Consider the following 144,179-nt stretch of genomic DNA (forward strand, 5'->3'; position numbering starts at 1 on the left):
TAACTGTGAAAGTTCTAGATGCAGCATTGCCACAAGCCTTTGATTTGTCAAAAATGTAATATCCGCAAAGAACAAACAGGGCACAACAAAACGAGGTATGGCTCTATGTAAAATACCCAGGAAGCATCTGGTGTACAGTGCTCAGTGTGGTTGCTGTTATTAGCCAGCCCCTAATTAGCTAGTACCTCCTACCTGTTTCCACTCTAACCCATCACTTAGTCACTCAACAAACACTATTTTCAGTGCTGCCATGCTCCATTCGCCCTACGTCAGGCTTCTCCTCCTTTCCTACCGCCTGTGATAATTTTTCCCAAACCCAACTAGACCGCAGACGTATTCTGAATCACAGTTTCTGCGAATGAGGGCTGAGGGGGACAGAAGATGTGAGGGAGAGGAAGGGAAATAGAGAGAAAATGTAGCTGGAAACAACCGCTTCACCGCTTCAGGGACTACGTGGCGAAGCGCTTCCACGAATTAGTTGCTGTCCTGGAACTGACATTCCCACATCCTTCTGGTTATGCCTCAATAACACATGAGCAGCTGCACCTGTCCATGGGCATGAACACAGGTGTGCGTACGACCGCTAGTTTGCACGTGGATGCACATGCGTGTGTGTGAGTGTGCGAGCATGTGCGTGGACGTGCACACACACCAGCGTGGGGAGGATTCTTAACTGGATGATGGTGGAAACTTCTCCAGTGGAGGGTGCTGCCTTCCATTCGGTTCTTCTGGAATGTTCTCCAGGCTCTTTGCTGTCTATTTCATTTCCTGTTTGTCTTCCAGCTTTCTTGTCTGTCAAAATCATCACCTCTTGATGGAAGAAGGGAAAGGAGGCTACACGGAGACTGTGCCCACCAGATGCCAAAAAGCCACCGCGCCTGCCTGGGTACGTACAAAAGCTACCTTTTCCCTGGACTGACCAGTTATAGATTTGGTTTGCTGCCTTCAGCAAATCTGTGTTGTGATTTGATCTGAGCCCCAGTGGAGTGGTGGGGGGAAACTGAAACTATCAAGTGTCTTTACTTTTAAGGTTTATGAGGTAAATTATTGAGGCCAGGGCTCTACCCACACCCTGGAAAAGAGGGCAGGGAGAGGTGTTTTTCCACTCACTCTCTCCAGCTTCTTTTTGCCCACATCCTTACCATAGCCTACCTGGCTCTTCCCCGGTTTTCCAGCTGGCTAGCTGCTGACATCCCTCTCCTACTCCCCCTGAAGCCCGTAAACCCGATCTAGATCCCTTGGTTGTTTTCCTAGCTAACGGTCTCCAGATATAGACAAATCTCCTCTCTCCCAAGTTGAGTGCTGCAGGATTTGAAAGGTTTTAGAAAGAGCTTCATTAAGAAGCGAAAGGGCAGGCTAGTCCTGGGCTGGTGTTCACTAGTGTGATTCTACTTATTATAAAGATATTGAAATATTGTGTATGAGACCATCTTCTGTAGAGAAAACCATAAATACTCCCCAAAGCTGTTAGTGGTGATAAAATATAGCGAAGTTGCAGGATATGAAAGCAACATACAAACATCAGTGACATTTCTGTACAGTAATAGCAAACCATCCAAAAATTAAATAAGGGAAACAGTCCCATTTACAATACTATCAAAAATAATAAAAGACCCAGGAATAAATTTCACCAAGGAGATTAAGTAGTTGTACACTGAAAACTATAAAACATGATGAAAGAAATTAAAGAAGACAGAAAATAATGGAAGATAGGTTGTGTTCATGGACTGGAAGAATTAATATTGTTAAAAATGTCCATCCTACCCAAAGTGATCTACAGATTCAATGCAATCCCTTCCAAAATTCCAGGGGCATTTTTCACAGAAATGGAAATAAACAATTCTAAAATTCAGTACAACTTCGAAAGACTCCAAGTAGCCAAATCAGTCTTGTACAGAAAGAACAAAGCTGGGGGTATCACACTTCCTGATTTTAAAATGGGCTACAAGCCGTAATAATCAAAACAGTATGGTGCCAGCCTGAAAACAGACCCATGGAACAGAAAAGAGAATCTAGAAATAAATGTTTACATTTATTTACAGTCAGTTGGCGTTTTGACAAGGGTGCCAAGAACACACAAGGGGGAAAGGAGAGTCTCCCCAGTAAATGGTGTTGGAAAACCTGGATATCTGTGTACATAAGCCTGAAATTAGACCCTTCTGTCACACCATATGTATTAAACCAACTCAAAATATATTAAAGACTTAAACATAAGACCTGAAACTGTGAAACCACTAGAAGAAAACAGGAGAAAAATTTCTTGACATTGGTCTGGCCAGCGATTTTTTGGATATGACCCAACAGCATAAGCAACAAAAGCAGAAAGGGACAAATGGGGACCGCATCACACCAAAAAGCTTCTGTACAACAAAGGAAACAGTCAACAGAGTAACACAACAATCTGTAGAACAGCAGAAAATAGTTGCAAACTATCCATCTGAGAGTTAATATCCAAGATACACGAGGAACTCAACTACAGGAAGAAAATAGGTAACGTTATTAGAAAATAGGAAAAGTACCTAAATAGACATTTCTCAAAAGAAGACAAAGCAAAAAATAAATAAATAAATAAATAAATAAATAAATAAAAACACATAATAAAACTTTCTATCTTCTTTGGCAGAGAAATTTTAAAATGTTCTACATCACTATTCATGGGGGAAATACAAAACAAAACTGCAATGAGATACCAGCTCACACCTGTTAGAATGGCAAATACCAAAAAGATGAGAGATGAGTGCTGAGATGTGGACAGAGGGGAATCCTGGTGTGCTGTGGGTGGGAATGTGAATGGGAACCACCATTATGGACAACTGTATTAAAAATAGAGGGGCACCTGCGTGGCTCAGTGGGTTAAGCCTCTGCCTTCAGCTCAGGTCATGATCTCAGGGTCCTGGGATCGAGCCCCGCATCGGGCTCTCTGCTCGGCGGGGAGCCTGCTTCCCCCCAACCCTGCCTGCCTCTCTGCCTACTTGTAATCTCTCTCTCTGTCAAATAAATAAATAAAATCTTTTAAAAAATTAAAAATAGAACTATGTATTATGATCAAGCCATCTTCCTTCTGGGTATATACCCGAAGGAAGGGAAATCAGGATCTCGGAGAGCTATCTGCCCTCCCGTGTTCACTGCAGCATTATTCACGTTAGCTAAGATGTGGCATCACCTTACTTGTCTACCAACAGAAGAATGAAGATACACACACACACACGAATATTATTCAGCCTTGAAAAAGAAGAAAATCCTGTCATTTGGGACAACATGGATAAGCCTGAAGGACTTATTATGCTCAGTGAAACAAGGAAGGCACAGAAAAAACAGACACTGATCTCACTTATATGTGGGATCCAAGAAAGTCAAAGAGAGGCGAAGAGCAGAATGGCAGCTGCTGGGGGTGGGGCGGGGATATGTGTGTGGGGGGGAGGAGGCGATGTTGGTCAAACCCCACGCAGCTGCCGTTTAGTAGAATGAAGAGACTCTGGAGGTCGAACGCGCCGCATGGTGACTATGGGTAATACTCTGTATTGTATACTTCACATTTGCTAAGAGAGTAAGTCTTTGGTGCTCTCTCTCTCTCTCTACACACACACACACCCCTATACAAACGTTAATTCCGTGAGGTGACGGGTGGCTACGTCAACTGCGTTGATCGTGCCTCATTGTGCCCGCACGCACACACCAGAACATCACACTGCACACCCTAGATATACTTTCTATTTGTCAGTTACGCCTCAGTAAAGCTGGGGAGCGGGGAGGGAGGGGAGTGAAACACTCGTGTACCCACTGGTGTTCAGCTGCTCCCCCAAGTGCCCTGAGAGCCCCCAACCAAAGGCAGAGCAACGAAGCAGCCAGGAGAGCTCTAGATCCTTGTTCAGTTCTTATGTTTAAAATAACCGATGGGGCACCTGCGTGGGCCAGTCTGATGAGCATCTGCCTGTGGCTTTGGTCATGATCCCAGGGTCCTGGGATGGAGCCCGCATGGGGCTCCTTGCTCAGCAGGGAGCCTGCTTCTCCCTCTGCCCCTCCCCCTGCTTGTGCTCCCTCTCTCCCTCTCTGACAAAAGAAAAGTAAATAAAATCTTAAAAAAATAATAAAATAAATTTTAAAAACAATTGATTATTACCCCCTGCTAAGGAAACTAAAGAAGATCGCACGTTCCCAAGCTCCGATTCCTCCTCTGAAGGTAAGAGTGGACAGAGACTGGCAGGCTTCCACGGGCTGGGGGACACATCCGGGCTCCTCCCGGAGCCGCCCTGTCCTTGGTAAACTCCCTTGCAGGCTGAGGTCTAGGACGCTTCACTTCTCCTTTTCTGTTTCTAGCCTAGAACCTGCCTCCGCCCCAACTCCTAGAAGCTGGAGATTGCTGGCCCAGTGGTTCGCAAAGAGCCCTGAGGATCAGGGCCCATCGATGATGAAGGTCTTACCTGCCTGCTGGGACGTGATTCGTGCAAGAGATCGGCTCGTGTCGGGTGGGTTTCATGGCGTTTTATTTTGTTTTAAAGAGGAGAATAATGGCTTCATTTTATTTTTTTAATTTTTTATCGTGGTGATATACATATAACACCATTTTCCATCGTAACCATTTTTAGATGTACAGCTCATTAGTGTTACATACATTCACAGTTGCTTCGTAACCCATCTCCAGAACTATTGTATCATGGAAAACTGAAACTCTCTACCCATTAAACAACAACTCCCCAATTTTCCCCTTCCCCAGCCTCTGGCAACCACTATCCCACGTTCTGTGTCTATGAGCCTGACTACTTTAGGTACCATTTATCTGGCAGTGGACACTGGGATTGCTTCCACGTTTTAACTACCGTGAATCGTGCTGTTACGAACACGAGTGTACAAATATCTCCTCGAGACCTGGCTTTCAGTTCTTTGGGGTATAAGCCCAGAAGTGGAAAATCTGGGTCAGATGGTAGTCTTGATTTTAATTGTTTAATTAAAATTTAATGGTCACGTTTAATTAAACGTGACCATTCACGTTTCTGTACCTTGTTCATAATTCTTAGCACTGGGGGCAGAGGGACTGATTGATTTCAGATGGCGGAATTTACAAGAGATAATGTCACAGCATCACTCAGAATATCCAACCCAGGTCCCATAAATGAGAGGAAGCTGTACATTTGTGGCTGGTTTTTTAACCCAGAAGAATGTGAGGGGATGGATTGGTGTGTCCTTCTAAATGTCATTATCCTGAAGGCTGCACGCATATTGTAATGGTGCTCAGAACACATTCTTGTGGACGATTCCCTGGGCAGTCAGTCGCCCTGCATTCAGAATGGATGTGATTTCTGGAAATAACTGAATGTGATTCACAGCCACATCTGGTGAACATGACTGGAACCACACTGGGAAATGCCAGTTTCATCCCAAGAGAAGATATGGCAACAAAATAACAGAGCTGACTTGTAAACCTTTCTGAAGGCAATTCCCAGACAGAGGAATTCAGAAATATTCTGTGTCGTGGAAGCATTAGGGGTAGAAGGGGATAGGGGCACAACTTGACTACTCTGAAGGTAAACGGACAAGATTAAACTCTGCTGTGAATATTGGGGGCGGGAGGGGGATAAACAAAAACAAAAATACGGCTTTCCAAGGATACCTCGTAACTTACCCTCTTGGAACGCCACACACGAACGCAGCTCATAAGCTGTAGCTTGGCCCACACTTTGGTTTTCTTTGGCTTTCAGAGTATTTTTTTTTTTAAAATACTCTGAGTATTTAAATTGGGAGATTGATTTTTTTTTTTTTTTTTTTTTTTTGGTCTCAGTTTCTGACTACAGAAGAATCAGCAGAATTGGGCCGTATGGGCAGGCACGTTCTGGAGCCAGACTGCCCGAGTCTGGAGCTCAGCTCTGCCCCTTTCTCCTCGGTTGACCTTGGACTCACTTAACCTCTCTGTGCCTCAGGACTCAAAGTAACTCAGTGAGGAGTTATTTTTCTCATCTGAAAAAGAGGGGTAAGAATAGTATGTCCTCCTGGGGTTATTGCGGGTTTCAGATGAGGTTAGCTATCTGCCTTAATAACGCGAGCTACACTCTGGGGGCACTGAAACCCAGCGGGCTGTGGCTGGCCCTGATACACCGGGCAAGCAGACTCCTGTTGGACACAGTTCCCAGGGAGTCCCCTTCCCCCATCGATGTCACCTGCCTGGCCCCTGTAGGCATGTGCCCTTGGCAAACCTAGTTTAGAGTCATGGATGGAGCCAGACAGCCACATTTCCCTAAACAAAGAATGATCTCCCCTTCACCAAGATCCGCTAGGGTCATTTCCAGTGCTCCTGTACCTATAATCCTGAACCCCCCCCCAAAGGCTCTCACCCAGGGCTCCAGTGAATTCCAGCAGCGTCGCACAAGTTCTCACAAGCACAAGCTCGCAAAGCCAGTGGCATCTCTTCCTTTCGACTTGGACGGATATTCTTGTGAAAACCACTGCTATTTCTTCCAGTCTTAATGGTCTTCTCTCTGTTTAAAATTTTAATCTGTTGAAAAAGAAATAAAATTTCAATCTGTTGAAAAGTAATTGAACTCTCTATCGGGACTGGTCGAAGCAGTCTCATTGGAGTGACCTCTCTGGTTTTTGTCTTTGCTCCGTTCCTATCTGCCAGTTGCGATCTGGGTACTCTTGTCTCTGAGGTTTTGGGGGGAAAGGATTCTCAAGCGAGGCTTTGCAGGAGGCGACCCTGGACTGCACAGGGGCTGCTCCTCTTGTTGTCATTCTCTGGCTGTCCCTTGTCCCGTCTTTGGTCTGTGTCTCACTGGCCTGCTCCCATGCAGGCTCTCACAGACCCCCGCGTGCCTGCACTCCTGCACCGCCGTCTCTAAAGCCCCACACGGAGAGCCACCAGGCCCCATCGCTATGATCTTGGCAAGGTCCCCAGGCAAACCCTCAACTCCCCTCCATAGATGTTGCCTGAGCCGGGGGTCCCCAGAAAAACAGTCTACCAAAACCCAGAAACGTCAATGCATTATCTGCAGGGAGTTATGAGGATGGAGAGCGGTCCCAGGGGAGCCGAAGTGAGAGGAAAGGCTAACTCGGGCAGGGGACAGGAGAGGGCAGGTGCGAGGAAGTGCAGGTGCTGGACGCCTCTGCGGAGGCTTGGTGGGGAGGGCGGGGGGGGGGCGCCTCGTCAGACAGCTCGGGAGTAGGGTCAAGAGCACAGCCCGGCTCAGGCCGTGTGGCTGCAGGCTGCACTGACAAAGTGGCCTGCTGGTTGGTTCAAGCTGCCCCCAAGGAGGAAAGAGGGGAGAGGTTGGGGAGGGTCCAGGTGCCTGGCAGCAGCCGTGACTGGGCGCAGGAGCACATGGCCCAAGGAGGCTGGGGAGGCACCTGCATCAGGTCCAGTACAGGCCTCTGGGGCATGGCGGGACTGGCTGGGTCTGAGCCACACCGCAGGGCTACGAGGAGCAGCTCTGGGAAGCTCACTTTCAGCCCCTCATCTCCTAACCATGCTGCATGGCTGAGTCTGCCTCCTGGCTGTGGTGGCCCCAGGTCTGTGGGGAGAAGTGGGGGCGGGGGTCTGAGGTGATCCCCTCCCAGAGCCCTGACTGATGCCCTCAGCATTTCCCCGGGCTCATGTCACCCATCTTGAGGGACCCTGGTCTCATCCTCCTCCATATCGAGGAAGCGCATCTCCTTCCTGCCCTCCTACTTCCTCTCTCCTTACCTCCTCCAGTCCCTCAGACCAGCAGGGGCAGCTTCCAACTTTCCACTTCCGCTATTTCCGATCTTCTCATCCTCAACAGCAAGCCTGTGGCCTTAGGCATGGTGAGCACAGCAGGATCTACTCCATTCGGTGAAGGAACTTCCTGGGCCGGGTCCTCTGAGACTGGTTCTTGACCTCATTGGGGGAGGCGACCCGCCATGTTCTTCCTGGGTGTGCCAAGAAGGCAAGCAAGGCTCTCCCCCCTTTTCTGGCTACTTCTCAGGGCTGTGTTTGTAGGGAGCAGCCTGAGGGCTGAGGTGACCTCTTGCCCCAGACGAAGAGCAGGCCTGCTCTAAGAGAGTTGCCTCCCTAAACTCCGTGTTCCCTGGCCATGACACACACTGTTCTCACCACCTGTCCCCGGCCTTTCTTGTGGGCACCAAGGAAGGCCCAGTGAAGGATTTGGAGGTGGGGAGGGTTGGTTATTTGTAGCAGTTACCTCTTTTCCTGTTGTAGGCAACTCGACCTCATAGCTGTTCTGGAGCCTAAACACGTGCAAAACCAGGCAGCTAACAGTGTCCAGAAACACCCAACTCCTTACTGGCTTCCTGGCTCCAGATAATCTGATTTGTGATTTGATAGGAGCTCTGACAGAATAGTGGGAGGAAGGCAAAACCGTTAGCAGTCCCTACTTTTACAGTTCTCAAGATTATTCATCTCTGCCAGGTTTGGGGGCACACCCGAGAAAAGATTTTTTAAGATAACAAGAGAGACTTAAAAAGTCACATAATTACTGTACTCACCCTCCCTGTCCCGCCGACAGAGGCGTTGTACTAATCTTAGTTCTATAAACCCACTCCTTGCCCTCGAAGAGTGCTAAAACTCAGGATCTGCTCTTTGGTAAGAACACAGAGGATTAGGATAAAAGGCTTCCATTGATGAGCGTCACTTGGGCACGTGGGCCATATGGAAACTGTGGTGGTGTCCTAGCATGGGTGAGAAGCCAGGCCGGGTGCCGGACTTTGGCTAAAGCACTGATGGAGGCCGAGGAAGATACGTCAAGCTGAAGAGGTGGGAGGCAAGTGTGGATACCACAGGGACCTAGAAACCCTAGGAATCCTTACCTAACCCCTTTTAAAATACACTTGGAGGTGGGGTTCCTTTCTCTAAAGCATATAAAAGTTGGGTAGGAGTGCCTGGGTGGCTCAGTCGGTTAAGCGTCTGACGCTTGGTTTCAGCTCAGGTCATGATCTCAGGGTCAGGAGATCGAGCCCCCTGTTGGGCTCTGCAGCGGGCACAGAGTCTGCTTGTTAAGATTCTCTCTGCCCTTCCTCTGCCCCACCTCCTCATGCACACGCATGTGTGTGCTCTCTCACTCTTAAAAAAAAATAATAATAATAAAGTTGGATAAATGTAACCATCTTTCAATGGTGAAAATTGTCAGAGAGGCAGTGGTTGGTAGCCCATCTATTGGAATTTTATGAAAATGTTTTAAGTGAAGAAGACTGGAAGTCAGCAATAGTAAACATTCTTCTCCTAATCTTATTTTATTTTATTTTATTATTTTTTATTATTTTTATTAATTTGTTTTTTACATGGAGCTTGAACTCACGACCCTAAGATGAAGACCTGAGCTGAGATCAAGAGTTGGATGCTTAACTGACTGAGCCACCCTTCTAATTTTAAAATCTTCTCAAACAAATTGGGAATTCTCAAAAATTGGGAATTCTTCTCAATTATTCTTCCCAATAAATCACATATAGTTGTTATTAGGGAAGATTGAATGCATTTTTCTTTAGTCGTTTCTGAAAGTGCACAGTCTGGGACCTAGTTCTCATCATTAATGTGTATGTCTTTTCTAATGTAAGTACGTTGAAAAGCACTATTTCTGGTTTATCTGGATTTGTTATTTGTTATCTGGTTTATGTATTTGTTCCACCAACGAATGTTTACTGAGCACCTACTCTGAGCCAAATACAGTCCCTGGCCCAGGGGTTGCTATAGTGACCAAGACAGATAAAATCTTTGCCCTTAGAAATACAAATCAAAACCATGATGAGATACTCCCTCATATAGGTCGGAAAAGCCAAAATTAACAACCCAGGAGAGAACAGGTGTTGGTGAGGATGCAGAGAAAGGGGAGAAAGGGGAACCCTCTTGCACTGTTGTGGGAATGCAAACTGGTGCAGCCACTCTGGAGAATGGTATAGTGGTTTAGAGCAAAAAGCTAAAAATAGAACTACCCTATGATCCACAATTGTACTACTAGGTATTTACCCAAAGGATACAAAAATGCAGATTCGAAGGGGCACCTGCACCCCAATGTTTAGAGCAGCATTATCAACAATAGACAAACTCTGAAAAGAACCCAGATGCCCACTGACTGATGAATGGATAAAGAAGAGGAGGCACACACACACACACACACACACGAATACTACTCAGTCATCAAAAAGAATGAAATTCGGGGTACCTGAGTGGCTCAGTGGGTTGAAGCCTCTGCCTTCGGCTTGGGTCGTGATCCTGGGGTCTGGGGATCGAGCCCCGAGTCGGGCTCCCTGCTCAGCGGGGAGCCTGCTTCCTCCTCTCTCTCTCTGCTTGCCTCTCTGCCTACTTGTGATCTCCGTCTGTCAAATAAATAAAATCTTTGGAAAAAAAAAAAAGAATGAAATCCTGCCATTTACAATGACGTGAGTGGAGCTAGAGTATTGTGCTAAGCAAAATAACTCAATCAGAGAAAGAAATACCGTATGATTTCATATGGAGAATTTAAGAAACAAAATGATGAACACTCAGGAGGGGGAAATGAGAGAGGGAAACAAATCATGAGACTCTATTCTATAGAGAACAAACTGAGTGTTGCTGGAGGGAGGAGGGAGGGGGATGGGATGGATGGGAGATGGGTGTTAAGGAAGACACTTGTTAGGATGAGCACTGGGTGTTATATGCAAATGATGAACCACTGAACTCTACTCCTGAAACCAATATTGAACTCTCTGTCAACTAACTAGAATTTAAATTAAAAAATAAAATAAAGGGGCACCTGGGTGGCTCAGTGGGTTAAACTTCTGCCTTTGGCTCAGGTCATGATCTCAGGGTCCTGGGAGTGAGCCCCGAATCTGGCTCTCTGCTCACCCCGGAGACTGCTTCCCCTTCTCTCTGCCTGCCTCTCTGCCTACTTGTGATCTCTGTCTGTCAAATAAAAAAAAATCTTTATAAAAAACAAACAAAACAAAACAAATAAAATAAAATACAAAATAAAGAACAAAACAAATTAGCAAAGAGGGAGAAGAGAGAGAGAGAGAGGCAAACCAAGACACAGACTCTTAATTGTAGAGAACACGCTTATGGTTACCAGAGGGGAGGTGGATGGGGGGGATGGGCTAGACAGGTGATGGGGATTAAGGAGGGCACTTGTGATGAGCAGTGTGTGTTGAATGAAGCACTGAATCACTAAATTCTACACCTGAGACTAATATTATAGGATGCATTAACTAACAGGAATTTGCACAAAAAACTTTTTAAAAAGATAGAAAAAGATGTTTGCCTTTAATGGGAAACCAGACACCGAAATGACAATTTCGTAGATAATTCTAGGAGGTATGAAGACACCAAAATGCGCTTAACGAATGCCTCGCGAGGGGTATGCTACTTTAGACAGGCTGAGATGGGCAGGCCCGGCGGTGATGGGGAGATGCGAGCTGAGGCCCTGACAGCAAGGAGCACCCACGGTGGGGAGCCCCGTGGTCCCCGCCAGAACGACGCATAGCACAGGCCACGCAGAGGAAGCGACACATGGGAGGTCCCCTCGTGGTGGGGACGGGGTTGGCGACTTCTGACTTCCGGAAGCAGAGGCTGCGAGGCCGGCCGACCAGGTGACATGCGCATGCGCGGGTTTAGGGAGGGTGTGGTGCGGCAGAGGCCCCACGAGAGGTGTGGGGGTTGGGGGGTTTTAGGGGATAGTGACGGGACCTGGCAGCTACATGGGAACGGAGCTGTCCCAGTCATGGAAAATCACAAAAGGGCAATGTGCACATTCACTTCTGGGTCAGGATTCACTTTTTTTTAAAAAAAGAAAGCTTCCATGTTCTTGTTGAGTGGCAATCTTATTCACGAAGAAATGACATTAGCATTTCCTCCCGTGTGTGGTATTGGCTCACGCATGGCCGTTTGTAACATGATGTCCTCAGGGACAAGATTTCCGCGCGTCCATCTCGAGATTGGGACCGTCGGAACGGTCGGCTTCGAAACTAAACCTAAATCGAATATTGCTCATGAATCGGAAAATCGATTTTTCTTCTCCCGACCCGAGTCAGGCAGTGGCCCATTTCATCTTAGCACTTTTGAATCCGATTTAACATTATTTATTTAGATGTGTGCTTTAAAGGATACAGTGGGATTCTTTCTCGTGCCGCCCGACCCGAGGTCCTCCCTCCCCAGCTTCTCACTCCCGCGCGCTGGCCGCCTCCCCGTCCTCCCCGACCACGAGCCCCTTCCTCTGGACAACGCAGGTTTGTACTTCGGGTGGAGGAAGCTCGTCCTTCTGATCCTTTGCCCTGGATTCTAAGCCCTCTGAGGGCAGGACTGGGCAGGTCGGGTCCCAACCGCACCCTCCCTCACCCCGCACACCCTGCACCCCCTCCTCATGCGGGACCGCGTTCCGCGCGTCCGAGGAGTCATGGGAATTGAGCGGTAAACGACACGACGGTTCTGCGCATGTGCGTGTCCCGTTCACCGGGTCAACGTGGCGCTCACGGTATTTGCTGTAAGTGTGCCGCGGGCGCCGCTCAAAGTCACCCATCCGGACGGCCGCGTCCCCCGGAGTAAAAGCTGATGCATGTGAAGCCATGAGGCTGGGAGAAGGTGGCGAGAGAGAGTGTGTGTGTGTGTGTGTGTGTGTGTGTGTGGTTTGACCACGAGTGGCTGAGCCTCCAAGTGGAAAGCTCCCAGGAAGGCTCTCCTTTCTGAAATGGCCAGCTTTTACAGAATCCACTCTTTCGGGTACAGGTAACTCTTTGCTTCTGTGCAAGGAAACACTTGCAATTATTTGGTTTTGTCACCGTTTATTGTGTGTATGTGTGTGTGTGTGTGTGTGTGTGTGTGTTGTTGCTTGTTTCTTTTTCCCCCTTGGTAACTAACTGCTGGCAGGACTTGATGTTCTGTTTTCTCCCCCCTGGATTTGGGTGTGAGTGAATTTCCATTTTTACTGCTTTGTAAATCATTGCCGAGGCTTTGAAGGAGGCACTTCCGTAGGCCTGGGTGGCATGGGCTGAATGCCTGAGCTGCTCACTGCTCTGCCGGATCCGGACGGATCTCAGCAGTATTTGCTCTCCGTTGCCCTTGCTGCAACCGCAGACCCCATCTGGCCTGGGAACGTTTTTGGATCATTTTCTTTGAATATTAAAATAGGTAAACTCCAGGTCCCCCAGCTGAATTGGAATTTCAGGAAAATAATAATATCTTAGTAGACATAGGTCCCCAGATGGCATGGGGCATACTGAACTATTAAAGAAGTATTTGTTGTTTACCCAAAAGGCAAACTTAACTGGGCATTCTGTATTCGTATTTCCTAAATCTGGCAACCCCGATTACAATCACGGTGGCAGCCAGCCGGGCGGGCCCACAGTCCCCTTCCGTAACTAGGGAGATGGTGAATGGAGCATTTCTCTTATTCGAGGTCTTCTTCTGCTTGTGCTTGGTCTTTCTGTGGGAGGGGAGTGGGGCCCTCCGGTGTGTAGCCGTGATGTGGGGCTGGAAGGAGGCAGGGAGGTGGGTCTCGGAGCAGAGGGGCCTCTGCCGGCTGGGTCACCACCAATGCAGCAGGAACAAGTCCAGAACAGCTTCCAGTTGCTTAAATTAAAAGGAAAAAAAAAAAACAAACCCTAATTGCAGGCAGTTTAGCAGTTTTAGCAGGGACCTAGAGGTCCCTGCTGCCTGGCCACCCGAGGGAAAGGCATTGTGCGGATGGAGGACAGGGAGAGGCACAGGGGGAGTGATGGAGAGCGAGAAGGAACGTGGGAACGTGGAAATGGAAGATGGTTGTGTGGACCCCTGAGGGCAGGCAGGGGAAGGTTAGGCTGGAAGGATGGAAAGCACAAGGCTACCCCAACTGCTAGGGTCGACCCGGTTCCAGAGAGTGGGAGGCGAGGACACGGGCATGCAGGTGGTCTTCTTGGTTGGGAAGGAGTGTCTGGAAGATGCTGGGACATCCTGAAGAATGTTTTCTAAATATCCTGGGTGGCAGGGCCTCCCTATGGGGCAGGACTGGTAGACCAAAGGTAGGGACTGTCTTCAGGGACGGGGGATGTCCAAAGTGAATCGTTGCAAACAAGAACTAGCTAAGTGACCTTGGGCACATACATTGAATACTGTGTGCGTCGGTTTCCTTGTCTGTGGAGTAAGGTTGGAGTACATGGTAAGCCCGTCCAGCTCCAACCTCATTGTTCACCTGCTTCAAATTGGAACGATGCTCCCCCCAGAGCCAGGCCAGTTACTTATGCCATCTGTAAGAAAGAACAGAATGACAAAAAGAGAAAAAAATGAATTTGTTATTTTCTGCATAATTATCAATATCGTTTCTCGTCTTCCATTAGAATCCGTGGCTCAGCTGAAGGGGGTGGGGAGATCATTTAGAGAAGGTGACCAGGATTAGTAAAGTGTTGTAAGGCAAAATGAAAATGTATCTATAGTGATTGATGTAGAGAGTGATGGAGTCTGGAAACATAGATAATGCCATTTTACTGTTTCTCACATTGAAGAAGTTTGTGACAACAGAGCCCTTCTGGGTAGAGCATAAGTACATTTGCTCATGTTTCTGGGTTATATATATAAATATAAATGTAAATGCCTATCTATATATGAAAACAGAGTGCATATGCATTCAAGACAGCACGAAAGCAAATATGGCTAAATTGTCAATAATTAGTGAATCTAAAAATAGCGAAAGTGTATGTAACTCTCAGTTTTTCCCAGCTGTATCCAGGGTAGCCACTATTCAAACCAAGCATTGCGTTTGAATGGAAAATGAGCTTTTAAATCAGTAAGATATAAGAAATGACTGTAATATTGACACTAGATATTAAGGACATTAAGTCTAGAGAAAGACTTGACTTCATATGAGTACAAAGAATTGATAGGAAATCTCTAGTATTAGTAAAACATTCTCTTTTCCAAAAATAGACACTGAGGGGCTATTTTTCATTTTTGTTCCTTTTGGTATTTTACATTTGGATTGAAACCATGTCTACTTTCTGCCCCAGATCCTAGGTAAAAGTTACAGGAGCCCCTGGCTTCAGTCCTACCAGCAGAACTGGTTAAAGCCGTGCTAATCCTCCTTGTTTATAAGCTACACTTAACTACTTTTCATTAAAACTGAAGATTCAACGCTGCATTTACTTCACTTTCATGAACTAATTCACCAAATAGGAATTATTTGAAATGGGATTTTTCCTTAAGTTCTGTTCACTATTTGATACTGGAATGTAGGGGGGAGGGTGGGACTTATGAATAAAACAGGGTCCCTGCTCAATGAGCCTATGACACAGATGGCTTTAGGATGGACCTTCTGGTTCCAGGGTGGAACTTGAAGCAGATTCTTTTTTTCTCTAAAGGGGTGGAATTTTTTTTTGGGGGGGGGGTTAAGATTTTATTTATTTATTTATTTGAGAGAGAAGAGAGAGTGAGTCATAAGCAGGGGTAGGGGCAGAGGGAGAAGCAGACTTCCCCACTCAGCTGGGAGCCTAGGGGGGACCCCAGGATCATGACCTGAGCCGAGGGCAGATGATTAACTGACCGAGTCACCCAAGCAGTTCTAGGAGTAGATCTTACACAGCTCCAGCGAGGTCTGAGTAAAGCCCCAGGAGGCTCCAGTGCCGTCTCCAGCCCTTCCGGGTAGAGCATAGAGTGTGGTCAGCGAAAGGAAGGGAGAAGTGGTTGTTCTGACAGCCCTGAGTCTCCACGCTGCACCCAGCGCGTCTCCCAGTGCACACCCCGTTGTCTTGGGCTACCCCGCAGCAAAAGTCAGAGGCCTTCCTTGTTGATAGGGCCAGTGGTGTGGTCCTGGTCCATATCAAGGGAGGCCAGCTTGGAAGGCCTGGGCTGTGCTGGTACAACAGCCCGCCAGTCCTATAAAAATAAATGGCAGAAAGTGAGACCCAGGCTTACATTTCGAAAGCACGATATTGGGGTCCAAATTTAAACTGCTGTTTGGCAATCAAGTTTCATCAGCCAGCTTTTTTGCCTACTACTTTGGGAAGACAGTCGGATGACTCAAGGAAGCATGGTGTTTCAGGGAAGGAGTAAAGCTCCCGAAGGAGATGATCCCGGGACCTCTTCCAAGATGCAGCTACGTCCGAAATATAAGGTAGTTCAAAGCAGAATGAAATAAAGTTTCAAGAAAATTACAAGGTGTGCATTTAGGGAAAAGAGAGAGAGCAATGAGGAGGTTTGATGCTAGAACAATCAGGAGAGGCTTCATGGAAAGGGGAGCGGGATTTGGAGCTGGGTCCTCGAGCGCCGAGCTCCAGGGGGATCTAGCACAGCAAAAGCAAAATTAGAACCTTGTGTAGGAAAGAAAAAAAAAAATCCCATAACTAATCTGCTGTAGTGGCTGCAGGATTCCTTTAGTTATGTGTTAGGAAAACGAAAACCACCTGCACCAGGCTCGGCAGGTGAGTCTGGGAACGCTCTTGGCTGCTGTGCCCTGGAGGCCACTGTCCCAGCACCCCCAGCACTCTCCAGTTCAACCAGCCAGCATTTCTACTCAAGGGGCTACGTGAATTTTTCATGTACCTTTGTCCGCCTCTGCCTATGCCTGCCTGCCTGCCTATGACACCCAAGGGGACTGTCAAGGTACCAGTGACTGTTTTCCTTCGTGCTCTGGTTCCAAGGTTGCGTAAGGTTTGAGTGGTCTCCTGAGCTTCATTTGCCCCCAAGTCCCGCAGCTTTTTTTGTTTTTTATTTTTTTAAAATTTTTATTGTGTTGTTAGTCACCATAAAATACATTATTAGTTCTTGATGCAGTGTTCCAAGATTCACTGTTTACATATAATACCCAGTGCTCCATGCAATACGTGTCCTCCTTAATACCCGTCACCGGGGCCCACCCATCCCCCCACCCCCTCCTCTCTAAATCCCTTAGTTTATGGAAGGAGTCCACAGTCTGTCATGATGGGTCTCCCCCTCCGATTCCCCACCGCCCTTCACTTTGCCTTTCCTTCTCCTAATGTCCTCCATGTTATTCCTTATGCTCCGCAAGTGAATGAAACCATATGATAATTGACTCGCTCTGCTTGGCTTATGTCACTCAGCATAATCTCCTCCAGTCCCATCCCTGTTGATGCAAAAGTTTGGTATTCATCCTTTCTTATGGCTGCGTAATATTCCATTGTAGATATGGACCACATCTTCTTCTTTTTCTTTTTTAAGATTTTTTTAAAAAAATTTATGTATTTGGCACATAGAGATCACAAGTAGGCAGAGAGGCAGGCAAAGAGAGAGGAGGAAGCAGGCTCTGCTGAGCAGAGAGCCCAATGTGGGGCTTGATCCCAGGACCCTGAGATCATGACCTGAGCCGAAGGCAGAGGCTTAACTCACTGAGCCACCCAGGCGCCCCTGGACCACATCTTCTTAACCATTCGTCTGTTGAAGGACATCTTGACTCCTTCCACGGTTTGGATATTGTGGCCATTGCTGCTAGGAACATTGGGGTACTTATGGACCTTCCTTTCACTACATCTGTATCTTTGGGGTAAATACCTTAGTCCTGTGGCTTTTAATGGTGACTTTATAGAATGGGAGATTTTTCAGAAATGCACATTTCGTGTCATAGCAGAAAAACCTGAATTCTTTATTCTCTGCTAAGAGAAAGCAGGAATCTTTGGAGAGAAGCTGATTCCATTCTTGGGGTAATGGTCTAGCCTGATGTGGAACTTTTATTGCCAGAAAGTCATGATGCTTTAGAAATTCTGGAGAAAGACACAGAAACCAGGTTAAAGGTGGATCTATTGGCTGCGTTACAACAAATTAAATATCAAAACAAGAACAAAAAAATAATGGTTAATTCAATATGTTGAGTCATGAAAAGCAAGAGTCAAAAAAGAATTAAAAATTAAAAAAGAAAAAGAATTTTCTTTTTAAATAACAAATATTATATTTGCATTGTATTTGTTCAGATGAACAAAGATGCCACTCATGTTTAATCATACAAATTCCCTCAGGACTGTAGGTACATAGACACCCAAAGGGAGATGAAATATATGTCAGGAAAAGACTAGAAAAAAATGTAGCCCCAGGTCTGGGATGTCTTGTCTATTATGGTGACTGAGGGGCATTCATTATATGCTAAATTATAAAGACTCTGTAAAACTTAAAAACTCAGTAACACTTTTCATGGCTCACATTACCCAGAATCTTCAGATAGTTGTAGAACATTATAGTGGGATGCTGAAAAATAGAAATTGGCAGAAGTTTGTTCAGAAGGTAGACTCAGATAGCCAGAGGTCTTGTCCTCAAACTCTCATCCATGTGTGATTTTTCAGGCAACAGAAAGAAGGTGAGTCAGGGACCAGTGGGCCTAGGTGGAGCTCGAGATAGGAGGCTCTGTGATCCCGCTCACAGCAATCCCCCAAATGTAGAGGTGTGCGGATGCCAGAGATAAGGGAACCAAGCAGCCCCCCCTTGCCCTAGGCATGTGAGGTGGGTCTCTTTTTGATGATAATCACCTGTGACCAAGAAAGAAAAACCAGACTCGAAAAAGGAAATAAGTCACTGAAGGTGTTGTTAGTAGAGATGTTAAAAAGATTTAAGGTCCCTGGTTAGCTTTCTATGAAAGACCAACCCTAAAGGCCGTCGTTGGCAAGCTGGGCACTCTTTTTTTTTTTTTTTAAATTTAATTAATTTTTTTTTAAAGATTTTATTTATTTATTTGACAGACAGAGATCACAAGTAGGCAGAGGAGGGGTGGGGAAGCAGGCTCCCCACTAAGCAGAATGCCCGATGCAGGGCTTGATCCCAGGACCCTGGGATCATGAACCGAGCTGAAGGCAGAGGCTTTAACCCACTGAGCCACCCGGGCATCCCCAACCCACACACTCTTGACAGCTTTTTCTGTATCTTCAGTTAATAAACTTCTACCACTTTACTCACTGTTGTCTGTGAGATTCATTCTTCAGCTCCGTGAGACAAGAAGCTCACTCTCCCACTTCAGAGGTGCCCTCTTCCCTTGCTTGTTGGTGGGCAGGCTCGTGAGACCTCCTCTCGTAAGGCCGTGGCCTGCCACTCATGTTTGTTTAATGACCTATCAATCTAGTGTAAAGCACTAATGAAATGCATCAAAGCCTTTCATTCATAGGCTATAAGAACCCCTTCTCCTCTTCCCACCTCCATTTCCCTTGGGTCTGAAGGCACTTCAGAGAAGTTGTAGCCTTGAGTGGATTGGATTTTTGTCTTTTAAATGGACCGGAAATGAGACATCTGCTTGCTTGCATATATTTTCTGTTGAATGGTTCAAGCAGTTACCTGTCCTGACTCCCTTGATTTCCCTCTGCCCTGCATGACCGCTGCAAAGAACCAGACAAAGGGCTTCTGGAGAGAAAAAGGCCCAACCCCTCTCGTCTTGAGCCATTCTAGAGGGTTAAGAAAAAAATTTTACCAACTTGATTGAAAATGAGTTTACTGACATCCAGAAATTCATGTAACATCGTGTGTCAACTATTTCAATTAAAAAAAAAAAAGGATATATTAAACCAGAGGGTTTTATAGGAGGGAACGTTAAAAAGACAATTCATTTATGGCATTGGTTGCTCTTCAAGAAGAATAAGATATTTCCCCCCAGTTTTATTGAGATTTAATTGACGTATAACACCGTGTAATTTAAGGTCTATAGCATAATGACTTGACTTAAGAACACTAAGATCTTAATGTTTCCTATTTTGGGTTTATAGTCCTTGGTCCAAGACTTATTTAATAGCTTTAGAAACATGTAAAGGTAGATTATACAAGGGACTCTTCAAATGTTTCTTGGCTGAAAATACACTATCACAGAATGGTTAGGCCGATAAAAATTTGAGCTACTTTGCTAGAAAAAATGCAAAAAGATTTATCTTAATGAAAAGTAAGATAAGTTTTAAAGGTCATGTATGTAATCATAGAATGAGAGACCTAATCAAAATAAGTGAAACTAAAATAGAAGGGAAAATTGAGGTAAGGATGATCTATGGAACTTTCGGTAGCTTCAAGTTGGAGGCAGTTTGCAGGCAGAGCCCAGAGGTGAGCAGTTTTGGAAATCTGGAAGTCACAGGCCTCAAAGGAAGTCACAGGGCAGTATCAGCCATGCTTACAGCAGGCACGTTGAGAGGGGCTGTAAAAACTTACCTTATGGGATGCCCGGGTGGCTCAGTCAGTTAAGCTGCTGCCTTCGGCTCAGGTCATGATCCCAGGGTCCTGGGATCGAGTCCCACATTGGGCTCCTTGCTCGGCAGGGAATCTGCTACCGCCCCCCCACCCCCGCCTGCCTCTCTGCCTACTTGTGCTCTCTCTCTCTCCCTGACAAATAAATAAATAAAATCTTGAAAAAAATATTTAATTAAAAAAAAACTTATTTTACAAGGGCTTGCTGAGAAATAGAGCTACTTACCCACCATGCCTGTGGTGTTTATGCCACATTTCCAGAAGCCTTTTTTTTTTTTTTGGAAGCGTGAAGAAAAACAAACAAAAATAGTCGAAACTGTGTATCCCTTTGCTCTGTGATGCCAGAATAGAAAGTAATTTTTCACTTCATAAAATAACTGCCCGCCCTGAGATGATTTTCTGCTTCATAGACTCCAGGTCAGAACTGAATTTCACCCAACCGTTGCAAGCTGGCCGACAGAAGGTCTTCTAGAACTCTCGTCATGCAAAGCCTGGTTTTTCTTTCACAATACACAGGGGTGCAGTGGGGGGTGGGGGAGAAGGAAGTGGTCCACTCTGCTCGGGTGGAATGAGCTGAGAGAGACTCCCAGAGGAGGTGATCCTTACTCTGTATCTTTTTTATTATTATTATTAAAGATTAAAGATACTCTGTATCTTTTTTATTATTATTATTTTATTTTTTTCTTAACTCTGTATCTTGAAAGCAGAGAAGGTATTTGCCAGGTAGGCGAGGCCGGGCTTAGTGGAAAGGTCGGAGGTGCAGTCCAGAAAGTGGAAGCAAGGTGGGGTAAGGGGTGGGGCGGTGACATTGTCCAGCGTGCTTGTGACTTTGGGGGGTGGGGTGGGAAAGAGGTAGGGCACAATGAAATAAATTCTGGGTGGGGAGCTGCCCGGAAAGCCGGACCAGATTCATGGACATCCTCGTACCTTGTGCTGAAGAGTTTGTTTTCATTCCTTTATTTAATAAGTTGGTATATTGAAACGTACTAAACAACAGGCCTTGGGGAGATAAGACACATTTTGTTGTTGTCCTCATGGAAGTTATAGTATAAAAAGGGCAGACAGACATTAAATCAACAATCACACAAATAACTAGGGAATTTTACTTGTGATAAGCTCTGGTCCGTGAAGGACGACGCTTGTGTCATGAGAGTTTGTAATGGAGACATCTAACTTAATCTGAGGATCCTAGAAGGCTTCTCGGAGGAAGTGACCATGAACCCGAGAAAGGAGTAGGAGCTACTGAGTCAGAGGAGGGCTTGCCTGGGTGGAGTTGTTGGGTGGGGTTGGAAAGAACGAGGGCAGATGTGACAGGGGCAAAGGCCTGGGGACAGGGAGTCCTGTAGGGCGCCTAGAGGAACAGAAAAGCGAGTAGCCTCTGGATGGATGCTAATCAGTGGAGCCTCGTGATCATATTAGCATTTTATAAACCGCCCCCTGGTGGAAACATGGGGGATAGCAACAGCATGCTGGACTGGAGGTAGAGACCACACTGCCCTGCGCTGTTCTTCTAGACCCTGTGAGCAGGTCAGGGTGAGAGCAAAAGCTGTAACAGTACGGACCGAGAGGAGGGACTAGATTTGATAGTTAAAGGGCTAGAAATGGCTGTTCTTTTTTAATTTTTAAAAAAATTTTTAAACTTTTTTATTTATTTGAGACGGAGAGTGAGTGAGAAAGCACAAGCAGGGGGAGCAGCAGAGGGAGAAGGAGAAGCGGGCTCCCCACCAAGCAGAGAGCCTGATGCAGGACTTGCTCCCAGGACCCTGGGATCATGACCTGAGCTGAAGGCAGACGCTGAACTAACTGAGCCACCCAGGCACCCAGAAATGGCTGCTCTTAATGACCAACGGATTAGATTGGGAGGAAGGGAGGAGGAGGAAGTCAAAAGAATGACTCCAGGGTTTCTGGATGGAGCAACCGGGTGGACAGTGAAATGGGGCACAGAGATCAGACGTGCTGGAGGGTTAGGAGGAGCTAAGGAGTTCCATTCCGGATGCACTTGGTTGGAAGCGCCTACAGAAACGTCCCATGGGCAACGGGATGTGCGTGTAAAGTTCCAGGAGGATTTCAAAGCTGAAGTCCCAGAAACGAAACATTTCAGCAATTCGGTGGTGGTGCAATTGATGGCTCACCCAGGGACTGAGAACTGAGTGGGAAGACAAGAGTTTCTAAGACCACACCCTGGGAAACGCAGGTATTTCATAGGTGAGCATAGAAAGAAGAGGTAGAAAGGAGCCTAAGAATGACCAGAGAGGTAGAAGAATCAGAAGAAAGCGCAGCTGGATGTTCTTTATCTGCTGCTCCGGCTCTGCGTTCTTCCCTCCTCAGTCCTGCTTTGTGACCCCTGGGGATGACATCTGTGAGCTCTCTCGCTCTCTGGCTTCTAGAGGCCCGAGGCTGGGACGCACTGACAGACTGACAGACAAGGGCTAGAAGAGAGCGAAGCTGGGTGATTCCTCCTGCTGGATTCTGGACTGTTGGTGGCTCTGTGCCTCTGCCCAGGTCCGCACTCCCATTGTGTGTGCGTAGTGGAGGTTCTTTGTCTCTGCAGACCTAAGGGTGGGAAAGGTGGTCCCCTGTCGCTGGCCCTTCACCTTTGTTTGCGGAGCCTAGCTATTTAAAGAGAAGGCAGTATTGTGAGGGAGCTGTAGGGTGGTTTTTTTCTTCCTTTGATTTTTAAAAAATATTTTAAAAAATATTTTATTTATTTGTTTTAGAGACAGAAAGCTTGAATGGGGGGAGGGGGAGGGGGTTAGGGAGGGAGAGAAGCAGACTCCCTGCTGAGTGTGAAGCCTGACTCGGGGCTCAACCCCAGGACCCTGAGATCATGACCCTAGTTGAAATCAAGAGTCAGATGCTTGGGGCGCCTGGGGTGGCTCAGTAGGTTAAGTATCTGCCTTCGGCTCAGGTCATGATCCTGGAGTTCTAGGATCAAGCCCCGCATCCGCTCCCTGCTCAGCAGGGAGTCTGCTTCTCCCACTGCCCCTCACCCCGCTTGTGCGCTCTCTCTCTCAAATAAATAAATAGATAAAATCATTTAAAAAAAAAAAAGAGGGGTGCCTGGGTGGCTCAGTGGGTTAAAGCCTCTGCCTTTGGCTCAGGTCATGATGCCAGGGTTCTGGGATCGAGCCCCACATCGGGCTCTCTGCTCAGCGGAGAGCCTTCTTCCTCCTCTCTCTGCCTGCCTCACTACCTACTTGTGATCTCTGTCTGTCAAATAAATAAATAAAATCTTAAAAAAAAAAAAGTTGGATGCTTAAGCAACGGAGCCACCCAGGCACCCCTCTTCCTTTTATTTTAATGTTGAAGGGACTTGGCTATGCTTTTAGCCAGTGGGAAGGAGCCACTAGACAGGGAAAGCTTGGAAGTGAAGGAATGGGAAACACGAATGGATCCGTGCCCAGGACTGCAGCACGAGCTGACCGGAGGGATTAACCTTGACCACAGAATGCTGACTTAGCTCAGAGCTGAGGAGTGTAGACGTGGATAGTCACAACATGTACTGCTGTGGGGTGGGGAATGAGGGGGCTTCCTTCCTGACAGCCTAAATATTCACAGTGAAAGTTCAAGGACAAGGAGATTTCAAAATAGCAATGGCAAACAATGGGGGAGAAACTGATCAGGGATGAGTGAAGGTCTCAAAGGTTGATAAAATAAATGAATAAATGATTGGTCTACATGATATAAACCAGAATGCAGAATGTGTGGAGAAGTGACAATGTCATGAGATGAAGTCTAGGTTATGGAATTCGGTCTTTATATAGGCAATGGGGCGCATCAAAGGGTCTTGGGTTTTTGTTTGTTTCTTTGTTTGTCTTTTTACACCTAACATGGTGCTTGAACTGACAGCCCAGAGATCGGGAGTTGCGTGCTCTCCCCACTGAACTAGCCAGGTGCCTGCATCGAAGGTTTTTGATTAGTGGGGAGATGAAGAGAATGTAAGACTTTTGGGGTGGGGAGTACGGGCGAGGAGAAGTACTAAAGGTCACAAAAAAGCCTTCAAATGATGTAGGAGCTCGATAAGGGTGAGCCTTATTTGGGGGTTGAGAGTGGAGATGACAAAGTTAAGAGTCACTGAGAAGCCAGGTCCTAGGAGGCTAGTGGTGATGCCACCACGTGGATTGGGGGATGGTTAGTTCCTTTTCCTAAACTCAGTCCGCTCCCATCGTAATCCACCCTAAATATACACTCTGAGAAGAAACAGGGTGCTTTCTGGGCAAACCCTGGTTTGACAACAACTGCCTGGCTCTCTCCAGACTGCCGCACTGAAATGTCTCCTTGTATAGACATACACGAACTTCCCCGGCACAGAGCTCAGAGGTCACTCAGATACAGGAAATGCACGAGAGAGAGTCAGAGATAAGACAGCAAATTTAGTCTCTTTCCTGGGGGGATGTCATGATATTTTTGGTCAAGAAAGAGACTGTGGGAGATCATATTTGTAAAGGAAAATGATGAATTTTAGGTCCCGGGATGATCTGTGTGGATTTGGGTTACTGGGGTTGAGAATGTGAGTCTGGAACTTGGGAGGGAGGCGGGGCCTCGTGGGGCACGTGCGGGCGCGGTCTGTGTGGGGCTGGTTGTGATGCAGCGGGGCCCAGGGAGAGCGGAACATCAAGAAGACTGGGATTAGCTCTTTGAGGAATGCTCTTTGAGAGGGCATGCCGAGGTGGACAAGGGGTATCGGGAAGGAAGTGGAGAAAATCCCAGAGGAGCAGGTGGATACACAGAGGAGAACACAGCTCCTGACAGCCCAGGCTGGAGAGTCCCGCCAAGGAAGGGCTAATTAAGGATAATGGCAGGATAGCTTCTCCTTTTTACAAAAAATACCGCTTCTCTTCTTGAAGACTGATTTTTAATTTACATTTCCGTCTACAAAATGGTCTCTCTTTTGACATCACTTATGAAAAAATATTGAGTTGCTCTGAACCCTCCCCCCCCCGCCACTTTATAGTTTCATGATCACCCTCCAGAAAGCTGTACGGTTCTCTGTGCAGAATGTGTTGAAGATCTGTTCAGCAGACCCAGATGGAAAATCTGGGTCCATGAAGGGCTTCAACCTGAACGCAAAATGTTACTTGAATTCCCTTTGATTTTCAAGTTCCGCATCGTAGTAGAGCAGGTCCTCTTGCAACCAGCCAGCTCCCAGCAGGTGGCCCCGGGTCTGCCTTTGAACGTGGACATGAACGTGGTCTGTTTCATACTGCAACAGGTTCACTTCTGAGTATTTACTCCCCTGTCTATCAGCGACGGGCTCCTGTGCTCCTGGTGAGCTGGGTTCATCTGGGAGCTCTTGAAATAACGGTGTCTGGCTCCTGGAACCGTTTTCAGCACAACCTCCCTCTCCTCTTTCACACTGGAGAGTCGGCTTATCGCTATTGGATTGTAACACCTGTGTTGGGCTTCTAACCCTTCTGGAATCCGAGTCCTCCAGAGGGCATACGAACCCCTGGCTCGCATCAGTGTCCATCGGGTGGGAGTTCCTGTGGCCCCCTTCCGAATTTTGTTGTGTGGGTTGCGAGTTTTCAGCTGCAGTGATCTTGAGAGGAATATCATGTTGAACTGTGTTTATTTCCTGAAGGCAGGGTTCGTGTTTATAAATGTCTGAGTCTCTTTCTCCACCGTCGCTCTCGTCAGGGTCCGAGGGACCTTCAGCCGACCGTGGCGGTGTTTGTGGTACAACATCTGCGTTGAAAAACTCTAAGTCTCTCAGTGAGTGACGCCACGTTACGGTCTCCGATAGGAGAGCTGCGGCGTAATCACCGAGCCCCGTGCCTGGGAGCTCATCACCGGAGGGGCTGTTACCGCCCAGCGATCCAGGCAAGGTCCGTGGACCCTCACATGTATCCGTGTCAGAGGCACCTTCCAGACGATTCTCACACAAACCAGAGTCTGGACCAGAAATGAGAGGTTTTTCAAAACAATCCTCCTGATTCTCAGTCTCCTCCAGAATCTTCTGGCAGGGGAGATGGTCGTCAGGATCCTCCAGTGATGTAGCATGGTCCCTCCTCACCCCCGGTTCCCCATCCTCTGGGGGCTCGCTGGCTCCGTGGCTGTCCCTGCCATGTGTCTCTTCTTCGGTCTCATTTCTTGCATCCTCCGAACTTGTCGAACTTAGAGTAAATAAAGACCCTTCATCGGAATCAGATTCGTAGTTGCCGTCCACTGTATACTGAGGGCTCGAACGAGCCTGTTTCTGCGCGGGTTCCACGTTAGCGGGAGTGACCTGTGGGTCATGGCCCCAGCCTGGAGGTAAGACGGGTGGCACTGGGCTCTGCTCTCCCAGGTCCCTGAGTGGGACTGCACTGTGGGAGGCAGGAGGCCCTTCCTCAGCCTTGGTCTCCTGGAGCCTTTGCTGCTGTGTGTCCAGTAAATTCAGGTAAGTGCCCCCTTGCATTTCCTTGGAAAACTCCGAAGGGAACTGCTCATTCTCTCCAGCCCTCTGTGCCTTCACACGCATTTGCATTTTGGAGAGAGAAGCTGCCATTTCTCCAGGAGGCGCGCGGGGAGAACCTTCCTGGGCCCCAGTTGCATAATTTACTTCCCTGAGAACATCTTTCTTGCAGATGTGATCCTGTCCTGCTGGAATTCGTTGGTTGTGATCAGCATTTGGGCGTCCCGGGGGAGCGGAACGGGCTGCGCAGTCACTCAGAAGTATGTCATCCTTCCCCCCTCCTGGCCCTCTGCTGTTCCTGTCCAGCCCCCCGCTCCGCTGGTGGCCCCGCTCCCATCTGCCCTCTCCTGCGGCTCCGTCGGGGATGACAGCAGCGCGGGGGCTGGCGGGCTCTTGGAGGGGCCAGTCTGTCCTCCGGGGCTGCGCCTCCCCTGAAGCTTCTGTGTCGCCGCAGAAGCCCTCATTCCAGTATGCGTTATCCGCATTATCCGCGTTATCCGCGCGGTCGGAGCTGGGCCCCTTGCGTCTGCATCTCTGGTGCCACAGTCTGTCAACGAAAGGCCTGGCTAAAGCCCCCAGGCAGAAGGCCACGAAGAACGTGATAAACACAGCCAGGCAGACGGCCAGGGCGAGGTCCTGGGAAGGGTCTCCCTTTCTGCCAGCCGCAGGCGCATCCCTGGGGCTCCTAGCCCACCTGGGCCGCCGGTGGGGCCTCCCGCTGGCCGGGGTGCCCTCCGTTCCCGGGGTGTCGGGGCGCTCAAACCCGCCTGCCTGGGGCCTCTCTGCTCTGCCGGGCAGGAGGCTTTTCACAGGCTTCGTAGGATGGTGAGGAAGGTGGGTCTCCCTGGAACTTCTGCTTTGGGGGGTCCACCGGTATGCCTCCTCGTCCCCTGCAAGTGGGGTGGGGGGAAACACAGTGAGTGGACATGGAAGAAACGCTCTATGGGTCCCCCTCAGTCCTCACCTGGCTATGTCTCAAGGGTACACTGCGTGACAGCAAGCAGCTTTACTGACTGATGATGGGCTCAGGTCATGATCTCGTGGGTGGGGAAATCCAGCCCTGAGTGGGGCTCTGTGGTCAGAGTGGTCAGAGACTTGAAGAGTCTCCCCCCTGCCCCTCTGCCCCTCTGCCCACTCATGCTCTCTCTCTCAAATACATAAATAAATCTTGAAAAAAAAAAAAAGACTTCTCTGTGATCTTGATTTCTTCGGAACCTGGTAAGCATGGCCATTTTTCTACCTAAGTGGGAGTCATGAGTCATGAACGCAACAGTCTAGGGCTCATTACAAAAAACCTTACCCTACCCCCCAACCCCCATACCCAGTTAGGAGTTGGGAAATTTAGCCCAGTTAGTTAATGGCAAACAAAAGTTTTCCAGAATGTTCAACTCTAGTAACCTAGTCTAGCATTTTGGGAGAATGTCAGGGAATAAATCAAAGAAAAGTATAGTTTTGAAATATGTGTGTTTTGTGTGTATACACACACACACATATAAAATAGGATTATACTTTCATAGGGTTAGCATGCATTTTATTTTATTTTAATTCCAGTATAGTTAACATATAGTGTTTTCAGAGGCAAACCCTTTAAATAATCATGTCTCACATTTTAAAAGTTCCTTTTTTGATCAATTATTTGTTAAGGATTGGGATTGGGGCGCTTGGCTTCAGCTCAGGTCGTGATCTCGGGGTCCTGGGAACAGCTCAGGTTGTGATTTTGGGGTCCAGCAGCCTCAGGCTCCCTGCTCAGCAGGGAGTCTGCTTCTCCCCCACCCTCTGCCCCTCCCCCTGCTCCTGTGTGTGTTCTTGCTTACACTCTCTCTCAAATAAATAAATGAAATCTTAAAAAAAAAAAAAAAAGAATTGGGATAAAAATGTGACATTTGGGGGCTTTGTCTCCCTGTGAAATTACAGTTTTTGACCAAATCCAATGATTTCTGAGCCCCTGGAACTACGTTTCTTTGACTACACAAGGACAATCATTCATGACCCGAAGGAGACAGGTAACCAGTGACTCTTCTGTGACACAGCCCGTGGCTGACTAAATGCCCGAATCAACACTCTGGCTTTCAAGGGGACTGTCGTGGTTTCCAAGGAGACTAACTATTTCACGTGCTTTTCTCAGTGCAGCTGACACCATCTCCGGGAGAAGAGGCGCCACCGACTTACCCACAGACTCGCTGCAGATGCCAGTCCACACTTTCCTCCAGGAGTCAGAAATGACATTTTGGAAGGCTGCCACGCTGTAGTCACAGTGCCACTGGTTATCGGCCAAGTCCACCTCCAGATGGGGAAGCTCCAGAGCAATGACCATCATGGGCAGGATGGCGGTCAGGACATTGTTGCTGAGGTCTACAACCTGTTTGCGAAGAAGCAAATTTAGGGCAGTCTGTGAATGAAGACATGTAGAGACAAAGTCAACAATAGTTACAGATATTGCTTACATTGCTATGGAGGCAATACGAATTTAGGCCTGATTTGACAGTTAGGGAATACTGAGTTTAAATTTCTGCTCTGCCCCTAACAACTCTGTGAGCCTCAGAAAACTATTCACTTTTTAGGAGCCTCCCTTCTAGGGTGGTTGTAGGGATTATATGCATGTGAAAGCTTTCAGTATGGTGCCTATATCAGATGCCCAGTCATTTCCTCTTCCTTCTCTCCTATGAGTGGTAATTTGTACTTTTAGATAAAATTGAGTCTCCCTGTGATTATCAATGTCTAGAATTAGATACCAGGTCTAGAATTTCTGGAAGCACTGTGATCTCGAAAGTGACAAAGATACTGCGCCATGAGAACATAGAACGCAAAAGAACCATGGTTGAGAAGTAGCAAAGAGAGATCTTTTGGATCAACAATTATCTCAAGGGTAGTAGTACATTTCCCTCCATCTATGGCCACCTGGCGTATCCCAGATGACTAATTTTTCTAGTCTAATCAGAAATGAGGGGGAACCTGGGGAACAAAAAGTCTTCAGTGGCTCTGGAAACATAGAGCAGGGACCTGCAGAAGTTGGCAATGGCCATGACATGATACGGCAGGGAAGGCAGCTGGTGTAGCTCTTGCTACGGTTTGCAGAGTGCTGCTGTGTAACAGGCATTCGACTGGGTGCTTTGACCTTCCCCTCCCCTTTTCACAGAGGAGGAAACTGGGCTAGGTCACACAGTATACACCACTAAGCCCCTAGTACTGGGGCCTAGTGCACAGTGGGTGCTCAGTAAATAAAGGAGAAAGGAATGAATGAATGGAGTGTCGGAGCTGAGATCTAATCCAGCACCAGGGCTGCATGCCTTTCCCTCTGGAACATGCTCTCTTGGAGAGCCTGGGCTCCCACTGCCTGGGACGGAAGGGCTGGGGGGAGGAGGCCGGGAGCAGCAGGCAGCAAGAGGTGGGGGGCAAGGGGCTTAGGGAGGGCCAGGTGGTAGGTAGAAGAACAGAAAATCATAAAAGAGAAAATGGAAATCCTACTGGAAGGGGGAAAAAAAAAAAGTAGGCCATGAATGAAAGCCAGAGAAGCTGAATGTCACCCAGGTCAATTGTTTTATAAACATCAGGGAAAAACAGCATTGGCATCTTGGGTTCTATAAATTCCTAAGAAGAGCTGATTCAAACAAACAGCACCATGACCAAGACCACCACGTGTAGAATCAGAATTCTCCCTGAACTGAGGTAGCGAGGGTAACCTTTCTAGCCCTGAGTAACCAAGCAGTCTTGACTCTCAAAGGAAGGTTGCTGAAAAAAGGAAGGAGGAGACTTGGGGTTTGGGGAGAAAAAACTACTTCAGTTCGCCAGGCCTTGCCTGCGATCAAGAGCTTTCTTGCGAACCGCCCCCCGCCCCAACAACAAAAGGAAATTCTCCGGCGTGTTTCCGGCCGTGATTTTCCTTTTAGTGCATCTGCATTTTCTTCATCCCGACGTCTTATATTACAAACCATGGAACTGAAATCAAAACTGAAGCAAGGACAGAAAACCCATAAAATGATTCAGGAGGAATAAAGGTGAAAGCAGAACAGTCTCATTTGCCTAAAGAAAAAGTCATCCACCATCATTGGAAAGGGGTGCACATTATAGGAAGATTTGGAGGCAACTAATGTTGCTACACAAATCACAGTATCCAAGAAGAATGGGAAAGATTAAGAAAAGGAATGCTAATTTGAAATGCCAGTGAAACTTATTTCATTCCAGCGAAACACGATGATGACTTTATGCTTTGAAAAATCGATCTGGCTTCTGAAAAGATTCCCATGTAGGAAGACACAGAACATAGTGTAAGTACTAAATACATTCTCCTGAAAAAGAAAAAAAAAATCAACATCTCTTTTGATATTCTAGTTTTCTGGTACCAGGTTCCAAAACCAGTTTGTAGAGTCATTGGCAAACATGTAGATAGGATAATGGAGAAGGAGACATTGTATGATCCTGGGTGAGAATTGCAAATGATTTAAAACATTCTTGGGGCTAAATGTTTCATGCTAAAAACATTTTTAGTTTGCCTGTAGCATCTCTTCCCTGTGAGCTGCCAAACACTTACAAAGCATGGTAAAAATGCGTAGGAAATAACAACAGACATAGGGCAACTGCACACACAAATACACTTACGGTCAGTATACAGTATGTGAAATGCGGTTCCCAGGCAATCTGACAACTCATTTGTGGGGCGTTGGGGAGCACTGCCAAGTGCTCTTTTCTCATCTGCTCTGATAATTACTGTGGCAGAGATGGTCCCCAATGGTCCTATCTCCTTCCCTGGAGAGGAGGCAGAGCCTACGACTTGGTTCTAAGCCAGCAAATATGGCAGAACAATGTGACGTCACTCCCATGATGACACTGTATTAGCTTGTCGTGTTTTTCTTGCTAGCAGGCTCTCCTTGAGGCTCTAAAGTGAGCCGCCAGGCTATGAACTGCCCGATGGAGAGGCCCACGTGGCCCAGGACTGAGGGCAGGCTGAGGCTGACAGCCAGGAAGGAACTGAGCCCTCACCTTACCGCTGCCTCACTCTCCTCCCTTCGGTAGAGGAGGGACCTGGAGGGGCCCTGGCTGACAGGTGGCAGTTAGGATTTTGTCTCCCATCTGTCCTTGAATAACACTTTTCACAAAACGGAAAAATCAGCTATGCCGATGCTGTCTAGTATGATGGCCCTTTAGCCACACATGGCTTCCGAGCACTGAAATGTGACTCATCCCATTGGGCTGTGGGTACGGATAATATACGCCAGGCTCTTAAGTCTTAGCATGAACAACAATGTAAAATATCTCGTTAGTGATCTGTATATTGGTTACATGGGTTAAAGATAATATTTGGGGATACTGGGTTAAAAAATATATTACTAAACGAAATTCACCTGCTTATTTTTACTTCCTGAATCTAGTTACTAGAGTGTCTAAGATTGGCTACGGGGCTCGCAATTTGTTTCTACCGAATGATGTGGGGCTGTGTAAAAAGTGAGGGTCTGTGATGGAGGGTATGGGGGACTGAATCTTTCCCTAAGACCTCGCTAGATGTCCCACTGGAAGCCCCTTGGCCTTTATAAGGAGCATTGCAGGGAGACTGTAATCCGCCCCCCACCCACCACCAAGAGTGGGGAGGGTGGAGCAAAGTGCTTGGGGCAGGGGCTGCAGAGGCCAAGCCCCATCAGGGCTTTGGTTGGGGGCTTGGGGTGCGCTTCCATTCACAGCTGTCAGCACGTTAGTGAGATTAACTGCAAGGTGCCTGAAAGACAGGCACGTGGGAAGTACTCTACAAGTATGGGCTGTTATTATGATTATTTTTATTATTTACGCCCCGTGTGGGTTTGGAAGCAATGGAGTCACTAGCCTTCAGGGCCCTGCAACATCCTGTCCAAGGCTGCTCAGCATCACCCAGAGGTGGCTCGGAGGAGCGGCCTCAAGTGCTCCAGACTGTGCAAGCCTTGAGGACCTGTGACCCACCCTGCAGCTCAGGGCGGGAGCCTCAGGGATCACCGGGATTGAATTTCCTGCCAATGGTTAAGTGGAAACTGAGAGTTGGGTTTAATTTGATTTAGAAAAATAATGTGCCAATTCTTGCGGCTGAGTATTATGTTTGAGTGAAATTCATGTCTATGACTGAGGTATTTGATTTTGAGGCAAGAGAAAGACTTCAGCAATTTCGGCCGAGCCTTAAAATAGGCTTCTAGTTTTTGACTAATAGCCAGCACTCCTGGGTGCGGAGAAACTCTCTGGCAGAAATATTCTAATGTAATCGTCCAGCTGCCTGCGTATTGGAAATCCTCTAAAAGTCACTTTATAACCTGTAACTTCTTGAGGTCCTTGAAGGCTTCTGGATGAATGCTGAATATCTTGTTGCTTTTTAAGTAGAGGTTCTCTAGCAGCGGGCAGTTCCGGAGGTCCGAGAGACTGATCTGTGTTATCCCATTGAACGACAGGTCCAGACTCTGTAATGATTTCAGATTCTGCAGTCCTGTTAAGAGGAAAAGGCACAGTAAAATATCCAGGGGTGATGTTCACTGCAGCATTGTTGATCGCGGTGAAACCGTGGGGACACCCTGGCGGGGCTGCCCGTGGAGGGCCGGCTCAGCAGCACAGAGGACTGGGATTCTGTGTACGGTCACCGCGGGTTGCAGGACAGCCCAGAGTAGGATTCCAGCGTTCCTGGGGGAAAAAGCCGTATGTAGACAGATACACATGTTCTGAGCAAGCGGAGGAAAAAGGCCAGGAAGGAGGTGAACTCATCAGTCAGTAGTAGTAACACTCCACAGTTCTTGTTGGTCCTGTAACATTTCTAGGCATTCGCTTATTTTTCACAGGTAATAAGCTGTAGCGAGGTTTTGTTTTCTGGCAAAATTATTTACTTGGGTTTTAGTCTCTGTCTTTGTATCCAGAGAGTAACCAGGAGGCCCATTTGGCACAGAATGCAAAGACTGGGAAGGAGATGCCAGTCATAGCCAACTTCCAAATCTGATTTTCCACCTGAGTCTCATAAGGATGCCCTGCATTTCCCCAATTCCCTTCTGCTCTGTTCTCACAGTTTGTGTCTTTTTTATTTTTTTTAAGACTTTATTTATTTATTTGAGAGCAAGCAAGAGAGAAAGAGCATGAGCAGGAGAGGGTCAGAGGGTCAGAGGGAAAGGGAGAAGCAGAATCCCCGCTGAGCAGGGAGCCCGATGTGGGGCTCCATCTCAGGATCCTGGAAATCATGATCAGAGCCGCAGGCAGACGCTTAGCCGACTGCGCCACCCTGTTGCCTCCCACACGTCGTCCGTTTCTTCAACCAACAGCTACTTAGCAGAACAGGTTTGTTCAATTCCAGAAGGGAGTATTGCTTGTCTACGGTCTGCAAGGTACTCATTACCAAATTGATTATGCAGAGATGATGACTTAACGTAAATAGTCGGACATCGATACTATCATATGTTCACAACAGCTGAACAGATTAAGAGATCATTAGGACAACTCAATCAAAACATTAGGAGCCAGGCCCTTAGTGCTGAGGACAAACAGAGCACAGCATCCTCATGTTGGAGTGAGTGATAAGACATACACATGAGAAAAAGTTCCTGGTTATCCGAGCCCTTACACCCCAGCGTCCTGCTATACAGGGAACTGGTGTTTGCCTGTCAGCCTCTTAGTCGGATGACTAGTCCCTTCGGGGAGGAATTCACATCTTTGTTAACTCTTGCAATGTCTGGAATATATAATAAGCTAGAGGTCACAGTCTTTGACCCGCACAGAGATTTAAAAATTATGGAGATAACAATAAAGATTCAGTACAAAAATCTGCATTTCTAGCTTCTCTTTAAAATTCAGAGGTTCCAACTGGCACGAGATAATGCTCGGTTGGAGCTGAAGGAGGGCTGCCTGCTTATCCTGGGGCGGGCGCTTACAGAAGAAGATGGTTTCTTTGTACTCAGGCCTCCATCAAAAACAGGAAAACAAAGGACAGGCCAAGAAGCTGCATGTTTAAAAAAAATAGGGGGATGCCTGGGTGGCTCAGTTGGTTAAGTGGTTGCCTTTGGCTCAGTTCATGATCCCAGGGTCCTGGGATTGACTCCCACATTGGGCTCCCGGCTCAACGGAGAGCCTGCTTCTCCCTCTCGCTCTGCCTACTTGTGTTCTCTCTCTCTCCCTCTTTGTCAAATAAATAAATACAATCTTAAAAAAAATTGGAGAGAACCAAGGCTGATATTGAGGTGGCACAGGCTAGTAAGAAATACTTCTGTATTGGTTTGTAAATAACCACTGCCAAGTTCCCGTGTGCTGCCCCATGGCCCTAGGTGCCCAGCTGGAAAGCCCAGGCTACGGGCCAGTTGTTAAATATTTTGAATACAACCCTTAGAGAAAACATATTTCTTCATGGAGTGAAGAGTATTCCTACATATTTTAATATGCAAACATATGGGTCTGTTAAAAAAATGCAGCATAAGACCCCAATATACAAGAAGTCGTAGTTTCCTCAACACTGGCAGGGCACTTGCCTGGCCCCGCGTGGCTGTGAGCTCATAATTCCTGTAATGTCTCGCTGCTTAATTTGAATGGAACACGGACCCTAGGAGTTCAGTGGAGGGAAGAAATCATTTTATTTTATTTTATTTTTTTAAGATTTTATTTATTTATTTGACAGACAGAGATCACAAGCAGGCAGAGAGGCAGGCAGAGAGAGGAGGAAGCAGGCTCCCCGCTGAGCAGGGAGCCCGATATGGGGCTTGATCCCAGGACCCTGAGATCATGACCTGAGCCGAAGGCAGAGGCTTTAACCCACTGAGCCACCCAGGCGCCCTGGAAGAAATCATTTTAAAACTCCTGTTTAATTGTATACTCTCTTTATGCTCTAAGCACTTCACAGACATCTCTTTTAAATCATCACAAAGCCCTGGACATTGTTAGCATCTCCTCAATGACAAAATCTAGGTGCAGTGAAGTTAAGAACTTGCTCCGTGTCTTAGTAGGTGGAGCTGTGGAGCTGGGATTGAAACTCAGAGCTTTTAGCTGTTACCATTTAACTATGAACATTTCTCTCTCTCTCTCTCTCTCTCTCTCTCTCACACACACACACACACAAGCAAAAATAGTAAACATGTGCTGTAGGACTTATAATATATATGTAGGAGTCAAGTGTATGACAATGCTAGCACAAACACCAGGAGAAAAGAGGTGGAAGAATATAGCTGTAAGTTCCTTGTGTTACAGGCCAACAGTATAACACGACATAAAACAGGCTGCGATGTCAGGGTGTGTATCGGGAATCCCAAAGCAACCACAAAACAACACAACAACAGCAAAGAAGTATGGCTAGTCAGCCTGCAAAGGAGATAGAGAGGATTAATTTTAAGATTAATTAAAGATGATTAATTAATTAAAGAGGATTAATTTTAAAGATACACAATTAATGCAAAAAAATCAGAAAAAGATAAAAGGGGGAACAAAGAACAGAAGGAACAAATAGAAAAAATACCAAGATGATAGAAATAACAGTCTAAAAATACCAAATAAAAGGCAAAGATTCCCAGTTTGGATAAAAATTCAAGAGTCAACTATACAATTCCTACAAGAAACCTACTTTAAATATAGGAACATGAGCAGGATACATGTAAAAGGATAGAAAAAATAGTCTTTTCTATAAATGGTGTTGGAATAATAGCCTGTCTTTAAAAACTTCTATATGTATTCACACCACGTACAAAAAATTAACTCAAAACTATTTTAAAACGATCATAAATCTAATGTAAAAACCTAGATTTTAGGGCACCTGGGTGGCTCAGTCATTAAGCGTCTGCCTTCGGCTCAGGTCATGGTCCCAAGGTCCTGGGATTGATCCCTGCATCGGGCTCCCTGCTTTGGCGGGGAGCCTGCTTTGCCCTCTCCTACTCCCACTGCTTGTGTTCCCATTCTCGCAGTCTCTCTCTGTGTCAAATAAATAAATAAAATCTTTTTAAAAAATCCTAATTTTTAACCTAAATATACATAGATCATAAACCTAAAATATAAAATGTAAAGAAGTAAAGTTACAAAACTTCTAGTAGAAAACATAGAAAAATCTTTGTGACTTTTGATTCGGCAAAGATTTCTTAGATATGACACCAAAACACAATTAATAAACTAACAAAGTGATGAAATGTATTTCACAAAAATTTAAAATTCTGTTCTTTGAAAGACATTATTAAAATAAAAAAATACTCAAGCCTCAGACTGGGAGAGAAAATATTTACAAATCACTTATCTGTGAAAAGTCTTGTATCCAGAAGAGATAAAGAACACTCAAAACTCAGTAATTAAAAAAAAAAATTAGAAGCTGGCCAAAGATTTATATACATCATTAGAGACATACAGATGGCAAATAAGTGCACAGAAAGATATTCAATATCAATAGTCACTAGGGAAATCCAAATTAAAACCACAATGATATATGGCTAAAATTAAAAAGATGGCCCATACCTGGTATGGGTAAGGATGTAGGACAGGGGCGCCTGGGTGGCTCAGTGGGTTTAGCTGCTGCCTTCAATTCAGGTCATGATCTCAGGGTCCTGGGATCGAGTCCCGCATTGGGCTCTCTGCTCGGCGGGGAGTCTGCTTCCCTCTCTCTCTCTGCCTCTCTGCCTACTTGTGATCTCTGTCTGTCAAATAAATAAATAAAATCTTTAAAAAAAAAAAAGGATGTAGGACAACTGAAATTCTTACATCATGCTGGTGGGGATTTAAAATGATACAACCACTGCATACAACACTGGCAATTTCTTCAAAAGTTAAATATCTACTTGACATACAACTCAGTCCTTGTCTGCCTAGGTTATTTACCCAAGAGAAATGAAAGCATGTATCACCACAAAGACTTCGTTTCATTATTCTTTTGACGTTGATAGGAACAGTAGCAATAATCCCTCTCTCATCTCTGATACTGGCAGTTTGTGTCTTCTTATGTTTTTTTTCTTGGTTAGTTTGACTTGGTTAGTTTAGAGAATTACCAATTTTATTTTATTTTTTCAAGGAAACACATTTTGGCTTTGTTGATTTTATCCATTGTTTCTTGTGTTTTAAATTTCATTGATTACTTCTGCAATTTCTATTCTTTCTTTTCTTCTGCTTGCTTTAGGCACACATAGCTCTTATTTCTTTAATTTCTCAAGGTGGAAAGTTATGTTTTTGATTTTAGACTTCTCTTCCAGTAGATGCTTTTAATACTATACATTTCCCTCGAATTGCTGCTTTTGCCATATCCCACAAATTTTGATATACTGAATTTTCATTTTCACTTAGCTTAAAATATTTTCAAATCTTGAGACTTCTTCTGTGACACATGTGTTATCTAGAAATGTGTTAATTTTCAGAGATTTGAGGAGTTTTTAGCTTTTTGCTGCTGATTTCCAGTTTAATTCCATTGTAATCTGTGAACATACTTTGCATAGTTTCTGTTTTTTATTCAAGTTTGTTAAGTTGTGCTTTGTGGCCCAGAATGTGGTCTGTCTTGGTAAATGTTCCATGTACAGTGGAAAAAAATGTGTATTCTACTATTGTTGGAGGGAGTATCCCATACATGCCAATTAGATCAAGTTGACTGATTGTGATATTCAAGTCAACTACATCCTTATTGATTACCTGCCTGCTTAATCTATCAACTGACAGGGGAGAGCTGGGAGTTGCCAACTATAGTGGATTTTTTAAATTCTCTTTTCAGTTGTCAGTTTTTCCTCACATATTTTGACACTCTGTTGTTAGGCACATTCGCATTTAAGATTATTCCATCTTCTTCAAGAATTGGCCCCTTTATCCCCTTTATATAATGCTTTATTTGTCCCTGATAGTTTCCTTGTTCTAAAGTCTCCTTTGTCTGAAATTAATATAGTCACTCCACTTCTCTTTTTACTAGTGTTTATCTAATGGTTTATCATTTTTTTTATGATTTTATTTGACAGAGAGGGAGAGAGAGAGAGAGCGAGAGCAAGAGAGCACAAGCAGGGGGAGCAGCAGAGGCAGAGGGAGAAGCAGGCTCCTTGCTGAGCAGGGAGCCTGATGAAGAGCTTGATTCCAGGACCCTGGGATTATGACCCGAGCCAGAGGCAGACCCTTAACCGATTGAGCCACCCAGGAGCTCTTAATGGTTTATCTTTCTCCAACCCTTTAGCCATCAGTTTTATTTATTTATTTATTTATTTATTTATTTTAAAGATTTTATTTATTTATTTGAGAGAGAGGATGAGAAAGAGAGAGAGCACAAGAGGAGAGAGGTCAGAGGGAGAAGCAGACTTCTTGCCGAGCAGGAAGCCCGATGTGGGACTTGATCCTGGGACTCCAGGATCATGACCTGAGTCAAAGGCAGTTGCTTAACCAACTGAGCCACCCAGGTGCCCCAAGGTTTATTTATAATAACCAAAAATACAGTCAAAGTGCCCACAAACAGGTAAATGTATATCCATGCAATGAATTCTGGCAATGAAAAGGAATGAACTTTTAATACATAGAACGCCATGATGAATCTCAAAGTAATTATGCTGAATGCAAGTAGCTATACCAAAAATGAAGGTACATATCATATAATTTATGAATATAAAATTATGGAAAATACAACCAAATCTATAATGTTGGGAAGGAGATCATTGGTTACTGAAGGGAGAGGATGGGTGGGCATGAGGAACTTTGGGGGTACAGCTAGTTCATTATCCAACAGTGGTGATGGTCTCATGGGTCAGTGTGGTTCAGTGAGCCAAAGGACAGATCAAAGAGCGCTTAGCAGACAGACGAGCAGGGGCCTCTGATAACGTACAGACTTACAGAAGTCTGACCAAGAAGATAGTTGATGGGTATTCTGAACTTCACATGAACTCTGAACTTTTGCAGAAAGAGAATGGAAATCACCTACAGTTACCCATTGTACCTCAGATCACAGAAGTGACCATCACAGCAAAGACTGGGATGGGGAACAGAGAATTAGAGACTCAGGATGATCAAAACGCACTAGAGGGGAACTGGCATTGTTCGAGCACCTGTTACATACCAGATGCTGTGAGAAATGTTTCACATGTATCATCATTCTATGTGTTAAAGTTTTTATAAGCGCTATCGCTAACCCTCATATCCTCCCCGTATACGCCATCATCCTCAGTTAAAAATAAGAACCAGGCAGCTTTTATAGGGTACTTACTTTTTAAACTTTTTATAGGGTAAGTGTCTTGTTTAAGGTCAATTAACAGGTAAATAGAGTAATATAAGAGGTATAAGGGTAAATAAGAAGAATGGGACCAGAACATCCTAAGCATGGGTTGGGGGGGGGGGCAGATAGGGACTTTGAAGGCAGAGAGTTACAAGGATACCTCCTTATTTGACTCCCTTCATAATATCAAGCTAAGATCCCCAAGAGGAAGGTAAACTCTGCAGGTAAGAATTAAGACTGTTAAGTTCAGTTACACCTTCTACCTGAAAAATTTCCATCTACTTCCAACTTTAGAGACTTAAGGTTTACTCCTATTAAGAGAACTGGTGGGGTCCTATAAATGACTTTGTTTGCTTAGGGTCTCCCAGAGTAGAGTTGGGAAATTTGAGTAAATCTTCCACAGTACTTGGGTGCGTTTCTCAATGGGGAAATGTGTTCTTCTAAAAATTTTGCATGGTGAATCAATGTTGAGGCATACTCAGGTGAACAAAAGAAGTTGGGAGGGGCAGTGACAGCTGGGGCGTGGACATCGGAAGGTAGATTCCATGTTTCAAGAGAGGGGAGTTGAACATTGGAGGAAAATATGGAAGCACTTTTGTGGAGAAGGAATTATCTATTGAACTGTTTTCTGATGATCACATAAGCCATAGGAGGCAGGAATCTGATTAGTTTTTGCATTTAAGCAGCCAGAGGCATTTTTATTATTTCTAAGAAATTGTCTCAGTGTCTCTTAGAAGAAAGGCCATAGAGGGTACACCCAGACACTAAATTGCCTTAGGAATGTTCCTTTGGACTATGAACTTCTTAAATGCTCTCCTAAGAGTGATAATCTGATAACATAGAACAATGATATTTAGGGGGTTATGGCTTCAAGTTCAAAGAGTGTTAAGAATTGGAAGAGTCTGAAATGGTCTTAGACAAGATATTTTATTCATTAGGTCAGCCCTCAATGTGGTTTTATATAGGTGAGCCAAACACCAGGCCCTCTTAGCTTACTGACATACATTCATGCAGCTATTTTAGAACCTGACCCGGTTTTGAGAATACAGCTTATTGGTATTTCCATAATTCAACAGCAATCAGGAAGAAATATGAAATAGATTATAACATACTTTTGTTTTTACCGTACACTGGTTGTTTTTTTTTTTTTGTTTTTTGTTTTTTGTTTTTTTTTTTTCCCTCCACCAGTTTCAGAAGTCAGGTATTATTTTGTCTCATTTTAACACATTTATCTCTTGGGTTCCAGAACTTAATGTGTTAAAGGTCAGGCTGTCAAATCTGGTCTGTCAACCTACTTGGAATCCCAGGAAGATGTTGGTCCTTCTGCATTTCCAGGTACTCTATGGGCACTCCAAAAATACTGCTTGTGGGATAGTTTAACTGGAGATTGATCCCATTGTTTGAAAACTGATTTTTCTGCTATTAACACTGTACTCCAAAGATCTGGGAGCAAGGTGGAATCAAATCAGAAAGCTTAAATTCAGAGCCAGCTAACTGTTTTGTAAATTGCATTGGCTGGCACTTGCCTTGGGTGTTTTCCCAATGTGAAGCTTGTTGGTGACATCACAGCTGACTCTGACGACACAGGATCAGTTGAGTCTGGGTGAGTCAGTGTGAGCTTTCGCTCCTACAAAGGTGGGCCTTCCTGAGTGAAAGTGACTTTTCATGGTTTCTGTAAGCTGTCACTATTTGATGACATGGGACAGGATTTATAAAAGCACACATGTGTTACAAGGCCGGTTGTTTGATTGCTACTTTGTGAGAATCTCTGATTTATTATTATTTTCGATTAATGCAAGCACTTCTATAAACAGGCAGACACAAATGAGTCTCAGCTCATGAATTATGTGGGCCAGGCCTTCCACACTGCAATAGCTATTGAACATTTTAGAAGATAACTTGAGATTTAGACAAAACCGAATTGATAATTTCTTTCTAAAGAGACTGCTATTCTCAGTTTGTGCCAAGACAGAAAAAATAACTAATATTTGCGAAGTACTTTACACGTATACAAAGTACTTTTCCCACATTTTAATAGCTACCATTTACAGTGCCAAATGCCATGTTATAGTAGGTTCTTGAAATACATTTTTCCTTGAATCCTCACTACAATTCTATGAGTAAATATTATATTATCAATATGTTACCTTTGTAATAAAAAATTTTTTTAAGTAAACTGTACCCCCAATGTGGGGCTCAAACTCACAGCCCCAAGATCATGAGCAGCATGCTCACCGACTGAGCCAGCCAGGGGCCCCCAGATGCTGCCTTTAAACAGGCTTAGAACAAAGGAATCAAAGAACAAAGGGAGGGTCAGAAATAGAATGGTACTCCGGGCAGCACCTCCCTTTCTTTTACCAGCATTCCCCCTCCAAAATGGGATTTCAAAGTCAGGGTGACTGAGCCACGGTCACAGAATCGTAGAATGGCAAAGGGATGTTACAGGGGGCTCAATTGAAGGATGTGGCGATTAGAGGAAAATAATTCAAATCACAAAATGCTATGGATAAAAGAACTCTGAATTATATCCAGTTAGATTCAGAGCTTACATTGGCCTCCCACCATCAGCTGGTTTCATTCATCTCTCTACGGTTTCATCTGCTGGAGTTCTAATAGAGTTTCAGGTACATGACTGGCTCATTTCACCTTTTTTTCTCCTTTGTTAAGTGTAACATTTTCCCCAATCTTTTGGGGAGGCAGAAGTTCAACTTGGAAAAGAAAGATGGGATTGTATATGCATTTTATAGGATAGGGGTGTTTGGTCCTTAAATGGTATTGTATTCCCTCTGATCTCCAATTAGCTCTGGGGAATACATCTGCCTCAAGGAGATAAGTTAAGTGGTGGGATAATATTTTGACATATTACTCTTTTATCTCTATGTCTCTTTTTCCATTTCTCCCCATTCAACCAGAAAGTAGGCTCTGTGTTAACTACCCCAGGGGAGGCACAGGGCAAGGCAGAAAACAGAGGAGTCTACAAGTCTTTCTGGCTTTTGTTTCCAAAGGCCTAAACCTTTAGACAAAAGGAATTTCTAGATCTAGACAGAGGGTTTTGAAGAAACAAAAAAATGTGAAGAATTTTCTTCAAACTGAAAAAACTGAAAAGAAATGTTCTCCGGCGGGCAGGGTTGGTAAGGGACACACATAGACGGAGAGAGACATACCCACAGACATGCATGCATGCACGTGCCCACACACACACAGACACATGCACATGCACACTTTCACGTGCACATGCGCACTTTGATGCCTTGTCAGGGTATAAGATTCTAGAGCTGTGGTACAAATTTGGGGAAAAGCAGAGGAAAGCTCATGGAAGACTGATATTACATACAAGTATCTCGCACCCCGTTCCCAACTGAGTCTACTAGAATGCGAGCTCAGAATCAGAAATTATGTTGGGTTATAGACAACAGAAGATTGTATCTCTAGTACACTTGAACTTATGGGTTGAAATTCACATCTACCATACTAGTTAAAATTATGTTATATCATATGCATATGTGTAGCTACCATGATGATCGTCATAGTTATAGCGAAAAAATGGCAGTAGTCTAAATGTTGTTTGATTAACCCAGTTATAATGTATGTATATATCAAAGCTATTCAATAATATAAAATACTATTTATGAGATTGCTTAATTATAGAAAGATGTTCAAAATAGACTGTGACATGAAAATATAAATTATGAAATATTATGGAAAGTATGATCCAATTTTGAAAGAAAAATATGTACATGGGCATGAGGAATGACTTAAAGAATATATACAGTTGATCCTTGAACAACACAGGGTTGAGGGGTGCTGATCCCCCGCACAGTAAAAAATTTACATATAAATTTAGCTCCCCCTAACTACTAAAAGCCTACTTTTGACTGGAAGCCTTGCCCATAACAAAGTCAATTAACAAATATGTTGTATGTTGTATGTATTATATACTGTAGATGTTATTAAGAAAATTGTAAGGAAGAGAAAATATATTTACAGTGTTCTGTGGTACTTATAAAAAGAAATCCATATATAAGTAGATCTGTACCAAGGTCAACTGTATTACATGAAGGACTTAAAAGTTTTCTCCTTTAAAATTTTTTTAAATTACTGACGTTCTACAAATAGCAGGGTTTTTAAAATAAGAATACAATAAAAATTATAAAATAAGGTGCAATTAGTTTATACTTCACACTGAGAATCCTGCACATTGCTTTTATGAAAAAGCTTAGGGAGGGAAGACTCTTCCCTTTCCCACATAATTCTGTTGATCTGATGACTGGGATAGTCATTCCTTCACCTGGCAGGCTTTTGCCAAAATGATACTTCAAACAAGACCAAAAGCTGGGGAAAAAGCAAAACAATAAAATATGAAAGGGAAGAATGGAAAATAAGAAAAAAACTAAGTATGCATAACTTGGGATGGAGAAAAAAAAGACAATATCCTTACATTTTCTTTTTTTAGCAGAATGTCTTATATAAGGTAAGTACTTAGTAAATAGTGACCAAGACTAAAAACAAACAAGGAAAGGAAATTGTCTAGCACTTCTGGATATTAAAAAAGGCAAAGGAAGTTACAGATTATGAATCTGATACCTTTTCTTAATAAAATATTGGTGATTAGTTAAGGAGGTCCAACATGTGGATTACTGAATGCCAGAAGACGTGAGAATTTATTAAACAACAGGATATGTGGAGTATCCTGTTAGAAACCAGGATAAAGAATTCTGATTTTGATTTGGTAATAAGAAAGTTTACATAGTGATCATACAATGCTAGCATATTTCTCACCTACACTTGGAGGACAATTGGACAAGCAGATGCAAAACATATTCTAAGAAAACAAAAATTATAAATATGGCAACATACTTAATTTGAATTGTGCTATACACTGAAAACATATAAACTAGTTATTTCTTAGTACTTTCTATATTTAGTAACAAATATATGATAATCAATGTAGATGATCTGAAGTCTGTAGATTATTTAGCACTTAAATACTTCCTAGTCTCTCTCAACAAAGCTCTATTACATTAATGTAAGTTATAATGATGAGAGATTCGATTGCATAGGCTATGAATTCCACAAATTTTAACTTGAAATTCCGCTAAGAAACTCATTTATCTGTCCTGATGAAACTGCTTTGCTTTTAGCAGTTTCCTCAAAACTGAAAACAAACATGGAATTCTTATGGGCATAAAACATCTCCTTGTTTCCTGGGCTAGCCCAGCTTTTAAAATTGTACTTACCCTTGGGAATGTCGGTGAGTTTGTTTCTTTGAAGAATTAACAACTTTAGAAACGGAAGCCCATGCCTGCCGCTGCTTCTGTGGCGTTTCCCCCACGAGGACTTGGCACTGGGTAGATCCAGAGAGAGCGAGCGGATGGAACTGTTGCTGAGGTTTAGTATTTCCAAAGTGTGGAAGTGTGCAAGAGGGCTTAAGCTGATGTTCGAAATGTGATTGTTACTGAGGTCCAGATGTTTTATATTCCAGTCTTTTCTCACGCGGGATTGTACAAGATCTCTAAGGAAACTGGCACTTGCATCCAGTGTGGCCGCTGGCTGGGGCATGTCCACACGGGTATCATGCTTTCCAGTAAAAGAACAATTTGTCAGAAGATGTCCATTCCATTGGCACTCCGAACTGAATAAAATACTGCCTTTTCTGGATGGGTTTGTCATTGTTCCGGTAAAATAAAGACCTGTTAGCATTGTTAGGACTCGGAGATGTAGGTTTTTCATAATGCCTAGAGAACGGAAAATGAGTGGACTTATTCAAAATAACGTATGTGACGATTTACATCGAAGAAGCAGAAAATTCAATTTTCAGTTTAAGGTTTAGGAAAATTATTTCGCCTTGATTGCCAATTTAAGTGCATTTGATTTCTTAGAACTTGGGGCGTTAAAATGTAGCTTAAAAAATGGTAAAGCTGGGACGCCTGGGTGGCTCAGTTGGTTAAGCGGCTGCTTTCGGCTCAGGTCATGATCCCGGCGTCCTCGGATCGAGTCCCGCATCGGGCTTCTTGCTCAGCAGGGAGCCCGCTTCTCCCTCTGCCTCTGCCTGTGCTCACTCTCTCTGACAAATAAATAAATAAAATCTTAAAAAAAAAAAAAAAGGTAAAGCTATGGGGCGCCTGGGTAGCTCAACCGGTTAAGTGTCTGCCTTAGGCTCAGGTCTGGAGTCTGCTTCTTCCCCACCCTCCTCCCCACCCCCAACCACACACGTGCTCGATTTCAATCTCTCTCTCTCAAAAGGCTTTAACAAATGGTAAAGCTATAGTATGCAATTACATTTATGTCACAACTTAAATAACTCCCCTGATTTTCTAGAAAATATTCACTTGGGCCTCACCTCTGTCTCTTTTATTCCAAGAACACTCATCGTGCAGTCCGCTTTGGAGGAAAACCTACCAAGATTAAAGACTTCTGTTTTCTTGCTGGTCATTAGTACTGAGCAAAGTCTATTATGCTTATCTACAACCTGTAATCAGCTATGTGGCTTATTATGTGAGTGACAAGCCATCTGGTTACACTAAACTATGAACTATACGAAGGGCAAGTTCAACTCACAAAGGAGGCTCTTGATTTTTTAAAAAATTAAATTAAATTTACATTTTTTGTGACTTTAAATTTTGAAATTATTTAGACACAGCATAAGCAAAATGGGTTATAAAAATCATGTTCTGCCTCAGCACCATCAGGATGTAATGAGATACATAAATATCAAATATCATTTTTATCCAAGTTTGAGAAGCAATTGAAAATTTTAAAGTAAGTATCTACAATGGCTAAATGTGTATACACAAAAATTTTCAAAGAAAATGGATAGCAAACTCCCTAAAAGACTGTGTAAGTTCCCAGAAAGGCTGTGTTTTCCAAATATATATATTTCACATATTTCCAAATATATATGTGTGTGTATATATATGTATATATATAGAGAGAGAGAATGAGTTCCATTCACAAGAGACTCTTAATTTTTTTTTTATGACTACAAGAACTACATATATATATAATTCCTCCCCCGTCTCCCCATGTTTTATATTTTCAATAGTCTATAGTCTGTCCCAAGGCTATGCTGTTTGGATAAATAAGTGCACGGAGTGAATGAAATGAAACATGTAACTTTTAAACTTTGGTTTTATACAAGGTCAACTCTCCTACATTTTAAAGGGCACCTAAATCGAGGTACACGTGTCCACGAACCGTAACGGTGCCCTACAGCATAGAGCAGTGATTTATTTTGATAGCGTACCTCTTACACAATACCAGACGTTGAATTAACTTGTCCAGCCAGAAAGATATTTGTCTCTATATTCAAAGCCGCAATCATTGTAAATATAATTGTAGACCATGTTAATGTAACAATATAAACAATCCCAAAACACGGTCATTCACAGGCACCTTATTCTGCAGTACTGAAGAGAAACATATGATTGACAAATACTTATGGGGGCATGTTAAAAATTTTCACTGACCTGGTTCTTTTTAAGTTGAGGTTTATATATTAACTAATAAATCTGAGTTCAAAAAGCTAGATAACTTTATGTCTTAAAATGAAAGACACTGATTTGTAAAGAAAAATTATGTGTACTATATACAGACTTTCATGTACTAGGTAAAGAACTCTTGAGAACTCCAGAAAAACTTTCTAAGGAAACTGGAAAACAATTAGGTAAAATGTCAGTCTTTAAATGGACACATTCAAGCCTAAGTATGAGGAAGCTGAGATATTGGAGGTGTGTGTGTCAGAGAGTGAGATAGGAAGGCTCTAGAAAAAACAGAAAGTACAACAGAAACCAACAGAAACCAAGAGGCCATTCTTCTATAAAAGGGAAGTTAAAACAATTAGAAGAAAGCAGAAGGTATGTTTGATAAGGTATAGGAAGAACACAACAACAGTAACAGTTTCTAAGGCATACCTTCTGGCCTTGGGTAGTTTTCAAATGGGTCTCTGTCTGGATACAGCCAGGTGGGTGGGGATTTAGACCTGAGCCTTTAAAGCTCCACCCATCTGCCCTTGGAGCCTCCCTGCCCCTGGAAACCTTCGCCCTTTCGTCTTCCAGGTTCTGGCCTCTTGCCACAGTGACAGTGTGCACATTCCCCTGGGACACGGAGGGAAGAGCCACTAGAGAGAGACAGTCTGCAATGCACAGAGGGTAGGACTATCCAAACAGCAACCATACAGCTTCGAATGATGAGCTCTAGGATTCCAGACGGATTACGTAAACACCAATGTATTTAAGTATACTCAAGGTATAGTTAAATCTATCATGTTTGTATGATTAAGTAGAAACCTGCCAGAGTTTTAATCATTAAAAAATCAACAGCAAACAATTTACAGAATCTTTATTGCAAAGAAAGATCATTAATAGTTATTACAAACTGAATTAACTGAAACTCAGGTTAGCAATCCAAAACAGTTAGAGGTTTATTTTTATATGGCATAATTTGGAGTCTTTGCCCCTTCAACACTTTTTAAAAGACTACTAAAAATATCAGCATTTCAATGGTCTCTTTTTCGTCAAGTTAAGCACCATAACGTTCTTATCCTCTTTAAAAAAAATTCATTCAAAGCTGGGTAGAACTTCCACCTTTCATCGTTAGAACTATCACATAAAATTTATTTCATTTTTGTCATAACGCAAAAAGAATACAAATAAGGATATATTTAAATCTTGCAGACCCTATATAGTCAGTCCCCCTTTGTGTTGTTTTGCACTTTCCCAGCTGCCTGTTGGATGGTTTCTGAAATACTTTGCTTTTATTTCATTTGTCTCCCTTGTCATCGCCACCTCTCTCTGAAGTAGTGCAGTTATTTAAACAAGCACGAATCTACCCCCTTCTCCTGGGAGCCTGTCTTTGTCTATCTACTTTCCCGGAGTCCTCTTCTTGTCCTATCAGTGCTCAAGGCAGGGGATGGACAACCAGGAGAAAGAGGCAAAGTTAACATTTCGGTTTTTGAAAAATACCATCTGGTGGTGAGAATGAGGAGCTGAAGTTTTACCATTATGCAAAATAGATCTCAAGTGAAATGGACGGTTTGTTCCTGATCTCGTTTCCTGTGAGTTTTCCAGGTCTACATCTCAGTGAAAAGGCAAAGGCTACCTGAAAAGTGTCCTAAAATACTGTACCTGTTACCTTTACAGTCCTATAAAAACATCAAAATATCCTCTCATGTTAAAAGCACTTAATGGAGATGTATCAAAAACACAAGTATTTCTCAAAGAGGAGTAAAAATAGATTGCATCGTGAATTATACTCAATAAATAATACTTTGCAACGTAGTGTTTTGTGGTTTTTGCAAAAATATTTAGAGACTTTCAAAGCAAATCTAAATAGAACAGACAAGAATGTGAAATTAAAAATAGACTATGCGTCTGAATGAAAATTCCAAAGGATTTTTCTGAACATCATTCAAATATGAAATGACACTCTATATATTCAAATAAGATCTGACTATCACAACAATTAATAACACTCAGAGGTCAGAAAGTTCACTTCTTGGGTGACAGGCATTAAGGAGGGCATGTGAGGTGATGAGCACTGGGTGTTGTACGTAACTGATAACTTACTGAACACTGCATCTAAAACTAATGTACTATAAATTGGCTAACTGGATTTAAATAAAAAAAATAAAATTCACTTTCCCCCTTCATTTAAAAACTGCACTTAGTATTATATAGTAAGCTCATCTCTTTCAGTACACTTTAATGACTGCTCGTAATCTCTAAGGCATCTGGTTGCTCTATCAGAGAGAACTGTGCGTAGGCTGAATGCAGATCGGTTTTTGTATTGATTTTCTTACCTACACAGTTCAAAATGACCACGGCAGAATACTGTTAAACTTGAACGCAGAGTGGGGCTTATGATTTATCTCTACTGCTTATTTTACAGCAAACTATTTTGAAAACTTGGCCCCTGATGCTCTGTGTGTGATTAATAATACCAGAGAGTTCCTTTTAAGTCAACTATAAAATACATTAAAAATCAACCGGCTTGAAGGTTGTAAATTATGACAATGGGATTGGGATATAAGGAGCAGAGATCAGTTATCATACTTACTCCAAAGCTACTTAAAGACGAATTTTCTCGATCAGCACCCTTCACACCATGCTACCCAACTTTGTTCAGGCCCAGCGCACACTGCAATGGGTGCTCCTTGAATGGCACAGTGGGGTGAACTTACTGGCCATCCCCTAGGCCCTCGGACTTGCCTGGGGCCACGGACTCCCGCTTTGCACTGCGTTGCCCTGAGGCCTGAGGGTCTAAATATCTTAGTGACCCTTTTACCCAATTCAGGTGCCTTGGCCCAGGGGCCAAGGCCCATCAGTTAGGAAACAGCAGTAGCCTACAGCTAGGCTAACTGGACTTCTCTATCGCATAATATTTTGGAATTGGCACAAGCTAGTTTAAAATCTGATAGCAGTTGGCCAATTTTTTTGATATGAGATTGATTTTTAATTTTTTAAACTAGAGTAAGCATGGCTTTTTTATTTGATCCTTACCTGCTTAGGTGAGTCTGAATTTGTCTCTGTCCATTTTCAAATATAAGACTTCAGTGCAGATAGTGAAAAGGACACAGTATTTGGAAGCAGGTACATTTTAGGTTTGAATCACATGTGAGCTCCAATCCCAACCCGGGCAGCTATTATCCTGTGTGACATAAGGCAAGTCTCTTAACTCCTCTGATCCTCAGTTTCCTAAGGGGAAAACCTGGGATGATAACCCCTACATCCAGAGCTGTGGTGAGAATCAGTGATGTTACAGATGCAGTGCCTGGGACAGTGGCTAGGATGAGTCATGTAAACGACAGCTGTCATCAGGATCTAACAATTAAAGCTGGTGTTTCAATTTCTACCACATTGTGAACATTACATACTCATCAATATTTAGCAAGTAAATATTCTTTTACAGAGTATTTTCATCCTAGTGCAAAACTAAGAAACCATAGTTTCTTACTAATCACATACGTGATGTTCTTTAATGACTTCACTTGCATTGAGAACACAGCTGAAAATTAATGCACTAAAAATCTGAGACAATTCTCTTAGAAGCCAAAAGACAGAGCATGTAGATGTACTAATGGTGCACCTTTCAACCCCCTTAAATGGGTGTATCCCCGTTAGTTACCAAATGTACTTACAGTGAGTCTAAACGGTTGCTTCAGCCTTTTATCCTTTAGACAAGGAACAGCGGGATTTTAAAAACACTTCTTTAAAGATGAATTTTGCTTGTATTCACTTCTGATAATTACTTTAGAACTGTAATTTGAAGATCAGTGCAACTTAATGAAATGTATTCAAATTTAAGCTGAGAATCTTTTAAATATGGAGATTACATAATAGGTACAGTAGTGCTCTGTAGGCGAGAGTTATCGCAAACTCTCTAAAAACATGACTTGCATGCACACTCTTAAAAAAAGCCATAATATGAACACGCGGTGACCTCTCAGGTTCTTCTAGTGAGTGTTTCCACAGGGATTGTCTGAGATCTGGCAGCCCATGTTCTGGCCCGTCACTTGTACTTTGAAGAGCGTCCCATCCGCACACATACACAGCTTGTAGCGCACCCAGTTGCCCGTCCCAAACTGGTCTCCGCTGGAGGAACTAGGTAGGCGACTTGTGCTAACCATCACGGTTCCGTTTAGGATGATGCTATTTTCCTATCAGGAGAATAATAATATGATTTATTTACCTCCACAAATGGAGATAGAACAAAATTAATAAACAAAAGTTAGAATAGTAACCAGGAAAATAAGTGGTAAAAAAACCCAGTAAAGTCATGACCAAAACAACAACAGGGAAAACAAAACCAATGTCAAGATTCAACTAGTGACCTCTTTAGTTCATAGTGTGTATCAATACAGTTATAACACCCCAAAATTATATCAAAATTCCTAAGTGCATAAGACTGATACAGGTCATTTTCACTTGTTACTTCTTAAGAGAGTTTTTACAAAGTTACTGACTGGTATGTTTCTGAAGATGAGAAGAAAAACACTGTTTTTCTCCTATAGAAAAATTAATTTTAACTTCTAATGTTTTTGCACACCACAAATCAAGATTCAAGCCAGGTAATTTTGAAGACCAGGCACTCAAAGAAAACTGCCTCGAGGTTCTCTTCTCCATGCATACTGTTTCAGGAACATTCTTATACTGTAGTCCCTTTATTTTTGGGAACTCCTAAGCCTCTCTCTCTCTTCTTTCCTCCTTCTTTCCTTTTTTTCTTTTCATTCAATCAACAAATAATTATTAAGTGTCTACTATGTATTAGATACTATTCTAGGTGCTGAGGATCCAGCAATTAACAGAGAGCTAAGTCCAAGCTCTCATATAGCTGACGTTTTAATGGGGAGGAGCAGAAAATAAACAGGTGAACAGGTAAAACAAATATAATATCACTGGAAAAAAAAGGTAAGCAGAGAGAGAGTGACCAGGCAGGGGCTCTATTTACACAGGCCTCTCTGTGTGGTCACAGTTGGCAGAAACCAGATGATATGAGTAAGCCATGTGGGCAACTGGGGAAAGGCCCTTTAGGCAGAGGACCCAATGTGTGCAAAGACCCCAGTGTGAAGATGCGCTGGGTGTTCAAGGAACAGGTGGAAGTGAGTGTGGCTAGAGCAGAGAGCACAAGGGAGTCGACTAGTAGGAAATGAGTCAAAGAAATAACTCGGGGCCGGACATGTTGGGGAAGGGAATGGACTTTGAGTTTTATCCCCAGTTAGATGAGAAGCCATTTGGAGAGGTCTGAATGTGGAAGTGGTGTGATCTCTGAGACAGGATCACTCTGGCCGCTGCACAGATCACTGACTACAGGGGTGAATGAGAAAGCAGCCGGATCATTTAGGAGGCCATTCCAACAGTGCAGTGGGATGCGGTGGTTTGTACCATCGGTGGTGGTGGTGGAGGCAATGAGAAGCAGTCAGACTCTATTTTTTAAGGCTTTGCTGATAGACTGATGGGCACCATTTAACAAGATGGGAACATTGAAAGGAAGGCATGTTTGGGGAGAGAGGGAGGGTATAAAGATTTTAGACTTGTTGAATTGGAGATGCCTATTACGCACTGGAGTGGAGAACTCAGCTGAGTATGTGAGTCTTAGTTCAGAGAAGAGATTAAAGCAGGAGTTCCAAATTGGAGAGTCATTGGGTTATAGAAGGCATTCAAAGCAATGAGACAAAGTTGGGTTTGAAGAAATGTTAATAGCTAACTGACTACGTAGTGTTAGTATGCATATAGGATAAACAGAGTCCTTGTGATGAATTTTGAAATTTTGTTTCAATGTTGCCATCTTGTGGTCATTTAATTTTACTTTCTTTAAATTGCTAGAGCTGTTATTTCTTTAAATGTAGTTTAATTGATAAAATTCTTACTTTTAAAAAAAAATTTTCTTATAATTAGCTATACATTTAAAAACTAACCACTGATATTAACTGGATTATAAAGCTAATTATCTTTTCAGTACTGGTGGCTTGTTTTTCTTTAATTGTGGAGAAACTGGTATATATATATATGTATTTCAAAGTATCTTAATATTTCCCATATCAACAACAGGCAGAATTTTCAGGTAGGAAAAAAAAAGATTTAGGTAACTTGCTAATGGCTATATGCCAGCTATCACACCTCTTGCTTCTTTGAGTTTCCAGTGCTGAGAATAATAGCCCCACTGTGATGGTTCCTCAACACTATTCTCTTAGAGGAGTGGCTTCTTACTACAATACAGGCAAAACATACTCAGTACTGCTACTGAGTTTCTGGCAAGAAACACATTTGTGTTTATCTTTGTTATTTAGAAATTGTAATATGTGTTTTAGAGGAGAACGCTGTTTATGAAAATGGAAAACTCAATTTTTTAAAGCTTATTTTTTCTAAGTTAAATTAATTTAAATAAAAGGAAATAATTATTTTATAAGTCCTTAGGTTTAGTTTTATTTCTGTCATATATGATGCTTGGTAAAATAATTAATTAGCTTTAGTTAAGCAGCACATAGCTGGTGGCCAACGACATTTTGAATAAATATGCTTTGATGAAAACTAAGCAGGTAAACAGTTTTTGGATTTCTGGCTCCCTTATATGAGATATGTTACCTACTGAAGTTCAGATATAATCTGTGAAGGACAAAACTTCACTTTTCGGGGCGCCTGAGTGGCTCAGTGGGTTAAAGCCTCTGCCTTCTGCTCAGGTCATGGTCTCAGGGTCCTGGGATCAAGCCCCGCATCTGGCTCTCTGCTCAGCAGGGAGTCTGCTTCCCTTCCTCTCTCTCTCTCTGCCTGCCTCTCTGCCTACTTGTGATCTCTGTCAAATAAATAAATAAAATCTTAAACAAACAACAACTTTACTTTTCAATAGCTATAATAAAGGCAAAATCTTTTTCCTTTGCAATTAATAATAGATGGGAAAATAAAATATATTTTGTACATTTGCTAATTGATTTTCACATCGCTGGATATAAAACTTGGGAAAGGGCATGAAAAATCTTTAATTAAAAAAAAAACCCAACATGGGGTTATGGACATTGGGGAGGGTATATGCTATGGTGAGTGCTGTGAAGTGTATAAACCCGGCGATTCACAGATCTGTACCCCTGGAGCTAATAATACATTATATGTTAATAAAAAAATAAGAAATTATACGTATAAAAAAAAGCCAAAACCCAACAACTTCAGAGAATGGATACTTGCTATGATAATTCTTACTTTGAGAATTCTTCCAGAATTTTGGAAGTTTCTTTATTTTTGCCTTTTAAAATAATACAGGTAACATGTTGTAAAAAATTTTTTTAGAAAACAAGAGGCAAGCAGAATGAAAAATGAAATTTAAGTCATCTGTTATCCTGCTACCCATAGTCAACCATTGTTGACATTCTGGCATACCCTTCTAGGTTTTTATGAATGTACATATGTTTTGAAAAATAAAAATGAGACATTTCACAAACTATAACTGTCTTTCACTTCAGAGTCCATTTTGAACATCTCCCCATGTCAAAAAATATACAACTACATTACCATTTTAAATAATTGTATACTGTTCCACATAGAGATTTAATGTGCCCAGGAATCTACTAATTCTCTAAAACTCTTCAGAAATACTCACTGCCTTTAACTCCATATTACCGCCCATGTGAAATTCAATGGTTTTGCCCATAATGAATACACCTTCATTTCCACGCACGATAGCACGCCCGTCAACTTTTATATTTAAGTCACTAGTAGCATTGCTGGTAATCTGAAAATTAAAAAAAAGAAAGGTCATAAAAAGCATTTCTAAATTAAAGTGAGAACTATTACCAGAGACAAAGGAATAGGAGTTTCACCCATGGACTATGAAAGGCAAGAGTTTTCAGTCACGTTTTATAGGGGTTGAGATAAAGAGACGTGACTGGATAATGATCAGATGACAAATCTAGAACTAATCAGTCCTTCCCACTGTTCCAGAACTTACTCTTTCACATCACTATAAAACAGCAAAACTCCCCTCCCACTTTGTAACTTTAGACAGTAATTCTCTTCCATTAATAAAGCAAACAAAAGAAATCATACCCTTTCGGTAGATGCTTTTTGAACATTCAAACTTTTCACTCCACTTGGCAAATGAAACTCATGAGTTTCATAGTCTGTGCTGAATAAGATATTCTGAGTCCTTGGGTCAAAAAACTGCATACCGATGTCACTTGTAATAGAAGTTTTGTTCTTTTCTACACTGAGCTTTGTTGTCCCTTGCTGGAAAACAATCTACAGAGAAACATTTTATCATAAATATGTTTTCAAAGGAGGCTGCATCCAAAATTCATCAAGAACATTATTAAAAACACTTTACAATAGACTAACTTCCAATAATTTTAACTGCATCTCTCTATCCACTTGGGAAAAGAGTTCCTTAAAATGAAGATTTATATGCTTGTTTGGTTGTACTGCTCTGCACAGTTCCGTGGGTCACAGGGCAGATAGACGGACCTAGACCTAAGATGGGCAGGGGGTGGTAAGAATACCCCCTTGAGGTTCTGGTCCACTGAAAACCTGTGTTACAGCAGCCACTAGCATGGGCTGCCACTTGACTCGACTGTCATATTCCCTTCTAGACTCCCAGAAAGTACAGGGAATTCCAACCTGGGAAGGTGCTCTGTTTCCAGGTTACCTTGTGTGAAGGAGAAAGAACATGCTATTTTTAGAGTAATCTATTACAGAAAATGCTGCCATATTAAGATATTAAGAAAGCATGTAATATCAACAGATTACAAAACCAACAATATTATTAAATATGCTTCTGAATATTCTCTCGAGGAAAATGTCCATTTCCAATAATCTACTCTAGGTTTTTACAAAGAATTTTCCTCTAATGTCCCTCGACTGATGTGGGAACTTACAGGCTGGTTGTTGCCAGTGATAACCAAGTTTTCATTTCGCCTTCCTCCTACTGTGCTCTTATAAAGAGGATGTATAACTCCCATGTCAGATACTTGCTTAAACCGGAGCAGGCCACTTTCATGAAACTCCATGCTGTCACAGCCGTTTGGCCCAATGCGAATCACAGCCCAGATAACAAGTGTTATCTAAAAGAGAAAACAAGCCCCCTGTTCATTGGTAGCACACATTTAACATAATTAGAAAACAAACAGAAAAGACAACTGCCAAAGGATTAAACTTCCTAAGATGTCTCACCAGTGATATGAACACATCAAGTGATTTTCCACTTGAAAATTAAACCCATTTCATTTTGATCAAGGTATTACAGGCAAATAGCTAAAAGTCAAAGTGCTAGAAGCAGTTTCTTATTTCTTCTGCTTCCTCCACATTTCGTCTGGTGACAGCCACTTTCAAACAATTTTGGGTAATTCACCTCGAATTTTTCCAGATTTTTAAGTGATGTGAGTATATTATTTCTTCACTCATCAATCTAAGGTTTTACCTATTAATTTCTTACTTTAGCAGATGAGAATTTATCTCATTTATATATCTTCTCCACAGGCTCCCGTCTCAACTGCTAGCTAGACCCAGGTTCGGTATTTTTAGTACTGCAACTGTGTAAGTACTGTTCATTGCTAAGCCAAATACTGTAACTAAGAGAGTAGTTTCTTTTTTGTACTCTGCGTCTCCTGGAGTTTCATACTTGTCTTTCTTCGGCACTGGACCACATTTGCTTAGTTTCTTTGAAAACCCGACTGAATCTTTTTAAAACCTCCAATGTCTCTATAAAATGTCACTGAGTAAAAGGTTCTCAAAGTCCAAACCTCTCGGATAATTTATTCTAGGAGTTCTATTTTTCTCTCTCCGGAAAGCTTGCTGGAACTCCGAGCTTGCTCCAATCTGGACTATTCCCCCTGGGTCTGCAACGACACAGCTGTCACCTCACACTTTTCCTTCGCTTTCGTGCTGGAACTTCCCTCTGTCTCTCTCCCATGCTGGAAACCCAGTTTCCCGCATCCCTGCCTTCAGTTTTCTGGGTCAGTGCCTTCTGGCAGTGAGCCTCTCCTCCAATGGCCTCCTTAGAAAGAACGTATGTGGGCACCTGGGTGGCTCAGTCTGTTGAGCCACTGCCTTCGGCTCAGGTCATGATTCTGGAGTCCTGTGTGGGGCTCCCAGCTCCGCAGGGAGGCAGCTTCTCCCTCTGACCTTCTCCCCTCTCATGCTCTCTCTCAAATGAATCAATAAAATCTTAAAAAAAAAAAAGGAAGAAAGAATGTATGTGAAGGCAATTTTGAGTGTGTGCATGGTTAAAAAACGTCTCTATAAGCCCTCACATTGATTATTAGTCTCGCTTGATGGACATTCTAGGGTCGGTGCTATTTTCCCTCTGAATTTTGAAGGCCCTTGCTGTCTTGCTGTCTGGCTGTCTGGTTTGCAGGGCTGCATTTGAGAGGTCTGACATCTCTGATTTTGTGTTCTTCATACATAACCTGCTTTTATTTCTCCTCTGGAAGATTTTAGGATCTTCTCTTTATCCCTGGTTTTCTTAAATTTCAGTCATGGCCTTGGTGTGAGTCTTTTTTATGCATGACATTGGACCTAGAATGGTAGTTTTCAATCTGTTCTAGGAAATTTTCTTGATTTATATGTTTGATAACTTTCTCCCCAGTGTTCTTTCTTATCTTTTTCTGAAACTCCTATTAACAAAATGTTACACTTCCTGGATTTTTTAATTTTATTGAGCTTTCTAGAAGGGTTCCTTTTCTTCATCTTCCAATCTGTCTTTCCATCCATCCATCCATCCATCCATCCATCCATCCATCCCTATGTATTTCTGCAAGTTGTTCCTCATTCTTTGATAGCTCCTTCTCAATGGCATGTTACCCTTGTTTCGTGGATGTAATATCCTCTCTTTTCTCTGAAGTTATTGGTTTTAGTTTTTTAAGTTTTCTGTCATTCATTGTATTTTCTCTATCTCCTTGAATTCCTATTTTCCCCATGGTTTGTGTGTTTTGGGTCTCCATCATTTTTCAATTCTGGGAGCTTTCCAAGAGACCCATTGATCCCCAGTGGCTCAGTGTTCATACTGAACAGTGAGGTTTAAAAAAGTGCACAGAAAGTTCTCTGTGTGGGGTGGGGCTTGTGACAGACAGGCTTCACAGCAGGAGATGAGGTGGCTTTTCCACTAGGACCTGCCAGGTGTCAGTATCTACAGGTTTTTTCTCTAGATGCTTCAGTTTCCCCAGAGCAGGCTACTTCATCTCCTCCCTGGGGGACATAAGCCTGGGACCAGGGAGCTGGAGAAAGAGACTGAGAAGAGAGCTAGAGAGCTGGGAAACAGAGTCTCAGCACTCAGGATTCAGACCTGCCCGCTTCCAGCATCCCTCCCCTCCTCTGCGCAGTTTCCTCAGGCAGGAAGAATCCTCTCCCTTCGATGACATGCTGTGTGGGGTTACAAGGCAAGGTTGCCTAACTGCTGCCTGGAAGGGAGAGGAAGGCTAGGGATCTCTGACTGCTTCTACAGGGTTCTCGAAAAGCTGCTTTCCATTCCTGCCTCACTCCTGCTTTTCACGGTACTCGTATTTCCAATTCCTGATGATTGTGCAAGGCACTGTCACCAACACAAAGGAACAGGTTCCCTTCTCTGGTAAGTGAACTGCCATTTCTCCTCCTGCTTTTTTGTCTTCATACATTATGCTTTAGGATTTCGGTTGCCTCCCACGTTCTTTCAAGGTATTTATGTTTCTTGACATTGTTACCTTGGGATGAGCATTTTAAAGAGGAAGGGGATAAAAATGTCTTCATTCTTCCATCTTCATCAGAAGTTTCCAACAACAACAAAAATGTATAAAATAAAATAAATTCAGAACACGTGCTCCTAGAAAAGCTATTTACAGTACCAGCTCTTTCCAATGTACGGGAAGAATGAGACACAAAGGTTTGAGATGTACACAAAGTATAAAGGACTGGCTTAAAAGCATTAGGAGCCAAAAATAAAAATAAATGGACTTGCTTTAGACCCACTGTGGTCCATGTTCATCCGTCACAGGTAGACCAATAACCACCCTCGGCATATGTCATCTACACACATGCCGGAGGGGTTCAAGTTTAACCCTCAGGTAGTTTCAACCTTGGATTAAGTCTTCTTCTTTAGAAAAGCAAGTATCTTTGGAAAAGGCAACATACTAGGTCTTCAGCACCTTAGTGTAAACTGGCCTACCAGATCCTTCCAGTCTATAACAACAGAGACAACACTACAAAAGGTAACTCTCTGCTGTCAAACAAGGGTTTATGATTTTAAAATCTGGTTGAGGAGGTAATACTAAATTTAGGAAAAGCTGAATGAGAACAGAAAGGATTATATTTTTTTAGGAGAGGTGAAGGCAGTCAAGTGTCTCCTACCCAGCTGACTTTACCCTTCCAAAAGCTAAGTCCTTTAAAGGGAATGTTCCATGCACATTTTCTTCTAAATAAAATTAACATGTGGCAATACTAGCATACTAGGTTTTTAAAAATAAATAACATATTAATGGCAACTCAGTAAGAAGAGGTACAGACTTATAAAATAAGTCACAGAGATGCAAAGCACAGCATAGGGAATACAGTCAATAACACTGTAATAACACTATTTGGTGACAGGTGGTGACTACGCTTACAGTGAGCCCTGAGTACTATATAGAACTGTCCAATCCCTTATGCTGTACACCTGCAACTAAGAATAACATTGTATCTTAGCTACACTTTAATAATAAATTTTAAAAAAGGCCAGTGGGTCTTTTCTATGTGTGTAAAAGATGGAATCTCCTGTTTCAAAAACATTTGATAAAAGGCACTGTTGCTTGTGAAATTAGGAAGACAGGATTCTGTCAGACAATATTTGGAGAGTAAGCAAGTCAGGGGCTCTTTGCACACACTGAAGGGTAACTGTGCATCTAAGAAAAACTTAAAGTGAGAAAACATGTATTGAAAAGCAGAAGGTAAGAGGGTTTTGAAAGAAATTATAGAAACAAAGTCCATGATTTCACTAAAAAATTCCCCATGGTAATTAAAAAAAGAAAATTCTGTACTACATACTTACAATTAAATTGATGACAGCCAGGATAAACAACAGGATAATGACACAGATGGCTAAATTGCCCTTTCTCCCCCTCAATCCCGTTTTATGGAGGCGATCTTCATCGATTGGAATATATCCGGCCTTGAAATTACTATTATGCTCCTTATTGACATTCCTTCTCTCGACAGCCTTCTCCCGCATGGACTTCTTTACAGGACCGTTGGAACTTTGCTAAACACAAAATACAACACAATGGAACAGCCATACCCACTCTTTTCATGCATTTGTTTATGAAGCGCAAATTCCTAATGAAAGAAAGCTGAACTGCTGAACTGCTGAATCACATATTTTCCATGGATAAACTTGAAGTCATGTTGAGCTGTAGGCTCCAAGTCAGGACGTTACTATGCTTAGAGGGGTAGTGGAGAAGCTTTAGTGTGACTTTTTTTTTTTTTTTAAGATTTTTTGTTTATTTATTTGACAGATGACAAGTAGGCAGAGAGGCACGCAGAGGTGGGTGGGGGGGCAGTCTCCTTGCTGAGCAGAGAGCCCTATGTGAGGCTCGATCCCAGGACCCTGGGATCATGACCTGAGCTGAAGGCAGAGGCTTTAACCCACTGAGCCACCCAGGCGCCCCTAGTGTGACTCTTGATAACACATTTCTACCCTCTGCAAGTGTACAGCTAGCTCATCTGGGGGAAGAATTGATATAAACATTCCACAGTGGTTCATCTTGTTTTTTATTAATAATTTATAGTGATTTGTTTCATTAGATATAACTATATATTTTATATATATATATATATATATATATATATATATATTTCATTTGTAAGAAAAAAAATTTGGACAGGCTGACACACTTGGCTATTTATCACCCCAACTGGCTGAAGCTAACATTATCCTCTATCAGCAGTTTTCAAAGTATGGGCAAGGGAGACCAGGAGAAGCCCCCTGAACTCTTCCAGAAGCCTGGAGAGTAAAAACTGTGTAATAATATCAAGATGTTATTTACCTTTTTTACTCTTCTTCTCTCATGAATGTTCAGTGGAGTTTTCCAGAGGCTAAATGACTATATGTGACATCAATGCTCTAACAGCTAATGGAATGTGTGCTTGTGTATTCCTGTGTTTCAAATTTTCTCTGGTTTAATTTTTAATATGGTAAATATCAATGACTATAACTCACACAAACCAAAGTTCTTGGGATCCTCAGTAACTTTGAAGGACATAAAAATAACCTAAGACCAGAAAGTCTGAGAACCTCTCTCTAACTTAGACTATGGTTGAATGGTATTTTTGGTAATACGTCATGAACACGAAATGGATAGAAATGGATACTGCCCAACTTACATATGTTTTAGAGCTCTGAGAAAACTTATTTATTGAATAGGCATTTATGAAATATTTTATGCTTAAACACTAATACCACAAATAGGAATACTAAAGAAATATAGGACAGAATCCTTATTCTCTAGATATCACAAATGTGATGTGGGTATAAAAGAGTTAGCAACGCAATAAAGTAATCTGTATGTTCAGATGCCAGAATCAATAGTATGGCCAATTCATGCCACGGAGTCCAACCGGAGGAGACACACGATGGCTTCGCATTTGTTTTCAAGGAAACAGGAAGTAGGTGGGTCAGAGCGGGCCACACAGGGAGAATACAGTGGCAAAGTAGAGCAGGTTGAGAAAATTCTTGGACTGCTGGGTATAAATTCTATTCCTTCTGTCTGTTTAACTGGGAGTCCCTGGAGGTTCCCGGACACAAATGACATACATTTCAAGATGCTAAATGTGTGGGTGTTTGTAGGAGAGAGAGGAAACAGGACTATCAGTGAGCAGGCTGTTGGGGATGTTGTCATAATGGAGGTTTGAAGTAATGAGGTAACGAGGGCCTAAACTAACGTGGGATGAAAAAGGAAAGATTAAAAACGTACTTCGTGAGAGGAGCTGACTGAATTTGCAACCAGCTTCAAAGAATCTCATGTTTACTGAATGGTGACTAGCTAAATATGGGGAATGGAGGAGGCAGAAGATTCTGCATATGTTGCACTTAAACTAAATGAGAAATAACCACATGGCTCAAAGGCAAGGGGAAGGACAAAATGGGGTATTAGATCAATCAGGACTAGAGATACAGATCTGAGAGCTTAGCCCCGAGGTAAATCCACAAGAGTTGCATCAGTGTGCTATGAAAAATAGCATACAGGAAAGAGAACAACGGGCCAAGGACACAGTCTTGGGAAAATTTAAATGTGCAGCTACGGTGGAAAATGAGAAATACAATGAATGGTAGGAAAACCAAGGATATGCAGTGTTGCTGAACCTGCTTTGTCAAGCAAGTTCAAGTGCTTCGGTCTTCAAAGATGAACTCTGGGAAGCAAACTAGTCAGCTGGGCACAGTCCAAAAAGATATCACATGTATGCATCTATTTTCCAGTCTAGAAAGAGAAGAGAGGAAAAAAGAAAAGATTGTAGCTAAAGAATTATGTACTATCAGAGGAAAACTGTGCTTTTGTGGTTGCTGTTAGTAACCACCTACCCTTGCCCCCAGCCCCCGCCAATTTGGGGAAAGACTTGTATGTTTGATGGCAGAGGGAAAGATGCCAAGAGGGGCAAAGACGGAAGATCTCACAGTAGGGCAGGATTACGTAGGAAATGAGACCCTGTAGGAGGCAGGAAAGAAAGTGATACAGAGTACATGAGGAAAGACTAGGCTTTCAGGATAGGCTTCCCACTTCAATGACACAGTTCACACCCAGGAGAGAAAACATTCTTCTTTTACTTTGGGATGTGAAAGGCAAGGTCATCTCCCAAGAAAGAGTGGAGAAGCCTACTGGAATATTATCGTGGTGGCAGAGGTAGCAGGCTGGTTAGCGGCTTATGGAAAAATGGAAAAAGACAGGACTAATCGTTGTGAGTAATGCAGCAGATACAATTTTTGTAATTCACAAAGCAGTAAGGAAGGCTCTGTAGAAGATAATTCAATCTACTCACCAGATTTTTTTCACAAAACAGGTTGTTGAGTATTGTGTAGGTTGTGTGTCTGCGTGAGGGTACACTCATACTGCTGACATCTTAGAGTGGAGTGTGCACTTTGATACTTTTTGCAAGAAGGCGTAGAATACCTTAGGGGAGATATGCCTTCCTCTAATTCACACAGACATGGTATGGGCAATTTAAAAGTCGGAGCTTGAATAAAAGGTCTACATCAAAGAGAGACAAGACAAAATTGACCCCTCCTGGGATGCATTCTTTACTCTTCTCTGCCAATTCATGTAAGTTATTATATTCAATTTGATACATTTATAATTTATTGAAGAGTTACTATATGCCAAATGCCCCAGATCACCAAGACAGGCCAGACAAAGCAGCTACCCTCAGTGAACTTCCTGACAGGCCAGGAGAGTAGACAGACCAGGTCACTAGCAACGGCAGTTCCACAGTGGTGGCAAATGCACAGAATGCTGAAAGGGTACAAAAGAGGACTGCAGCTCTACTTAGCAAGCAGAAGCAGCAGGGTTTTTAAGAAAGGTTTTTAAGAAAGGCTGAGATTTCATCTGACTCTTGGGAGAATAAATAGGAATTAGCCAGGCAAAAGCACAGAAAAGGCATTCCAGGCAGAGAGAAGAGCATGGAAACTCTGAATACAAGTTATCTCAGTGTGAACTAATTTTGGTAGTTTCTGTGGATGGGAAGAGGTGCAAAAAATAAGGTCTGAGATATGGTTTGGGGCCAGCAAATGAATGGACATAAGTACTGTGTCAAGAACAATGGACTTTGTCCTGAAGGTGACGCGGAACTACTAAAATTTTAAAACGAGTTAGCGATACAATCAGATTTGCATTACAGCAAAATCAAAGTCATGTACTAAAAAGAGATGAACTGGCACAGAAGAGTTTACAGATGAAGATATCAGCTGTCAGGTAAGTGTTGATATTAGTCCAAGGGAGGGCTTGACTGAGCTTTAGATGAAGAAAAGATGGGGAGAGGCATTAAGAGGAAGAACTACAGAACCTGGTGATTGATCGGCTGTGACTATGACCCAGAGGGGATCTAAGATGACTCTCAGGTAGAGACCTGCTATATTCATGTGTGGAGTCTGGAGGAAAAAGAAAATGTGGGGCCCTTTGTTCAAATATCACACCTGGAACAGCAGAACATCAAACCAAGTGTGGGTCCCTTTTGAAATCCCTTAGGTGGGTCCAGCTCTCAAGTTTCCAGCTACATTAACCAAGGACGGATGGTTGTAGCCCTTTTAATGGTAAATACAATGCAATTCAGTTTTCTACATTTTTGTGTTTGGGGTTCTTGTGGAAATTTCAGTTCAGCCGAGACCTATGTTTAACTCTGGAGTGGAAATGAAGGAATGAACCAGATTGCCCAGTTTATGTGAAAAGCAAGTATAGAACCTTGGTGGAACCCCCAGAGCATCAACAGGGGATGTAGATAAAAAAAAGAACCATCTAAAACAAGAGCTGAGAAGTCAGGAGGGAAATCAGGGAAGCCAAGGAACAATTTTAATCTCAACAACCCCAAGAAGCTTTGCCTCCTTTTACTTTTATTTATTCCTTTATATTTTAATTTACTGTTAGGATCTGTAGCTTGCCCTCTTAGCTGATTTCTCTGTATTTATTTCGCAGTCTGACTTTAAGCTCCTTGAACGTGGATTTCATCTCTTCTGTTTTTTGTGTCCTTTAGAATGACTGTCCCAGTGACACATAAAGCAGTTAAGTTTTCTGAGAACAGAATGCTGGCAACTTGACTTGCATTTATTTTTTCAGCAATGCTGTAGAATGAGACTTTTTTCAAAGGAAACTCTCATGTCATAGTTTCGTAAAGAGAAATAACAGTTAAGGAAAAAAGTGACTATGAAAATTATTTTTATTACAACAAAATACTCTAGCAAGTCTAGGTATGTGTATGCAACATGCATGCACGTATGTGTATGTATATGTTTAGCTTGCTTTTGGGGGAAAATAGTCTTTTAAACTACTCGGAGGTACACGTTTACAATTCAGATCAGGAAATATTTGATAAGCATTAAAGAAAATTATTTTAAACCAACCGGACGGAGGCAGTTTTAAACTGATGACCGAATCTCCAAAACCAAAGCGGTGGGGAGAAACCTGATGCCTGCGTATGAGGCACAGGCAGCGGCCGCGAGCTGACATCCCGGCAACAGCTGTCGGGTGTCGGCGGGTGTCAGGGCAGCCTCCCGGCTCCGGGGCTCAGGCTATTTTTACCCGCATCTCCGCTGGCCACCGAAGCCGGCACGTCCTGGCGCAGGCTCCCGGCTGCCACGGCCGCCTCCCCGCCCTCCAGGCGGCGACCCCTCCTCAGCCCCGCCGAGGGGCAGCCGGCCAGACCGAGGGCCGCCGCCTGCTTCCCCTCCCCGACCCGCAGCCCCTGCCCGCGGTGCCGCCCGGCCCTCGCCAGCATCCCCGGCTGCGGACAGCTCCTCCCGCCCGCTCCGCCCCCCGGAGCCCGGCCCGCCGCGGCCCCCGCACGCCCTCGCGTCCCGGCCTCCGCCGACCCGCCCCACGGCGGTCCCCACCGGCCGGCCCCGGCCTCCCCGACCCCTCCCGCCCCCGGCCGCGGCAAGGCTCCCAGACCTGCTCGGCCGCCGCCGCTGCCGCCGCTGCCGCCATCTTCCCGCGCCCGGCGCCGCCGCCCTCCCCGCCGCTGCCGCACCCCGTGCGCCTGCGCCTGCGCCCTGGCCGCGGGGTGGTGGTGGGGGGAGGGGGCTCCGCTCGCCGCACCCCCGCCCCTCCGGTTGGGGAAAGTCTCCGAGTCCTCGGGCTGCCGGCGGGCGAGGTCCGCCGCCCCCGCCTCCAGCGCAGTGGCCTCCGGGCGCGCCTTCCCGCGCGGGGGTGTTCACGCGAGCTCCGGCCGCCTCTGGATTCTCCCGAAGGGGCGCTTCAAACGACGACGTCGCCCCTTCCTTCGCCGTCGGTTCCCATCACCGAGGGCTGGCGCGGTCCCGAGCTGTGACGTCCTCCTTGCATTACGGGCCGGGGTCTCCGTGGCCAGGGTGGGAGGGGGCGTTTTGGAGAACACATGGGGAAGGGGGTGGTGACCTGGTGCATGGAAGTTGGCACGTTGCCGATTAGCCAGCTAAAATCTTGGCAAGTGAGAGGACTCAAGGAGGACGTAAAGTCGCTTTAGGGATGCTTCTTAACTTTAGAGAGCCTGTGAAGTCTGATGCTTTCTTCGGTGGTATTGGGGGTGGATTTTCCATTTATTATTGGAGACAGTGTTGTCGGTACACATTGTGGGAAACCCAAGCTAACAGATGCTCACCGCACACCGGGAATGTGCCGCCCAAAGGTATAAGTAACTTGAATACACATTCCTTGTTCCTTGTTGTCAGAGAATCTAACGATGATCTTTTGTTGTTGTTGTTTTTTTGTTTTCTTGTTTTCAATGCAGCGAGTGGGTAGCAACCGAGGTGTAACTCAGGGAGCTGAAACCACTTCTAGAAAGCACCTTTGGGCCCCAGGGCCGCCTGAGTCATGGGGAAAGAGCAAAGAGACCAGCTGGCAAAAGTGTTCTTTTTCTAGGAACCAGCTCAGTTTTGCTTTTTTTGATGACTGGGACTGTTATTTCATGGCTCTGCCTGCTTTCCATCAGAACATGGCTGTGAAGTTTAAATTAGATTATCTGTTGCCTAAGAAATCCCTCACAAACTTTCCCCTTCTCTCTGATTTTGGCTAATGTCATGGTCATGAATGTGTTTATCTTCTTTCCCAAATGCTAGGACTACTGACTCACATCTCTGTGCTCAGTCCTGCTAGGATCTCTAGGACAAACCTGCATCTTAACCAGGATAACTGTAAATTGTAGCACGAAGCATTGGGAGTCAGCAGTAAGTCTGTTAACACTTTGGCTCTGGTCCCATTCATCCACTCAGATAACTGCGCTTCTGACTGATCCTCCAGTTCTGGTCCCATAGGCCTTACTTTCTAGGCTTTGCCTCTTTTTTCCTCTGCTTGGGCAGAGCTCCTCTTTTTCTCTCTGGCAAGCACACTCTAGCCATCCTCCTAGAATCCATCCAAATGTCACACTCTCTCTAATGCTTTCCCAGGCTCCCACAGGCAGTTTTTAGTTGGTCTGTCCTTGAACTCTGCTTGTCTTTTGTAGCACATCATTGTATTTTATCTTGTGTACCTGTCTGATGTCACTTGAAAGATGATGAGCTCTATCTGGAAGGTCCAAGTCTTACTTATCCTTTTATCTGGAATGCCTAGCCTAGCACAGAAACTTCGTAACATCTTAGAAATCTGTCTGATAACCCAGTTTTTAAGACTAGAAGCCTTGCCTTTGTTTTGCTAACTTCTCTTTGACTTAGGTGGTGAGATACCTGGTAATTGATTTTCTTGATGCCAAATGCCCCTTTGACTATCTGAAAAGTCACCTTCTCTTGGGAGCCCTCATTGCTGATGTCCATCTCTCTGACAGGTCACCTCCCCTTTCTTCGTGTCCGTTGCTATAGTCTGAGCTCTCATTATACTCACATAACCCCATCTTTAATGTGGGTCATTTCCAAATGTGTTATCTTTAAGCTTATTTTTTTTTTAAATAGTAGGGTCTACCATATACCTGGGAATGAGTCTTTAATTTCCCTGCCAGTTTTATAATAGGTCATATTATCCCCATTTTAAACATAAAGAAATCAAGACTCTCAGAGGTTAAAAGGCTAAGTTTTCAACTAATATAGAGCCTGGATTGAACTCAGTTTCTTCCGGCTAAAGTTTTTGCTCTTTCTACAACATAACACAGTCTTTAATTCTGCATTTCCTTTTGCCTTTGGAAGTGTAAACCAAGGCTAGAGTACTAGTCAGATGAGGAAGACAGTTATCCTTCATTCACTTTAGAATGCATTGAATTGTGTCCCCCCACAAAAATATATCCAAGTCCTAGTCACCAGTACCTGTGAAATGTGGTATTATTTGGAAATAGGCTTTTCAAAATAGGGTTTTGAGAACAGGGTTTTAACTTATATAAATAAGTTAAGGCTCTCAAGAGAGATCACCCTGGACTTGGGTTAGGCTCTAAATCTCATGACTGGTGTCCTTAAAAGAGAAGGAGAGGACGAAGACACACAGAGAAGGCAATGTGAAGACAGAAGCAGAGACTGAAGTAATGTTTCTACAAGGCAAGAAATGCCACGATTTGTCACCAGAAGCTAGGAGAGAGGCATGGATCAGCTTTTCCCTCAAAGCTTCCAGAAGGAACCAACCCTAATGATTTTCTGAATTCTAGCCTTCAGAACTGTGAGAAAATAAATTTCTGATGTTTGAAGGGACTAAATTTGTTATAGTAGGCCTTAGGAAATTAACACACACTTCAAGTCCAACACATCAAAAAATTGGGACTTAAAATCTTTCTCCCCAAACTGCTCTTGGCATGTTCCCATAGTAAATGACACCATCATCCGGCCAGCAACCTTCAGAGTTATCCTATACTCTTTGTAGTGCGACCTTTCTAAAATACAAACCCAATCATGACACCTCCATCCTGAACTTGAAAATCCTCCAATGACTTTCACAATGAAAATTCTTTATATTAGCACATCAAGTTCTATACTTTCTGGTCCCCGTCTACCTCTTTTTAGCCTAATCCCTGCCACTTCCACAAACTGATCCTACGCTTCAGCCGTGTGTCTAATTTGCAGTTCTCATCTGTTTGCCTGAATGCAGATGTGGCTATTTCTGTATTTTATCTAGCAATTCTCCTACTTGACCACCAAAACTCAGCTCAAGGAATATCTCTTCTGGAAAGCCCTTCTTAATTTTTTTCCTCATCAGCAATTTCTGATTTCTGTGGCCTCAGTAATTATTATTGCCCTGATTTGCTATGATGACCCTTTGATACTTAATAACACATGATCTTGTGTTATTTTACTTTTCCTGCATGTATAGCTTGCTCCAGAGTAGACCGTAAATTTGTTACAAAGCAGGGGCAATGTGTTACAACTTCTGTGCTCCCGAACATACTAAAAACTATGTAAATAATAGGTACTTAATAACTGATGAATGAATGTTGGATGAATTTTCTTCTAGTGGGTAAAAAATATTACTAACATCTGAGTGTCTCTGACATATGTCCACTCTAATGCTCACCATGTATTACTCCAGAGAAGAACCTTATTAACTCTCGAATCTGTGTCCCATAAGTGCTCTTGCTGGGTCCATCACTCCTCCAAATTTCACCTCTCGGAGCACCAACACGATATTAAAAAAGAGACTCAAACATATCATTTTTCCGTTTATAGCTCTTTGCAGCTTCCCCACTGCCTACAAAGTCATGATCAACTTCTTCAGCCTGCTCTACAAGACTTATCACAGTTGAACCCAGGACTATCTTCACAGTCTTGTCTCTGATTCCCCGAGTTTCCTAAAGCCACTCTGGACTAGCATTCCTCATTCCCCGCCTGCCCATGCAATTTCATGCCTCTTTGCTACTGTCCATTCGGTTCCATCATCTCTTCTCTTCCTGGTGAAACTCCTCTCTGTCCTTCCAGATCTGGCTCTAAATGGCACTCTCTTCTACAACTTCCTTTGATCTTTTCTTCAGGGAGCTGGAGGAGGAAGTAAGGGAAGGGTTGGTCAGTGTTTCCATAGAATTTTATATTTACTATTGTAACTTGTCACATTGATCTACGGTTATGTCTCTTTCTTCTGAATAGATTGTGAGAGGCTAGGGAGCAGAGACCAAGTCTCATCCTGCCTTATGATTAAGGCAGATGTTTCTGTCACCTAGAAATTCAGAAATTCAGTCAATGTTTATCAGATGTGATGAAAAAACCTGTTTCAACACCCTTCATGTTAGGGACTGCCATCATGCTGTCCTAGGTCCTCTCCTGGGATGTTTAAGGAGATCTTACAGTGTAGATCACACCCCATGTACACTGCAACACCTTCATGTATCCTAAGAGCACCCCTTCGATGACTATTTTCAGAGCCAAGTATCTGCCATTGCATTTAGCTAGTGAGCTGAAAATATGGAGGGCAGGGATGCCTCAATATCCCATCACAATGGTGACGGAAACCTGGGTTGTGACAGGAGGGGTACCTATGATTCTCAAGAGTCACACTAAATTGGCTCCCCCCTTCTCAGCTGTATTTGCTACAAAAGCTCTACAGTTTATTTAGGTGCTAAGGTGATACAGTTGTGGTATACGAAAATTTTCCTCTTGTTTTTCTCATTTAACCAATAAAGGGCATGAAATACTTTGACAGAAACATTCTGAACTGTGCTGTGAGCAGGGAATGCTTATTGGCACGACACAGGAGACAGCATCCCTGCTTCTGTGCAGTGGGGGAACCTGCCTTCAGCTCAGATCCCAACCAACTGGTTCTTTCTCCAAGGGTGATGGATTTTCTCTCCCTTTAAAATCATTTAAAATCTTTTCCTGCAATGTAGCAGAACACAAAAAGGACCCAATGAAGCTGCTAAAATGAGTACACGGAGACTCAGACTAGAGAACATGAAGTACATGGACAAATGAGCGTTTTGCTCCCCGTGAATGGAGACAGAGCACCCCGGCAAGATCACCAATGAAACTGGGTTTAAAGGAAGCTTCATGCAAGTGGGCGAGAAAAGGTTAAAAGATTTTCTTCAGATGGCACCAGGCCCTACCCTAAAGAAGCAATTGGACAGAATAGCACAGCATACCTGTAAAAGCATCCAGGCCACAGCTGGGCAGAACATTCTTTCGGCCACACTGGCTAAGGGTGGGGGGTGGGCAACTGTCCTTAGTGAGGAACTGAAAATGATGACGAGGATGCCACTGTATATCCTCGCATGTGTTTATGCTTAGTGCAGCGTGGAACTCCACACCAACACACCTCTCACTACACTGAGTGGCTTCAGTGAAAATCTCACTGGCTTCTTAAAATCCCCAGCTGAAAATCTCCCCAGTTGACGGATGCATGTAAACTTTAGAGTTAAGGACTCTACGACTCAGGACTTTTCCTATTCCATCCAGATGTTTGTCACCTGACACTTCTCTACAATGAGTGGCTCCTGGCTGGGTGGCAGAATTATGATGCCATAAGAACCAACCAACTGGCTATTAAAACTTTGCTTTCTTTTGCCTCAACCGGATTATGACATCAGATATAAAGCAGCCAATGGGCTCCTCCCTCCCTTCCTTCTTTCCTTTTTTCTTTCACTTTTTATTAACAGTTTGGTTCAGCAAACTTTTTTTTTTTTTTAAAGATTTTATTTATTTGAGAGAGGGAGAACAAGCAGAGGGTGGTACAGAGGGAGAGGGAGAAGCAGTCTCCTTGCCGTGCAGGGAGCTCAATGCAGGGCCTGATCCAGGACCCCGGGATCATGACTAGAGCCAAAGGCAGATGCTTAACCAACTGAGCCACCCAAGCACTTCAAATTCAACAAGCTTTTAAACCTCTGTCCCTTTCTTCAAGAAGCTCATACAGGAGGCAGACAAATAAGTTTAATGTCGTGTGATAACTGCAACAGTATCAGCATGTCCAAAAGTGAAAGAAAATAAGCATAAAGAAGAGTGGGGATGAGCTCTGAGAGCCTGGGGGGAGTTGGGAAGATTTTGTCAGTTTCAGCTGGTTTAAATTTATTTAAAGTGCAACTACAAAGAAAACACTTGCTTATTTCCTGGAGGCTAGGTGCATTAGTTATTCTGGCAAGGCCGCAGAATAAATTGTACTCAAGAAAAATGTTCAGCTTTTGGTGATTGACTAATGCTCTCAGAATCAAGACTTGACCCAAGCTGAACTGTGAACCAAAAATTGAAAATAAGGTGATGGTTGGGAAATAAATTGGAATAAAGGGCAAGATTTGCTCAATCTGACCCATAACCAGTATGTTAAAAGAAACAAGTGAAGAGCATTAAAAAGCATTAAAGCATGTCAGAACTGCAAGAGATCTCCGAGCTGATCTATGTTTTTCATTATGTAGGTGGAAAAAACCTGAAGTTCAGGGTCATTAAAGACTTATGTAAAGTCACAAGAAACCACTGATTGGCAGAGGGTGAGATAAAACAAGAGTGTGCATCATGATCTGACTTTATTCTTTCAACTTTTTCAATATACCTGATAGTGTACCACAAAATAAAAATTTGATTTTCTTTTCTTTACAAATAATTGCCAAGTGATTATATCCTAAAATAATCAAGTTGAGACAAAATTAAAGTGCTGTCCAAATAGAGCCTTTACTAATCTGATGTTTTCTTCCATATGTATAAAAAAGTAGGCTTTAAAAATAGAATCTCAACCTTGTTGGCTGCACACTTGTAATATGAAGCATATGGATTCTTCTTTATCAGCAACACAGACTATTTGCACTCCAGGCTCCAGCTCTCTCTTAAATTAAAATTAAATCAAAAGCTCTGTGGAGGGGATCATTATGAAGAGCACTTATGAGGATGTCCACTTATTGCAACAGGTATGGAAGTTCTAAGCTTGTATCAGGCAACATCACCAGAGAGCTAAGAAATGGCATGTCAGTTTCTTGGCCCTCTCTTTGATGACATGAGTTCTAGTGTTACCCCCTTGGCATTGATGGAAGGTGACCTCAGGAAACAATCATATCAAGATTGTTTCTATATATATATATTTAAAGTGGGGGAGGTATTAAAGACACCGTCATCTGTGTTGTTCTAGGCTCTTTGGAAAAAGATAAACATATCTTGTAATTGGTAGCAGGAAAATGTGTTTCATTCAAAGAAGTGGTATGTATACTTTTAAACTCAAGTAATAATAATCATTAAAGTCATTGTCCTTTCTGTGTTGGCTTCCACAAGCTACAGATTCAATGTTAAATGAAGCTCAATTTCATACATAAGCTTAAATTGGGGGTATACTTGCTTTTTCCACTAAAAAAATATTTCTAATCTAACAATGATATTTTCTACAAGGCTCTTACTGTTTGTTATCTCAGATCCTCTTTTGGAAGTAGTGGGGAGAAAATAATGAATAAATACATAGAACACTTCCTTTGTTTTGAGTCATTGATGACTATGCTGGTTTGTTATTGATAAACGTGAGGTTCCTGCTACACATAGCACACACTTTGGAGTTCTGGGGACACCAAGAGGTACCGGAAATGACTGTAGGCCGTTAGGGTCTTGAATCCAGCTGTGGGGCTTAAGCATATGTAGATATAAACAATATCAGGTGGCAAATTCTAAGCGATTTCAGAGATCCATTCTATCCTAAGACTCTAAGACTATTACATTAGTAATTTGGACATTTGGTCAAAGCATGTTTTGTTTTGAGTCCGCTTAATATTGTTATTTTGGCTAACACTTTTTCTGAAGGTAACTCTTTGGGTAACTCTGCTTCTGAATAAGTTTTCAAAAAAGCAATCAGTGTTCATGGTAGAAATTTGGAAAATCAAAAATGTGTAAAGGAGCAAACTAAAATAATCTATAATCACACTTTGGGTTGATATTGTATAATATAACACAATGTAGATTATTTAGTGTTCCTGCTTTTTTCACTTAACTTTATGTAGTGAGAATTCCTAGACAACAGATAACTCTTCAGTGAAGGATTTCTATTGCGCAACATTTCATTGAAGGATTTGTTCAACCTTCACCCTATGGCTGGAGATGAGATTTTTTCCAGTCTTGTTATCTCTACTAAATGTACTGTGATCCACATTGTAGTAATAATGATCATGCGTTTGTGAAGCACTGCGCCAAGTGCTGTGTTAAGAACGCCACATGAGAGGCTCCTGGGTGGCTCAGTGGGTTAAGCCTCTGCCTTCGGCTCAGGTTGTGATCTCAGGGTCCTGGGATTGAGCCCCGCATGGGGCTCTCTGCTCAGCAGGGAGCCTTCTTCCCCACCTCTCTCTGTCTGCCTTTCTGCCTATTTGTGATCTCTCTCTGAGTCAAATAAATAAAATCTTAAAAAAAAAAAAATGCCACATGAGGGGCGCCTGGGTGGCTCAGTGTGTTAAGCATCTGCCTTCATCTCAGGTCATGATCTCAGGGTCCTGGGATCCAATCCCGCATTGGGTTCTCTGCTCAGCAGGGAGCCTGCCTTCCACTCCCCTCTCGGGCTGCTCTGCCTACTTGTGATCTCTCTCTGTCAAATTAATAAATGGAATCTTAAAAAAAAAAAGGATAATGCCACATGAATTTTTTGGTTTAGTCTTGTAGTAATCCTGTGATGTAAGAACTATTGTCTCTTGTTTATAGATAGCGTAACCAAGGAGTAGCAGTTACAGAGCCACAGCAAAGAAGAGGATTTAACCCCTAATGTAACATAAGCAAATATTCCAACTTGTTTTTTATGAATAAGTAAATAGGACTGCTCAAAGACTCCAACTGCCTATTGAAATATGCAATTATTGGCTCCCAACTAAAAAAATCTGTGGGATTTTTCTCCATTCCCTTCCTCCCTCTTTACATATTTTTTAAAGGAAGAAAGTGTCTAATGAATACTTAATGGGTCTTTATTTTTCTTCTCTTACTTTAGTAATTATTACACTACTCTAATAAAATATGTTATGTACCTTTATGGTCCTTATTGTTCCTTTTGTTGTTATTGAGATCTAAATGACACATATTATATTAGTTTCGGGTGTACGATGTAATGATTCAGGATTTGCATATGTTGTGAAGTGACCAACACAATAAATCTAGTTAGCATCCATCACTACACGTGGTCACATTTTTTTTTTTTTCCTTGTGATGAGAACTTCTATAGTTATTTTGTAGCCTACAGAAGATAGTGGCAACCCAGGCTCCAGAAATGAGCCCCTCATTTTCATAGGAGGACAGAAACCCACCATAATTAAGAGAAACAATCTCTGAATATTACCATATATTACCATATATTAGATAATATTACCATATTTGGACATGTGCAAAGTTCATATATTTTCAAGTTCCTAAAGAAATGGCACTGAAATAAACTAGCTAGCTGGCTCGCTGAGGCCGGGCTCCACTCCTGCTGTGTTAACGACTAGATAAGAATGATTTGCAATCAGCTCATCATTTGGTGCATGTAAAATAAGGGCTTCTGGGCGCCTGGGTGGCTCAGTGAGTTAAAGCCTCTGCCTTCAGCTCAGGTCATAATCTCAGGGTCCTGGGATCAAGCCCCACATCGGGCTCTCTGCTCAGCGGGATGCCTGCTTCTCCCTCTCTCTCTCTGCCTGCCTCTCTATCTACTTGTGATCTCTGCCTGTCAAATAAATAAATAAAATCTAAAAAAAAAAAAAGGGTTTCTAAAGTGCTTCATGATGGTTGAAGTTGTTTCATTTCTTAAGCAGTTGAAACCATCCCCATAGCTTCAAGCACCCTTTTGAAATTGTGCCAAACGCGGTCTGAACTTTCACCAAGTTTCAGTTAGAGAATGAGAATTGAATGAAACTTCAGAGTGCTCAGTGATTCTAAAACTACACCCAGAGGCGCCTGGGTGGCTCAGTGGGTTAAAGCCGCTGCCCTCGGCTCAGGTCATGATCTCAGGGTCCTGGGATCGAGCCCCGCGTCTGGCTCTCTGCTCAGCAGGGAGCCTGCTTCCTCCTCTCTCTGTCTCTGCCTGCCTCTCTGCCTACTTGTGATCTCTGTCCGTCAAATAAATAAATAAAATCTTAAAACAACAACAACAACAAAAACTATACCCAACCTTGTCTAAGCCCGAGGATTAACTCGGGTTTGGGAACTCCCGAGAGCTTCCGGTCTCCTGACTTGGGCGCCCACCAACTCCTCAGTGTTTCAAACGAAGCCCTGAAGGTCTGAGAAGTTAAAGCATCAAGGGAGGCGCGGTCAGACGCTTACCTACTGCCTAACCCAACTGCCCGTGGAGAAACCACCTTCGCTTCTCGGGGCGAGAGGCCGCGGGATGCCCCCATCCCACAGGGCAGGCGAGTCGCGGTCCTTCAAGGGGTCGGGTAGCCGCCCTCGGTGGTCTGCGCCCCTCCCGCCCCAGGCCCCATCCCGAGCGTCAGGGGTCTTGGGCGGCCTCGCCTTCGGCCAGCAGGAGCAGCAGCAGCAGCAGCAGCAGCACGAGCAGGAGCAGGAGCGGCTCCAGGGCGCGCCGGGGCGGGTGCCCGGCCCCGGGGGCGGCGGGAGGGCGGCGGGTGGCGGCGGCGGCGGGGGCGGGCGGCAGAGGCCGGCGTTGCCAGGGCGCGCGCGGTGCGCGTCCCTAGCAGCCGCCCGCCCACGTCAAGGTTTGTTTAACAATCGCCGCCGTATTTATGGCGGGGGCTGCGGGCGGCCGCGGGGGAGCGAGAGACCGCGCGGGGCGGCGGATGAGGCGCGGCGGCTGCGGCCCAGGGCACCTCCCCGCCCCCCGGCTTGCCGAACCCTGCGGGCTCTGCCCGAGGCGGACGATGGGAGCAGCAGCCGCCCTCTGAGCCCCTCCGGAGAAGAACACCCTTCGCCACATCGCCCCAGGGTCCCGCGGAGGCCACCGCCTCGTCCCCTCCACGTCTCCATCTCCCTGAGCCGGGCCGAGTGGAAAAGTGAGCGATGGCAGAAAACCTGAGGAAACTGGTCTCGAGCGAAGCTTTGCGACAGATGCACGACAAGCTAGACTGCTGGCTGAGGGAGTACAACGTGAGTCCGGGTGGGACAGCCCCGGGCTCGCCGTCGCTTTAGTTCCTGGCACAGCCCTCGCAGCGCTGGCTCGGGGCGGCCGCTTGGCAAAGCCCCGGCGGGCGAGAGTTCTCACCAGGACCGCGTCTCGAACCCGGATCGCGGGGAGGGAGGAAGGGCACGGGCCTGCCGGTGCAGTTTTCTCCCCTCCGCGCCAGGGGGCGCTGGGGGGGACGGGGCTCGTGGAGTGCAGACTCCGAGTCCGCGCGGAGAGAGCGCCTTCGGCCCAGCGGTAACCAAGGACGCTGGCGGCCCTGGCAACGGCGAAGACCACAGTCCGCCAGGGCCCCAGGCTGCTGCTTTCCCTTCCATCCCCTCCGTTAGCAACCCACCTCCCTATCCCTAACTCGATTTTTTTTTTTTTTTTTAACTACACCCCTGGTCGTGCCTCTCCGCACGTCTCAGGATACTCAGGGGTTGTATCACAATGGATTTTTATAAAAATACTCCCAGGAGTTATTACTCAGATGTCAGTGAGACGGACACTTGTCCACGTTGCGGGTTTCACTTGTGTGCTGGTCAGCATGGCAAGTAAGGCACAATTCCACACCAAGGCAGAGAATTCAGGAGGCCTGTTACCAAGGCATTTGTAGGAAGCCAATATTCCGTCATCAAACCCGGAGAGCTCTTCAAGTCTCATTAATCCCCACCCCCACTCCGGCTCGCGTTAACCTCCCCCGCACATTAAGTACAACTCGGTGTTGCATTTGCTGGGTTTGATCTGTCCGTCTTAAATAGGAGGGTCCCACTTATAAAGTGGAACAGTGAGGCGGACAGAGCTGGGCATGCGTGGACCCGGAATGAGTCCGGGTTCTGGGTCTGGCTCTAGATAGTACTAGCTGAATTCCCTGGGGAAATTTATTTCACCTCTGTGGGTCTCAGTACCTCTTCTGCTAAATAGGACAGATTCACTCAACCAGATCTCAAAATTTTTTTGGAATTTAAATTGCTCGTTTCTGAAATCCTACCAGGAAGGATGCAACTGGATGCTGTCTGAGTCTCTAGACTTTCCCAGTCACCCTTTGACCAGGGCTCTTGTGGTAGAGGAGAACCCAAAGAACACCCACAGCTTTCTCCTTGCCCCCTTTGTAGTGTTCTCTGTTTACCATTTTTGCCCACCTTTAAAGAATGAGCACTGTGACTCTTCCTTCCCTACCAAGATTACAGGAAAATTAAAATTTACCTTTTCCTATCTCTTACAGCCTATTCTGTCTTCCTTGTTCCCTTCCCCCATTCCTTCCTTCCTTCCTCCCACCCCACCCTCTTTCTTTCATTATTACCCCCTTGGCCTAAATAAACTCTGAATGTTAAAAAGGATATTTAGTCTGGGGGTGCCTGGCCGGTTCAGTTGATAGAACGTGGGACTCCTTATCTTGGGATTGTAAGTTTGAGCCCCATGTTGGCTGTAGAGATGACTAAAAAAAATTTTTTTTTACACAAAACATATATTCAGTTTGTCACAAGACAGTGTTTAACACAAATCACACTAACGTTTGACTGGATCAAGTTTAATGATACTGAGAAATGCCAAAGTTTATTACACTTTCCTTTCTCAGTAACAGTAGTCCCCCCCTGCTCCTCCATTGTCACTGAAATCATTCCAATCTAGATTCTTTCCCCCCATGCTAAGCTCCTCCCCCCACCATCATAGAAACTACCCTCTTGGAGACCAATGCCTTTCAAAAAAAAAAAAAAATCTGTGGCCTTTTTCCCATGGAATCATTTTCTTGGACTATCTAGTGTTTCTGTTGCCTTTGACTGTTGACATCTCTAGTCTTCTAAGGCTCAAATAATTGGTCTCCTTGCCTTACCCACTTTCCTCCTATGGCAGTTCTTTAAGACTTTAGGAATCTTCTCTGGGGCCTCCATTCTTGCTTCTCTCTTACACATATGCCCGTGAATCTCTCATCTATATTCAGGGCCTCTTCTCATCTGAGCTCACTTCTCCGATTGTGCATTAGACATTTTCAGTTGTGCTATCATCATCTTGAAGTCAAATCAGTCTAAAACCTACCTTAGCTGGGCCCATGCCGTGAACACTGGCCTCCTTCTTTACTTCACTGTCTTCAGCATGACACACCCCACAACCTTTTCACCAGCTGAACCTGTTGGCACCTACCTCAAAATTCACACAGAACCCTTTCACCACCTATGCTGTAACCATCCTTGTCCATCTTCCATCATCGTTCATCTAGATATAAACATATCTCAGAGAGATTCTTATAAATGTCAAGTGAGATCAAGTTACTTCTCTGATAAGAGTCCTCAGACTTCTGTCCCACTCAGAATAAAAGCCAAAGTTCCTACAATGGCCATTAAAGTCCTACACAATTGTGCTCCTTTAAACTTTGACCTCATCTGTTACTCCCTTCCTCAATCTACTCTAGCAATACTGATCGAGTTGCTGTTTCTAGAGCAAAGCTGTCCAGTAGAACTTTCTATGACGGACTTGTTCTATACAGGCACTGTCCAATATGGTGGCTATTTGGTACTTGAATTGTGGTAAGTACAAACTGAGAAATGAATTTTAAATTTTAAATTTATTTATTTTTAAAGATTTTATTTATTTGACAGAGAGAGATCACAAGTAGGCAGAGAGGCAGGCAGAGAGGGGTGATGGGAAGCAGGCTCCCTGCTGAGCAGAGAGCCCAATGCACGGCTCAATCCCGGGACCCTGGGATCACGAGCTGAGCAGAAGGCAGAGGCCCAACCCACTGAGCCACCCAGGCGCTCCTAAATTTAAAATTTAAATGAATTTTAAATTTCATTTAAATTAAAAAAATTAAAATTCATTTAATTTTAATTAACTTAAATTTAAATAGTCACATATGACTAGTGGTTACTCTATTGGGCAGAAGAGTCTAGAGCCCATCAGCCGGTCTCATGCCTCAGGGCATTTTCACTCCCTGTTCCTCTCTGCCTGGAAAACTTTTGCCTGTGGGTATTTCAGTAAGCTACCAACAGCTTTGCTTTCTATCCTCCTTCAAGTCTGCTTAAATGTCACCTTCTCAGGAGAGACCGTCCTGTTCACAACTGCCATCTCCTACCCCTGCCCCTGGCACTCTGTGTCCCTTCTCTGCTTTGTTTCTTCTGTAATAAATGCATCTTCTTATTTTTACTTATTCTTTTATTTTATTGTCAATCTTTTCTCCCCCTCTTCCCACTAAAATGTAAGCTCCAGAGGGCAGAGAGTTCTCCCTTTTCTGCTTATCTCTGTATTCCCAGCACTTAGAATAATGTGTGCCTCCTAGAAATTGTTCAATTACATAATGACTGACTGAATGCCACCACCATCCTGGGTTCTGGGACACATTTGTCTTCTTAAAACCTCATATCCAGTGTAGAATTAAAGGTGATCCCCAAATATCTTTAATTCAACCTTTATTAAAATTGATTTGAAACCAAAGCCATGATTTCCAAGTAGGGGCACAATTGAGAGGGTACAAGCGTTTTTAATTATGTGTGTGTGTTTCTGTGTTTGTGTATGTATGTGTAGCTAAAGAGAGAGGATAAGAAAATATGTGTACACCTACCAAAATTAAGGTTACCTCTAGACTTATTCAGTAGCTTGTCACCTACAGGGTGGGTTTTGGTCAATGGCTTAGAGGTTCTCTGTAATACTGCAAGTTTGTTTTAATAGTTCCGAGGACTTTTTCCTTGAAACCTTAAGATGAAGAGTAGTCATTGTAGCAAACTACGTTTATTAAAATGTTGGCTATAGAGGCTTATTCATTAAAAGCTTTAAATTATATTTGCTATGGAAAGTTGATTTTGTTGACTGTGACCACATTGATTTAATTCTAGTTAACTCAAGCAAAATAAAAGACCATAAATACCACTCTAGAATTAAGAATGTGATTAAAGTTATCCCCTTGGGAAACAGTTATTTTCAGTGAAAAAGATCAGTGCTTTGAACAGATTAGTTCTAAAACACAATGCAAAATTTTCATTTTCCTTTAAACTAGTCATTATTGGGATTAACAGATCTTAGTTAATTTTTTTTAAAGATTTTATTTATTTATTTGACAGAGATCACAAGTAGGCAGAGAGGCAGGCAGAGACAGAGAGGAGGAAGCAGGCTCCCTGCTGAGCAGAGAGCCCGATGTGGGGCTCGATCCCAGGACCCTGAGATCATGACCCGAGCCGAAGGCAGAGGCTTAACCCACTGAGCCACCCAGGCGCCCCTAGTTAATTTTTTTTATTTCTCTAATTTCCTTCATAGGGTTTCCCATTCCCTCTGCCTTCATCTGTCCACCAACACTCTTTTCCTTGTGTCCTATGTATGTTGTCAGACACAGTAAATTTTTTTAAAAATGTAATTTTCTGCCCCAAAGCCTTTGTTTTTTTATTTGTTGGCTAGTTTTTAATCCTACAACATCTAGCAATCTTCTGGGCCCTGCACAAAACCACCACTTGCCTGATTGTTTTAAAAAGATTTATTTATTTAAAATGACTTCAAGAAGGGATATTTTTCCAAACCCCGCTAGAGAAACACAATAAAAACAAGAGCAAACATTGCAAATTCACTTTCTTTTAGTTATTAAAGAAAAGCTGAAGTATTGTATTACTTGGTCTTTAAACCTTGGATTGCATTGGCTGTTCAAGGACAGCTTGGTACAAACATGTAACTTTCAGAATTGTTTTTCCTTCTGTGTGGTAACTGAGAATGTTGACGCAAGAGCCATAGAAAATCTCTTCTTGTTCAACCAAGAACTGAGCCAGTTATTAAGGGCTTAATAATACATTTAATAAATGGCTACTTAGCTTCTGCTTTGTGTGAAGCTTTGGCCTAGACACTCTATATGTACACTTCTGGCAGCGTACCTTTTTTTTTTTTTGGAAGATTTTTATTTATTTATTTGACAGACAGAGATCATAAGTAGGCAGAGAAGCAGGCAGAGAGAGACGGGGGGAAGCAGGCTCCACACTGAGCGGAGAACCCAATGTGGGGCTCGATCCCAGCACTTTGGGATCACGACCCGAGCTGAAGGAAGAAGCCTTAACCCACTGAGCCACCCAGGCGCCCACTTTTGGCAGTGTACCTTTACTGATTAACTAATTCATTCAACAAAATATTTTTGCAGAGTTTATGATATGTCTGTCTGTGCTAGATGCTAGGAATGGAAATGTGAGCTGCATCTTAATGGGAAACTTCCAGGCGGAGTAGCAGATAAAGGGTAGAGGAAACAGCAGGTGTCAAAAGCAGGAAGGCAGGAAGAAGCTGGTCTCTGTGGGGGGCCAGTGAATGGTTCTGGGCAAGGAGAGGAAGTGAGATGAGGCTGAGAATGGGGGGTTTTTGGGGCCAGAGAGTAGAGGCCTTGGGTGGTGTGTTAAGGAGTTTGGATGTTATCCCTAGGGGGCAATGGGAGGTGGGATTTAAAAGCATCATTCAGTGAGGAGACATGTAAACAAGGTCAGTCTCTGAGAATGGTCCTTCAAGTAATGGTCTGCTGCCCCACATGCCCCCGACTGATCATGCAGCATCTCTATGGTCCTCTTGGTCATCTCTGCAAAAGGGTCAAATAACCACCTATAGAGATCAGAATTAGGTCTCGGGACCTAATTACTTCATAGAGATGTTAAGATGAGAAATTAACCTCCTTCCAGGGGCGCCTGGGTGGCTCAGTGGGTTAAGCCTCTGCGTTCGGCTCAGGTCACTATCTTAGGGTCCTGGATCGAGCCCTGCATCAGGCTCTCTGCTCAGCAGGGAGCCTGCTTCCCCCTCTCTCTCTGCCTGCCTCTCTGCCTACTTGTGATCTCTCTCTCTCTGTCAAAAAAATAAACAAACAAATAAATAAATCTTAAAAAAAAAAAAAGAAATTAACCTCCTTCCAATGTTAGCAGTACCTGGAGAAGGTCAGCTCTGGGCTGAAACTTTCCTCCTCCCAAGACGCATTTATATCCACCCAGAATCTTGTGGACTAGGGAGCTACCTTTGGTCAGATGCTCTGACATTTATTATTTTTTAAAATGTACTGTATGTAATTACAGGAGCAAATGGTAAGAACTTACCATATCCTTGATAACCCCATCCCTAAGACAGGAGAGGATTCCATTTCTTGATGTATAATAACAGACATCAGGACATAACAAACTGGAAACTTTGGATTATCTGATATGTGAGTGGGGATGCTAGGGACAGCTGATAACACTTCCCCTTGCATTACTCTCCTCTTGTGTTATAGAAATCTGCCCTTGCAAGCGAAAACAGCATATTCAATATCAGTACATAAAAAGGACTTCTCAAAGAGGTGTCCCTCTGTTTTTGGATAATCTTTGTGTTAAAATAGATGTTGCCTGTATGACAAAATATCTTTGATTCTCAGTACAGAAGCGTTGTTGTAGTTGCTATGGTGTCTTCAAACAGACTCCCTGGCTGCCTTTGTCCTTCCCCATAGTCAATACACTTCCACATTCCTGGGGGTTCATTCTAGTGAATTCATAGAAAATATTTTCTCTTCCCTTTATCTCTTTACTGCTACGCTGCAGTGATGAACCCAGCTCCAAATCTTACTGGCTAAACTTACATGAAAGAGACTTCTCATTCATGCCAAGTCCAATGGCCCCTCTCCTCCGTCATTGGCTCAGGTTCAGGTGGCCGCCACTTGGTGGAGCAGTCATCTCATCACGGATCTCATCACGGGACCGCAAAGGTCCACAGGGGAAGAGAGAAAGAGAGCACATACATTATACACATCACTTTCACTCCTCTTTCCTAGACCAGGATTGTTATGTGGCTCCGATCTACTTGTAAAGGAGCCCGAGACATGGAAAGCATGTGGAATCTTTCACTAGTGCTAAAGTCTCTGCCACAGCTGCTAATGATGAATTCATGGCTAGGAAAGAAATTGACTAGTGATTAGGGCAGATTATTCTATTTTTAACAGTGGGGCTATCAACTTTCTTAGACAAACTTGTTAATGGAAACGACATCGTTGTTTCACGTTTTTGGAAAATAATTAATGAAAGAAACCTGATAGAAATAGTAACTGCAGGTCAAGATGGTAAAATCCATCGAGGAAGTCTAAATAGAAGTTTTTGCTAAGATGTTGGGGTATATATAAGCCTACTTCTCTTATATCTAAAATTTAGTATTTTGGTTTTAAAACATTGTTGTGGAGGTAATGGTGTAGTGGGAAAGTCAGCCACACTGTAGAACAGAGGGTTGATTTTGGAAACTGAGTCACGTGAAGGGGCTGCCCATATATGGGACAGCCATTTCCCTGGAGCACAAATTGTAGCCTCTTATAACCAGCACGTAAGGAGCCCTTGAAGACTTTCAAAGCTCTCTTCCTGCATTATTGCCTTGAAATTTTATAAAAGCTTATGAAATAGCAGGTTTTATTCTCTATAATTTACAGATAGAAAACCAAACCTTAGGAGGGCAGCTAACCTGCCCGAGGTCACGCCAGTAGAAAGGGTGGAACTTGGATTTGAAAGTAGGTTTTTTGCTTGCCAAGTTCATTCTCTTACCTCCTACAGAGGGAGGGAAGGTGTGAGGAAATTCCACTCATCTGCGGTGTCCATTTCCCGCCATCCTCCTCTGCCCCTCCCCTCTAGCACACATTTGCCGGACAGTGGGGGGAAAAAAGAAGGTAGAAATTCAGGCTTTTGTTTGCCATGTGTGAATTTCCACGACTGGCTGCAAGCAACTGCCCACTACTGCCGCTCAGACGAGTCTCTACACGCTGACTGCTGATCTTTCCTTTCCCTTGTTCATCTGCGCATTCTCCAACCGGCAGGATTGGAATGGCATCCTTGTATGTAAAATGAGATTTTTCTTAAATAAATGTTTAAAAAAATAAAGTCAGGTAAATCACTTAATGTTATAATAGCATTCATATTTTAAAGGAGTGTTGGGATGAACCCTTTGTACTATTAAGTCTTACCTAATACATATGCCCTATGTTTTGTGTGTGTGAGGCTGAGGTTTCTTAAAATGCAAATCTTAGTATTTTGTGCTCAAAGAGATAGATTTAAATAGCTGTTCCAACCGAAGTTTGTCCATTGATGAAAGATATTGAGTGATACATTTTGTTGACTTAGCAACGAAACGTTTTCTCTTTCCTGTTGCAGAGGTGGTTCAAGGTGAGGGATAGAATCAAAGGTATGAGAGAACCATTGGTAGAGGCTTGGATGATCAGGCTGTCACAAGGATAAATGTTAAGGTCAAGGCTGCTCACAAGTAAAGAACGTGAAAGGCATTAAAGGATTGGTGGTGGATCCTGTGTCTATGTAACATGTGCATATGCAAGGCAGGATAGTGGCTGGAGAGGAGAGAGTTGTTGGCAGGGGGGCAGAGGGAAGTAAGTCATGTGGACGAGTCATGTGGAGGCAGGTTAGGAAGGATTTAGGAAATCAAGCAATATATAGGCTTGATATTATCAGGAGCTTTTGTTTGGGGCATGAGAGTGGGGACCTCCACAGTACTCTTCCCCACACTAGGGAACTTCTCAAAAAGGGTCACCTATCCTCATTGTTTTTGCTTCTTCTTGGCTCCTATTGGTTCCCTCACCCCTGTGCCATCTGGAAATACATCAAATATTCCACACCATTCTGCCATCACTCTTCTCATCAAGGTCATCAGAAGCTACCTGATAACCAGTCTTCTCCTTCTTCCTGGTTCTTAGCTCCTTGACTTCTCAAAAGCAATTGATGCACCAAGTTCTATGGCTTTAGCTATTTCCCAGATGCTGGGGACCCCCAAATCTATCTCCAGCTTGGGCTTTCAGAGCTCCCGACCTGGGTAATCACCTGCCTTCCAGCCTGCATCATGGGGAGGCTCCAGACTTGCTTCCAACCCAACACGAACCCAACGAGACTAGTTTCCCCCTCTCTAGCCCTGCTGGTTCGCCACTTGTGTCCTATGGCTGGGCAATGGCACTGCATTCCCCAACCAGAGGGTTACAACCGCCCCCACTTCCCACCAGGTTCACTCTCTTATCCGAACCCTGTGTGGTTGGCTTCTGCCAGAGTGATTTTCATAAAATGCAAAGTAAATCGAACCACGTCACCACTCTCCTTTACCTGCCCCCCTTAAATCTTCAGTGATGGGATAAGGCTCAGAACCCTTCATGGGCAAATAAAGTTTATCATTACTTGGTCTCTGGACCCTGTGTTCCACTTGCCCCGCTGGTACCCCTTGCTCCTCCTTGCCCTGGTGCCTGCTGCTGCTCCTCTCGAAATACCTTCATTTCTTACCCCTCACTGCTCACGAGGGCGTGCTTTGCTCCTACCACAGCTCACTACCCACAAGACACTCAATAAACTCTAAGGTAACTATTAATCCTCTGTGTGTCCCCCAGTTTCCATCCCACTTCCCCAGCTGGTGAGCTCACTGACAGTAGGCAACTTCTAATTTTTTCTTTCTTTCCTTTTTTTTTTTTTTAAAAAAAGATGTTATTTATTTATTTGAGAGAGAGACAGAGAGAGGGTACAGAGGAAAAGGGAGAAGCAGACTCCCCACTGAGCAGGGAGCCCGATGCGGGACTCAATCCCAGGACCCTGAGATCATGACCCGAGCCAAAGGCAGAGGCTTAGCCAACTGAGCCAACCAGGTGTCCCTAATTTTTTCAATGTAGCTTTATTTCCTGAGCTACACATAGTAGGAGTGCAGTGATTTATGAATGGATGAACTTTAGAATTAGGAGACAGCAGAATTCGGTGATATCTTTGCTCTGTTTAACTAGTGGGGGACCGTTTGGTAGAGAACATGACCCTACTGCAACTTGAGTGTCTTGCGTGAGGCTTTGTGTTAGAAGCTGCAGCGTGTTGTGACAGGTCTTGGGAACAGGAACTGTTTTATACTATACATTGTCTTCTGTTTAAGTTTTGTGTACAAACCCACTTAACAAACATTCCTTTGGGCACCTCCTTTGTACCAGACTCTGGGCAAGGCATAGAAGCAAATGGTAATAATACTACAATAATGCTTCTAATTATTCTGTCCCTCCTCTACTCTGCACCTTGGTTAGTTCATGAATTCAGCCACTTCTGAGTATGGGTAAACAGAGGCTCATATTTAAAATATCTTTTCTAGGGCGCCTGGGTGGCTCAGTCAGCTAAGCCTCTGCCTTTGGCTCAGGTTATGATCTCAGGGTCCTAGGATCGAGCCCTGCATGGGGCTCTCTGCTCAGCAGGGAGCCTGCTTCCCCAACCCCCCCCCCCCCCCCACCTGCCTCTCTGCCTACTTGTGATCTCTCTCTCTGTCAAATAAAAAAATAAAATCTTTAAAAAAAGATCTTTTCTATGAGAATACAGAAACTGAATGGGAAACCATATTTGAACCGAGGTCTGCGTTTGTTCCTATACCCGTTGCTCCTTTCAAAAACACATAATACCTCATAGGTACCAATTGTTGAATACCTTCTGTCTCCAAGGTGCTAGATATGCATTCTTTGGATTTAATTCTCCTCTAATCCTTTGCAAGTCATGATCCCCATTTTCCTGGAGAGGCAATGGGGTCAGAAGGGTTAAGTAATCTGCGTAGGATTGCAGAAAACGGTGGCAAGCGGCAGAGCAGAGGTAATCACTCAGGTCTGCTGGACCCTCAGGCCCCATTCCCTGCCCACGTAGCCTATGGCATGATCGAGCCAGAGGGCAAAGCTGTTCTTGAGTAACAGGTTCCCCAGGGTAAGTGCAGGTGTGTGAGCAAGGCCAAGGAGCTGCTGCTTCAACAAGGGAGGCATGGGCACAGCTGTTCAGTTGGGGGTTCCAGGTGTTCTGATGACGTCAGTATTACGCTGTTAAGTCATTCATTCATTCATTCATTCATTCATCACATATTTTGGGGCCCTTTAATTTGTTGAACATACCAGTGGCAACTGATATAAACATAGGAAAGACAAAGGAACTTTTAAAAAGAGCTCCTGGTCTTTTTAGGAGAAGGGGATAGAGGGATGAGAAACAGAAACAAATCAGAGCTTGTCACCAGGTGCTGTCCACCAGGTGTGGACGTAACCCAGCAGCTCCACCTAGGGTCTAGGCACGAGTCCACTCTCTCCAAACTTCTCCCCAGGCCTGGAAGGCCCTCCAGGATCTGTCCTGCCAATGCCTCTCACCTTCTCTGCTTCTGCTACATATGCTTACTTACGGTTCTCAAGGTGACTTAACTCGCTCCTGCCCCTGCCACAGGGCCTTTGCCCCTGCTACTCTACTGTACATCACAGTCTCTCTCTAGTACTCTGCATCCACACTTCTCTCAGTGTCTCCCCTCTTGTGGAGGGGGGATTCCGGATGGCCCTCCCATTCACTCATGTCCTCCCTCTGCTCCCAGCACCAGTCACACTCTTAAGAGCATGGGTTCCAATCTCAGTTCTGCCATTTTACTGGCAAGGTAAGCTTAGACAAGTTATTTAACCTCTCTGCATCTCATTTTTGTCAACTGAAAATGAAGGTGATAACAATGACACCCCCACATCCCAGTGTACTGCTGTGGGGCTTCCCTGAGCTTATATACGTAAACATCACAGCGCCTGCGCATAGGAGGTCTGCGATAAACACGAAGTATGTGGATCTTCTCGTCATCATGCGTCTGTCCGGTACTTACTGGGTTGGACTACAGAGACAGTGACCAGACCAGCACAGCCTCTGTTCACAGGGGGCTTGCTTGCCTGTCTGAGCCACTTCCCCCGTCTACACACACATGCATATGACCTGTAGCCTTTCTCCTGGAGGCCACTCTTCCTTCCTGCTCTCGTTTCTCTCCTCCTCACCCCCACGTCCTGCCCGGCGCCCAGGAGGCCCCCACCGCTCCTGCCTTACTACGGCTTGAGACAATACATCAGTCTGTGTGTTTTTACATCCATGTGATCTGTTCGTTGCTTGTGGTTCTGTCCCTTCCTTTAGTGGTAGACTCCAGTAGAGGTTTGGTTGGTGAGGAAATGGTAAAAATCTCACCAAGGGGGTGAAAAAAGCAGAATAATAGCTGAAGGCCCACCTCTTGGCTTTCTTCATGTTCTGTTGATGTCCCACATCAACAGATGTTGCCCATCCCCCCAGATCGGCCTGCTTTCTCCCGGCCTGGATTTCACTTCCTCTCAGAAGTCTTCTCTGCCTTCCCAAGACCGTGGGCTCTGGAGTAGACCTCGTGCGCCCATGTTCCACCGTGGGGAACTGTCTCCGCCCCTCTCTCCCCTACAAGTCTGCCCGTGCTATATGGCTGGTGCCACGTCTTTCGTCTTATTCTCCATGGGATCCTTAACCCCCCAGTACCTTCCTACTATTAACAAGTAGCATTCTTAATCTACATAATGATCTTAGAGGACACAAACCAATAAAGCAGGTACATTAGGAAACAGTGGTTTGTACTGGGTTACAAAACGTCTATTCACTTTATGAAAGGAGTTTTTGTAGGGTTCCTTTGAGTAGCAAGTCAGGGGTATTGCTAGTAAATTAACCCCCAAACCTCAGTGGCTTCACACACATACACCCTTTCTCAATGATGTGATAATCATTGCAAGTGTTGGATGTGTAGCCTTTCAAATTTCAAATCTTGTAACTCCACCATCCTTTATGCCCTTGGGGTCCTCAGCTGGGTCCTCGGCATCTGGCTGGCTGATGGGGAAGGAGAGAGAGAAGAGAATCAGTCAAGGGGTTTTCTTCCGGGTCATACCTGCAAGGGGCATATAGCACTTCCTTTCCCATTGACTGGAACTCTGCTGTACTGCTGCTGACTGCTGCCGACTGCTAGGGCAGCTGGGAGAAGTATTCTAGCTCTGCGCCCAGGAGGAACTGGAAAGATGGTTTGGTGAACACAGGGCAGTCTCTGTGCCTGGGAGCATACCACAGCCAGGCGCCCCTGGGTAAAGTCAGGCCTTGTGTCCCTGCAGTGGGTCCCAGAGGAAGGGAATTGCATTGACTTTTCTGTTTTGATTTTGCAGGCAAACACATGTGATCAAAATCTTAGTCATTGCCTTGAGCTCATCGAACAAATTTCCAAAGTACAAGGACAGCTCTTTCGGATCCTCACCACGGCAGCCCAAGAAGGTGAGAATGGCCCATGTTTCCCCATCCGGTTCTGTCTTCTTTTGCTTCTGTCCTTGGTGCTCTCACCATATCGCTGAACTTCTCTCCCTGACCTGATTTGTGGGTTCTTTCAGGCGGACATTACGATGGTGTGGAAATAATCAAATCGCGCCTTCTGCCTTGGCTGGAGGCCTCCTTTACTGCTGCTTCCCTGGGAAAACCTGTTGACAGCAGGGTGCCCTCTCTACAGGTAGGGATGCTAAAGGATCCCCCTTGACTTTCAGCACCCTGATCAGGCTCCAGGAATGCAGACATATTTAAGAGATGGCTTTTGCCTAGTGAGGGCCTTAGTGCTACTTAGGGAAGGGGGACACAGGTCCAAAAAGTGAGGTTCTGTTTACAGTAGCATGTGGCATAATGGGTTCAGCTTTCTCTTCAAACAGACCTGTGTTCAACTCTCAGCTTTGCCTACCTCCCAGCGGTGTGACCTCAGACAAATCCACGAGCCTCTGCTTCCTCCGCTGGAAGAAGGGACTGGTGATGGTCTACATCTGGGACATTGCCCACGCTCGGCATTAAATAGGAGCTTTAGAACGAAGATTAGTCCACACAGTTAGGGTACCACGGAGCCTCAGGAGAGACCATTAAATGGGGGAGGGCTCCAAATTCTGAAAGAGTGAAATGAAACGAATTGGAAATTAGTTCTCAGAGACTGACAAAGAGTATCATCATTTGCTGTTCCTAGGGGGTGATTTCTGTGGGTTAGTGTCAAGTTTTAGACAGGTGAAGCCCAGATGGGAACGAGAACATACACCTTGCTTAAGGCACTGACATCATTAAACATTAGTAGCCTTGATTTTAAACAATTATATGGATTTCCATAAATTCTCAAATTAAAGCATGTAGAGCAGTCTTTTCTTGGCAGTCTTAGGAGGGCAGGGGCAAAAGGGTTCCTGCTTGGAGGTCACTGGGCACAATTCTAGCCGCTCATCTATGGTCCCGGGTCTGTTGTCTAACCTTCTGTGTGTCTCACTTGCCGAATGGAGACAATGCTTTTGCTGACCCACTAGGGCCATTTTGAGAATTAAATGCGATAAACATGCAAAAACAACTAACATAGGACAAGCACTCCACAGACATCAGTCGGTTTTAAGCAAATTTTTCTCTCCCGGGGATTTTTCACATGCTGCTTAGATTTTTTACCCTGTGGGTGTTCTCCTGAGGATAAAGATATGGGATGACATTTCAATGGCTTTTTAAAAATTTGATGTATAATAAAAAATTGAAGTATAATTTACTTGCAGTGAAATCCATAGGTCGATAAATGCATATATCCGTGTAATTCACACTCTATTAACTTATAAGACATCTCCATCTCTCTAGAGCATTTCCTTTGCCAATTCCCAGTCACCTACCCTCCCCCACTGCAGGCAACCGCTCTTCTGATTTTTATTGTTCTAGATTAATTTTGCTTGCGCTAGAACTGCATCTATATGGAACAATGCATTTGCGTCCTTTTGCGCCTGACTTCTTTTGCTCAGCATAATTGTGTTGCAACCCATCAAGCTGTTTCATGTATTCAAGACTCTTTTTGATTTGTATATCATTTCAGGACACATTTGATAAGGAGAAACATAAAGAGTCGGGTGTTCGGGATCGGGACATGCAACAGTTAGACTCTGAGTTGACTTCGACTCGTAATCAACTCAACCAGGTTCAAGACGAGTAAGAGGAATGCAAGTTATCTTTTTCCAAAAAGAATTGTTTGTTCTTAATTTTTAAGTTTGAAAGGGGAATAATGGCTCATGTAAAATGTAGACATCTGCAAATAACGCTGTTTGTGTGTGTGTGTGTGTGTGTGTGTTTGTGTGAGAGAGAGAGAGAGAGAGAGTCAGACAGATTAAGGAGCCAGTGTCTTTGAATCTGGGGAGAAGATTTCTCCATTATAATAGGTTACCTAAGATGCTGGTCCCTTTGGTTTCATTCCTGGAGCTTCTTCTTCTCTAGAGGTCTATTATCAGCATATATATATATATATATATATATATATATATATATATACACACACACACATATATATATGAAGATTGTTACATAATAATCTATCTTTTGAAAGAAAAATAAAACGCAAAATGGGGAGGGTTAGAGAAGGTCAGACAAAGAGTAAAATCAAGAACAGAGAGCAAGAGCGAGAGGAAGAGGCTACATCCATCTGTCAGATGCGCTCCTTTAGGGGTTCTAGACCCCTGGCTGAGAAGTCAGGCTCTTTAAAGAATGAGCATTTCAAGATTTTGGAATAATTTGTAGATATAAAAAAGTATTTTAAAGAAGTCAGGCAATGCCAGGCAGCAGCAGCTGTCAGTGGCAAAGCCAGGGTAACGAGCACAAGGAATCACTGCAAAGAAAATCACAAGCCTTGGATTTGCACTTGAGGAAGATGGACAAATGTGTATGAAACTGCATGCAGCCCAGCTAGCCCAAACCCATGTTTCCTAATTGGAGCCTTGCTCTACTGCTCACATGTATAGGGCAGCAAGGAACTCTTTGGTTAGGGCTTGTGCTGGAATAAGGTGTGGCATGCCGCCTTGTTCTCTGATGAGATTTCCTTTTAAGGAAAGCATCTCTACAGACTTAGTTTTGCTTGATCATGAAGGTAACAAAAATTTCCTTCTTAAAATGCATACAGCGTACAAACATTCAAAAGTGGCTGTGTCATAGCCAAGGAAGTTTAATGAGGCATAATCATTGCTAATTCAAAATGCATACACCAAAGACAAGGATAAAGATGAAAATCACCTGTTATTTCATCCCTGTTAACATTCTGGTTTATTTTGCTCCAGATGTTTTTCTTTGTGCGTGCTTGCATGCATACACACACACACACACACACACACACACACACACAGAGTTACCTCCATACCCAACATTCATGTTGCAAGTAGAATCAATGTCAACGAACAGTTTTATGGCTGCCAACAGTCAACATTTACAAATGTAATGAGCAAAAAAGCACAGCTCCTCTGAATTTCTGCCACTTACTTCAACTAATACCAGCTGATTTGGAGGGAGGTGAGGATAATTACATTTACCACTTCTTTTCTGGTTTACTATAGCCCTTTTCCTGTAAATATCCAGTGAATTCCAAGTTCAAACTACTGTTAGGGTTTTTTTTGTTTTTTGGGTTTTTTGTTTGTTTGTTTCTTTTTGTATTGTTTTGTTTTGTTTTGTTTTTTGGCCCTCTCCAGTAGTCTCCCTGACCCTCCTCCTTCCTTAGACTGGCATCTAGAAGTAGAAGGAGGCTTGCATCTCATGACGGATGCCTCAGGCTGGAGAGGAAGAACTTTCGGTCTTGTACTGCTCTATGGCTTCCTGCTCCTTCATTTCCAACTGGGCAGTAGAGTCTTGTGTCAAGGAGTGCTGATTTGTGGCTTGTCTGGTTAAATCTTCTGGAGAATTTGCTGGCAACTGCTGCTGGCCAGGCCCTTCTGTTTGCCGCTAGCTGTGAGGTAGGGCTTCAAGGCTTTGCTGGTTTTTGACTTCTATCAGCACCAAGAGGAGCCACCCTCTCTTATCATTATGACTCCGTAAATACCCATTAGGAACATCAGGGTTCAAGGAACCATGACTGCATGGTTTTGTTAAAAGAAAAATTATTTGGAAATAATTTCCAATGCAGAAAATTTGTAAGAATAGTACTAAGGACATCCATAGGCACTGTCATGTACCTTTCACACTGTTTGCTTTATCATCCGTGTGTACACTATCTAGATGCATCCTCCCCCTCTCCCCTCACCAAGCCATGTGCATCTCATTTGAAAGTTGCGCAGAGGAAGGTATTTGCTCCTTCACCTTGGATTTCCTAGTTTCGTTTGGTTTTTAACCCACCTGTGGTTCTTATTCTTTTAAGGCCTCACAAATGATGCTGTCTGTCCCCCATATTCTATAGTAGCTAAGTCTCTCCTTTCTTACTCTACTTGCCTTTAGAGTCAGGGTGCTACCGGCTGTGAAATGAGTGGCCCACCAAGGAGATTCCCTGTGTCTAACTTTGTGGAGACCAGATTAGTTTTGACTCAGTTCTGAAGGGGCAAATTCTGTAGTGCTGAATGGGGACGGATCAGCCCAAGTTCAATGAATTCTCTAAAAGGAAGATGTCTAGATTTTATACTTGGGCTCTGGTTATGAATCCCACATGTTCTCATTTCCTATCTCCAATCTATTGGCAAGTCCAGTTGAATCTACCTCCTAAACTTCTCCCACCCTTGTCCTTTTCTTCCTATTCTACCTCCATCGCCCTAGTTCAAGGCCCTGATTGCTTCAACCAGTTGCCTTCATACTCTACTACTATGCTCTACTATAATCCATTTCACACATAGAAATTAATAAGGGCAGACCCCGCCTTAAAAGCTGTTAGTAGCCTCCTTTCACAAATTCTAAACTCCTTACTTACTCTCCGAGCCCTGTGTGATCTGGCCCTACCTCTCTTTCCACCCTCATCTCATGCCAGGCTCTCCTCACCTAGTCTGTGGTCCCCTTCCTCACCTTGAAACCTTTGTGCTCTTTCAGAAACATGGCGGGCGGTCTCTCTGGTTCTTTGCCCGGCTGCTTCTTTGTTATCTTTCAGGTCTCAGCTGAAATGTAACTTTCTCAGAGTCTGTGACCATGTATATTGAAAGGTCTTTCCTAACCCCCGCTCCATAGTTCTCTTTTGCAGTGATTTGAGAAGAGCACTTACCATAATTTAGAACTTGAAAAGATTGGTTTGCATGTTTCTGATCCACTAGACTAGAAGCCCCAAAGGGTTACTGTCTTGTACCTGCTATTCTGACACTGTTGTATCCCTAGCACCCAACATCATGCCTGACATGTGGTATATCCTCAATGAATGAATAAATCCCTAATAAAAAATAAATAAAACACATTAACTTGCTTAAAATAATGCTTGGCACCAGAATGTGACTCTTTCTTCTCTCTGTATATCATTCAAGGATGCCAAATTAGCATGTATTTTTGGTTGTATGTACATGTGCTCACACACGAGTGCCATGTCTTAAGAGAAAAACATACCTATTCCTGTTCATACTCTCCTCCCTTCCTTCTTATTTGCTTCTTTTAATTTTCCACAGTTTTCTCATGACAAAAATGTTAATTTTTTTCTCCATGTATATTTTTAAAAACCTGTAACATATTCACCTTTGAATTAAATCACAGCAATTTCCTCTTAATCGCCAGTAGCCCTGTTTATGAAGTTATTGCTACTTTGGCATTTTTTAAAAGACCTTAGACATTGTGTTCATTCATCACTACCATGTTCACAGGCACTATTTTAGGTGCTGGGACTAAAAAGATAAATAAAAAAATAATTCTTGTCCTTAAGTAGTTCACGGTGTATTTGTAATGAGACTGTTAGTGTGAACCAGGTGTTGGAGGCACTCCAGAGAAGGGGAGACTGCTTGAGACAGTCAGGGGCAACATTTGCAAGACCACTCACAGGTTGTCTGCCTGTCAGGGGAGGAGGAGAAGGAGGAGACGGGAAGGAACATTGGGTAATCACACCACCTCTTGTATTGCCTGATCGGCTGGGATCTGTGGGGACTTGGTAGGAATCCTGCTAGACCATTATTTCTCTATCTGCTTCACTGTCTAGGGCAGGACCCCAGTGTTTGACCTTCCATTCTTCCATCTAAAAGAAAGGAAGAAGACTAGCGTGAGTCTAGACAGCAACTGCACTCTCTCAGCCTCAGATGAAAGAACCTGGATAGTAGAGGGAAGTAGGGTCCAAGAAGTCAAGAAACCTTTGCCCACCTATGATCTCTCACTGGACTAGGGCAACTTAATGGAGAACCACTGGTCTCCATCCAATGTCATCTACACATTCCCATTTCTTTTTAAGTTTTAAATGGATCTAAAGAAATAATATGCTTTGTTATGATTTGTCTACAATGACGAGAGTCCTTGACACTGACAATGACCTGGCTATGTTGAAAACTCAGGAAAATCATGCTCAATAAATTATGGAAGTCAGAGGCATGAAATACAAAGTCAAGTTTGACTTTGGAAGATTTTCTTTGTAGGTGGGCAAATAATTTTTTCTTTATATTTAGGAAGTCTGGGAAAATTAGGTCAAATGCAACTCTAGTGTAAAGTAGTGAGAATACTGCAGAAAATGGTATTGGGAATGGAGATTTTATAGGGAGAGGCAGCCTGAAGATTTGGTGTGATTAGAACAGATGAATTAGGAGAGAGAGAAGGAGGAAGGGAACAAGTTTCTTTGCCCTTTACATTCTAATGTTAGTAATTATTACATAAGCCCTTTGGTGGTAGCCACTTTGTAATGTCTTTGCGTTTGACCTTGAGAAAGAATGCCTGCATATTTTTTGCATACAAGCACAACATATTTGCAATGGCATCTGATTGGATACAGATGTCTCATAACTTGATCTTGTTTATGTTGAACTTATAGTATATGCCAAAAGTTCCTGGGAGAACCTATGCCTTGATTTGGAAAGCCTGCCAATTTTGGAAAATCGGTCTTTAGTTACTGATTTCTCTTACAGTCTGGCTGAAACTGAAAAGACTCTTGAAGAAACCAAGAACAGATCGGCCATATCCCTTTTGGCTGCAGAGGAGGAAATAAATCAGCTAAAAAAGCAGTAAGAAAAAAAAATGACAGGATTATTGCAGCCTGCTGATTGATCTTTGAATTTAGCTTTTTGGTGCTCCATTACAATATGAAAGAAGCTGTTCACAAAGAGGAAAGGCAGAAATATTTTTATTAATTTTATAAATTTTTTTTCTTACTACAAGAACGTTAACTATCTAGTATAGAAAAATTTCAAAGTACAGCAGAGTATAAAAGGAACCCAAAGACCCTTTCAAACTTCCAGAGCTAGTTCTTGTTACCATTTTGCAATTTCTTCCAATTGATCCATTAAAAAATGGAGTTATTACTGCAAAAATCAGCATAAGTATACAATTTTAGACCCCATATTTTCACTTAATATTGTTTCTCTCTATTACTAAGAAAAAATACCGCAAAACTTGGTTTTAAATAGATGCATTGTGTTCCGTTATCTAGACATTTCCCTAATATTGAATAGTTACTTTGATACTGATTTTAAACATTGGAAATAACATTGTGATAATTATTGCAGCAAATGTTAGTTTAAATTTCAGATCATTCTCTAAATATAGATTTCTAGGAGGAGAACATAAACACATACTTTAAGGTTATATCATCCTTGAATTTTTTAAATCAAAGTATAGTTGGCACACTATTAGTTTCAGATGTACAACATAGCGATTTGACAGCTCTGTACGTACCTTATGCTATGTTCACAAGTGTGGCTACCGTCTGTCACCCTACGCCATTATGGTATCAGTGACTGTATCCCCTATGCTGTGCCTTTTTTTCCTGTGACTTAATTATTCCCCAGTCAGAAGCCTATCCTCCCACTCCCTTTCACCCCCTTTGCTCATCCCCACATGCCTCCCCACTCTGACAACCACCAGTTTGTCCTCTGTATTTATGGGTCTGTTTCTGCTTTTTGCTTATTGATTCATTTGTTTTGTTTTCTTAAATTTCACATATAAGTGAAATCTTATGGCATTTGTCTTTCTCTTCTGAGTTATTTCACTTAGAGTAACACCCTCTGGGTCCATCCGTGTTGTCACAGATGGCAAGATCTAGTTCTTTTTTATAGCTGAGTAATATTCCATTGTATGTCTATGTCTATATATATATATATATATATATAAAATGTGTGTGTAGACACATATATAAATATATATGTCACATCATATCACATATACATATATCACATATTTATCTATTCATCTATCAATGGACACGGGTTACTTATGGAAGCTTATTACCATCTTGGCTATCATAAATAATGCTGCAATAAATATAGGGGTGCACATATCTTTTCAAATTAATATTTTTTTTTCTTTGGATAAATACCCAGTAGTGGAATTATTAGATTTCAGTATTTAATTTTTTGAGGAAACTCCATATCATTTTTCACAGTGGCTGCACCAATTTATATTCCCACCAACAGTGCACAAGTGTTTCCTTTTCCACATCCTCACCAACACTTGTTATTTCTTGTCGTCTTTCTTCCAGCCATCCTGACAGGTGTAAGATGCTATACCTTCATTGATCCTAATTTTGATCCCCCCCCCAAATAAGCAAGTGGGAGTTGTATTCACACACACACACACACACACACACACACACACACACACACATATCTTTTTGCTGCCTTCACACATGTTCCATTGTTCTGATTTCTTCGAGAACATCCCAACATTGTAGCTGGGAGTACTGCTCTTTTGTCTACATCTCTCTCCCCTCTCACCATCATTTTCTTTTTCTCTCTCTCTTTTTAGTTTTATGTGCATTTATTCTATGCAAAATTTACTCCTGGGCCATAAATTTTTGTTTCTTCAATTTCTTCTGGGATATCTTTTTCTTCTGGGCAACCTCCTCTACTGGTTTAGGGATAGTCTGCTCTTTTTCAGCCACGGCCATCCCGATGTGGCAGGGAGAGCTCATGTAGGTGTTAATCCAACCATGAGCCTTGTAAATTCTTCGTCACATCTTGAGGGGCTTTGCTCACCTGGGTGTGCTCAGTGCCCAGAGAACTGACATCAAAACCCTTAAGTTCATCATGAATCTTGGCATTTTTAAGCACGGGCAGGGATAATTCAGCAGTCTTCACGGGCCACGGACCCTGTGTGCAGCCCCACTGTTTGCCCCGGGCACACCTACCATCCCCACCAGTGTAGCGACAGCAGGGCACACGCTGCTTCTGCGAAGTGATGTCCTTCAGATACTTGGTGGCTTTTCAGATCTGCATACCCTTGATGGCCTGGGGAGGCTCACATGTGTTCTTAAAGTGAATGTGAAGATTTGAACCTCTAGATTTGCATGATTTTGTAGGGTTTTCTGGGTCACCCGAATAACGGGCCATTTTCAGAGGTCATCTCAGCCTGCTTAGGGGAAGAGCTCTCACCATCATTTTCATCTCTTATTTCCTACTTGATAGACCTTCTCAGATTCTTTGACCCTATAATTCAGTGATTTCTTATAGCAGCAATTCTGGTCTTTACCGTTTCCAGTGCAGCGTTTAATTCTGCTGTTGTGTTTTTAGCTTCTCTGTGTCCTTCTTAACCTTAGCCCTTACCTTTCCATCTTCCATCATTGTCCTTTTTATCATAGCACGTTCTCTTTGTGTCATTTTGCTCCTGTTTTAGGTAGTCATGCCTCTCTGAATCTTTTTTTTTTTTAAAGATTGTATTTATTTATTTGACACAGAGTGAGAGATCACAAATAGGCAGAGAGGCAGGCAGAGAGAGAGGGGGAAGCAGGCTCCCTGCTGAGCAGAGAGCCCGATGCGGGGCTCGATCCCAGGACCCTGAGACCAGGGCCTGAGCTGAAGGCAGAGGTTTAACCCTCTGAGCCATCCAGGCACCCTGCTTCTCTGCATCTTTATAAGGATGCCAAGTTTATTTCCAAAGCTTTGTCTCTAGTATACATTATTTTTTTTTACAAATTCACCCTTTGTCCTAGTATTGTGGATGTTATCCCATCTCCATTGTCATCCCCCTACCCCCGTACCCAGCCATTCCATCTGTTAGAGAATCAAAGAGCTAATGACGACAGGAGATTGTATCTTTGGCCAGCTTCAGAACCTAGGTTTTGGAGGTCCAGTGCTTCCAGACTCCGTGCAGTTAAGATCAGCCTCATATAGAACAGGATGGCTATAGGCCCACTCTGCTTTTGCTGAAGAATCTGTGTATATATTCCTTTCTCAGGAGCCTTTTTCATGCAAGCTACGGATGTGGGGTGGCCCTCTGACCCTGGCAATTCTGCTCTTTTCTGATTTGTTTTTGTTCCTCCTGTGTTTCCATCCCAGTTGTCCAACGCAGTAATGGCATTGCTAAGTAGAGTAGCCTCTGTGTGTTAGGTATGCCAGTTGTTGCCAGTATCTTTCCTCCATCCTCCCCCCTTCTCTTTTCTTTCCTCAATTTTTGTTTTCTGTTCAGGCTTAAATCTCTTCAAATCCAGGAGGACTCCCGCCACCGAAACTCAGAACACAGAAGCGCGGAGCATCGGTGTTCGGAGCCTAGAGCCTCAGAGCCAAGGACCTCTGAACAGAGGAGGCTGGACCAGCGAGGCATTGACAAGCGGGGCGCAGAGCAGCGGCCCGAAGTGATTTCTGATTATGAGAAACAGCTCCGAACGCTGAAGGATGAGATAGCAGTTTTGTCTGCTGAAAAATCTGCGCTTCAAGGAAGGTCAGACACATTCTCACAGATCTTAATTCCTTTAAGTGCCTTTTGGTAGTGATAAAAGTGTGGCTTGGGGAAAAAGCCGAAATGACCTCTTGTACCCAAACCCCCACAGTATGGGAAACTTTGAATTGCAGAGGGACTGTTTTCTCTAACTGCACCCTTCCAGAGAGAGAAAATACCCCCTGGATTGTCAGTGCTTGGGCCCTAATTAACTTGGGGCTGACATGGAAGCCCAAGGAATGAAACTGAGAGCTACGTGGCTTGAAAGCAGATTCGGGTGGGCCTGTCATGCACGTATGGTACCCGTGCTGGAAGAATGTTCCATAATAGGAGGGCCCTGTTTTCTGAGGCCTGGGGGTCCCCTCTCTGGGATGACCACCTGTCATTTTACTTTTTGATGGAGTGTGTGGGTGAGTGTTCTGTGACATCCTTTTCTACTGATGGACAGAATGTTAAGACAGGTCATTCAGAGTTCCATGAGGACAGAGCAGGATGCTTCTCTGGGAGCATTTCCTTGTTCTTTTTTCCCACCCACCACCTCCCTCAGCCCCACAGCGGGCCCTGACCCAAGCTATCAGAGCCACTCCCGTACCTGGTCCCCATTCCCCTAAATGCCACCTTAGCCTTGCGTTCTGGGGAGTCGCTCTGCCATGATCAGTTGGTACCAGCTTGTGCTGGCTCCCAAGACCTGATTCTGTGCATTCCTGCCTCACTCCAAGTTCAGTGTGATGTCACATTCACAGCTCGGGATCGGCCGTGGTGACAGTATTTCTTGCGCCGTAGAAATTGTCAGACTACTGCCCAGGGCTTTCGCGCCTCGCTCCACCTTCAAAGCGGGCCTCACATTACTGTTTGCCTCCTAGTTTCTCCTCCACCTCTCTCCTTGGCGGCCCATTTCCTTTGATAATCTACCTCGTACTCGATAGCGATACTATTCGAGATACCGGGCTTTAAAATTCACTAAGTCCTTGCGCATGTGTTAGCTCACCGGATCTTTCTTACCCCACTCCCGCCCAAAAATAGGGCGAACCTGTCGCCGGTGAGAACTCGGGCTCTGGAGAGGAGAAATGAGTGTGAACGGCCCCACTGCCGTAGAACGAGAACGCAGATCTTTCTCTGTGTTCATCCCGTTTTATACCCTAAAGCCTCTGTGATATGTTAGCACCCCAAGGCTGGGGTACGAAATACTGAGAAGCTGATCTCTTTAACTCTGGCTTGCTGGCGGTGTTACTTTCGTTTTCTGAGCCTCTGGTTCCTTGGCCTTAGAATGGCCAACAATCCATGTTGAGCTCCAAGGGCTGCTTAAAGGATAAGATGAGGCGCGAAGTCCGCGCGCAGAAGCGCATGACCGTGTACTTGACCCTGGTAGGGAGCTCGCGGGGGCAGCTGCTTCCCCTGCCAGGGCGCGAGGCTCTTGGGTGTCACTTGCGGTTCACGTGGCCAGAAGCGAATCCCAGTGCTTCTCCGGCTGCTTCTTGCTTGCCAACAGGTCCGCCAGGAGCCGGACGCCGAGCCCTGGCCCTCGCAGCCGCAGCCACAGCCACAGCCGCAGCCGCAGCCGCAGCCGGTCCACCAGCCCCTCCACCGCCGTCGTGAAGATCAGGACCCCGTCCCCGAATCGCGCCAAAATGTCCAACGTGGCGCGTAAGGCTGCCCTCCTGTCCCGGTTCAGCGACGCCTATTCCCAGGCCCGCCTGGACGCGCAGTGCCTGCTGCGGCGCTGCATTGACAAAGCCGAGACCGTGCAGCGGATTATCTACATCGCCACCGTGGTAGGTGACGCCAGTGGGACTGCGCCTTGGAGGGCGGGGGTGGGGTGGGCAGCGGGGAGAAGGTGCTGGGTAAACTGGACCCTACAGCCTGAAGGGACAGCTTGGGCCTGAGGTCACAGAGGGAGGGTGGGATCTCCATTTGCTAGCTTGGTCCTTCCTTCCTTCCTTCCTTCCTCCCATTACGAATATTTGGGATGGCTCATTTTTCATAGTTAAGAACTCTTCATATATATCAATATTTATACCGCCCAGGCATTTGTTGAAGAAGTATCCATAAATATAGGATTATCTCAAATGAATATAAACTATGAATATAATATAATGAATATAAACTATGAATATAAACTATGTTGATTTGCACCAGTCTTCCAACTGATTTCCTTTCCTTCTCAAACAAATCAGAAGGCTGACTTGTGTTAACTCTTCTGTCTGTTGAACTCAGAGTAGTTATGAAAACGGCTGGGACATGAGCTGCTTGAGGGTGGGAGATTAAAAGGGCTCATACAGAATCCTTAATTCTCAAAGCAAAGGTATTTGTTCTGTTGGGTACCTTACTGAGATAGTAAGGGTCCATTATGAGGAATGAGAACAGTTAATATTTAAAAACAAAAGGAAACACTGGTATGAGGGCAGAATTATCAGAATCTACCAAACGTTATCCTGTATTATTAATTTATTTCAGGAGTCTGCAAACTATGACCTGAGGGCCAGATCTTGTCCTGGCCTGTTATTTCTAAGGAAAATACCACCTAAGAGCTAAGAATATAAGAATATAAGAATATATAAGAATATAAGAATTACATTTTTAGATGAGTGTCAAAAAAAATGTGACAAAAGACTATGTATTTTAGGCAAGCCTTAAAAGTTTAATCTCCAGCTCTTTACAGAAAAAAGTCTGCCAACCGTGGATCATTTCATTAAGAAGTTGGTGAAGGTTCTGTAAGCTTAACGGCCATGTCTCTCATGCATAACTGAGTTTCCTCGGTGCCTACTACATAACTGGCATTTAATAAGTGTTGAATCAATATACGCCAGGAAACTTGCCAGATACTTGATATGAGTCTTTGTATAACATAAACATAGATTGATAATTTCATTTCTGGACCAGTAATACGACATTGTGGTGGGATCATAGCCTCAACCAACACTTAAAAAAAAAAAAGATTTATTTATTTATCTGAGTGAGAACGAGAAAGGGCACTGGGAGAGAAGCAGACTCTGCTAAGCACAGAGCCCCGCATAGGGCTCGATCCCATGACCCTGAGATCATGATCTGAGCCGAAATCAAGAGTCTGGCACTTAACCAGCTGAGCCACCTGGGCACCCCCTAGTCAGCACTTTTTAGGTGTTTATTTAACCACAATGATCTGTTTCCTTGAACCTCTGCACTGTGCTGCCTCTCGCACTCGGGGTTACCAGAACAATGATCAACTGTCTTGAAATTAGTGAATGTGCATGGTCATAGATGTATTTATGTACTTTTCAAAATTGAGGTATATATTTTCTCCCAGATTAAAATTAGTTTTGGTCAACTGTATTTAATGTTCAAAAGACCCACACGATGTTGAATTTTTGGTGGTTATTCTTCCTTCGTGCCTTGCTTTGGATTTCTTTACTCCCCTTCTTCTACCTAATAAATTGGCTGCATTTTTATGTGCAGGAGGCATTCCATGTAGCTAAGATGGCATTCAGACATTTCAAGATCCGCGTGAGGAAATCGTTGACACCGTCCCTCGCGGGGTCGAATAACTTTGAAGATGCTGTCTCGGATTATATCATTTGTCATCTCGATCTATATGATTCCCAAAGCAGTGTTAACGTAAGTGTTGGGTCTCTTAGCAGGACTGGTGTGCTGCGGCTGCTCTTTACATGGAAGACCAATAACTCAGAAATCCACCCAGTGCTCAGGATTGCTTTTATATGACGGGATAGCAGAAATGAGCAATGGCCAACTGACTTTGTAGAACCGGTCATTATTGGCTCTTTCTTAGACTTTTATGGGGGGAAAAATAGTCTGACCTTTATAGTTCTAGTCTTTGGATGGGTTCTTAAGACTGGAGCTAGAATATCATAGGGCTCAAGAGCAATGGCTTTGGGGACCGTCGGTGTAGACTCGCACCCTGGCTGTGCCACGTCCTAGCTGTCTGACCTTGCACATTTACTTCACCTGTTTGTGCCTCAATTTTCCAGCCTTTACATGGGAGCCACAATGGTCATGACCCCATCAAGAGTTCTTGAGAGGATTAAGTGAAAAACAAGCAAGTAATTTGCTTAGCATAAGACTTGGCACATAGCAAACACCCAATAAGTCCAAGCTATTATAACGGCTGTTATTCTAGACTAGGAACAAGTTGGTACTTCCTGTACTTGCCCAGAACAGAAAATTGAGGGAATAATAAATAAAAGCCACTCAGTGTATTTGCTTTTAGTTTGGTGGGGGTGGGGGAGAGAGTCTCTTGGCCTTTAGCATGCCATTTGTCCTCTGCATCATCTTTCTTCTTTCCCCATTAGGGACTCTTTCTCCTCTAGCATGTGTGCAGCTGTCCTAGTTTACAAACTAGTTTCCTAGTTTACAATATCTTCACTCATGTGCTCTTTCCCTGCCCCTCCCCGCCCCCAACCCGTCATAACCCCTTTTGGATGTCAGAGCTTCTTGTCACAGGTTGGTAACAAGGTGATGCCCTCTTTTTGTTTTCCAGGATGTGATCCGAGCCATGAATGTCAATCCCAAGATTTCATTTCCTCCTGAAGTTGACTTTTGCCTCCTCAGCAACTTCATCCAGGAGATATGTTGCATTGCCTTTGCCATGCAGGCTTTAGACCCACCCCTAGATATTGCATTTGGGGCGGATGGAGAAATTTTTAATGATTGCAAGTAAGAGACATAAGAGCACAAGCTAAGGGATTTTTGTTTTTTTAAACAATAAATAACCTTTTCTCTATTCCCTGGAAGCAATTTAGGGAAAAGAGCTCTGGGTGGGGAAATCAACAGACATGACCTGACTTCCGGTCCCTGCCATGTGCTTCTCTGTGCCACAGGGCAGACGCCACAGGGCAGACCCCTCTCCTGGGCTTGTTCTCTTTCCCAGTCAAATGTGATTCAGAGGTGATGTTATCATTTCCGTTGACTATATTGGTCTTGGGGAGAGCTAATGAGTACCCGGAACCTGTCTGGAACACTAAGAAAAGGGGCTGCCCTAAAAACACTCAAAAAAGGATCACGGATGTGTCTTCCTTTTTACTGGTTTCTACTGCAGTATTTCGGCTGGGTGTCTCCAAGTAGGGCACAGAGATACATCGCGTGTGTCAGAATTACTCAAGTCTTGTTAAAAAGGCAGGCTCCTGGATCACACCCCATGCTATTTTATGCATCGGGTTTGGAGTGGCGCCGAAGAATCTGCCATTTAACAAACACCCAGGTGTTCCTTGTGCACACCAGCATTTGAGACTCACCAGGACCATTGGATTTCTATCAGCTTTTACATGGTAGATGTTTCCTATATTAATTAGAAGAAATTAAATTAATTTAAAACATTTTACTGAAACTTTATGGGATCTTATGATACAGCTGGAGGTTACTGGGAGGAGGCCAAGCTAGTGGTTAAGAACACTGTGAGGCTGGAGGCTCTGGCATCAAGCTGCTTGGGTTCAAATCCCAGCTCTACCACCGATTAGCTCTATAACCTGGGGCATGCTACTTAATTTTTCTGTTCCTTAGTTCCCTCTCTGTCAGATAGGGGAAATAATAATACCTATTTCCTGGGTCTGGAGAAGGTTAGTTGAACTCATTCAGAGAAAGTACTTAGGACACTGCTTGGCATGGGGATGCCTGGGTGCCTCAGTCAGTTAAGTGGCTGCCTTCAGATCTTGGGGTCCTGGGATTGGGTCCCACATTGGACTCCATGTTCATTGGGGAGTCTGCTTTTCTCTCTCTCTCTACTCCTCCTCCCTGCTTGTGCACTTTTTCTTTCTGTCTCATATAAATAAATAAAATCGTAAAAAAGAAAACAAAAAAGGACACTGCTTGGCATGTAGTGAGCACTCAGGGAATGTTAGTTCTTGGTCTTTGTTTAGATAGACGGTGGTGGCCCAATGTCCCTACGAGCTTCTGATGACAGAGACTACCTACCTTTCTTTTGCTTATCCAAATCACAATAATGGTGTTTCCAATGGCCTTCTAGCTTGCCATATTTTCCTGCCATTGCCCTGTTGCTGGTTTCTTTCAGATCATCGCTCCTAATACATGTCCACTCATGGAAGAGCTGCTATTAGAACATTACCCTGCAATTGACCTTTTGGATTTCCTTACAGAACGGATTATTTTCATCCCTCCTCCCGTGTTCCTTTCTCCTTTGCAGAACACATAGAATCACTCAGAAATGTTTACGCACTTTAGTTTATGGAATCTGCACATTTCACAGACCTCTGGGGGCCTCCTGCTTCCATGCCTTTAATCAGATGGAAGGTGTTGCCTCGTGGAGCAGTCTGTAACCTGTACCTCTGGAAGGCTGTGGAGCTGAAACTAGTTTTCCTAATAATGACTATTTGGTTCCACTTGGAGGATGTCACAGAACAAGTTTAACCCTTAAAAAAACAAAAACAAAAAAACAAAAAAAACCCCTGGCAGCCTTTCACGTATTTGAAGCAATTCCTCGTATCTTCCTACTTCTGGCCTCATGGCTTTGGGTTTTTCCATATAAAGGGGATTGGAGACTTCCTGATAGAGCAGTTTCTTTGGCCTGTGCTCCACGCTCTTTTGAGTCTTCCTATTTAACTGTCCACACTGAATGTAGTCCCCTGCTTTGAGTGGAGCAGTTTAGAGAAACTAATACCCTTTCCATTCTTATTCTCTGTTAATCCAGCTAATTTGTACTAGTGTTTTCTGCCTTTTTTTTTTTTCAGTTATATAACACTGTTGTTGAACATTTTGAGTTCAACTGAAACCTGTTGTTTACTTGTACCATGATTAAGTCTTTTATCACCTCTATCTGTGCAATTATATGCTTTTTGGACTCAATTACAGAACCTCATATGTATCCACACCACACTGTGTCTTATTAGATTCAGCTTATTGTTCCTGTCTGTTGAGCTGTTTTTTTTTTTTTTTTTTAATTTGACAGAGAGAGAGATCACAAGTAGGCAGAGAGGCAGGGAGAAAGAGAGAGGGGGGGAAGCAGGCTCCCCGCTGAGCAGAGAGCCCGATGTGGGGCTCGATCCCAGGACCCTGAGATCATGATCTGAGCTGAAGGCAGAGGCTTAGCTCCTTGAGCTACCCAGGCACCCCTGTTGAGCTATTTCTTGATACTGTCATTTGTTTCTCTTTTCCTACCCATCCCTAGCCTTTGAGTGATTTACCTATAGTTCATGAAGGTCATTGGTGAACATGTTACTTATCAAAGGATTGAGAGAGAACCGAATTCAAGGTCTTATTGACTCATTAGTTATTTCACTTTGGGTATGATCATTGAACCAGTTTCTAACCCACCTACTTAAGTCTATCACCCACCTACATTTCTCTTATTTTGTCCACAAAGAGAGCATGAGAAATCTTTCAGAATGCCTACAGGATTTCAGATGGTCTCTGTCTCCTGTGTTTCCCTGAATGGTAACTTGTAATTCTGAGAAAGGAAGGAACACGTTTAGCCTGACCTAACTTGTTCTATGCGAGTCCATGTTGAGTCCTATCCCTGGTTGCTATTCTAAGAGCCCACAACCATCTCTTTGGTAACAGAATGAGGATCCATATTCATCTAGACTGAGCATAATAAAAAAAGAAAACTTACATGGATGACCTCCAGTTATACTGCATCATCACTTAACTTCTCTTTTTTGTTCTTTTGTGTGTTTAAAATAGGTACCGTCGCAGCTATGACTCTGATTTCACTGCTCCCTTGGTCCTCTATCACGTGTGGCCTGCTCTCATGGAGAATGACTGTGTCATTATGAAGGGAGAAGCTGTCACCAAGAGAGGGGCTTTTGTACGGTGGCCTTGCATAGTGACAATTCATCCCAAGTGTTTGATTCACAAGTTCGAGAACATTTATAAACCCAGAGATTCTATAGAGGAAGTCTAAAGTTGCTTTTGATACAGTTTCATACAAAGGAGAGGAAACGGACTGGTTGGGAAAGAAGAGATTCCTTTCTTTGATTCGCCCGTGATTCTTCTTTATTTCCTTGCAGTGACTTCTTTGTCTGTTGCTTTATTTATAAGATGAAACTAGTCATATTTGCCTCCTCCATCTTAGAAATATGTTATTATAAAGGCAAAACTCTTTGAGCTTGTCTTATTGGAGGCCCTCTATAATTCTAAGCTTTGGGAAGTAATCAATTAACTTTCAGGAAGCAGTTGGCCAAATTTTTACTGACGATTATCCATGTTGGGAAACGATGAACGTGCTGTTTTTCTCTCCTTGGTATGATGTGTAGGGAGGGGGGAAGGGATGAAAAAAAGAAGGCAGAGGAGGTGGGGAGAGAGTAGCACATCAGTTTTGGAGGGTTACTTCCTGGGTGCATTGGTTGTAAAATGTTTTGAACGTGGTAAATAATTGGGCAGCCTTCATAATGGAGTTGTAGCTACGAAAGTGTGTTAATGTGTGTTGTGGTGGGGGTTGGGTGCCTGCGGGTGCTTGGATATTCCGTATAGTTCACACAATGGAGTTTTTATCCTACCCTTCCTAGAAAGAAGTAAGTGAATTCTAAAGGGAAGCTCTTCAGTCCAGCATAAAGCCACCATCTGGGTCGGCTCAGATCCTGTTCTCTTTGAGTGAGAGAATAGGGAAGTTCTTCAATGGCATTTTTCCTAACATAAGGGAGAATAGGAGTAGAGTTTTTTAAAAGAACTTAAGGGTTTTTGCAGCTTAAACATTCCACTATAGTGAATAGTATCTCAATAAATTATTTTGTACTATGAAAGTTGAACCTACAGAAATTGGGTTGGGTTGATCTGACAGCCACCATGGTCTATGATGAATGAGCTCATAAAACATGCTTCTTGCTCCTGCAACTATCACTTTCTGTTAAGAAATTCTAATTGTGGACTCTCTGTAGTGCAATTTGCAAGGAGGGAAGGGAAATAGCCACTATTTGTATATCCTATATCAAATACGCATTTTAACTTCCTTCTTCCTCTGCTCAAACATATCACCAACATTTTCCCAGCTTAAACTCCTAAAACAAAGTGTGAAAACCCTAAAAGGAAGTACTTGGAATAAAGGAAAAAGTTGAATGAAGGGAAATTTGTAAGAAGGATTTTGCTAGTAAGATCTCTTTATAGTCAATATAGTTTTCTTACTCATTAATTTCGTTAGTAGATGGGCAGCCACGGTGATATCCCCCCCTCCCTCCCTCATTCATTAATTCATTTCATCTAACAGTATTCATTTATTCAATAGTCACTTATGACCCAAACACTGTGTTTAGGTGCTGGGGAGTCAGCAATGAACAAAAGAGACCCAAATCCCTGCCCACATGGAGCTTACATTCTCTGACACTTACAAGCTTTACAAGCTAGTGTAATTTCTAACGATTTACTCATCAAAATGAAATTCTAGCACCAAAACTTTGAGTATCCCAAAGTTCACTGTAATGGGGTTTTATCTGAGAAATACCCTGAAGTTATTGTTAAATATTGGGTAGCTGTAGGATGTAAAGTGTGTGTCTCATGCTGATTGATGCCCAGTAATGGGCAAATGTAATCATATCAGGAAAACCTCCTACTCCATGGGATTGCATATTGTTTTAAGCCATGCTAGCTTTCACAAATTACTATTTCTCTCCGTCTCTTTTTAGTGGAATTCGGTGCGATCTGTAAGTCGGTGTCGAAGCAGGAGTTTAAGTCCCATCTGTCCCCGTAGCCGTATTGGTTTAAGCACGGTATATATCTAATAATTTCTATGCAAAGCATCTTATGGTTGACATTCTTATCTCCAACAGTCACCTCTACAAGAGGGGATTGTAAGTCTATAGGTAGAAAGAGAACCTGTTGCAATAACCCCAAACTGATTTTTACGCTACCTCGGTCTAAGAAACTTATCATTCTAGAAAGAAGGAAGTAGAGGTCATGTTTTTCTTAATTACTTCAAAGAATAATAGACTTTGCATATTTTGTAGTTTTATTTTTGTTTTGGAATGAAAATGGGAAAGTGATACATCTTCTGAACAGAGGATGGAGTGACCCAAACACAGGTCCTCAGTTCCTCTTCAACTTATTGCATGAGTTTGGAGAAATTGCTCAAATGGTCTGGATTCCAATGCTGTATAAAAAGCATTGCAGGTATTAATTTTCCTCCACACTTCAAAGTAGGAAGAATAACATTGGTCTCCTTGTGTATTAGTTCTTGGGAGGATTACTAATAAGCTGTGAAAAAAATAACAGCAAAACTTTTATTTAAAAGATTTAATTTATTTAGTTGACACAGAGAGAGAGAGATCACAAGTAGGCAGAGAGGCAGGCAGAGAGAGAGAGAGGGGGGAAGCAGGCTCCCTGCTGAGCAAGGAGCCCGATGCGGGGCTTGATCCCAGGATCCTAAGATCATGACCTGAGCCAAAGGCAGAGGCTTAACCCTCTGAGCCACCCAGGCACCCCAGCAAAAACATTTTTGAAAACCAAAAACATTATTATGCCTTACCACTGTCAATTTATTCAACAAATAATATTTAGTCAATGCCTTTCAAATATGGGACTGGACCAAGACATCCGAACACAAAATTGGCTAGTCATTTGCTGTTTCTTCGAATAAAAATTCTTTAAATATTTGTTCAATCTTGTTTTAGGGAGAGTGGTGGAGGAGAACTGCAGTTGGCAGGGCTCCAGTTATCTGGAATTATCTCTAGTCATGCAACTCACACCATAAACTTCTCAAACTCCCTCTGTAAAATAAAATAAAAAACAACCATCCCCACCCACCGTTAATAAGGTCTACTTTTCTGAGTTTAGTGAACATCTATTACTTCAGCATGCTCTTTTTCAAATACCCTTTCCTTTTCTGATGGATGCTAGATTTGCAGGGAGGGGACACAAACATGATGAAAACATGGTCTCTTCCCTGAATGGGTTTCCATAGAGGAAGATCAACCTGATTTCAACAAAGTCACTGAGTGTGGTATATGCCACCATCCATGTAAGAGGCATGAAGGACTAGAGCCATGAGAGGAGACAGGGACTCCTTCTGGACTTGGTAGTGAGGAAGGGTTTTATGGGCAAGTTGGTACTTGATTTGGCTTTTTAGAATGGATGGAATTTCAATGAGCTGGGAAATTAAGGAGAAATATCCAGAAAAAGGAAATAGCCTGAGAATGGAAAAGGCATGTATGTGACACAGATCTTTTGCTCATAGAGATTTTAATATATCTGACCTATCCATATTCGTGAGTAAGTATTTATGGTGGGTAAAAGCAAAAGGATAGTGCATTTCGTGGACTGAAAAACAAAAAAGAAATCTTGAAAATTTTATCCTGCAAGAACCTCAGTCTCCTTTTTCTAAGAGGACATGGCTTATCAAAGAGCAGTATTAGACACCTCAAGCATTCACAGACAGGGCAAATTTTTCCTCTGAACTCTCACTGGAAGGCTTATTTATTGGTGGGCAGTGTCCGTCTAATAAAGCCCTCATGCATGTTTCACACCCCTTCTCTTTCCTGCTTTGTGCCCAAGGAGAACCAAATAATTTAAACTTTAGATGAAAATCAAATACACTCTTTTTTTTTTTTTTTTTTTTTTTAAGTAGGCTCCACACCCAATGTGGAGCTTGAACTCATGAACCTGAGATCAAGGGTTGCATGTTCTACTGACTGAGCCAGCCAGGTGCCCCTAAAATATATTATTAACGGGGAAGCCGCTGCACACTTTCTGGCCCTTTCCACCGTCCTCTCCTTGCAGTGATTGGGTACACCTGCAAAATAAAATACAAATATTTTTAGTTAGTCTGGTTTTGGCTTATGAGGTCTTGATGCATCCAGAACAGATTTCATCTTTGTTATTGTCTATTTTAAAGTTTTTGAAAGCTCAGGGCAAGAATGTTGCTTATAGTCAGTTATTTCTGAATAATAACAGGTGTATAGGTATAGGTAGGGGATTTTGCTTAGTGAAAGCAAAGGTGAGATTTTTTAAATAAATTTTTTTATTAAAAAAATTTTAAATTATAAATTTAATTAATGAATGTATTTAATCAATAAATTAATACATAATTTATTATATATAAATATATAATAAATAATAAATGATTAGTATTAATACATTAAATAAATTTAATTTAAATTTAAAATTTAATTAAAAATTAAATTAAAAAAATTTTCTGGGGTGCCTGGGTGGCTCAGTGGGTTAAAGCCTCTGCCTTTGGCTCAGGTCATGATCCCAGGGTCCTGGGATTGAGCCCTGCCTTGGGCTCTCTGTTCAGCCGAGATCCTGCTTCCCCCACCCCCCCTCTCTGCCTGTCTCTCTGCCTACTTGTGATCTCTGTCAAATAAATAAATAAAATCTTAAAAAAATTTTTTTTAAATTTTTTAAATAAAAATATTTTTCAAAGTTTTTAAATTAAAAAAATTGCTTTGAAAGCAAAGGTGAGATTTTCTGGAAAATGATTATTTCCAGGGTTTTGGACACAGGACATGATTCATATAGAGATCTGACAGAGAGCATTTGATCATTTTAGCTTTAATTGGGTAATCGTACTACTATTAATAACTATTTTCTGGAAAGTGTTGAATTCGACACGGCCAAAGAGCACCCAATCTCAAAGTCTTCAGCAGCTATTAAAGCAAACAAACAAGCAAACAAACCAACTTAGGCCACTGAGCCCAGATTTTATTGAATGACATGATTGAAACCACATTGAGGGCCCATTTACTTCAGGACGTGTAAAAGGAATCACATTGCTCAACCTCAGAGTTGACCAGCAAAGTTCTAAAGTGCCTCAGAACAACTATTTAGCTGGTTTTAGGAATAAAAGGTCAAAGGGGTTTATTCTTTGAGCTCCAACTCCGTGTCATTCACGTGACTCCTCTGTATTTTCCAGATATCTCGAAGCCGGAGCCCTTCTCCAATAAGATGCGGATTGCCGAGTAAGTGGGGTGGTTTAGACGGCTTTTTAATACCCATCTTAGCCCTCAGCCCCGTGTGGCAAAATGAATGTTTCGCCTCCCAGGGAACATCTCCGACCTCCACCTCACACCTTCATTTCTGGGCCCTTCCGTTGATGGTGCCCTAGCGGATCCCTTGGGTGACACGGGAGGAGCCTCTGAGTGAGAGGTTTTATCGATGTAAACCCAGATCCGTCACCCCACTTTCATTTAGGTCCTTCCAAAAGAAAGTCTAAGAAAGTGACCGTAATCAAGAACTCTTTGTTTTTCTCCCTAGGGTTTTAAAGCCACTGGACGTGTCCCTTTGCTACAGTACATCTGCACCAGCAACTTCCCCAGTGCCTGTCTCCTGTGCCTGCCTCAGAACTCATTTAAGATAATGTGAAAACGCAATTCTGTGTATCCCTCCACACGGAGAGTTAAATGTTTTGGCTTAGCATGTTTGTAACTTCAGATATATTGCATTTTATTTTATTTTATAGATACAAATTCCATTACTTTGATAAAAACGATTGCATAGGTGTTTAGGATCATATTCATTTGAAGCAAAGTCCCTCAGGGTTTTCATCCTTAAATACTAGGCTCTTCTGTGACAACTGTAGAAACGTAAGCAGAGGATATTTGCCAAGTGGAGTTCAAAAGACAGTCAGTTTAGTTTACAGATGGATCATAAATGTTATAATTGCTGGTATTTGGCTCAAGGCTTGGAAACAATATTGAGTGTTTTAATTTTCTTTTGTTTGGAAGGCAGCCCTAATGCCAGGCTGGGGAATTTGTCCTAGTAGCGGTGACTTTGGGCTACGCGTAGATGGCATTGATTTCAGAGAATCGAGTTCACTGGCTGGCTTCTCTTTTCCTGATTTGAGACTGCCCTGTTTGGTTTATTTGGGTACCAATGCCAAAGCTACTTACCTGAGGAAATGTTCTTGCTTCATAAATGGGGAGAAGTGATTTGGCTGGAAGCCAGCTTTGAGAGAAATGTTAATTACTTTGTTTTTATCTCGTGGGAATGTTTCATACAGTTTTAATGTACATGTTACATATAGAAACAACATGGACGTGTGCTATATCCATTCCGCCTAGTTGTTTGCAAATTCAGACCTCCTAAGAAGTACATCTGACTAAAAATATCTGAACTTGGGGCTTAAAACGAGGAGTACCATTTATTGATTTTTAAACTGAGCCACTATACCTTGATTTCTTTATTGCGAAGGACTGTTGAAAAAGTTCAAGTTTAACGTAATAATGGAACATAGCTTTCCCAAGGTAAGTGATGTTTTGTCTTTAATGTGGTCTTAGACACAATGTATCTTTAATGTGGTCTTAGACACAAGACTCATGAATGACTGCTTTGGAGAGAAACTCTGAATTGACCACAGCTTGGTCTGCATAAACTCAGTGCCCAAACTAGCACCTAATGCTTTTTAGGTGGAAAAGAAAACAAAACAAGACAAACCCAAAGCAAAAACTTCTTTGAACCATCTTGTCCCTTGTGCTGGTAGCTACAGATGGGGAGAGACCTCCTTCAGCCCTGTCCCTTGGGTATAATGGTCACCAACTTCATTCTCAAGTGTGAGGTTCATTTTTCTCCCTCTTTGTGTTTTTATGTAGTCATTGCATCTAGGCGAGGCAGCCTGCTGAAAGGAGGAGTTGGTGTTTAGGTAGTTCCAGTTCTGGCTTGGTCATCAGTTGGCTGTGTGGCCTTGAGCAAGTTACTCCACCTCTCTGAGTCTCAGTTTTATTTTAGAGTGTGTAGGTTGGATGAGATTAGTTGTTCTCTCAACGCTTGCAGATTCAGTGTTCCTTTATGACAAATGTTTTGGTTATTCTGAAATAAAATTCAATGTCCATATGACCCAAATGCATATATACTTTTAAACAATGAGTATAGTATCCTAACTTCAGTACAAAGCAGAAAAAAGGAAAAGCAGTTTTTAATAACATGGGCTTCAGTCAGAAGACTTCGGTCTTGCCATCCTACATGATAAGATGAAATCATAGATGCTTACCCCCGTGTGTAGTCATGAGCTACAAATGCAGATCAATGAGCATTGTATTGGCAATATCACGAACAGCGTTGAATATGATATTCTGAAATGGAGTACAACTCCTGATAAAGTTTTGAACAAAATCTTAGTCATGCCTTGATTTACATAGTAAGCACATTTCTGGAAAAGTCGGTGTACATTAAAACCATGCAACTATTACTTTGTGTTTTGTGTTAAAAAAAACCTTTTCTAAAATCTCACTAAGCAATGAGAATTCATTTTTAGGAGTTGAACTGGGAAACACATGCCCTGACTTAGAAAATGTTGACACATAGCTCAGTTGATTTTCTCTATATCTTGTCTGGCCACGTGTCATTTCTCAGGTCTCTGATTTGAACTGGAACCACACAGGGAATACTGGTAAAGAGTCTAGAATAATTTTTAGAAAGGATTCACAAAAGTAAAGGAGATTGACCTATACTCATCTGGGCATGTACCTTAACCTTAGTAACTTTGAAATATGAAAAACTCCTACTTTGTCAACTGGTAAATGTCAATTTCTGTATGATTGATTTAACATCTAATAATAAAATCAAGAAAAGGAGCACTTCTGTATCTGTAGGTTCTTTGCAATGAGATGCTTTCTTTCTAGATCCCCGAGTTGAGCAATAGCTTTTCCCCATCTCCATTCTGTAATGTCTGAACCAGGGCCATGAATTCATTCCATAAGTCTGGACCGCACCCCTGCTCTGGCGTTAACCCTTTGATTGCTGCCATTTTATGCTGTAGCTTAACTGCCAGCTTTAGTTAATTTTATTCACAATCTATTGTCATCATATTTGAGATACCGTCTCCGAACAGTGCTTTACCATTTTTGTGGAGCTTGCACTTACATTATTTCAGTTGCTCCTACAGCAAAATCAGGCGTGTCTTCAACTTACAGGTAAGGAAGCTGTTCCTCCAATACACCATGCCAACTTCTTCCAAGGCCTTTTTGTTTAGAATCACATTCTTTTTTTTTTTTTTTTCCTTCTGTCATGGCCTATAGCATCAGTTTTTTTGTTTACTCGTTCATTGATTCCTACACTCTTGAACACTTACTCAGCATGTAGCCTGGGTATGCTAGATTCGGTACCCACTCCTGGGGGTAGAGCGGTGGACAGGGTTCTGGCCCTCAGGGAGCTTGATGTTATGTCCAGTTGCATTCTTTGGTCATAGGAGGCAAATAATGATGGAAGACAGAAAAGAAAATGGGATCAGTACAGCACATCAGTTGAGGGATTTAAATAGATTAATTGGGAGGGCAAATACCCATATAGAAGGAAGTTACGCAAGGCAGTAAGAGAAACGTGGTGAACTGCACAAGAGACTGTAACTCAGTGCAACTCACTTGTCATTCACAGGTGAATTATTCAACCTTTTAACAAACACCTACTAAACCTAGGATCCCAGGATCATTAATAATAAAATGAGTGTGGGGAAGAGGATCTCCTAAGGTCAGTTTTAACACTTCCCATTAGTACAGCTGTGCATTCCACCTGCTGTTACTCCTAAGCTCCAGGGTGATTCGCAGACCATTCTAATTCATTTCTAGGCACACCACGTCCTTCATGAGGAAGATTGCTGCCAACAGTGTTCTATAAGGTTAGAGTTGAGTGAGAGATTTCTTAGTTGTATGATTTTGGATAGTATCACACCTATAATTAAGGGCAGAGGGTTGTGGAGCTCTTAAGAAACTAGAATTACAAACTGCATTAGGTCATTGAAATGTGAGCCCAGGAGCCATATGGGTAAGTGACATTCAGTGGGTGTCTACCGTTCAAATACCAAAGCAGTGAAGTGTGTTGGCCTTAATACAGTGAGTGAACAGGGGCCTTGGAAATAAAGCAGGAACTAATTTTATTATTTTAAAATGAAATGTAATGGGACAATTTTATGCTTTAAAAATTGCCCACTGGGTGCCAACATGAATATTTATTTTACATAGTTTCATTGGCAATTAGCGTACCAAGATTGGGCAGCTAACTGTGTTTTCTATTGGATGAGCAACAAAAGAATGTGACAAATGGGTATGTAACACTCTATTTCAGTAGAGTTTAAGCCATGATTTTTATGATACAACCAAAATAATGTATTGAAATATGTTGTGAAATATAGGTTAGAAAAGGTTTTTCGTAATTGGACAGATGTCAGAAGATCTCAAGTACCATTTGATAAATCAGGACTTTTAGCGATTGATAGCTGTTCTTGGGAGGCTGGGTGAGACATTTCATCTCTCTTGTCCTTAGTTTTCTTGTCTTAGACCAGGGAATAAGGTTTGGAGCCATGTCTTCAGAATAAGAGGGTTTAGGATTGGCTCAGCTGGGCGAGGCACCAGTTGAAGCAAGAATGGAAATGTCAGTTGTTCCTTTGTCATTACTTCACTTAAGAAGCACTTGCTGATGCTTGTAAAATGGTGTGCCAGGCACTGTGTGAGGCCCTGGGGACACAATGGTGAACAAGACTTTCAGTTGTGAAGAGAACGTGCTCAGTAGTCTTTGGCAATGTGAACCTGTGGGATGGGTCTGTGATCTCTCTGAAAGATGGTGCAGTGACTGGTGATGACCTCTTGTTTGGGAGATCATCTTAAGTCCATTATGTTGATAGTGGGTGGAATCAGTCTTCCATGGCACTGTCATCTAGAAGCCTAGACTTAGCACCCAGTAATAACTTATTGAGGGAGGTTTCTCAGCTTCATGTGATCTGTGGTCAGAATGATCAGAGGAGGTACACGTGCAGCTTAAAATAACACGCTGGAAGCGGCATGGAGGTCATAAAGGACTTTGGACTCACCAGTAGAAGGGAGGCATGAATCAGAATCAGAGAAGATGCATTGTCAAGGCTGACGACTCTACTTTCCACAGAAGCAATTTTAGGAAACTGGACGGGAAGGCCTCCCTACTCACTTGCATTGAATTGGCAGATTCTTGACATTTCAGTTTGAGAGCTGTACTCGGACTGAAGACTCTGAAGGATGTTAGAATGCAAGTGCAAATAACTTGGAGCAGTAACCCCAGAGTTCTAATGAGGTTTTGGATTCTTTCCTGAAAAGTGATAGGGATAGAGGGAGAGACAAGGGACAGAGGGACTATAAGGGCCCCGAGTAGGTGACTAGTATTCGTGGGTTATGTAATGGCAAGGTTTTTCCATTCGAATGGGGTAGTCCAAGGCATGAAAACCAGCTTTCACCTTTTCTACTGCTGCGTCTGGTGTGAGCAGTCTTACTGGCCAGCCAGAGTTTCCTTTCCAAAAGGCAGCTTCATCTCAGAAATGGTTGCTACAATCCTCGAGGAGAACATAGGGAGTAACCTCTTTGATATCAGCCATAGCAACTTCTTTCAAGATATGTCTCCAAAGGCGAAGGAAACAAAGGCAAAGATGAACTTCTGGGACTTCATCAAGATAAAAAGCTTCTGCACAGCAAAAGAAACAGTCATCAAAACAAAGAGGCAACCCACGGAATGGGAGAAGATATTTGCAAATGACAGTACAGATAAAAGGTTGATATCCAGGATCTATAAAGAACTCCTCAAACTCAACACACACAAAACAGATAATCATATTAAAAAATGGGCAGAAGATATGAACAGACACTTCTCCAATGAAGACATGCAAATGGCTACCAGACACATGAAAAAATGTTCATCATCACTAGCCATCAGGGAGATTCAAATCAAAACCACATTGAGATACCACCTTACACCAGTTAGAATGGCCAAAATTAGCAAGACAGGAAACAACGTGTGTTGGAGAGGATGTGGAGAAAGGGGAACCCTCTTACACTGTTGGTGGGAATGCAAACTGGTGCAGCCACTTTGGAGAACAGTGTGGAGATTCCTCAGGAAATTAAAAATAGATCTTCCCTATGACCCTGCAATTGCACTGCTGGGTATTTACCCCAAAGATACAGATGTAGTGAAAAGAAGGGCCATCTGTACCCCAATGCTTATAGCAGCAATAGCCACGGTCGCCAAACTGTGGAAAGAACCAAGATGCCCTTCAACGGATGAATGGATAAGGAAGATGTGGTCCATATACACTATGGAGTATGATGCCTCCATCAGAAAGGACGAATACCCAACTTTTGTAGCAACATGGACAGGACTGGAAGAGATTATGCTGAGTGAAATAAGTCAAACAGAGAAAGTCAAGTATCATATGGTTTCACTTATTGGTGGAGCATAACAAATAATATAGAGGACAAGGGTAGATGGAGAGGAGAAGGGAGTTGAGGGAAATTGGAAGGGGAGGTGGACCATGAGAGACTGTGGACTCTGAAAAACAACCTGAGGGTTTTGAAGGGGCGGGGTGGGAGGGTGGGGGAACCAGGTGGTGGGTATTAGGGAGGGCACAGATTGCATGGAGCACTGGGTGTGGTGAAAAAACAATGAATACTGTTACGCTGAAAATAAATAAAAAATTAAAAAAAAAAAAAGAAAGAAATGGTTGCTACAGCCTGGACATTTGTGTCCCCCTGCCCCAAATTTGTATGTTGAAACCTAATTCCCCCAAATGATAGTTTTTGGGAGGTGAGTCCTTTGGGAAGTGTTTAGGGCATTTGGGTGGAGCCCTCATGAGTAGGATTGGTGCTCTTATAAAGGAGATCCCGGAGAACTCCCTCATCCCTCCGGCCATGTCAGCAAGAAGATGGCTGTCCATGAAGGATGAAGTGGTCCTTGCCAGGCACCAAATCTGCTGGCACCTTGATCTTGGACTTCCCATCCTCCAGAACGGCAAGAAATAAATGTTTGTTGTCTAAAGTACCCACTCTATGATATTTTTGTTATAACATCCTGAACAGACTACGACAGGGGTTGCCTTTGGTCCAAGACCCATTTGTGTGCATACTTGAGGTTATCCCTACAAATCACTTGGCCTTGATGTGTTATCACTGACCTTTCTTGGTTTGATTTGAAATTGTCCAGCTGAAAATAAAAAGGAGAGGGGTAGGTGGGGTGGAAAAAATAAAAGAAAAACTTTTGGGTTTTCTTTGATTAGAAAAATAAATTTCTCTTGGATGTTTTAAGAGTGATAGTGTAATCCAATATTTATACTTTATATTGATAATTTGACAGAAAACTTAAGAAGAATTAACATTTCCCAGAAAATCCTCTGTGGAATACTAGTAACAAGTATTTAATCTGGCGTTTCCTATATGCCAGACACCGTGCCAAGCACTCGTTGTTTTTAAACCTCCTGTACAGATGGAGAAGCGAAGGCTCTAGGTCATTAATAAGTAACTTAATCCCAAGTCATGAAGTTAGTAAGTGTTGCAACGAAAGTTCAAACCCATGTTTTCTCACGTTGAGCCCGTCATCTTTCACTGAGTCTGCAGGATGTTAGCAAGACGTGAGGTGAAAAAAACTATCTTGTGGTTTGGAAAAAGGAGTTAAAAGGTGAGTTGAACTCATCTTTTCTGCCAGACCCTGAAGAGCCCTCCATCATCATCTGTTCATGGGAAACTTCGGGGAGAATATTATCTGCAGCACCTTGCCAATTTATTTCACCATGGACCCCTTGTTTCATGGCAGTCTCCTAAAGGTATTGTTCTAGAAGACCCATTTTCTGAATGCCTCCTTAGGACCTATTTATTGTGTTTTAGAATTACAGATGCTGCTAACCACTGGGAGTTAGGCTTTCTTAACTTCTACATGTGGAGAAAGAATCTTGATTTTATTACCTGTTGAGACTTTTCCCCAATAAATAAGTTCCTAAATAAGGAGCCTAAAATGGAAATCACTTTTTATCTCTATTTTTTTTTTTTTTTGAGATGAGAGGGAGAGAGAACACAAGCAGTGTAGGGAGAGGCAGAGAGAGAGAGAGAGAGAATTTCAACCAGGCTCCACACCCAGCCTGATGTGGGGCTCAATCTCACCACCCTGAGATCATGACCTGAGCCGAAATCAGGAGTCAAACACTTAACTAACTGAGCCACCAGGTGCCCCTATTTTTATTCCTTATACCTCTGCTTATCTTTTCCTCTTGTCTTATTTTCTTCACACTTTTATTAACTGTATCATGAAATAGAATTCCCTCAAGCCCCATATCTAGGTCAGGGTGGTTTTTCTAGTGTTCGTGTTTTTCCTTAAATCTCTGACCATGTCCATCTTTGTTGCTTTGTTTCTACTTTCTTTTTTTTTTTTTTTAAAGGTTTAATTTATTTATTTGACAGACAGAGATTGCAAGCAGGCAGAGAGGCAGGCATGGGGACGGGCGGAAGCAGGTTCCCCGCTGAGCAGAGAGCCCGATGCGGGGCTCGATCCCAGGACCCTGAGATCATGACCTGAGCTGAAGGCAGAGGCTTAACCCACTGAGCCACCCAGGCGCCCCTGTTTCTACTTTCTATCTCACTCTCTTCTACTTTTTCTCTTTTCCAGAGTTTCAGGTTCCTAGTAAGTATCCCTAATGCACATTCATGTACATGTTTTAAAAACAGGTACATAAACTTTAATGTCGTTATAAATCAATGAAAGAAACAAGTGAATATTACTCAAAATTAAGACACTGAATGGCATTAAATATAAAGATGGGCATATCCTGATTCATATAATACATTAATCTATGAAAATTTCAAATAATTATTTTCTAAAATTTTGAATATTTAGGTTATTAAAAGTAATTCTTTGAATTATACTTAAACTTTCAATAAGTTGGAGCTGTGTTCATATTTATGTCTTAAGTCACTTCAATCAAAATGTTGACTAGTGTTTCCCAAATTTATTTGATGATGAAAATCACTTGGCAAGTTCATCAGAGACAGATTCTTGAGCTCCACTCCAAGTGTCTGAATCAGAATCTCCAGGGGCATCTGTATTTTTAATACCAGCAGACAAGTTTGAAAAACACTGGTCTATATCTGGTTCTAAAGACCCATAAGCAAAATATTGCAGAAATAATTTATTGCATATATTATGTTGTCCTTAGCTTTCTAAATGAAAAAAATAATGTATTAATTTAAAAACCTCTGAAAATTTCAAATTATTTGCTACACTCTAGTAATAGGTAAATTATGGAAATTTGGCATATTCATTCTTTTTCTGCACACCTAACAATATGGCCAATTATAGGCTATACAAGTAGATTTTTGACAAAAGAAAAGGAAGAAAAAGGATAGGAGTCTTATTTTTCTTCCTTAGAGGTTAAAATTGTCCTCTTTTGTGTTTCATGCTTGGATAGTTTCTCTGTTGAATTGTCAGAATAAGTATTTCTTACTAAACTCCTAAGTTATCTATCTCCTTCGACCCTGTAGGTTTTGTTCGCTGTGTGTAACTAAGAAAGTCATGGTTAGAGTAATGAGTCCCCACTGGCCAAAGTTTGCCTAGTCATGGTTTTATCCCAAATGGAGCTAGTCACCTGAATGATTCAGGCTTTGGAACATCTTTATGATTATTCATAGGAGTCTCTAGAGAAAAATCTAAAACAGAGTACAACTGACTTCCAAATATTAGACCTCACAGATGGCCTATCTCCACTGGGATTTTCCCAAACATTGACTAGAAGAGAGAAATCTAGTTCTTTCTGTTTACTTTGCAAAGTCACAAATGACCCAAAGAGAAGATTGGAAGTGAACCTGTTTCACCTTCCATTCATGAAAACTGAAGCGCTTTTTCTTCTTTTCTTTTTTGAGCCTGATGTAATCTCACATCAAGACAGTGTCTAAGCTGAAAAGCAGGTTCTAAACTGGCTCCAGAAAAGAAATACTGATTCAGATGGGCCAAATGTAACCCCAGTTTGAATGTGCCAAGATTTGAAATACGTGAGCTAACAGTTCTAATAGAGATGCTTTAGTGGAAACGATAGATTTTTTTCTTAATATTTTCCTTGCCTGAATTTAGGTTTTCTTCATTGAATAGCCAGATGTGGTAATGTAAGATGAAACAACATTGATTATTGGAAACTAAAGTTGCAAAATTTCTTGAGATGATTTCTCCCTTCTTAACCAAGTTGATCCACAATTGGAGGAAATTCTAGGGACATAAATCAATTCTAATTTTTGGTGCTTTCTAGTTTCTTTAGTTCATTTAGGCTGGGGCTTTTCTCCTGGAAAAAGTTGTGGATTTAGCCACGAGATGGCAATGTTGCTTAAGAAGTGAGAGGATGCTTGTAGTGAGACAAACTGGGAAAGAAATAGCCAATTCCTTCGATAAAGTCTGTAACTTAATTAACTGGTTTTATTGCTCTCCATAAATTTAGAAAATAACTTAAATTAATGGCGAATGGCCAGGCATAAAATACAAAGAGTATGCTAAAAAATGTGAGTGTTAAATAACTATATCATTATACCTAATAAAGGGTATGGCATTTAATACCCAAGGCTTGGGAAGAAATCCCTCTGTGAAAACAAATTTTTTTTATAATTTAATTTTAAAATCCTCTTATGCAACCCAACACCAGCGTCCTGTCAACTTAGAGTTCTTATTGAGACATAATTCAGTTTGTTAATAAATTTTTTTAAACAAAGCTCTTTGCTCTTAAATATGGAAGAGGAGAACTTGATGGTTTCTTTAATGATCTTCTAAGATGTCCAAGATTTTTCAAATTATTAAGATTTCCCATGGCTCAGTTTCAGAAATCCTTAGAGTTATTTTAAGAAAATGTTTTAGTTTTCACCTGAAAGATGGAATAATATTGCTGAGAAACTCTCTTCAGAAACTGCAGGAACTCACTGGAATAATATTGCTAGAATGTTTGAAAAAAACCACAATTCTACATGAGAGGAAGACAAATTTATAATATTAATAACTGTTTTCTTTAAAATCACCTCTCAGAAGCAGAGATGTTTCTTGTCAAGAATGAAGATTTCTGGGGCACCTGGGTGGCTCAGTGGGTTAAAGCCTCTGCCTTTGGCTCAGGTCATGATCTCAGGGTCCTGGGATCGAGCCCCACATTGTGCTCTCTGCTCAGCGGGGAGCCTGCTTCCCCCTCTCACTCTGCCTGCCTCTCTGCCTACTTGTGACCTCTGTCAAACAAATAAATAAATAAATCTTTAAACAAAAAAAAGAATGAAGATTTCCATTTTGGCTTTCCTAAGCCTCTGCTTTTTTTCCCCCCCTGTTTTATTTTTTAACAAGATAATTTTTCTTTCTTTTTTTTTTCCCCAAGGTTTTGTTTATTTGACAGAGAGAGCATAAATAGGCAGAGCACTTTTCAAAGAACGTTCATCTTTTAAATTGATATCCTTGCAGTCAATGAATTGATAAATTAAATATCCCTTCTGTCAATGGTAACTCATCTAAGTTTAAGTTAAAATACTAGTCTGAAGGCAAAATTTTACAAAGGACATCCTACTCCTGCCTTTCTCACTGAGGCTTTCACCAAGCCCTTTAGGCTCTACACCATCTGTGTCAGACTTCTGGGAAAGGGCCTCAATCCCCAATTTTTCTGACATCCTCAGAGGTGTAACAACTTTAAGATATTGTGACCGGGTGGCTGAAGGAAAAGAAACTCTTTTTTGGTGTGGTAGAGCAACCACGTTATTTGTGTTTAATTTTAAGAAATCAGGATTGCAGAAGTCCTCCTGGGTGAGTGCCCTGCTCTCCTAACCAGAACCGTGTCCAAGAACTTTCACCTCACAGCCAGTCCAGGAAAGGGAACAGGAAAGTTTCAAATGTTGAAGATGTAAGGATAAGGGGTGAGGACTAAAGGGGAGGCTGAATAGATCTTTCTGCTGGTTTTGTGAGGGGAGATGCATCTACCAAGAAGGTAGGAGAGGTGAAAACAGAATGTCCATGTCCAGCTGTGTAGATTTTGTTTTTCACAATCTGAGTCCCTCTCATAGGGATTGCTGCTACCCAAAGTGCACGTCTTCAAAGAACTTGGAACAGAATGTACATCAGAGGGCTGATTCCTTCATTGACCAAGTCTTGTTATTTAAAAAAAAAATTGCATTAACCAGTGTGCTTAGGGCCATGGTTGATTTAGATTGTGAGGCAATCTCTTTATTTAATGGTGGACCCAAGACCAACAGCTTGCGGACCAATGGTAGTAGCAATGGGGAGCGCTGATTAAACTCTGATGAGAGCAGAGTCCCCTAGAATTGTGCATTGTCCAACAGTACACAATGGACCTTTAGCTTTGGTCCAGTGGCATCTTCAAAGTTCTTGGAAAGCCTCATATAAGAAGAGATTGTTGGAACCATTTTTGCTGTTCCCCTGTTGAAGGAATATGAACTGTATTCTTCAGTGGAACTTCTGCATTTCTTCTGAGATTCATTAGGAAGAGGAGTATGCACTGGAATCTGGACGAGGGTGATGTGAGCAATGCAGCTGCACTGGGTACCAAAAAAACTCAGCAATAAAATATTTCCATGCAATATTTAAAAAAAAAAAGTTAATGAAAAAAAAATCTATGATGAACAAAATGTCAGCATTTTAAGTAAAGACAGGATGATACTGATAGTATAGTCTCCTGAGTTCTGAATGCATGCTATGAATTGTCTGCAAACAAGCTCAGTATGGGTGGTATCACTGGGCAATGGTGGATCTCATTGTGATCAATATTTTTTCAGTAAATCAGATTGGAAACAAAATCAAACCCAAGGTAGAACATGTCTTGTATCAGATGAAATTGCATTTATCAGCAACTTTTCTCTGTAAGCCACAAAAGTGAAAAATGGGGGGTCTAAGAAATAATGAGGGGGCACCTGGGTGGCTCAGTTGGTTAAGCGTCTGCCTTCGGCTCAGGTCATGATCTCTGGGTCCTGGGGTTGGGCCCTGTGCAACCAGAGAGGGAGCCTGCTTTTCCTTCTCCCTCTGCCTCTCCCCCTGCTTGTGGGCTTTCTCTCTCTCTGTCAAATAAATAGACAAAATCTAAAAAAAAGAAAAAAAAGAAAGTGCCCTATTTCAGTTTCTATTCACATGAACTGTGTTACATGGATGTAATCAATATTCTTCCTTTATAATCCTAGACATGTTTCAGACCCATATGGAATGAGGGATGGAGTTGCCAGTCTGTTATATTCCAATCGTGCTGGTGGACCTAGAAGGCATTTCTTTCTTTCTTTCTTTTTTTTTTTTTTCCTAGAAGGCATTTCTAATCAAGTGTACAGTGGATAATAATTTAAAGAGATTCAACTAACATAACATAATAAAAATAATAAAAAATAAAGAGATTCAACAAAGCAACTGTTTTATTTCAGCAAAACAGAACTTTTCACACTCACACTGAAAGAAAACATCTTGAGTCAGTAAGATAGATATTTCCTTGGGGAAGTCTAAGATAATGGGGGTTTGGTAATTACTGGATGCAATTCCATTGTGCCTTCTTGGATGGATCTTTCTGAAATACGTGTATTGTTTGGCTTTAGACTTTATACACTGGAGAGTTGCCTTAGGAGTTCATGTTTAGCAATTGCAGGATGGGGCAGCCCTACACTAGCACTGGAGTGCTATCTGCTTTGAAAAACAAGGAGAATTTTATGAAGAAACTTTAAAAGGACATTCCATTTGGAGATAATCCCAAGGTCCCAGTAAGCCTCCTCTGTTGGAACACTGCTTTCCCAAGAGCAGTAAATACATTTAGGTGAGGTTGTTTATTTCTAAATATTCTTAATAATGGTAATAGAATGACTGAAAACAAAAGGCTTTTTTTTTTTCCTTCTTCCCATGAACCTGAGATCTGTGTATGCTTATAGCCCAGAGCAGCGATGTTCTTTTGATTTTTGCAATTGGAAAGAGGACCAGGATCAATTCTGGGCTGCCACTGGTCAGACTTCACCTGAACCAGGGTGTCTGCAAAACAAAGAAAAGCAATTTAGTGTCTGTTATTTTTAAAAAGTACCATCAGTAGCTTTAGGAAAAATCAGAATTTTGTTGAACTCCTTTAGGCGTTTAGACAGTGAAGGAAAATTGAGTTACCAATACATGTTGGTGTGGCTCAAGTCTTTGAGCAAAATCACAGATATGGACACAAAACATGAAGCTGTCTATCAGCCAAGACCTTCAAGAAGAGGTGGTCAAGCTGCAGGGGCCCCACAGCCTCTTGGGCTTCTTGCCCATTTCAGCGATGATCTTGACCGACAAAGGAAGCGTTCTCCACAGTTCCCCTCGCGCAGCGTCCCAGGCAGACGGGCCTAACTTTAGTGCGGGCTCCAACTCCTCCGCATCTGTCTGTGGCCACAGAGGCAGCTTTGCGGGCCTTGTCTCAGAACCACCAGGGAGCCACGCCAAAGGCTGTGGAAACTGAATGGGGGACAGCATGGTGCCGTCTCCATAAATGGACTGCCTCCCCAGGTTTCACGGCTCCCCACCCTCCCACACTGGGCTGCTTCCTCTTCCACCTTCTGACCAACCCACAGACCTTCCAGAAGCAGCCCGAGGGAGAGATTCTGTCCACGCCACGTGAGTGCAGGAGCGCACGTCTACCACACACAAACATGTGCTGATGAAGGCTGGAGACTTGGCTGTGAGCGATTTGACTTTGAATATTCGAAGTTTGCGTTGAAGCTGGAAGTCCACCTCAGAGAGGGAGGGTCCGGAGAGACCCTCCCCGGGCCATGAGTCTTTGACAAAAATCACTCACGCCTCATGAAGTAAAACATTTGCCTTAGAAAAGTAGTCTTTGTGTTGAGTTGGTGCCAGTTTACAAATAACCCTCAGGCCAGAAATTTTAGTAGGAGGATGCAACAATTCCTGTGAGAGGGAAAAAAAAATCTCCCTAGAGGTTCACCTCCTGGGTGTCAAATGAAGTGTTGGGGGGGAGGTGGTCCTGGCTTTCTGTGAGGTGACTTGAGGGCGCTCTTCCTGCCAGACAGACAGACGGGCCCTCACATGCGTGTCAGCACAAATTTGCTCAGGGCCTGTTTTGTGCTCGGGGCGGTCTAGTACAGAGCTTGGGAGGTTTCGGACAGGTCTCAGAGTGGCTCCACCGCCTGAGGGCAGGAGACTTCTCCCAATCCCCTGAAGCTCTACCGGGAAGACATTCAGGTGGCCCGAGCTCCCACCATTGCCCCCAGGGAATGTTATTCACTTAGAAGGTCAGCCGCAGGGCCATTCCTCCATCTGCGTTGGGGGTGGAGGAGCGCCACTAGCCAGGGCTCTGCAAGGCCTGGTTTCCGCAGAGACACACAGGGCCTTGTAGCGAGATGTGTCAGGAATAAGAGGGTCCAGAAGGAGGACCTAAAGTGACCCCCTGTCCCCGCTGACTCCTACTGAGGCATCATCTTGAAGACACTGTGCGTCAGTTTGGGTTCCTTGTCTTCTCTTCCTTCTCCCTTCCTCTCTCTCTCGGGTTGGCCCTAACCAGGAAGAATCCCTTGTTGCACCGAGGCTATCCTGCCAGCTGGTGGGAGCTCCCTTTGGACACTGGGAGGAAGGAGAGAGGTGATTGAATGAGTGAGAGAGATGTATTTGAGCGGGGTGGGAGGGGGATATTGATGGAGGGGGGAAGGGGAAGCCCTGGTAGGAGTGAAAACAGGTCGATAAGAGGGTGGGTAATAACTACCAAGTAACTGGGTGGGTCTGAGGTCTCACCATTTGCTTCTACCTGGAGGTGGCGACCAAACTGTCCAGTTCCCCTTGTCTCCCTCCCCCAGCCCAGCCCCCAGCCCAGCAGAGCCTGAGGAGCTCCACTGCTCAAGGAGAGCCAACTCTTGACCCTCTGCGCAGTATTATCAGGCTGTTTGGTCTGTGGAACAAGTGCCCAGGCCTTGGGCTTCTGGACATCGGGGTGGGAATCCCTATTGTGCCTGTGGCTCCTTCGTGAACTTGGGCAAGTCTGTTAACTTCCCAGAGACTCACTTTCTTGATGGATAAAATGGGATGTTTACCAGAGAACTAAGTTTGAAATAATGTAGAGCAGGTGTTCAGTAAATGTGTTGAGAATCCAGATCTCCTTAGAACATCAAAGTTGCCGCTGTCAGAGTGAAGCTGTCTCTTGCTGAAGATGCTGAGCACCTCACTTCCCTGCTTCTCCCCTTCCAGCCCTGTTCCTTCCTCCCATAGCAATAAGGATCCTTTCCCTAGTTCCTAGGCTCTCAGTTCCCAGGCCTGGGTCATTGTGGACACTTCTAGGAATCCTGGGGTTTTGCTTGGGAAAAGCGGCTAGTGAAGGCAGGACACTGTCGGCCAAGGAAAACCCACTGTAGAGGGTGTCCAGGGTACCAGGTCAAACCTGGTTTGACTGTGGTCAAAACACATCCCTGCTCTTTCTATACAAGGAACGTTTTGAAAAGCAGTGGTTAAAAATTGTGCAGAGGGAAAAGGACTGAATAGCACATTGTTTTAACAGGAAAGGAAGCAGACATCTTAAAAAACAGGGGTGTCCTTCTGCAATACTATCCTTCTATTTTAGAATATTCTGCACTAGTGTACTAAAAAGGCAAAACATTTATGAAGCTGAGCAACTTTACCTCTGGGTCTTTCTCCTACAGCATAAAGAGCTCCTCAGAGTTTAGGACAAGACCCCTGTCCTAATCCCTCATGTCAGGAGATCCCTCTGCAAAGACTCTCTCCGTGCTATGTCTACAGAAGTGACCGGTGCAATTTCTGGTCTGGTCTGACCTGGAGCTTTGATGACAGGAAGAGAGGATCCATTTCCTCTTTGTACGGCTGGTTCTCACAGCAAATGGAAGTGTTTCCGAGAAGAAATGTTTTGTCTGGTCCTAGCAGAATTCAAAAGCTACAGACATTATGCCTTCCACTCTGCAGATGCAAAAGCTTAGTGAAATTTGAATGTTCTCAGCTCCACTCCTCCCTTCCTGTAAAAATATATGACAGCAGTGAGTCTCCAAACTTACTGTATCAGGGGAACTTTGGAGAAAATTTGCCTCAATGATGTGTTATTTTAATACTTAGTTCACTAAATCCCTTGCCTGGCTGGGATCACTTTTAATAATTAAGAACTCAATTAACTCAAATATATAAACACAGGGAATGTGCAAGCTCGTGTTTCCTTTGGAGCCCAACGTCAACGAACGGCAGCCAGTAGACGGGCTCTTACTTTCTTCAGAGCTGAATCTGCAGGGGCTTATTACCCAGCGTCTGCCTCTCTGACTGCCATATGCTTCCCTCCCTGCAACTTTAATCAAGACCAGACTTCGCTTGATGTGAAATAAGATCTGAGGGCCCTGAGAAGTCATCCTCATGAAACTCGAGCAGCTGGAGCCCACAGAGCGAGAGTGCGATTTAGACACATCATTTCAAGGCTAGATTTCCAGTGCATCTTAAAGGAAACACAGCTCATATCCTTGGACCCTGGAAAAGTTTCCTGAGATCTTGGAGCTTCCTGTGAACCTGAACCTGTCTATTTAACTAGTTTAGGAAGTGAGAAATGAGTGTTTGGATGATCATATGGTTGAGTCTTCAGTCCGTGGGTTCAATGGGGCTTCAGTTTGGTTTTCCAGTAAATTAGCAAGGAAGGACAAGTGAACATTGTTATAAGGCAAGTACTGGGTGTGAGCTTTTTCAAGATTTGATTTTAATTAAATCAGATCAACGGAGGTACAGTGAGGTCTTATGGGAGTTGGGGAAGCTGCAAATAAGCTGTCCTTGGAACAGAATGAAATGAGGAGCACAGTCTGGAGCTTTAACAGAATTTGTGGGTGCCTGGGGAGAACAGAACACTGAGAGAGGGGGCAGCTGGTTGTTTCTCCCAGGCCTTGGTGTGTGTGGCCTTTTCTGTCCAAGAACTTACTCTTTGGCTGGAATGAGAAACTTTAGTATATTCAGAGAGCAGTGCCCAGAATGCGTCTGTTATCTCTGAAAAAAAAAAAAAAAAATTATTTATTTATTTTTTTTTTTTAGGGGTCTTTGGTGGAGAATCTGGAGCCAGTGGAGAGAGAACTAGCTGGAGAAATAGAACCCTTTCCTCCAGTTCCGCTACTTCCTATTTTATGAGCCATTTACTTTGTCATTATTTGTCGATGGAGGTAACAATGTCCCCAGACCTACCTCAAGTGAGAATCACATGAGACAACAGTTATGGAAGGAAGCAGAACAGTCTGACCCCCAGATCATTAAAGAATTTACCAGTTCTGGTGAAGTCACAAATGGCCTCTCCTTAATCCGACATGCAAAGAAAGATTATGGAGTTAAATGTAACTGATAGGTTCTGCCTCACAAACTCCTCTCATCTCTAGTTCCTTTGGGGAATGGGAATTGATTTAGCCCAATCCAATATAAGATGTGGTCTGATTCCATGATTTAAAATTACTCGTGGTCAGTCCAGTGTCTCAGGGAATAATTTCCTAGTATTTCAGATCTCTTCCTTCTTCTCTCTACTCTCCTCCAAGATGGTGCTGGAATGCGTGGAAGACAGGCTTCCACAACCTCATGGTCTTCTAGGATAGGGGTCTTGTGACGTTGTGCTAGACTTTTGGCAGGTGTAGCTTGTGTCCCCTGAGGTCGGCCTGGCCTGGTCCTGTCCTTGAATGTTCCACTGGCATCTCTGCTGATGTTTGTGGGTTCTACATATGTAGTCCCTGGTCTTTCTCAGGTCAGAATGTAGAGGATCTAGATGATCCCTGTCTTCCCTCTTCCCTGTCCTCTTTTGGGAGTTCCTGCCATGGGTCCATCCAGTTCTCAGTTCAACCATCTAACCTGTAGTAGAGGTAGTGGGTGTATGTTTGTCCCAAGAAGGTAGGCACATGACAGACCAGCTGGTCAATCTACCATTCACAAAACAGAAAACAAGGGGGGCTCAGGAGGAGAAACTGAACCCCTTCTCTGCCTGAGCATTCTATCTGTTGTCTTGGAGGCCACCAGAGGTACAGGGTTATCTTGCGAGCAGTCTCTAACAAGGTCCAAATGGCTTGTAAAGCAAGAGGTCCTCTGGACTTAACCAACTATACTTTCTCCCCAAGCAGGGGAAGGGAGATGGGCACATTTCTGACCTTCTGTCTCCCCAGCCTCTGACTCATCTGCCTCACCTTGTAATCCTTCTGGACTGATGGAGCAGGCTTTCCTTTTTCTTGCCCTTTCTGTCTACTTGGGCTTCTTTGTGTCAAACTCTTTCTGTGGGTCTCTCCTGCAGCCTTCTCTTTGCTTTTCTAATGTTCTCTTTTACCAAATTGGTGTCTATTTTCTCCCAGATTTGCTAAGAAATAAATATAATATACATTTAGCTTTTTATGGAGGGATACACAAGAAATATTTAATAGTGGTTACCTTTGAGGAAAACAATGGGGGTGAGAATTATAATTTTAAATACTCAGGGATTTAAAAAGTCACAGGGAATAGTATTTGTACTCTCTCCAGTATCAGTAGGAGTAGCATAAAATTTTCTTGAGATAATGTAAAAGTGCAATATTTGATATTAGAAAGTTATACTTTGGTAGAAATAATATACACAAAAGAAGTCTCACAATGGCATAAACTGTATTTGGTAAAAATCAGTTATGGACTAAAATGTAGGAGTCAATGAAATTTCCAGTGTAAATTTCAAATAAAGAGGAATTAATACTAACTAATTTTGGTAAAATGAAATATGGAAAAATCTGGAACTTTTGAACTGTGCCAAACAGAAAATTAATCAAAAATTAAACTGGTGTGGTTAGACTTAAGGTGGCCTTTCCTGTTTCCCCCATTTTCTCAGGGGAACGCTGGGAGAGGCACCCTGCTGAAAAAACTACATTTCCCAGTTTTCCTTGCTGTTAATGTAGCCCTGTGTCTGTGATCTGCCCCATGATGTATAAGCAGAGCTGGTAGATGGAATTTTTGAAGAGGTTCATTAAGAAGAGGTAACTAGCCCTTCTTTCTTTTTCCTCTGTCATAGCTGGATTTCCAGCAGCCTTCTCTAGAATGAGTCCTTAAAGATGAAAGCCACAGGCTTAGGATGGAGGAGGAGGACAGTGGGAGAGGTGGGGGGTCTTGATGACTTCTTGGAATCGCAATCTCCTCTCCGGAGAATCTCCAGACTTCTTTTACATGACAGCATAGACTCTTGTGTGATCAATATACTATTTTTTTCAGGTCTCAGTTTACTCATAGCTGGATATAATTCCTAACTAATATGCTGGCTTAATTGTATTTGCTCTGAAAAATTGTTTATGAATATTCATCAATATTCATATCATTCTAATTAAAACATCTGTAGAAAGAGTCCTCAGTGTCAAGAGCTTGAGGTAAAAATTTCCACTGGGTCAAGATGACAAAATGTCTTGCATTCTGAAGACATTATTTTTAAAAGTAGAGCTCAGTAAAAGCTTAGTGCAAGTTAGGGATTTATGTTATTTATACCTCATCGAGAAACCTCAAATTCCTTTTTCTCTCATACAACTACGTATGCCCATCTTGAGTTACAAAGTTCTCTAATTGCAGAGACTGCTGGGAAAATACACATACCATGACTTACACATTCATTTTGTCTGGGTATCCTGTCCCTCAGTTAGGGTCAAATACCTGTGGTTTGTATTTGCCTGGGACAGGCGAATGGAAACAGATGGGAGATTTTGGTGGGAAATTCTTGATTAAACACAAAGGCTTGGATACCATCTGGGGTCTCCTGGACCCTTATGATCTAGATGAAAGTGGCCTAGACCCCCCCAAAAAAGACCTCGAATAAACTTCAATATCCACCTAAGATTCTGCAATTCACTGTCATGTCTGGCTCTGATATCCTGTATCCTTGCCCATTTTCAATATCAGTCATCAGAATGGTACATTTTTTACCAAGGATGAAACTTTATGGAAATATCACGATCACCTAAGGTCTGTAGTTTTTCTTAGTGTTCATTCTTTGTGTTGTTCTGTAGATTTGGACAAATGTATAATGACATGTATCCATCATTATAATATTCAGAGCATGTTCACTGTCCTAAAAATCTTCTGTGCTCTGTCTATTTGTCTCCCTATCCCCCTATCCTTGGCAACTACTGGTCTCTTTACTGTCTCCATAGTTTTGCCTTTTCCAGAATGTCAGATACTTGGAAACATATAGCCAGGATATCTTTTTCATATTAGCTTCTTTCACTTAGTAATATGCATTTACGGTTCTTTTGTGCCTTTTCATGTCTTGATAGCTCAATTCCTTTAATTTTTTTTTTCATTTTTATTTTTTAGAGATTTTATTTATTTGAGAGAGTGCACAAGCAGGGGGCAGGGCAGAAGAAGAGGGAGAGCAGACTCCCCACTGAGCAGGGAGCCTGTCAGGCCCCAGCTCTTTCCCTGTTAGCACTGAATAATATTCAATGCCTGGATGTACCTCAGTTTATCCACTCACCTTGAAGGACATCTCAGTTGCTCTCAAGTGTTGGTAGTTATGAAAGAAGCTGCTATGACTGTGTGCAGGTTTTTGTGTAGACATAAGTTTTCAGCTGGTTTGGGTAAATACCAAGGATTGTGATTGCTGGGTTTTATGGTAAGAGTTACACTAAACCTACTGCCTAAGTGTCTGTAGCATTTTGCATTCCCACCAGCAGTGAAAGGCAATTCCTGTAGTTCCACATCCTCACCAGAACTTGCTGTTGTCTGTGTTCTGGATTTGGCTGGTAAGGGTCTAGCGATAGCTTGTTGTTGTTTTAATTTGCATTTCCCTGATGACATGTGATGCAGAGCATCTTTTCATGGGCTTATTTGCCATCTGCATATTTTCTCTGGGAAGGTTTCTGTTAAGGTCTTTGCCCCATTTTTGAAATTGGGTTGTTTATTTTCTTGTTGTTGAGTGTTAAGCGTTTACTGGGTATTTTGGATAGTAGTCCTTTAGCAGGTGTGTCTTTTGCAAATGTTTTCTCTCAGTTTGTGGCTTGTCTTCTCAATCTCTCTCTTTTTTAAGATTTTATTTATTTATTTGAAAGAGAGAGGGAACACAAGCAGGGGAAGTGGGAGAGAAAGAAGCATGTTTCCAGCTGAGCAGGGAGCCCAATGTGGGGCTTGATCCCAGGACCCTGGAATCATGACCTGAGTCGAAGGCAGATGCTTAATGACTGAGCCACCCAGGTGCCCCTCATTCTCTTGATATTGTCTTTTGCAGAGCAGAAATGTTTAATGAAGTCCAGCCTATCAAACATTCAGTTTAAAGTTCTTCATACTTGATCGACATCAGTGCTTCCCATATGTTTAGCACTGTCTTGAGGCAGCAAGATATCTAACTTACCATTTTAATCCAAGACCTAAGACCTTTCAAAACTTCCATCCAAGGTCAATAGCATCTCTGGGGGAGAAAACAGTGAAAAGTTAAAAACTACTAGAGCCGGAGAGATTGTGTAAATAAGTGAATAGAACTAGATCCAATACAATAGGGAGAGGTGAAAATTCTAGAGAAGAATAAACTCATGCCCGAATGAGGCAGTTGTCAGCCGGTTATTGCTGCTGTGGACTGAATGTGTGTGCCCTGCCCCCCTCATTCATATGCTGAAGCTCTAACCTCCAATGTGATAATATATGGATTTGGGGTCATTGGGAGGTGATGAGGCTTAGATGAGGTCAAGAAAGTAAAGTCCCCGTGGTGTGCTCAGTGGTGTCAGAAGTGGGAAAGACACCAGGGCTCCCTCTCTCTCCCATGTGAGGACACTGGGAGAGGGTGGCTGGCCATCTGCAAGCCAGGAAGAGAGTTCTCACTAAGAACTGAGTCTGCTGGCACCTGATCGTGGACTTGCAGGCGCCAGAATGGGAGAAATAAGAGTCTCATTTAAACCATTCAGTTGATGGTATTTTGTTAGAGCAGCTCAGAATGACTGAGACAACTGACTGTGTGAGAAACCAGGCTCACAGTTGCTACACCCTACAATTTTTAAAAGAAAAGCTAAAATTTTCTGGTATTTAAAACAGTAGGTGAGCCAAAAGAGACAAAGCTGTACATTGAATGTGGCCTCTGGGGCAAACTTGACCACTTTTCCTGCTGTAGTGAAGCATTCTGGCTCTACAGTAAGGAAGTCCTGCATTTCTCAAACTCTAGCACTCATTAGCCGTGTGTCCGTGGGCCAGCTAATTTAGCATCTATGAGTTCAGTTCTTTTAGCTGTAAACTGAGCGAGAAATAGCACCCTGCAGTGTTAAGTGAGTTAATTTAGGAAAAACAGCACTGGGCGAGACATAGAAAATGTTAAGATAAGCCGATCAGAAAAGGATATATGTATTTTATGATTCCAACTACATGACATTCTGGAAAAGACAAAACTATGGAGATGGTAAAAAGGTCAGCCGTTTCCAGGGGTTCAGGGTTGGAGGGGGGAGGGATGAATAGGTAGCACATAGGGGATTTTTAGGGCAATGCAACTATTCTGTATGTTACTGTAATGGGTGATACACGTCATCACACATTTGTCAAACAGGTCGAGTGTGCAACACAGTGAACTCTAATATAACAACGGAGTTCAGCTGATAAAAAATGTATTGATATTAGCTCATTGATTGTAACAAGGCATCACACTAATGCAGAATGTTAATAATAGCAGAAACTGGGGGTAGGATGAAAGTCTCTATGGAAAAACATGTTAAAATGAATGATGATTACTGACGATGGAGAGATCATGGTGATTATGCTTGTATCAGTTAGTTACTGCTGCATACCAAGCCCCCAAACCTTAGTGGTTTAAGTCATTAACTATATACTGTTGTTCACAAGTTGATGGGGGTAGCTGGGAGGTTCTGATGACTTGGGCCAGGGCTGGCTGATCTCAGCTAAGCTCATTCATGCAGCTATAGTCAGCTACAGATCAACAGCTCACCTGGGCTAGACTTTGCCGTGTGAGGATCTAGAACCAGGTGTTGTGGATGCCATACGACAGTATGATGTAGTTGGTACGACTGGGCTGACCGGCCACAGGCCATGTGTTCTCTCATTCTCCATCAGGCTAACTCAGGCTTGTTCACATGGTGAAGTCAGGGTCAAAGCGACGGGAAGTATGCAAGGACTCATACTCTTGCATGCATAGAAGAAGACACTTCTTCCACATTCTATTGGCCAAAGCCGGTTATGAGGCCAGCCCAGATCCAAGGACTGGGAAGACTGGCTACATCCTTTGATGGAAGGAGCTGAAATGTTATATTGCCATCACATTGCAAAGGGCAACAGAGAGGAATAATTGGAACCATTTCCCCTCTGGACAATCTACCAGACTGATGATAATAGAAATTCGCTTCTTACCTACCCCTAGGAGGTCACTCCTCATCCATGCCCCTTCGGCCCTTTTCCCAGGTTTAGCTGACTGTATCACTGGCACATTTTCTCTTTCATTTAGTTGGAGGTTTGACTTGGAAAGCTGAACTTGACCAAAGCCCATGATTTTAATCCAGAGAGACTAAAGGAATACAAGAATCACTCAAGCTGATGTCCAAGTCTGCACTGGAAAAACATGGGCCTTAAAATACGGAAGATCTTGTGAAAGGGACCTATAAACCTGTCACATGTCCTGTGAGCATGTTGACAAACTAACTTTTTGTTATCAAAAGAAATGATTTTTTTTTTTTTGCTCAATTCTATTGGAAAAAGAAAATATGACTCAATTTACCACCATTTACAAAGCCCCAAGACACCCAAACATGACTCATACATTTTGCAGGCAGGAGTAAAGGCAGCGGCTGCCCTGGGAATAAATAGGGCACAGATGCTGTGCTGTATTTGGCTGCAGGCATACAGGGATGTTTGAGGAGAAATGTTCTCACGACGCACGCACCAAGGACCTTGGACTGCTGTTTGCTTCTGTGGACAAGCAGTGCGTAATTTACCAGAACAGTATTCTTAAAAATCCCAAACACCCACGTTATGGAGAAATAGGTTTGAAAATTTTCCAGTTTTGTAGCTGAGTTTAGAGCCCTAAGAAAATATTTAGAATCATTTCATTGACTCAATACTTCACATATTGCAAGGGAAGAAGCCCAAACACCATCAGCTACTGAAGGCAAGTATTGTGTAGCTCACATCCCTGTGTCTGTCTTCTCTTGACCCCATGTGTGGGAGACTCCTCTGAGTAGGGTGAAGCTCTTTTTTTTTAATCTCCAGAGGGGCTCTGGGTGTGCTGCATCATCCAGAATTTCTCTCCTTAGTCTACTTCTTCAATTTTGCCAGGAAGGTATGAACTCTCAATGAAGTTCCAGTTCTCCAATACTGCTTCTGGATGTTTCCAGAATAACATTGTCCAAAGTGCATTCTGTGTAACACAGGTCCCATGAAATGATTCTCAAGAATGTGTTCCACGGTCAGATAACTAGTGAGAAGCAATGCAAACCATATTCCTCTCTTGGAAAGCTGCAATGTGATTAGTGAGTAAAAGGTCTGAGAAGTTTCCCGGTAAAGAAATATATTCAATTTCTTACTAATCCAGTGTTTCCCACTTGTTTGCCCAAGGAATCATTTTAAGAATGATTATAATGATTTAATAGTTACTATCGCTTTCCGTAATACTTTGAACGGTTTTGTAAAAGCTATTGTACATCAAAGTGGAGCTAGTTGGGGGAGTTAGGGCCACGGTCTTAGTCCATTTGGGCAACTATAACAGGAATATCATAGACTCAATCACTTGAACAACAAACATTTATTTCTCACAGAAGTCCAAGATCAAGATGCCAGAAGATTCCATGTTTGGTGGGGGCCTTTGTCCTGGTTCATAGATGGCCATCTTCTTGATATAACCTCGCATGGAAGAGGGGTAAGGGAGCTCCCTGGGGTCTTTTCTATAAGGACACTAATTCCATTCAGGTGACCTGTTCATCTCCTAGAGACCCCACCTCCTAATATCAACACATTCAGGGTTATATACGATTTAGTTGTATGAATTTTGGGGGACACAGGCATTCAATCCATAACAACCACTTAAACGTTCCTCATTCATGGCAGCTTGGGCATTCTCTTTCTTCCCAAAAGTGCTTTCAGAGCATGTGACCCTTCTCATTTCAGACAGGAGTCTCCAATGCCAGTGTCTGTTTGCTGTGAATAATCATAACATTTTGGGTCAAAAACAAACAAATGAAAAATCCCAAGGCACCACAACCACAACACTGAAATTGATTCTCTTAAAGGCACATGCTTTCATTGGGCAATAAAACGGGGACAAAGAAACTCTTTTAGGCAGCTGGGTCCCCAGTACCATTTGTATTACCTAATCAGAAAAAATACACTTGACATGGCCTCTCACTAAGTTTAGTATGTCTAACACTGGGTATACTGCCTGTCGGAGAACAGAGATTCGGTGACTGCTGACTGACTGAATTCGATCCGTGTTTTCCAAAACATGTTCCATGAAATAGATTTGGCCCAGGAAATTGGTAGAATTTTTTTTATTTTCATGATTCTGTATTTATTTTCAAGTGTATTATAGTAAAAAGAAACATTTTCCCCCATGATTTAATGGATACTATTGCTTAGGGCATGGCTAACATTAAGATGGGCACTGATTTAAAGAAAATGTTAAATAAATGAAAGAGCAATGGACATGTAGCTATAACGAAAAGCATAACAATGGTATAGATCTGACTAGAGTTTAGGGAAACAATCCGTTTATCACATCCTGTCCTAGTCTAGGCTCTGAAGTGGGACGGAACCTGGGAGAGAGCAGAAGAGTGATGGCTGCTCCCTAAAGGAAGGAAGGGCCACACCTACCTTTTCCTAACGATGGAATATCATACTCCAAATGAAAAAAAACGAATAGGAAGCAATACTTCCTTAAATTCACTCCATTTGCTAACTGACCGTAATGCTTTGTCAAAGAATCCTGGTGATGGCAACATAAATGAACCTGAAGATTCTTGTCTAGCCCTAAAACAGGATGCTTACTGGCTTCAGGTTGGGATGGACAAGACTGGGCAACTGTGAGTTGGGCAAAATATGACTTTAGTGCTATTAAAAAATAAATAGGATAAATAAATAGAATCGGATTGGCTACTTTCAACTCTTTTTTTTTTTTTTTTCTTAGAGGCTCTCCTTTAAATCAAATCTTACTTGGAAATTGTAGACAAATAAAAATCAGATCCAAGTGGAGCCTCTCTAAGGGATTGATGGGGGCAATGGCAGAGGGGTTGAGTCAGGGGAGGGTGAGCTGTTCCCTCGTGGCCTCACCTCATCCTCTGTTGTGGCCCCTAAGTGCAGTTGGAAGAACCCATAGATGAATGAGTTCCTAAGTTTTCCTGTAGATTGAAAATTCTAGTGTTTAACTTCCTTGATGTTGTGAGACTCAAGAACACCCACAATGCATAAGGATAACCCAGACCCGTGTTTTCCTCACATTTTTTGTGGAAACATCTAATAACATAAGAAAGAATTAACATGCAATCCTGTCATATCATGCCTGCCTGGTCTGAAAAGGTAGCCCAAAGCATCTTTTAGAAGTGTGAAACATCAAGAGCTCCAACTTTATCTTCAGAGTCCCTCACAATTCCTGATTGTCCTGATGGTCAAGGAATGAGATATAGTAAGTCTATAAATTTGGGGAACCGGACTGAATGAAAGAGACCCAACCCCGCTCATTTGGTGGTTTCTCTACTCTATCAGTGTCAGATTTTGGTAATTCAGATTCCTATGTTTAAGAATATAAAAATGCTGGGGCGCCTGGGTGGCTCAGTGGGTTAAAGCCTCTGCCTTCAGCTCAGGTCATGATCCCAGGGTCCTGGGATTGAGCCCCGCGTTGGGCTCTCTGCTCGGCAGGGAGCCTGCTTCCTCCTCTCCCTCTGCCTGCTTCTCTGCCTACCTGTGATCTCTGTCCGTCAAATAAATAAATAAAATCTTTAAAAAAAAAAAAAGAATATAAAAATGCCAAATATATGTTTCCTTCCTAGGTCTTTGAGTGAATTGATGCTTCAGGGAGATGGCTTCCTGAGGCTTCATGTGTTCATGACACACCTTAAATTCCTTGGAAATCTAAGTCTACCTGGTAGACTTAGATTTATAGTTGCTAAGGGGCAGTGTGTATATACGGGGGGGGGGGTGTGTTTCCTGACATTGACCGGAAGTGATGCATGATTTCGCAATGCGTTGTCTTCAGCTTAGACTCTCCGTGGAAAATGACCCTTGTCAACAAAGGCATTACCTACCCCTTCCCATTTCTGCGGGTGGCTGGAAGGGCTCCCGGCACAGTGAACCCAGACACAATAATGCTCAGGTTAGAGGCACAACGAATTCCAGCATCATAAAGCCACAGTAAATATCTTACAGGACATACTGGCGAGAAACCAAGACTCCCTTCCTGAGAAGTGCCCAAGTGAAAAGCGAGTTCTATCTGTCATTGAGAGTAAGGCCTCAGAATCCAGAATGGACATCCCAGGGCTGATCCCTCTGGGGTAGACCCAGGATTTAAGACAGGTTTTCAGGCTACAGAGTTCATAGCTACCAGGCTAAATTCTTTGCACAGTCTTTCCCCGGTATATGTTGACAATCCTTTCTATCTTCTTCAGTCAAGCTCCTTTCAATGAGGTACTGATGCTACACTTTTTAAAAAATTTGTTTAAAAATACTTCAAAATAAATCACTTATTGCATCGATGTTTTGGCTGTGAGTTATGGCCATGTCTCACAAAATGGGAATTCCTTTCTGCTTTCTTTGTTTTTATTCATAGATGTTAACGGCCAGATTTTATGACCTTCCCTGCCTGAAAAATATTGGTGTCCAGGAGCTGGTTTCCCCATTGCTGACAGAAGGCAAACTAATTAGAAGCCTGTTGGAGCAAGTTTTATGGGGCAAAATGCATTTTTAGTTCAGCCAAGGAACCGAGCCCATCTTAAGTAAAAAAAAGTATGAGTATCTTCTGGGTTAACAAATATATAAGTAAGGAAAACAACCTTAAACCCTGCAGTTGCTTTGAAGGTAACATGCATCCTCCCAGAAGAATTAAAATGAGACTCTTTTGTGCATGGTGTACTGCAGATGGGATACTTCTTGGATCAAAGAAATTGGGGCATCCTATAAATTCTGCTAAATAAAACATCCACAGTATACTGGTTCCCCAGATAAAGTCTGAAACTGGTGGGGGAGCAGGAGAAGTAGAAGCACAAAATGAGATTGGCTTTACAAGTTTCTGGGGTAGGGGCTGTGTTATGGAAGCCAGGTGATTCTGAAGTTTTCTTTAACTGCTCTCACTACTTTTAATATAGCAGACTCCGGAGTCAGGCTGTCTGGGATCTAATTCTTGTCCCTTCATTAACTGAGTGAGTGATTAATTTCATTAACCTCTGTGTTGCAATTTCCCCATCTGCAAAATGAGGCAAATGATAACATTTACCTTGCTGTGGTTTTCTCAAGGCTCAAATGAGTCCATACCCATAAAGTTCTTAGAACAGCACATAATCCTCAACAAATATTCTCTATTATTATTATTATTATATGCTATAAGACCCATGATACTCTTCCACTTGAATTTTCATGATTACTTGAACTGAGCAGGACCTGCTACATAATTTGGGACCCCTGTACGAAGTGAAAATATGGGTTCTTTTGTTCAATAATTATTAAAAATTTCAAGATGGTGACAATAGAGTATTAAACCAAGCATTGGACCCTTCCGATCTGGGGGCAGGGCTCTGCCATGGCCCCAGTTACACACCCATGAAGGCAACTCTGGAACCAAATTATAAAAACAACAAGGTTTTTGGAAGAATACGTGCACAAAGCGAATTGATAGTTACTTTCTGGAAAAGTCAAAGAAATTTGTTTTCTTAAAATAAAAAGAGGGGCTATTTATGAAGAAGAAATCCATTCAAGGAACTCAGAATTGTCCCTTTATAAAGTTGTGTATGGGCTATCTCTGCTGAAAAGTCACCACCTCCACCAGATTCACAGAGAAAGAAAAAGGTAAGGGTCGCTGGAGATGATCTTCCAGTCTCCATTTTAAAATTTTCCACAAATGAAAAAAGGCAAAGACATACTCTTTTCTTCCAGTGCTCCTTAAGCATCAAAACCCTAACTAACTAGTGTTAACTTTTGGTTGCTGATTGCCAGAAGATAATCCTGGCTTAAATTTCTCTACATCATGCATGTCTTTCCAATGAAACAGATTTGAACTAGAGGAATAAAGAAACAAACAAATAGCAAATAATAACCTTGATGAGTGGATGAAGAGAAAATCAAAATTCTATTTATTTCTTGCCAAATTCGTTCAGTTTTGGGATATGGTGAAGATCATATTTACTTGAAACTTATTAGACAGATCAAGGCAATCAAGAGGAAATTGAATCTCAGATCGAGAATGGATTTTTGCTACTAGACCATTGGGTAACAACATATAACTATAAATATAAAGACTTATATGTAAACATATTTTATATATCTCTATATATTTTATATATAGATAAAAAAATTATATTTAGAAAGCTCTTCAGGCATTGTTGTCTAAAATTCTTTGAAGGCAGCATCTGTTCACAATGAGGCAGCCATCCGTGGGCAAATACTTCGCAGCTGGATTGTGCAGATTTCATTGTATTGCAAATGAGATTTAATAATTCCTTTATTTTTTTGTGTCTAATGTTTTCAATAGCCCTTCTTTTTTCACTTAATAAGATCAAACACAGTTAACCACTTATCTTCACGTGGATTCAAGCACTAAATAATTGTTCTTTGAAAAATAACAATTATTTTGTTTCCTTGTTTATCCACCAGTGATTTTCGACACTGATTATTTAATATTTGACCTAAAAGAAAAGAGGATGGGCTTGAAGGAGGAAAGCAGAGTAAAAGAAGAGCTGAGTGTCTTGCAAATGTCTTGAGTAGTTGATTATAATCTGTTAAAAATACACTGACAAAACATTTTTAATATACACTATGAAATTAACAGTTTTAATCAATATTATGAAGGTATTATAAGACTAAATATGTAGCAAGATATATCAGAAAACTGGAACTGAAATAAGCTTTGTGAAATCAGCAAGAGGTCTAAGAAACTAAGGGGAAAAAGTCTTAAAAGGGAATCTGTATCTTTAAAGTTTAGTTATTTCACCTACTTTCTTGTTCTTGGCTGAAAAAGATGGGAAGTCTTCTGGATTTCTGAAGTATTCTGGGTTCCTGAATAAATAAGCTTTCTCAGAGTCATCAGCAGAAATTCTCCTTTCCTTCAGCCCCTAGACAGATTTTTTAGTGAACAAAATTTTATTAAAATTTTGATACATACAGACTTTCAATTTAATTTGAAAAAGGTCCCTGCTGTACTTGTTCCCTCTGCCCATTTTCTTTAACAGTTTTCCATTTTTTGTATCCTCCCAGAATGTCTTTATGCATATATGAGGACGTATGAATACAAATTCTTATCTTCACCAGTTATATACACATATACAAAAATAAAATTCTAATTTAAATTGCAGGGGACAAAAGTTGGAATCCAAAATCAAGTGACATTTTTTTTTTAAAGATTTTATTTGTTTATTTGACAGAGATCACAAGTAGGCAGAGAGGCAGGCCGAGAGAGAAGGGGAAACAGGCCCCCTTACGAGCAGAGAGCCCGATGCAGGGCTCGATCCCAGGACCCTGGGATCATGACCCAAGCTGAAAGCAGAGGCTTTAACCCACTGAGCCATCCAGGCACCCCAATCAAGTGACATTTCTAAATAAACACTTGGAGATAGTTTCCCAGTATT

The 144,179-nt window shown here is 43.0% G+C and overlaps 3 protein-coding genes and 1 pseudogene across 4 annotated transcripts; 1 reads left to right on the top strand and 3 right to left on the bottom strand.

Annotated features, from left to right (window-relative positions):
* Nucleotides 1–24,908: 24,908 nt before the first annotated feature.
* On the bottom strand, nt 24,909–45,300 carry LRRC66 (leucine rich repeat containing 66; the record flags this gene model as incomplete). The annotated part of the gene is made up of 4 exons (XM_080796365.1): nt 24,909–27,343; nt 28,623–28,812; nt 32,720–32,889; nt 44,808–45,300. 4 exons carry the CDS (start codon nt 45,298–45,300, stop codon nt 25,134–25,136), a joined length of 3,063 nt encoding a protein of 1,020 aa, XP_080652491.1. The 3' UTR covers nt 24,909–25,133.
* Nucleotides 45,301–47,889: 2,589 nt separating this feature from the next.
* SGCB (sarcoglycan beta) lies at nt 47,890–65,712 on the bottom strand. The gene is made up of 6 exons (XM_080797618.1): nt 65,642–65,712; nt 60,043–60,252; nt 55,925–56,110; nt 55,101–55,292; nt 54,655–54,786; nt 47,890–51,223 (listed from the first exon to the last, which is right to left on the bottom strand). Exons 1-6 carry the CDS (start codon nt 65,675–65,677, stop codon nt 51,020–51,022), a joined length of 960 nt encoding a protein of 319 aa, XP_080653744.1. The 5' UTR covers nt 65,678–65,712; the 3' UTR covers nt 47,890–51,019.
* A 10,779-nt stretch (nt 65,713–76,491) lies between these two features.
* Nucleotides 76,492–112,893, top strand: SPATA18 (spermatogenesis associated 18; the record flags this gene model as incomplete). The annotated part of the gene is made up of 13 exons (XM_080796366.1): nt 76,492–76,578; nt 89,499–89,604; nt 89,718–89,833; nt 91,196–91,308; nt 96,138–96,233; nt 99,631–99,882; nt 101,369–101,651; nt 103,312–103,470; nt 104,351–104,526; nt 107,506–107,629; nt 109,440–109,523; nt 112,664–112,709; nt 112,793–112,893. 13 exons carry the CDS (start codon nt 76,492–76,494, stop codon nt 112,891–112,893), a joined length of 1,743 nt encoding a protein of 580 aa, XP_080652492.1.
* Nucleotides 98,000–98,555, bottom strand: LOC308338738 (large ribosomal subunit protein uL22-like; annotated as a pseudogene). The gene has a single exon. The product of its transcript is annotated as a large ribosomal subunit protein uL22-like (transcript).
* Nucleotides 112,894–144,179: the final 31,286 nt, after the last annotated feature.

Source organism: Martes martes, assembly GCF_963455335.1.
Source record: "Martes martes genome assembly, chromosome: 2".
Taxonomy (NCBI): Eukaryota; Metazoa; Chordata; class Mammalia; order Carnivora; family Mustelidae; genus Martes; species Martes martes.

What these genes read in the sequence shown, in the direction of transcription:
- SGCB (XM_080797618.1), bottom strand. Translation starts at nt 65,677, where the DNA reads ATGGCGGCAGCGGCGGCAGCGGCGGCGGCCGAGCAG. An exon ending in CAGCGGCGGCGGCCGAGCAG is followed by an intron (nt 60,253 to 65,641) that starts GTCTGGGAGCCT and finishes TTTTGTGTTTAG; the next exon opens with CAAAGTTCCAACGGTCCTGT. An exon ending in GTAATATGGAGTTAAAGGCA is followed by an intron (nt 51,224 to 54,654) that starts GTGAGTATTTCT and finishes TTCTCCTGATAG; the next exon opens with GAAAATAGCATCATCCTAAA.